At 32.4% G+C, this 144,179-nt stretch overlaps 12 protein-coding genes and 1 non-coding gene across 16 annotated transcripts; 10 read left to right on the forward strand and 3 right to left on the reverse strand.

The window, feature by feature from the left end:
* Positions 1–2,721: 2,721 nt before the first annotated feature.
* Positions 2,722–6,398, forward strand: PBF1 (N-terminal nucleophile aminohydrolases (Ntn hydrolases) superfamily protein). Its single transcript, XM_020362828.3, has 7 exons — positions 2,722–2,885; positions 2,969–3,076; positions 3,272–3,353; positions 5,474–5,603; positions 5,680–5,822; positions 5,916–6,002; positions 6,078–6,398. The coding sequence occupies exons 1-7, from the start codon at positions 2,839–2,841 to the stop codon at positions 6,150–6,152; spliced, it is 672 nt and encodes a 223-aa protein (XP_020218417.1). The 5' UTR covers positions 2,722–2,838; the 3' UTR covers positions 6,153–6,398.
* A 1,235-nt stretch (positions 6,399–7,633) lies between these two features.
* Positions 7,634–11,066, reverse strand: LOC109802468 (DUF1499 family protein). The gene is made up of 7 exons (XM_020363851.3): positions 10,813–11,066; positions 10,649–10,705; positions 10,323–10,448; positions 8,909–8,978; positions 8,506–8,598; positions 8,261–8,374; positions 7,634–7,940 (listed from the first exon to the last, which is right to left on the reverse strand). The coding sequence occupies exons 1-7, from the start codon at positions 10,953–10,955 to the stop codon at positions 7,887–7,889; spliced, it is 657 nt and encodes a 218-aa protein (XP_020219440.2). The 5' UTR covers positions 10,956–11,066; the 3' UTR covers positions 7,634–7,886.
* A 1,852-nt stretch (positions 11,067–12,918) lies between these two features.
* On the forward strand, positions 12,919–17,617 carry LOC109802388 (glutathione S-transferase zeta class). The gene is made up of 10 exons (XM_020363737.3): positions 12,919–13,075; positions 13,152–13,248; positions 13,624–13,680; positions 13,788–13,873; positions 14,007–14,078; positions 14,490–14,543; positions 14,630–14,702; positions 14,805–14,866; positions 15,307–15,366; positions 17,343–17,617. The coding sequence occupies exons 1-10, from the start codon at positions 13,058–13,060 to the stop codon at positions 17,448–17,450; spliced, it is 687 nt and encodes a 228-aa protein (XP_020219326.1). The 5' UTR covers positions 12,919–13,057; the 3' UTR covers positions 17,451–17,617.
* Positions 17,618–18,301: 684 nt separating this feature from the next.
* Positions 18,302–18,374, forward strand: TRNAK-CUU (transfer RNA lysine (anticodon CUU)). Its single transcript has one exon. It is a non-coding gene; the product is annotated as a tRNA-Lys (tRNA).
* Positions 18,375–26,874: 8,500 nt separating this feature from the next.
* On the reverse strand, positions 26,875–33,372 carry FAS4 (RNA helicase family protein). Its single transcript, XM_020363048.3, has 12 exons — positions 33,141–33,372; positions 32,962–33,034; positions 32,802–32,879; positions 32,656–32,705; positions 32,485–32,545; positions 32,047–32,400; positions 31,548–31,793; positions 31,237–31,452; positions 30,805–30,921; positions 29,470–30,687; positions 27,512–29,045; positions 26,875–27,307 (listed from the first exon to the last, which is right to left on the reverse strand). Exons 1-11 carry the CDS (start codon positions 33,188–33,190, stop codon positions 27,528–27,530), a joined length of 3,981 nt encoding a protein of 1,326 aa, XP_020218637.1. The 5' UTR covers positions 33,191–33,372; the 3' UTR covers positions 26,875–27,307; positions 27,512–27,527.
* Positions 33,373–40,512: 7,140 nt separating this feature from the next.
* LOC109801765 (protein transport Sec1a) lies at positions 40,513–56,635 on the reverse strand. 2 transcript variants are annotated; one of them, XM_020362890.3, is made up of 21 exons: positions 56,399–56,635; positions 55,586–55,641; positions 55,399–55,480; positions 54,409–54,487; positions 53,112–53,162; positions 52,873–52,951; positions 52,743–52,775; positions 52,131–52,256; positions 50,201–50,392; positions 50,041–50,124; positions 44,641–44,739; positions 44,479–44,555; positions 43,564–43,660; positions 43,233–43,358; positions 43,050–43,145; positions 42,375–42,500; positions 42,072–42,152; positions 41,609–41,820; positions 41,423–41,513; positions 41,235–41,324; positions 40,513–40,833 (listed from the first exon to the last, which is right to left on the reverse strand). In XM_020362890.3, the coding sequence occupies exons 1-21, from the start codon at positions 56,472–56,474 to the stop codon at positions 40,771–40,773; spliced, it is 2,016 nt and encodes a 671-aa protein (XP_020218479.1). In that variant the 5' UTR covers positions 56,475–56,635; the 3' UTR covers positions 40,513–40,770. The 2 variants fall into 2 exon arrangements, with proteins under 2 accessions (XP_020218479.1, XP_020218478.1); XM_020362889.3 differs by having other exon boundaries at positions 52,873–52,969; positions 56,399–56,634.
* Positions 56,636–57,656: 1,021 nt separating this feature from the next.
* Positions 57,657–61,174, forward strand: LOC109802413 (zinc finger CCCH domain-containing protein 1). 2 transcript variants are annotated; one of them, XM_083070283.1, is made up of 5 exons: positions 57,657–57,827; positions 59,222–59,281; positions 59,364–59,438; positions 59,560–60,395; positions 60,757–61,174. In XM_083070283.1, the coding sequence occupies exons 3-5, from the start codon at positions 59,384–59,386 to the stop codon at positions 60,862–60,864; spliced, it is 999 nt and encodes a 332-aa protein (XP_082926409.1). In that variant the 5' UTR covers positions 57,657–57,827; positions 59,222–59,281; positions 59,364–59,383; the 3' UTR covers positions 60,865–61,174. The 2 variants fall into 2 exon arrangements, with proteins under 2 accessions (XP_082926409.1, XP_020219369.1); XM_020363780.3 differs by lacking the exon at positions 59,222–59,281.
* A 9,285-nt stretch (positions 61,175–70,459) lies between these two features.
* LOC109802871 (DHHC-type zinc finger family protein) lies at positions 70,460–76,482 on the forward strand. Its single transcript, XM_020364279.3, has 7 exons — positions 70,460–71,017; positions 71,913–72,129; positions 72,227–72,318; positions 73,366–73,489; positions 73,564–73,649; positions 73,983–74,048; positions 76,045–76,482. Exons 1-7 carry the CDS (start codon positions 70,808–70,810, stop codon positions 76,162–76,164), a joined length of 915 nt encoding a protein of 304 aa, XP_020219868.1. The 5' UTR covers positions 70,460–70,807; the 3' UTR covers positions 76,165–76,482.
* A 2,279-nt stretch (positions 76,483–78,761) lies between these two features.
* LOC109803065 (myeloid leukemia factor) lies at positions 78,762–82,313 on the forward strand. Of its 2 annotated transcripts, none has more exons than XM_020364530.3 (7): positions 78,762–78,916; positions 79,233–79,587; positions 80,058–80,209; positions 80,558–80,638; positions 80,948–81,023; positions 81,124–81,204; positions 81,976–82,313. In XM_020364530.3, the coding sequence occupies exons 2-7, from the start codon at positions 79,242–79,244 to the stop codon at positions 82,125–82,127; spliced, it is 888 nt and encodes a 295-aa protein (XP_020220119.1). In that variant the 5' UTR covers positions 78,762–78,916; positions 79,233–79,241; the 3' UTR covers positions 82,128–82,313. The 2 variants fall into 2 exon arrangements, with proteins under 2 accessions (XP_020220119.1, XP_082926410.1); XM_083070284.1 differs by having other exon boundaries at positions 78,778–78,916; positions 79,228–79,587.
* A 6,248-nt stretch (positions 82,314–88,561) lies between these two features.
* LOC109801796 (uncharacterized) lies at positions 88,562–89,718 on the forward strand. Its single transcript, XM_020362919.3, has 2 exons — positions 88,562–88,727; positions 88,880–89,718. Exons 1-2 carry the CDS (start codon positions 88,671–88,673, stop codon positions 89,483–89,485), a joined length of 663 nt encoding a protein of 220 aa, XP_020218508.1. The 5' UTR covers positions 88,562–88,670; the 3' UTR covers positions 89,486–89,718.
* A 24,775-nt stretch (positions 89,719–114,493) lies between these two features.
* LOC109819179 (uncharacterized) lies at positions 114,494–115,752 on the forward strand. The gene is made up of 2 exons (XM_083070285.1): positions 114,494–114,731; positions 115,098–115,752. The coding sequence occupies exons 1-2, from the start codon at positions 114,648–114,650 to the stop codon at positions 115,620–115,622; spliced, it is 609 nt and encodes a 202-aa protein (XP_082926411.1). The 5' UTR covers positions 114,494–114,647; the 3' UTR covers positions 115,623–115,752.
* Positions 115,753–137,387: 21,635 nt separating this feature from the next.
* On the forward strand, positions 137,388–139,211 carry LOC109796022 (uncharacterized). The gene has a single exon (XM_020355626.2). The coding sequence runs from the start codon at positions 137,388–137,390 to the stop codon at positions 139,209–139,211; it is 1,824 nt and encodes a 607-aa protein (XP_020211215.2).
* Positions 139,212–140,255: 1,044 nt separating this feature from the next.
* Positions 140,256–142,543, forward strand: LOC145955990 (uncharacterized). Its single transcript, XM_083071545.1, has 3 exons — positions 140,256–140,504; positions 140,622–141,608; positions 141,785–142,543. Exons 1-3 carry the CDS (start codon positions 140,256–140,258, stop codon positions 142,541–142,543), a joined length of 1,995 nt encoding a protein of 664 aa, XP_082927671.1.
* Positions 142,544–144,179: the final 1,636 nt, after the last annotated feature.

A 144,179-nucleotide genomic window follows, 5' to 3' on the forward strand; every position in this document is an offset into this window, starting at 1 on the left:
AGTTTAGGGTTTATTGAGTGGCCTTCATTCCCACTTGGTGAAGTGAGCCAACCTAGAACCACCTAGACACATTTCCCTTCCACTTCCTCCTATTCGCCCACCATAAACACCTCACGCCCATCATCCTTATTTCTCCACCCTTGAAAGAACATCCACCACTGAGGTCATCACCTTCGCCTTAGCAAGGAGTCTCTCTCTCACCTTGGACCTCTTGGTCTCTCCCATGGTGGAAGGAATCCATCAGATTTGGGCGTGCACATGTTCAGCCACCCATAGCTTAAAACATGTGACACAAATTCAACTTAAATGACTTCTAAATAAAACCTAGATTTAGCACCAGTTATCTATTTTAGTATTCCTTCAAATTTCCTACTCTAAAGGCCCAAATACAATAGCCAATCAAATACAAACAATAGAAAATAATAAAAGAAGCAAAATGAGTCCAATATTAGATACCAAAATACCTAAGACCCATAAAATCCACAAAATAGGCCCATTAAGCCTATGACCCAAAACCCTAATCTAAATGGTCCAAAATATATGAAATCTATACTAATATTATATATACAAATAGAAGACAATGGAAATCTCAAGGTGTGACCCATGTGAGGAGCAACTTGAGCCCACCAAGTCCATCAGGCCTATCGGGCTCTGAACTAGTCCAAATCTTCATGTCTAGCCCATTCCTCTTTGGTCTTTTAATATGTCACATCTTGACCTTTTTGACATGATTTTATCAATATTAGTAAGATTTTATTCTATATAATGTTCAGACAATTATAAATAATTTACTTATAATGAAAATGAGTTAAATAAGTGAAACTCAAGTTTATTTTTTATTTTTTAAAACAACACAAGTTTAATCTTTTTATTAAATTTGATTAAATAAATAAGTCAAACGAATAATTAATTTTTTTTCGCAAGTCAATTACAAATTTAAAAAATTTGGCTTTAATTGATTCCTTTATAACTCTAGTTAGAGATAAAGATTATAAATAAATAAAAATGAGAATATTAATTTTATGTTAATCTATTAATGATTAATATTTTAACATATTGTCCTTTTGAATTAAGAACGAATATAAATTAGATTAGATTGAATTTGAGATATAATTTTATCTGATTTAATTAACTTTAATTTATTTGATTTTTTTTCGACTTCCGACTCAAACCAATTTAATCATATTTGATTTGATTTAGATTGAATTAGTGAATTTATTATTAAAGAATTACACTAAACCTAATAAAACATTCAGTATTACATGTCATCAAAAATTGATAGAATATTTAATGTTATAAATCTATTTGTCAATATTTAAAAGGATTGTTCTTTTATTAAATGTTCAAACTTTATGGATCACGCCAATCCTAATAAAAAAGAATAGAATATTTATTTAATTGGATGATTGATTTAGATTAGTTCTTGGAAATCAAAATGTGAAATTTGAACCAAACAAAATAGATTTAAAAGTTTCTAATCTAAACTAATCTAATAGTCCAAACTAATTCAAATTTTTTTGTTGTTGTAATTTTTGGATCATCGAAATGATTTTGATCCATGTATTTCCTGAATATATAATTTTCATATTTATTTTAATATATTTTTAAAAAATTATCAATAATTAAAAGTGATTTTGTATTAGAATACAAATTATTTATTATAAATTTAAAATATAATTTATATGTTTAAAATTATTTATTTATTTAAAATTTTAATTATAATATAATATATAATCAAAAATATTTAATTATTATAAATTTAGTTATATAAAATAAATAATCATCTTGTACAGGACTAAAATATTAGTGTGTGTCTATATGGAATTAGGGTTTATTAACACTTGATATGAAATTTGTAAAATTTCATTTTCAATAATTTTTTTATAAAATAAAAATTTAACTAATCTAAGTAATATATGTAATCTTTTTTATTAATTAGATTAAATATATTCATACAACTCCAAAGTTATTTGATAGTACACCTCACCACTTTATTTTTATATATAATGGGATATTGAAAATATATATAAATTTATATTTTACAAGAAATTATTAAAAATTGTAATTTCATTAACTTTAACACATGATATAAATAGATCATACCCATATATGTGTAAATATGTAAACATATGAATGCCACATAATGTAAAATTTACAAGTTTAAATTTTAAAAAACCAAATAATTTTGATATATTATATTATATAGAGTATTCTTTAATATTATTTTTGACACACATTATGTTTTTATTAAAATTTATAAAATTAAGAGAGATATATCAAATAAGAAATGAGACCTAAACAAATTTGTGATTTATATTAAAATTTGAATAATAATAAAAGTAAATATAAAAGAATATAATAAATAGTACCTTACTAGCATTTTTTATATCTAAAAATATCAATACAACTAATTAAAAATAAAGATAATATTAACACAACTCAAGTATAAACATGATGACATAGATTTAGTCTTCATTACGATCATTTTTGTAATCTTTCTTATCTTAAAAAAAAACTCAAGTATGAGTGCAAAATTTTTATTATTATCTTTATTTTAATGCTGTAATATTTTTTTATATTAATGTATTTCGTGTTTAGTATATACATATATGGTTGATTTTAATAATAGTATCTTTTTTTTATATATATAGTGATGTATTATACGTATGAGTACTGTAGTCCATACTCTTAAAAGAAATAAAAAGTATTTCGTGTTTCCAAAGCCAGAGATCTGAAGTGTGTTAAAAGACTAGAAAGTAGAAACCAACCCAAACCCAAAACCTTCTTCTTTTTCTTCTTCTTCTTCACGCCCTAATTCATTTCCTTCTCTCTTTCACCATGACCAAGCAACACGCCAATTGGTCTCCATACGACAACAATGGAGGGTACTCTCACTCTCTCTCTCTCTCTCTCATGGAGTATTTCAATTTTTCAATTATTTATTCATTTCTTTGTTTATTTTTCGCAGATCATGTGTTGCAATTGCCGGAGCAGATTACTGTGTTATCGCCGCCGATACCAGGATGTCCACCGGTTACAACATCCTCACTCGCGATTACTCCAAAATCTCCCAACTGTAAGCTTTTCCCCTCTAATCAACTCTCGCCCTAAAAAATCATTTTTTTTTGTTATTTTTTAAATTTTTCTGAAACTCGATTGAGGGATTTGGGAGCGGTTGATTTGATTTGCTTACTTATAGTGCTGGGCAAGGAAAATTGTGTTTTGTTTTTGTTGTTTAAGGATCTGAATTGTGGTTTTTGTTTTGCGGCAGGGCTGACAAGAGTGTGATGGCTTCTTCTGGATTTCAAGCTGATGTCAAAGCTTTGCAGAAGGTTTTGTCTGCCAGGCATTTGGTGAGTTGAAAAGTCTCAACGCTTGAAACAGCTGAATGTTGTGAAATTTTGTTGGGATGGCTTGGTTGTATGTTAGCGACTCTATTCTATTTTTAATCAATTGGTATATTTTTTTGTCTGGTGGCTTGTCTAGGTTAATGCTGGATGTTTCTGTTATGGTTAAGTTGGAAAAAGAACTTTGATCGGTTCTAATCCAATTTAATTTGTTTTTGACCTCCCTGTGGTGGAAATTAATGATGTAGAATTTAAGGCAGTAAACCCTGAGTAATATTCTAGGGCATATATTCCCCTAACTTGGGTCTGAGACGATATTTGATGAAACAAAAAACTCAATGCTATCATTTATACAAATAAGTTATCGAATGTACACTGGATTGATTTGATGATATGTATTGAGTGTTTGGTTTAGCTTATTTTGAAGACATAATGGCTTATTTTATCAGCTTTTTAAGCAAGATTTTGAAAAATGTAATTAATTCGTAAAATTTAAAGTATCCTAAACAAGCAATAATTGCATCAATCACAAAGCAGTAAGTCATAAAAATCGATAAAGCCTCTACAGAAAACCCGCCCTTAAATGCCACTCAATCTATATGACCATGTAATCTGCTATGCAATGAGTCTGTTTGTTTAAAAAAAATGAAAATTCAATGTTTTCTTATATTGCTCAATTTATTTCATTTATATGCCCATATTGACATCTTGTGCATAGCAGATTTAAATTAAGTAGCATCCTGTAAAGTGCTAAAGATTTCCAGATGAATTTGTAAGGTACTTAGCAGCGAACTGTTTGAATTTTTGGGGTCAATGGTATCATCTAATAATTTAAACTTGAGTTGCTTACGAACCATCTCGTAAGTTATCCTATGTCTTCAATTCTGTTCGGTCACTATAGTCTTTCTTGACTGACCTAGTTCTTGGTTTTATAGAAGTCTGAAACTTTGCAGATTTAGAAGTTGTTATGTTTGCTACATTATATCAAAATTTCAAGGCATCTTAGTAACATTAGACCCATCTGCAATCATGATGGAAAGAACTCTTCAAGATTTTAACCTCCAATCTATTCAATTCAATTTTACTTTATTTTTTTTAATTACAGAGTTACTGATAGAACAAAAGAGTATAAAGGAGACATTATTATTGATGAAAGAAGAGAATATGAGCCTTAGCTCTTACAAATGGAAAACCTAGAGCCAAGGCTCCTCAGAGAAATTGATTTCTCTGTCCAAAACCACCAGGAATAATGACTAGCTGTCCTCCCCTGATACTCCCCTCTCTCCTATTGTCAAACTTCCGTCTCAGCATCTATAACTAACTCTTCCCCCTGGTATACTTGTTTTTCTTGTGTGTTTATATACTATATACTTTCCACATATTGGGTTCCTATAAATAGAGCTCACCATCTGATCCATATCTTGCACATCTTCATCATTCACATTAGCTTCAATACCCGGGATCCTATCGGTTACATAACTTGTTTGCCTTGAAAATTTTCAAGCACATCTACTTGAATATTAGGCATGCCATATTAAAATTCTAATTCCAAATTCAAAGATTTTGACCCACTTTCACATTGATAATTACAATCTTTTCCAGCATACTGAATTTGATATATGAAAGAATAGAACGGAAAATGTCTTCTAAATTTGTATAAAGTGATCGGTTTGAAGTTGGATTTGTGTCCAATGAAGACAAGAATCTTCGTAGATTTGCATAAAGTAATGACAAACATAAAGCATTACAGTCAGAGGGAAAGGGGAAATTACAATGTGTATAAATGCATATGCTTGCCTGACATGATTCAGAAGGAATATATTCATTGTGAATTTCTGCCCAAGTAGTAAGGTAGATATTGATATGTATCATATATAATGGGTCTTGTCTTTGCCTATAAGTTTTCTACCTTTGTATTTTGCTCTTATATTCACCCTTTCCAGACCCCACTAGGTGGGAGCCTCAAGCTCTGGGCTACCCTTTTATGTTGTAAAACTGGGGAAACTGCCTTAATAGACTCTTAAATTGTGGTGTACCTTCAGTTTATCTTTTGTTTCAAGTTTACCGCGACAAAAATGGAATCCTTTGGTGAAACTGATATGATAATCTTCTCACTCTTAATGCAGATTTATCAGCATCAACACAACAAGCAAATGAGCTGCCCTGCGATGGCTCAGTTGCTTTCAAACACTCTTTATTACAAACGCTTCTTTCCTTATTATGCTTTCAATGTTTTAGGTGGCCTCGACAATGAAGGTGTGCTATTTTTAGCTTTTTATGCTTGTTCATGTCTAATTTTGTATTTGCTAATTGCTACATCAACCTTAAATAGGAAAGGGATGTGTCTTCACGTATGATGCTGTTGGTTCATATGAGAGGGTTGGATATAGTTCTCAGGGTTCTGGATCCACACTTATTATGCCATTTCTTGATAACCAGCTGAAGTCTCCCAGTCCACTCCTGTTACCTGCCAAGGTGAAGTTCTGAAGTTGGTGCTTTGCTTGAAATATCTAATTCTTCCAAGTTTTATTTGACTGACTCCTACATTAAAAATATGATTTCTTTCAGGATGCTGTTACTCCACTGTCTGAAACAGAAGCAGTTGATTTGGTCAAAACTGTTTTTGCATCTGCAACTGAGAGAGATATATACACCGTAAGTTTGGGTTACGTGCATAATTGCTATTTGACCGAAGGATAAACTTGTAACTTTCTGTGGGTGTTTTTTCAGGGAGATAAGCTTGAAATTGTCATCCTAAATGCCAGTGGTATCCGTCGTGAATACATGGACCTAAGGAGAGACTGATGCTCTACACAGAAATTTGTTGTTGGAGATAAACGGAGTTGGCTTGAGGATGTTTGAAATGCTTCTAAAATTTAAATGACAATGGAGGGTTTTCCCATGTGGCGAAATTGAGAATAGCATTTCCTGTGAAATTGCTTTGAACAAATATTTTAGTCTGTTCACATTATAATTAGACTGTGCTTTCACTTATATTTGCATTGGATATTTGTCCGAGTCTATTTCATAGCTTTAGCGTGCATTTTCTAACCCGTTTGACTGCTGTCTTTTGTTCATGGTGCTAAATCTGCTTGCATTTCGTGTGACAAAGAAATTTCAATTAAAACTCAATTTCGATTACATCCAAGATCTACCAAATAGTTTCTTAAAGTTAAGCTAAACCTCTATCTAGAAGTCGACAGCTATTTGTACTAAAGTTCGGACTTGAGGTGCTACTTTTGCATTATTTGCTGTTGGTGGAATTTCGCTAGTGAGGATATTGAGATTAAACAATTTCTGAACATATTAAAGTGAAATGAGAACCCGAGATACCAAAATCCATGGTTGTCATCCTAAGTTAACGTGCTGTCAAATTGTTTTCTCGATTAATTAAGGTAATCTGGTTAGTTAGTTTTTTTTTTAAAATCGCATTAACTTGAGTCAAAATAGTTAGTCAACAAGTTTGAAATCAAATATTATCTGGCCTGCATGAACTTATAGCGAAAGGATTCTATCATAGTTTAAATGATTTGAAGAAATTAACACTGGGAATATTTTCACTTTAGTAACTGATTCATGAATTTGTAAGATTTTGGTCATTTATGTAATTTTACACTTTATTATTGTGAATTTCTACTTTATTATGAGGTTAAAATATTGAACTATTTTTAAGAATATTATGTTATACATGGTTATTAATATTTATTTTAACATTCTTTTCTATCAAATCTTTTCCGAATTTGCAAGTCTAAATTACACAAGTACTAGTTTAAATTGTTTTAAATTTGGCAACATTGCCAACATCAAATTGCACCTATACTTGAGCCCTATTTGAATTTACTTTTTCACTAGTATTTATAAAGAAAATGAAAAAAAAAATTAAATTTCTCTTATAGATTAAATTAATTTATATTTTTCAACTTTTGAAGCAGTTGAAAGAGCTTTTATAAATATTGAAGTGCGTAATGAAATTTTAACTTAAAAAAGGAATTTAATTAATTTTACCTTCTTACTTTTTTCTTTCACAGCTATTAATAGAAACTTATCCAAAACCTTTGTCTCTAAAATGCACCTATAACCAGATTCCAAATGCATTATGCACCGACCTTTACTTGTTAAACCATCGAGGAAATCACAAAGCCTCCAGAAACGTGGAATAGGTACATCTTAATAAGAAAGTAACTTTTAACACTTGAAGAAACAGACAAACTCAGAACAAAGGTGAAATCTACATCAAGAATGCATTTCAAACAAAACACAAATTAAGAGTTTTGAAACAATAATGATTCATTGTATAAGTGGATCAAATTAATGAAGTTCAAGAAGATAAGGGGCAATATTTTCATTTCATTCCTTCCCCAAGAGTTTGAAGCATTGTTCTCAATGATTTCTACAATTCCATTAATCAAAGAAGTTTTCTTTCAATGATTCTGCGGGATTTGTATCTAATACAAAAATATATGAAATAATATCTGCATATAGTTGAATTCAATCGACTGTAGCTGCTTAAATTCTGATGTGATTTCTGCAAGAGTTTACTCATATCGTGTCTTGAGATGCCCATCCTTTCTTCTCCAACTCTTGTCGCAGTGCCTGCCAGCAACCAACATGTTTCCATCACATAAAAAAATTATGGAAAAGATTACATCCTATGGAGTAAACACTCTTTATTGTACAACCAGAAAATTCTCTTTATCTCTACCAATTAACAAATGTCAATTTGTTTCTGATCGAAGTACAGTTAACTAAATTTACCTTAAAATAAGTGACTAAATTGGAATATAAAAAAATCATTGAAACTCAAATTTAGTGAATCATATAAAACTTAACTATCAAGTGTTTGACATGCCTTTGAACCAATAATATTTTTTATGTAACTACAGTGAAAGCACACAGGAGTTATAAAAACGTACCTTAATTCTTTTTCTATTCACATCAAAATCAAAGTTTCCCAACCGAGATGCAGATCGATACTCCACAGTAGAACCCTTACCCGGTGGAAACCAGAACTCCACATCATCCACAAACTGTTAAGAACGTGACAGAAAAGGGAAAAAAAGGGAAGGGCGAATTAGAGATTGATCTTGATATCATCTAAAACTCTTAAAATGATTACTTTTCTTGATGATGAGTTTCATCAGATGCAAGTCACACATACCCCCAAGATTGAGCTTTGGTACTCCACACGAATATAGTCTTCTTTCCTTTCAACTATTCGTGGTGTAAATTTGTCTGGTGTTGTTGATTCTATCTGTTAAATTATACGGAACTGCTTTTAACTTTACTTCAAAGATTGAAAAAGTGCAAATAACCAGCTATTATAAAACTACAAAATTGTGTGTCTCGCTCCTTATTCAATGAAGTCCACTTGAGACTTTGTAATTTTCAATAAATTTTAATCAATGATAAAAAGTGCATTAGAGAGTATTTTATTACTAATACTCCTTTCATAAATTTTATAAATTATATAAATTATAATTGATGTTAATTGAATGAGGGAAAGAAAAGAAAATTGCAATCCAGTGATATAACTCATAATTTCAGTTCAGCTAGATAATTACCACGTCTATCAGTTCCTCCATTGCTTCCTCTTTGTTCACTGGATTTTTCCTACCTTCAGGATTATAGTTCCTGAAAAAGGATGAAAAAGTTAAAACAAAGTGACATCATGATTCATCTACGTCCAATAATAATGTTTGGATTATGGTGGGACCATACTCAAAACAAGGACCAAGCTGAAGAAAAGTTTTATGTCGAGAGAAAAAAAAAGGTAAATATTGCACAACTTTCTCCGGCCAATATTTTTGTGACCAATAGTCCAAATCTTATGTCAAGTCAACTTTGTTCAACAGTCAATAGTCCAATACCGGTTGCCCTACTTTCACGTGGTTTAAAACGTGATAAATTGTTCCAAGTGCAATATTGTATATTGCAACGTGATTCTCACAACTATGCCATACGTTCCTTTCGGACTAAACGCAAAAAATAAATAAACCCTGATTGATCATGTGCTAAATCTGGTTTACCAAACCCTCCACAAAACGCAATTTTAACACCAGGAGTTACCTAACATCATACTTTTCTTATAACACAAGTACTTGCATAAATGTTTGGAATAACTTATGAAAATAACTATAGTATATGCTTATATATGTCCATAACAGCTTCCAACCCCATATTTTCTCTTCAATTATAGAAATAACTTATATATGAATGCTTACATGATAAATACTTAGAGCATGCTTGGCTTCAAGTATAGAAGAATTTTTGAGTTATCATCTGAAAATAAGGTTTTTTTTTTTTTTTTTTTCAATAGAGAAGAATTTATAAATACTTTTAACTTGTATCTAAACAAACTTATAATGAATTAACTATTAATTAAGAAATGCTAGCAACATTCTCTAACTTTGTCTTTAGTATTAGTTAAAAAATTCATCGAAAACTACAAACTAGAGTGAAACTCATTTTAAATAAGAAGCGAAACTAATAAAATTATGCAATTGCAATAAATTTCAATCAATATTAAATACCCTCTCTGTTTCATAATAAGTATTATCCTAGATTATTTTAAAAATTAATAAATAGATAAAAGAGAATTGTAAGTTTACAAATGTAACCTTATAATTAATTTTCTTTGCTAGAAACGATGCAGCACAGCACAACTATTTCCTACATAATATCTTAGGGGTATAAATGAAAAAAGAAACAATTAATACTAATTTGAAAAGCTAACATAACACTTATTTTGGGACAAATTTCTTTTAAAACAACACTTATTAGTTATTATGGAATGGAGGGAGTATGGATTCAAAAGAATACAAGAAGATGAGTTTCTAACATTTCTCAATTAATTGTTTATTGCTAGCACTCTTAATTAGTTTGGCCAAAAACACAATTAAAAGAGTTGTAGTTAATTCATATAATCCCATGAATCCAAGGTTAAAATTAAAGTGAGGAAAAGAAGGGAAGTTTTACCATGGGGGAGCATAATGGGTGCGATCACTGACATTCTCAGAGGTTGACACGCAGTTCTTAGTCGCCGGACAAAGAGCTAACGCCGGTGGGTTTTTCTGCACTCCAAGATAATCAGGCTTCTTCCCACTGCACACCAAAAACACAAAACCCAAACCCACTTCTCTTTCTTAACCACCACCCATTTCCAACACAAAACAAAACCGAAACTAAAATCCAAAAGGGTCTCAATACTCACCAGCAAAATCAAACCTTGAATTAAAAAAATAAATAAATAAATAAAATCAAAGGCAATAACGAGAAACTGAGCAAAAACAGAGGAAGGGTACCTGAAGTTGAAGATGGCACCAATGGTGGCTATTTCGCTGCTTCTCAATATGAGTTCCCTGCAAGATATACAAAAATTGAAATGCAAAGATATTTCAGAAAACAGGCATGAACAGATACAATTCATAAATAATAATCATTGGAAAGGAGAGAGAAAGTGAAGAACCTTCGGTTGATTTGGTCGGTGAGTGTGTCATCGTGGTGGTTCAGACAAAATCGAACACGGGGAAGAGCGGTTGTAACATTGTTGGGTTTGGTGCGAAACTTGAGGTTGCAGAAGGAGCTTGAAGATGCCGCCATTGAAGCCATTGTTGGAAGAAGGTTCGAGAAAATTATGGAAGGTGTATTGTGTTGAAAGAAGATATAAGAAATGTGAGCCAAAATATAGCCAAAGAAGAAAGAAGGAATGAAATGTAAAACTGAAACATGTGATGAATAAAATAAAGTGGACGGTGGGACTCTTACTTTCCACACCATTTTTTGGATTTGGATTTCAATTATTTTAAGATAGTTGACAATTTAAGATGCTCAAAATATGCTGAAATGATTATTTGTAAGAAAAGGTTTTCGTCAAATTCTTGCAACAAACATGTATTTGGTAAAATTTTAATATATATATATATATATATATATATATATAAAATTAACTATTGTTTAAAAAATTATGTAATTCACTTATATACCTATATTACAAAAGACTTAATTATATTTTTTAATTTTAAAAATCTACTTAAATAAAAAATTAATTAATAATAGTAAATAAAAATGACAGTCCATAATTATTGAACTGAAAATCATAAAAACCTTTTAGTGTATTAATTTTTTAATTAAAAAATTAAAAAAATAAATAAATAAACACACATTTATTATATAAATCAAATGATATATATAACTAAGGATGATATCAGAGGAGATGAATACATGTTTCAGGATCTCTATTTTCATATTACATGAAATTTATGTTTTCATCTTTATTTCTATCAGGTATTAGATATATCCGTATTTGTCTCGTATTTGTTAAAAAATAATTAAATATTTTTTTAAAAAATATTAAAAATAACAATTTTAATATAAAATAATAATTACAAAATTATAATAATTAAGTTTTATTTGACATAAATTTAAATAAAGTTAAAATTACATAAATATTAAGTAATTATTTTTAAAAATAAACTATTTCTAGAAATTTAAACCAGATATAGATATAAGATAAATAAATATATATTTTTAATCTCGTATCCAATTTAATAAATAAAATATTACTCATATTCTCTATCAAAGTTAAGATATATTCAAATATTCTATCAATATAAATTTCTTTATCATTTATGTATATAACTTTTAAGTCATTTTTGAAAAGGCGAAAAAAAAAAAAGGTAGGATATGGTATCAATCAAATCATAACTATCATTAAAAAAATCAAATCACAAATATTATGTGCAGTGATGATCCATAAACCGTTTTCAAAGTGAAATAAGGAAATGGAAAGAGAAGAAATAAAAATGATATAAATAAATGAAAAATACATGTTTAATAAATTAAAAATATGTAAAATTTCTTTATGCTACTTTAGATGAATTTTGTGTGCGACTGTATTTTCTGGATATCTATATCCTAGGTTTTCTTTCTTTATTTATTATCTATAATAATATATAAAGAAAATTTATCATTTTCGTGTGCATAATTTTTAAAATATTTTTACTTTTATTTATTATGATAACGGTTAATTCTTTTATTTAAGTGAAAAATAATTTAGTAATTATATTTTATTAATTTAAATAAAAACAATTATTTTTCAAAAATAAAATGCATCATAATCACTTTCTAACTTCTATATCCATAAACATGGAGTAATTTTTTTTTTGGCTAATATAAAATAAAGATATTTACTACAAAGTCATTAGTGATTTAAGCAGATAAAAATATGTATTATTTGATGATTTCTTTTTATTATATTTATAATTTACTAGTGGGTTTAAAGACATTTTGTGTATAAAAAAAAGTTATTTATAATTTTTTTCATGGTAATTAATTAAAAGATAAAATGAGAAAACAAACTGTGTACCAAGACAAAAAAGTATTTTCTTTAATAAGTATAGCTTAACGAGATTTTTATTCATTTAATGAATTCAGTCCAAAAAAAAAAAGTTGATGAAGAAATACTTGCTTTAATTTTTTCAAGTTTTCATCCTAATTTTAACGATCAAAATTGATTTTAAGAGGCATAATTCTACATATAATATTTATTCATCGAGTGTGGCGGAGTTAAAAATAAAAAGTATAATTAAAGTAGTTTATGTGGTTGACGGGTCTTTTTACTACAAAAAATGGATAGATTTGTTGACAGTTGTTGCTGACAGACAGCGTTGACGTTGGAAAACGTTAGATAGAGTTTAGCAATTCAGACAGACATGGAGGCAGATGCGCTGGTAATCCTTCTTTACTTTGTTTCATTATTCACTCTCACTATCATGTTTTCAAATGAATTCAAGAATTGCACTGCAGAAAAGTGGTGGTGGCAGCAATGCATCCAATCCTGTTCTCTATTCTTTCAGCCAAAGCTCTTGCTCATGGCGTATCCGCTTTGCTTTATGCCTCAAAGGTTCCTTCCCCACCCCATTTTTTTTTTACTTCTTTATTTTAATTTTTGCTCCCATATTAACAATTACACACCTCACTCCACTCACTTTGTATGTCTCTTTGACTTGTTTTCAGAATGTAGCTCTCGTTGATTTGTTCTTCTTTCTATTCCCTTGTTCATTTCAATTGAAAAAAAATGAATGATCCCTCCCCCTACGCAGATGTTTTATTTTATTTTCAATTAAGAATTACTATGGCTCATATGGGTGTATGATGGGAATTCAGAAATTAGATTTGCAATTTGGATTTGGTTATAACTCCAGAAAAATGTTGAATTGGACACAATGAATTTAGGTTTCTTCATTGTCTTTGGTTTTCTTTAATCTAATATGACTAGGGATCCCATATGAGTGCAAAGAAGTGGATCTTTCAAAAGGAGAGCAGTACAGTCCAGGTGAATTCAGAACTCTTTAGTATATTTATTGCTTTAGGAGCTAAACTGAATGGTGGTTGGTAAAGTTTATTTGACTGAAAAAACATTATTTTATGATTAAATTTCAGAGTTCGAGAAATTGAACCCTCTGCACTATGTTCCAGTATTAGTTGATGATAATGTGGTGGTTTCAGACTCTTATGCAATATTTTTGGTAGGTCTAGTGCTACAAGCACTGAAAATATTGAGTTTCTTTCCAATAATTTCATGCATGTCTCCATTTTAGGTTTGGTGTTCTATTATTCAAATTGCAACTTCATATCTTTCACTTTTCCCTTTGTGGTTAGCATTTGGAGGAAAAATATGCTCAGAAGCCACTGTTGCCAGTTGATCCTCAGCTCAGAGCTCTCAATCTTCAGGTAAATTTCAAGATGATTGATTTGGATTTGCAATATGAATGTGTTGACTGTTAAGTCAAGATTGATTTTAACCGCTAATCGTACTGGTACTGTATCTTCTGGAGCAATGGAAAAAGCCAATCTGGTTGTGAATTCTTATTGTTAAAAATTATATAGATAGTTTGGAAATATCTGGTAAGTTCTGCAGGACACAAGGTTTATAAAAAGACCATGGATTATAAGAACTTGTTCACTATAAAATGATTCTCCGGTCCAATCTGTAATTTGAACATATATCCTGAAAGGAAATATTCTGACACTGATAGATTAGCAGGCTCAAATTATGTTCTAGCAGTGAGAAGGTGCTAGATCACTTGTGCCTTAAAATCTTTCTTAAGCTTGGCTACTGTCTGAAAGTATATTATTTTACAGGTAGCAAGTATTGTTCACTCTAGTATACAGCCTCTTCACATGCTTAATGTTCTGGTACATTCTTGATTCTTTTGATCTGAAATGCTTGGATTGGCTATGCTCAAATATTTTAGATTTTTGACACTTCAGATTTTTTACAGAAAGATATGGAGAAAATGTTTGGTGCGGAATCAAAACCATGGGCCCAATTTACCATTGACAAAGGTTTCTCAGGTAAGCGTATTCTTTACTATCGTTTCCTTGTCTTTTGAAATTGTTTTAATAAATATTCAGTTCTCTTACTTCCACTTTTACTTTTATTTGGATGATGTCCAGCTCTTGAAAAGTTACTGAAGGATTTTGCTGGTACATATGCCACAGGGGAACATATCTATATGGTATAATCTGGTTGCCCTAAAGCCTTCTTTATCTTTTCTATTTACTATAATGGTTTGCTTCAATATGATTGAATGTCTTATTTTGAATCTGTTCCATGTTGTTGTGGCCAATGTCAATTCCTAAAAATATTTGTTGAAGCTAAGATATTTACTGAAGGGAGAAAAGGAAAATTGTAAATGGAACTTTCTTTATCTTTTCCTCATAATCTGGCAGAAAAAAACAATACCCCCTTCCATTTTACCCTTATACTACCATGCTGAGTTTGTCCATCATAGATTTTGAAATTTCAGTGTGCTGCCAAAATGAATATCAAGTATTATCTAATTCTTTCTACTTTGGGATTCTTGCTCCTTTGGAAGTGAACTTTAATTTTTTCTGCAAAGGAATTTACTATGAACCTGGAAAGCATATCTAACAAAGAAAATGTTGTATCATGCAGGCTGATGTATTTTTGGCCCCACAGATTACACAGGCGGTTCAGAGGTTTGATATTGATATGGTATAGTTCTTATGATTTCTTGATATATTTGTTTTGTTTCTTTATACCAATATTGGTGCACATACTCGATTGGTTGGTAGTGAAGATGAAGTTCTTTTCTTATCTTGTCTTATTTTTTTATTTTATTTTTTTTGTAAATGAAAGTATAATGGTTGTGTCATTTGGTGATCTTTCTTTAAATGGAGGTTTCTAAATAAATAATCATTGGATGCCTGGATGGTCACTGGATATTAAATCAAGAGTGAAGTATCATTTTATAAAATTAAGCTTACTTATATAAGAACCTGATAATATAATTTAAGGTGTTAAAATGCCTTAATATTATAACTAATTAAACAATGGATGGTCAAAATAATTTGGCACTATTTTTTTAAAAGAGAGATTATCTTAAAACAAACCTATGGGATGATTTTTAAAATTACATGTTTGTTTCAAATGGTCAAATAATTTCATAACAGATTGGAGAATGCAATTAGCACCAGTGAAAATCTTGTTAACTTTCTCTAGAAGTAGCTTTAGCAAATTGCGTTTCCAACATTCTGTACTATGTATAATCGTTGAAGTGTTGTCTGTACTATCTTAGAAACCAAAGTGCTTTTATCCCAAGTGGGGAAATCTTGGATGCATCTCTGATCTCTATTGCGAATGAGGTGGTGGGAGACATTTGGAGAAGAAAGAAGGGTCTGGTCTTTAAGTTGGATTTTGAAAATGCATTTGATAGGGCGAATTGGGGCTTTTGGATAGGGTGTTAAGCAAAAAAGGTTTCGGATCTAGATGGATGATCTAAATTGGGGCTTTTAGTTGGAATTCAGGATATCTTTCCTCTGTTTCTTTTTCTGTTATAGTTAACAAGGAACCTAAGTCTTGGTTTTGAGGCCAAAGGCAAGGGGATCCTTTGCCCCCCTCTTTCTTCACAATACTGGTGGATGTTCTTAGCTGGCTGATTTTTAGGGCTGTTGATAGAGGTCTTTATAAAGATTAAAAGTATGCTCTCAGGAAGATCAAGTGTCTCGCTTCCAATTTGCTAAAGACATTATTTCGTTCTTGGAGCCAAAAGTGGAATTCTTTGCTTAACTATCTAGAAATTCTCAGGTTGTTTGAATCTATTTCCGGGTTAAAGGCTAATCTAAGTGTAGTTTGACATGTCTAAATGTGGATGATCAATCTTTGAATTCTTTCTCGTCCTTGGTTTGTTGTCAAATTCTTTGTTGGCCTCTTATTTATTTAAATCCTTTGGGAAGGGGCTACTTTTCAGTAAGGGGTCATATCACCCTCATTCAATCTTCCCTCTCTAGTATTCCACTGTATTATCTCTCTTTTTCACATTCCAGTGGCTGTTGCTCAACCTATAGAGAAAATTTAAAAATTACGAGGCATTTGCTTTGGTCAGGTACAAATGGGCTCTCTAAGGACCATCTTGTAAACTAGGACATTTGTTGTAGACCTAAAGAAGGAGGATTGTGTCTTGGAAATTCAGTATTCAATTTTACCTTTCTTAGAAAAATCTGAATGACAGGGAAATCTCTGAACTACAAAATTTGGTTTTATTGAACTTCGTCAATATCACTTCTAACCAAGACTGGAGGAAATTATCTCTGTGGATCCTTCCGAATCCTTTTCTTGCAAATCTTTTTTCCAATTTCTCACTTCATCCCCTAATAGAGAATCTTTTGGATAAGCCAATTTGAAAATCAGCAGTTTCCTCAAAAGTTAAAATCTTTTATTTAACTACTGTTCTTAATTGGATTAATACCAATGATGCTCTTCTCTCTCTCTTGCTTTAATTTTTAGCTGTAGAAGTTTCTTATCCTCATCCCCTTGTTCTACTCCTCTCTTTCTCAATAAAAATATTTTTTTTAAAATATAATAAATAAATAAATATATAAACAAATTAATAAAAAGCTTCTGCCTGAGAGAAGAAATTATAACCCTCTACATAATGTGAACATTTACAATTTGTTTTTGAGTTTTTGCAGTCCAAATTTCCTATCCTGAGTAGATTGTATGAAACATACAAAGCTCTGCCAGAGTTCCAAACCTCATCACCACAAAGACAACCTGCTGCCTGCATTCATAACCCCTGACTACTTGGGTATCTTCCATTTTAATTTTATTTTATTTTATTTTGGGTGTGGCGTTACCAGGCAAATTAAATGGTCCTCATAAGGCCTTGTATGCAACACTATTAATCAAGTGAGAGAAACAATAAAGCTTGTGATTGAAAAAGTAGACACTACAATGCTTTAGTTTTTGTGGTGTTGCAAAAACAAGTATCTATCTGCTTTTATGTATGCCTGCCGTATGCCAAAAAACTAATATCTTTCTTGCAACACCTTCATCGATTGAAAGTTAAAATCTGGTTTCCTTGAGCAACTGACAGTATTTGTAATTATATTCAGCATTTTCCCCCTAAAACCAGTGATTTTAAAAGTTGTCTTAGTAAATAGTTGCAATACCATGTAATAGTTTTATTAAATAATTTGGTTCTTAAAATATATTAGCACAATACTATCAATATAGTTGCTTACTTTCCTTGTTAGACTAAATATATCTGCTAACTAGCTTATCTCAATATTGAATATATATTTTGTCAAACTTTTTGTTTGTGCAGAACATATTAAAGACTAAGAAAAGCTTTGAAAAATTATATATTGCTAAAATTTTATATAGATGAGTCACGTATAATTTAGGATTTAATTATTTGTAAAAGTGAACAAACTTACAAAGTGAGGAAATAAAAGTATATTTATCATTAATTTCTAGCTAAAATTATGAAGTATTATAACTAAAGTTAACAGTAGAATGTTTTTGTTTTTTTTACTTTATTCATATATTCACTCTATACATTAATGTAGAAATAAGTGTTTAAAGTTAACTGACCAAGTCCCAAGAAATATTTTGAACAAAGTGATAGAAAATTCCAATACAAATAAAAGCCCGTCTAGCTCAGTCGGTAGAGCGCAAGGCTCTTAACCTTGTGGTCGTGGGTTCGAGCCCCACGGTGGGCGATTTTATTTTGTTTTTTTATTTATTTATTTATTTATTTTTTTTTCTTGTTCTTGTTTTTTCTCTTCTTTGTTACTCTTTCTTTTTCTTCTTAACTTCTCCTTATATTAAAATGGGAAAAGATGTTGAAATTCTTATAAGAATTAGTTGCGGTGGAGGTGTTGCCGGACAGTGGCGGAAGTATCAGATTCGCGGTGGCAGAGACGGGACAAATAATGAAAAAGTCGTGTATTTAAAAATTAATATATTTTAAGGTAGAAAATTATTTTTGACTTAAATATGATTTTAGTCCCTATATTCAAATTTTATTAAATCTGTAATTTAAAAAAATTTTATTTTAGTCTTTATATTCAAATTTTGTTAAAAAATTTATCAAATATTATTAGGTAAAATTTACTTATTGATATTTTTATTAGTGAAAATATCACATTAAATTTGATTGATATTACATAACTGTCTTAATTAATCTCTTTTAAATATGTTATTAGTGATCTAAGAAATTAAAACAAGATTTTTAAAAATTACAAAAATTAAAAATAATAATTTTAAATTTAAGAAATTAAAATTAAATTTATCTTAAATTGAGGGACTAATATTTTTTCGCATCTCACCCCTCCGTCTCCCTCGTATATAAAACTAGCGGGAGTGTCGCAATTTTTTTTTCGAATAAAACCATAAATTAGATATTATCACGTTCGTTTAAGATTATTAATTTTTTTATACTTAATATGCATTTTTATTAAATTTTAAGTAATTAAAGAATCTTTATTATTATTGTTCATTACTTTTTTCACAGATATTTATAAAAAAAAGAGTATTAAATACCAAGTAGATCCCAATAGCCACAGGTTCATAAATTAATCTTTTTTAACTAACAATAAACTAACCTACTCATAGTTTTAAAAATCAGGTCGGTCATTAAATCAATTAGGATATTAAGTTAGTGGATCAAAGGTTAAATCGATGGATCACTAATTGAATCGCATGACCTGATTTTTATTAATTTTTTAAAAAATATTCATGTTAAATATATTTTATATTAATAAATTTCAATAAATTCATATCTTATTTTAAATTTTAATTTTTACTTATTTAAAATTATCTTTATTTTTATTTTGTATAAAGAAATATAAAAAAAAGTACATGTTAAAACTGTATATTAATACAAATTAAAAATATAAATAATATGTATATATATAATATACTTGTAATTGATATCACAAAATAATATATATAATATCTACATAGATATTATATTATTAAATATATAATTTAAAATTAATAATATACTATAAAATTTATTTAAGTTGCATATATTATAAACAAAAAATATTGTGGTTGAACCGGTTCGACCCATTGGTTCACTGGTCGAATCGAAAAATTAACTGATTCACTTCAATTTTAAATGGGTCAAATGCATAATCAATCCAACTCAAGGTCTGGATCGACTAGACCACCGATTCTCGGTTCAACCAGCCGATCCAAACTGATTTTTAAAACTATGAACCTATGAACCTATGCTTTTAGTTTAAAATCTAAATTTGTTTAAGGATCTATTTGAATATACCTAAACAATTCAATAACTTACTTTGTAATTTAACTCTTAAAATTTAAACATAATAAAATTTGACAAAAATTTATTAATTCTTTAAAATATAGAAATAATAAATAATATGCTTAATTATATTATTTAAGTCTATAGAAAATAAATGTATTTCAAATTTGGTCGTGTATAGAAAAATATTATTTTAAATTAAAAATCACTATTTTTAACTCTATTATTATACAATATTCGTTAACTACTGATATGTAGAATGATAAATCAAATGACCATTTTAAACGATACTAATATCCTTAATGATATATTAATATGTAACACTTCTAAAAACAATTTAATATACTAAAATAAATGTTAATTATTTATCTAAAAATATACATTAAAACATGAGTTAGTGAATTTAAATTTTGAACAAATAAAAACATTTATAAAGTCTAAAATCAGAATTTGTTAGTTTTACAAAGATTAAAAACAATAATTTAAAATAAAGAAAAAAGGAAAAAATAAATAAAAGAATTAGAGACAAAACAAAATTCGTCATTATAATATTTTGTACTGATAAAAAATATATTATTTCTAAATATAACCAATATACATAAAAAATTTAATAAATTGTGTCCATTTTTTTTAATATATTGAAGGGAAAAAGAGAAAGGAAGGAGCTATTTGCCGAAGGTTAAATAAAAAGTGTATAGTTAAAAGGTTAATTTAGTCCAAGAAAATAAATAGACCAAAACCTCCAGTCACAAACAAGAAGCACCAATCAAATATTTCATTGTGCGGATGTTTATAACGTTTCTATGTTCTGAAACAAGCTGGAAAAATAAATTAGACAGGATATGAACTCGTGTATAAATTTTTTTTAATGGTGTAGTGTGGAAGAAAATATGTACAAATGTTTTGATGATGTCAAAGTGATTATAAAGCATTGAAGAAGAATCAAGGTTGAGTTAAAGCAAGTTGATGCAAGAACAAGATCTCAAGTGGTACATAGATAAGTCTTCTCAACTTAGCTAAGAATGTAAAAGATTTTTTTAGAAATGCAAGTATGCTTGGTCTTGAGAATAAGTTTTCAAAAATCTCAAATTATTCTCTTTAAATTTAAACAAATTTTAAATCTTTTGAAAGTAAGTAAAAATGTTTTCAAAAGACTTAACAAAAGCTTTAAAGAATAGTTCAAATCATTTCTTAAAATAGCTTTGTGAAAGAAATTATTGAGATGAAGTTTTCTACATAAAAGCTTTTGAAACAATAAAAAATATGTTCTAGTAATCCATTACCAGATCTTGTAATCCATTACCAGAACAGGAAACTTCAAAGTTCAAATTCTAAATACAAAATGTGTTCTGGTAATCGATTACAAGATCTGGTAATGGATTACCAGAAGATAAAATTTCAAATTTAAATTATACAACGTTTCAAACATTTTGAACTTGAACCGTTGTAATCGATTACCAAGTCTTGTAATCAATTACCAAAGCCTATTTTCTGAAAAATTATAGAAAATTACAACTCTTCATGAAAAGACATAACCTAAGAAATAATTGTCTATAAATATCTATAATTTTTCAAAGAAAGGTGACGAACTCTATTGTGAAAATAATCTTTACAAATCACTTGGCCAAAATCATTTGCAAAATCTCTAAAGAGTTCATCAAAGATCATGAAAGTGTAATATCCACTCTTCAAGAGAGTCATTCTGTAATACTTAATAGATCATTGGATCTGTAAAGGAGAAAGAGTTTTTCTCCTTGTTGGTGTTTGAATCTCAACACAAGGAAAGGGAGTTCCGAGGTGTTGGAGGATTCAATTCTTGTAAGGTTTACAAGAGTAGTGGGAATCTCAAGTGGGAGACTTGAGGACTGGAAGGCAGGATTGGCTGAACCAGTATAAAATCAAGTTTGCAATTCTTCTTTCCCTACACTTTTAATTTCTTGTTATTAATTATAATTGTGTAGTTTGCATCATCATTCATTCTTTACATACAAATTTGTCTAAGGAAATAAATTGATAAAGAAGTAATTGGAAAAGTTTTTTATAAGAGGAAAATTAGAAAACTTAATTCACCCCCCTCTTAAGTTAATTGAGACTAAGGGACTAACAAGTGGTATCAGAGCAGGGTTCTTGTATAAGGCTTAAAAGCTTCAAGAATTGAAATGGCCTCATCAAATTTTTTATTTCCCGAGGGAAACTCTATTTATAGACCCCCTATATTCAATGGTGAAGGTTATCATTATTGGAAATCTAGGATGCAAATTTTTATAGAAGCCATAGATTTAAACATATGGGATGCTATTGAAAATGGTCCTTTCATTCCCTCTATTGTAGTAGGCAATGAAATTAAAAATTTGCCCAAAGATCAATGGAGTGATGATGATAGAAGAAAAGTTCAATACAATTTAAAAGCCAAAAATATAATCACTTCTGCTTTAGGAATTGATGAATATTTTAGAATTTCAAATTGTAAAAATGCTAAAGAAATGTGGGATACACTTGAAGTAACACATGAAGGCACTAATGATGTGAAAAGATCTAGGATAAAAACTCTCACTCATGAATATGAATTATTTAGAATGAATCAAAATGAAAGCATACAAGACATGCAAAAGAGATTTACACATATAATTAATCATCTTGCATCTCTAGGAAAAGTGTTTCCTAACGAAGATCTTATTAACAAAGTTTTGAGATGTTTGAGTAGGGAATGACAACCGAAAGTGACTGCAATTGCTGAATCAAAAGATCTAACAACCATGTCTCTTGTATCTCTATTTGGAAAACTTCAAGAGCATGAAATGGAATTGATGAGACTAAGTCAAAATGAAAATAGTGACAAAAAGAAGAAAAGTATAGCACTTAAAGCATCTTCATCCTCTCATGAAGAAAATGAAAAAGATGACAACATTGAGGAAGATGATGATCATGACGATGAAGATTTCAATCTCTTTGTAAAAAGATTCCACAAATTCCTAAAGAATAGAGGAAATAGAAGAAAGTTCAATTTCAACATAAAGAAGAAAGGAGAATAATCTTCTTCAACCCCGAGATGCTATGAATGCAATCAACCGGGACATTTGAGATTAGAATGTCCGATCCTTAAAAGAAAAATGGAAAAATCCAACAAGAAAAGCTTCAAAGAAATGAAAGGGAAGAAAACTTATATCACTTGGGAAAAAAATGACATGGATTCTACAAGTGACTCTGAAAATGAAGTTGTGAATTTGGGACTTATGGCCAAAGATTATGAAAGCGAAGAAGAGGTAACATCTTCTAACACTGATATCTCAATTTCATTTGATGAACTACAAGATGCATTCAATGATCTACATAAGGAATCTTTAAAACTTGCAAAACTAGTATCATCCTATAAGAAAACAATTTCAAATATGGAAAAGGAAATTACTAAATTAAATGAAGAATTAGATAGTCTTAAATCAGAGGTTAAAATGCTAAATTCCAAGAATGGAAATCATTGTTCTACAAGTAACTTGGAAATTACAAACATTACACATCCATGTACATCATGTCATGAATTTAAAGAAGAAATTAACAACTTAAAGAGTACTCTTTCAAAATTTACCATTGGTAGAAATAATTTAGATATACTGTTAGGAAAACAAGATGTGGTTTTGACAAAGTAGGATTAGGATACAACCCACAAAAACAACAAAATAATTACAAGAATTTCTTTACAAGTTCTCAAGTTTCTACCTCTCCTTTTATAACATGTTTTTATTGTGGTAAGAAAGGCCATAGTATATCAACATGATATGTCAGAAAGAACATTACAATTTTAAGAATATGATTTGGATTCCAAAAGATTCTTTAGTTAAAATTAATATTAAGGACCCAAAGAAAACTTGGGTACCAAAATCAATCCATTCTTTGTCTTGAAGGATTCCAAAGACCAAACTTGGTATATTGATAGTAAATGTTCCAAGCACATGATAGGAGACGACAACAAAGAAAAAATACCTAGCATTGGAAAAATTGGTACAAATTTCTCAACCTCCATAGAAATTGTCTTACTTATGAATGGTCCTAAACATAGTTTATCAAGTGTGAGTCAATTATGTGATAAAGGTTTCTTTATATCTTTTGATTCACAAAAATGTCTTGTTGAACATAAAAATGATGAATCATGGTTATGGCATAAAAGAATTGCTCACTTAAACATGGAACACTTAAATAAATTAATCTCAAAAGATTTAGAAATAGGATTACCAAAAATTAAATTTGAGAAAAATCAACTTTGTGATGCATGACAATAGAAGAATCAATTCATGTTATATTTGATGAAACTAACCTTGTTTATCCAAGAAAAGATATTATTGATGATATTGTAGAAAAGCTTTGAAGATACTCATATTCATAAGCAAACTCAAAAGGACAAAGAAAATGAAGGAATGGAGGATTATATAATTCAAGAGAATCAAACAAACATAATTCCTCAAAGAGAGTCGAGAATCTCAAGAAATCATCCTCTTGAAAATATCATTGGAGACATATCAAAAGAGGTAAATACTAGATACTCTCTCAAAGAAGCATGCAATAATTTGGTTTTTGTTTTTAAAATAGAATTTAAAAATCATTGATGAAGCGCTAAATGATGAACATTGGATAAATGCTATGCAAGAAGAGTTAAATCAATTTGAGAGAAATCAAGTATGGAAACTAGTCCCTAGACCATATAATCATACAATTATTGGAACCAAATGAGTATTTAGAAATAAATTAAATGAACATGGTATAATTATAAGAAACAAAGCTAGACTAGTTGCTAAAGGATATAATCAAGAAGAAGACATAGATTATGAAGAAACATATGGACTTGTAGCAAGACTAGAAACCATTAAAATATTAATAGCCTATGCACCTATAATGAATTTCAAACTATATTAAATGGATGTCAAAAGTGCATTTCTAAATGATGTTATTCAAGAAGAAGTATATGTTGAACAACCTTCTAGATTTAAAAAACTCATAATTTTCAAACCATGTCTTTAAGTTGAAAAAGGTTGATACAACATTAAATTATCAAAAGAAAAATGAATGATATTCTTATAGTACAAATTTATGTTGATGATTTATTTTTAGAGCCACTAATGATCACTTGTGCAAAGAGTTTTCTAATGATATGCAAAATAAATTTGAAATGTCCATGATGGGCGAGTTAATTTTTTTCTTGGACTACAAATAAGGCAAACCAAAATTAAATTTTTTTTTTAAATCAAAAGCAAAAATACTATGAATTTACACAAAAGGTTTGGAATGGAAAATTTTTGGCTTGCTCTTTACCTTTGGATTATTTTGTTATTATATTCTTTTTGATGTTGCCAAAGGGGGAGAGAAAGGATAAGGATCACAAAAGGAAAAAGACAACATTTATCTTAATCCTCTACTTGGCTTTTTGATGTTACCAAAGGGGGAGAGATAAGACCGCAAAGGAAAAAAAATGTTTATTTTTTTCTAACATTACTTTGGGCTAAGTTTGACTAAAATATTTTTACAAAAATATTCTTGATGCTCAACTTGACACTCTACAATCTTTTTCAAAATATAAGTACAACTCCTTTTATAAAAATAAAAGTAACATCAATCAATGTTTTACTAAGGGGGAGTTTAAAGGAGAGTGATCGGAATATACTGTTTTATTTTCCTTCCCTTTACAGTAAATTGTCATCATCAAAAAGGGGGAGAATGTGGAAGAAAATATGCACAAATGTTTTGATGATGCCAAAATGATTATAAAGCATTGAAGAAGAATCAAGGTTGAGCTAAAGCAAGTTGATGCAAGAACAAGATCTCAAGTGGTACATAGATAAGTCTTCTCAACTTAGCTAAGAATGTAAAAGAATTTTTTAGAAATGCAAGTATGTTTGGCCTTGAGAATAAGTTTTCAAAAATTTCAAATTAATCTCTTTAAATTTAAACAAGTTTTAAATCTTTTGAAAGTGAGTAAAAATGTTTTCAAAAAACTTAACAAAAGCTTTAATGAATAGTTCAAATCATTTCTTAAAATAGCTTTGTTAAAGAAATTATTGAGATGAAGTTTTCTACATAAAAGCTTTTGAAACAATAAAAAAATATGTTCTGGTAATCCATTACCAGACCTTGTAATTCATTACCAGAACAGGAAACTTCAAAGTTCAAATTCTGAATACAAAATGTGTTCTGGTAATCGATTACCAGACCTTGTAATCGATTACCAGAAGATAAAATTTCAAAATTTGAATTTAAATTATACAACGTTTCAAACATTTTGAACTTGAACCGTTGTAATCGATTATCAAGTCTTGTAGCCTATTTTCTGAAAAATTATAGAAAGTTACAACTCTTCATGAAAATACATAACCTAAGAAATAATTGTCTATAAATATCCATAATTTTTCAGAGAAAGGTGACGAACTCTATTGTGAAAATAATCTTTACAAATCACTTGGCCAAAATCATTTGCAAAATCTCTAAAGAGTTCATCAAAGATCATGAAAGTGTAATATCCACTCTTCAAGAGAGTCATTCTGTAATACTTAATAGATCATTAGATCTGTAAAGGAGAAAAGGTTTTTCTCCTTGTCGGTGTTTGAATCTCAACACAAGGAAAGGAAGTTCCGAGATGTTGGAGGATTCAATTCTTGTAAGGTTTATAAGAGTAGTGGAAATTTCAAGTGGGAAACTTGAGGACTGGATGTAGGCAGGATTGGCTGAACCAGTATAAAATCAAGTTTGCAATTCTTCTTTCCCTACACTTTTAATTTCTTGTTATTAATTATAATTGTGTAGTTTACATCATCATTCATTCTTTACATACAAATTTGTCTAAGGAAATAAATTGATAAAGAAGTAATTGAAAAAAAAATTTATAAGAGAAAAATTAGAAAACTTAATTCACCCCCCCCCCCTCCCCCCTCTTAAGTTAATTGAGGCTAAGGGACTAACATGTAGAATCAAGGAATATGCTCAAGTCCTCTTCAAAAATTGCTAACACTCCTTGCTTCACCAAAGTATTCAAATTTGGCTCATTAGCAACCAAAATCAACTACCGTTTGTCTACTCACTACAAAACTTTTAGCCAATAAATTCAGCTAGATACAAGACTATAAGAAGCGCAAATTTAATTTGCATCAATTTCAACTAATCTAATTTTCTCACTATTTCCCACAAAGCTATACAGCTTCCATCAAAGCATACCAAAAAGGTGAAAGAAAAGCCGAGAATTTCTGAAACATCTCTAATGCAAATAAATTAGTTCAGCCATGTGATTGAACATGCTATGGTGATTAGCGTGCGGAGGTAGTTCAGGATGAATAGAGTGATGGAGATGCACCATTTTCTTGTCACCACTGGCTGTAGCTAAAATTGGGAAGCATTCTTTTCCTGCAGAAGGCAACATAATATATTTAAGACAAAAAAGAAATGATATGCTATATTGGAGAAGATGCAATCTAGGCATCATATCAAACTCACAACTCAACATTCACCCAACAAATTCACAACAGCCAAACATATGTAAAAGATTTGACAATTTCTGTCAATACATTAGTAACTTATATTACACAAACAACCGAAAATGTATTTTACCTTCACTGTTGAGCTATTATCGTAGTGTTTTAGATTTTCCTTTCTTCTTTTTAGAACTTTTATGCAGAGGGCGTTCTTGTGTCTCCATAAGCAGTTCATGAAGCATTTGTAACCACAAGTCTTCAAATTGTCTGTGAAAACTCTTCTGAAACCAATCCAAAATTTCTGAAAATAATTCCCTTGGATTCTCCTTCCACACCATTCTTAACATAGCAGAACTATCAATCAGCCTGCTCTTTAACTTGGCTAAAAGATTTCCCACCCTTTTTTGACCAAATGCTTCTCTCTTCATAATACTTTCAGGTGGAGCAGACATGTATTTTCGAACAGATTTTAAACAGGGACACACCTGGCCTTCAAGCAATGCATAGGCAAACACTTGCACCCGGTGTTCATCATTGCTAATGGGCAATGAATATTTTGGAAGCTCCCAACAGAAACGTCCAAAGGTTGGGATTACCCAACATTTTACTTGGTCAGTCTGAGCATCATAGTAAGGTCTAGGATCCAGAAGGGGAGGAGATAAGATGCATGAAGACCTTGCATGCTCAACGAGCCAAGCTGGCTCTACACTAGTTACTCCGTGCATATATGCTCTCTTGGCACTTGTTATCCCTTCTTTGTCTGGTCTTTTGGTCTCTAATAGTTCATTGTAAACCAAAAACTCGGGGCCTACAATGGAAACTGATGACCAACGATGAAGGAAAACACTTTCATCAACCATGCATGATTGGTACCTTAAAATGCGAGAAGTTCTCTCTCCATCAGAGGCCCTAGAAGAAGCTGTAACACGTTTAGCAACCCTATCTGCCCAGCCAGCACATATTGCTTGACAGATGAGCCTTTCCTCAACCAGAGAAAGAGGGTATTTTCCAGAAGAAACCTGCCAAGCACATTCTACATCCTCTAATGTTCCATGATTCCATGAGTACTCTTTTTCAAAACCACCTTTATCACTCTGATAAAAGACCAGTTTAAGTAGCTGTTGTCGAAGTTTGGACATTTCATCCATGGTTTTGAAATGCAATGCATTGTCATCGCAGAATTGTACTGATTTTTGTGAATGTTCAAAACACTGCAAAGCAAAAGCTATGGTTAAGGCATCACTAGTGAGAACTCGGAATTTTTCACGTGCAACTTTAGCTGTTTCTTTTAGTTTCTTTCTCTTGGATTTTTCTTTTTTAGCAGTGTCTTTCTCACTGTCTCGCATGCTAGGTTTCTCAGACATCTCTGAATCTCTGCTGCTGTCATCTTCATATTGCATTACAAAAGGATTTGACAAACTCAAAGCTGCAGCAGCTGCAACAGCATATGCCAAAAGCATATTTTGATTACATTTATGCTCATGTCTTGTATTTTTAATAAGAGTGAGGAGCATTCTAGAATGACGAGGACTCAAGGGATAATGTGCCATGGCTTTCCCCAAAAGTGTAAGTTCATCGTTGCTATCAAGTGCTTCAAGAGCTTTCAAGCAATTTTCAGCCTCAAGCAGAGAAGCAGCTTTAAGAGAAGTAGGAAATGGGAAGTTTGCAACCTGGATGAGAAGCAATAATAATGAGTATAAAAATATCTCAAACTAAAAAAAAAAGGATAGAAAAAGAGAAGAAAATCAAGTTTGACCAGGCAGGAACTGAATAAATCATATAACCATACATTTGAAAAGCTTGATAAATTTTACAAAATAAAATAAAGTTGACATGCAGGAGCAAAATTGAGATTATAATGCCTTAAAACCAAACAGCAAAATCTAAATGAATAGAATATTCTTAATGATATGTCATGGAAGACCTTTTGGCTAAGGATCCCATTCCCTCACTAAGCCCATGATAAATAGCCAAGGTATCAGAAAGCAGTACATAATGAATTACTTCCTACCCTGTCTGCTAATGATAGCACTCAACATAAAGAAGCAAATGGAACAAAAACTCAGAAAGGATAAAGTAAACACATAAGCCTACCTTTTTAATATGCATGGATTTCAAGAGAAGGACAACACCATGAACAGGTACTTTCTCAACTTCAGCAGGAGAGTGCTCAGGAAATTCATTATTAAAGGCTGCAGAAGAATAGAGACGATAGCAGTGTCCAGGTCCAGTTCTTCCAGATCTGCCTGCACGCTGTGCGGCAGATGCCTTACTTATCCATTGTACTTCATATGTCTCCATGCCATTAGAGGGGTCATAATTCTTCACCTTTTCTCTTCCGGTATCAACCACATACTTTATCCCTGGAATTGTTAAAGATGTTTCAGCAACATTTGTGGCAACAACAACAAGCCTCTCTCCCTCCTTGACTTCTTCAAACACACGAAGTTGAGCTGCTGCAGGAAGCATGGCATACAGAGGTAGAACAAAGAGTGCACCTGGAGAAAGATTACAATTTTCTCGACCTCTTTTCTCCCTGGAAACTTTTGTTTCCTCTACATTTCCTTCGATATTTGCAGAAAATGTCTGCTCTCCATTTGAGGAGCTTAATGTGGCTTGCCCAGACAATTTTTCAAAAGCAGCCTTCAGTGAAGCAAGACTTTCCACCTGTCCTAAGGCATCAACAATATTACTCTTGTTCTCCGATAGCTCAAGATCATCATCATCATCAAACTCCAGTTCACTTTCTGTTTCTGAGTCATAAGAAAAATCAGATTCATTCCAATTTACATTATCCTCATCTTCATCATAACCACTAAATCTATCAGTTTGCTGGAAGGATGAACTTCCTTGGACCATAAATGCTTCATTGATCTCATTAATATTTACTCCCTCAATAGAATTTGTTTCATGGACCACAGTGCTATCACTTTCCACAGACTCTTCAACTCTTTTCTTGATAAACTCCTTCGATGCTTTACGTAACTTCCTGCATAAGTCCTCTACTTCCCTTTGCCCAGTAACAAAGACAAGTATGCCCCCAGATGGCAACCTCTTGTGAATTGCCAAGACCTTCTTATATGCTTCTCCAATGTAATCTGTTTTCTCTGTTTTCTTTGAGAAGTATGCTGTTACTGGAAATTGCCTTGTAGGAACTTCTATAACAGGTGGAGGAGTATGGAATAACTTTCCAGAAGTGAAGTCTTGTACTCGCATGGTGGCACTCATAAGAACAAGTTTTAATGGAAAAATGATTTTTTCAGGACTTATGCTTTCTCCTGAAAGTATCAATTTTTTCTGTTCATTATAAATCTGTCATAATAACAAATAAAAAATGATCCTGGTTAGAGTGTCATAGGCACAATTGATAAATACAAAAAAAATATATTTTAAAAAATACTTCATTTAAAAAATAAAGCACTTTCATACCATTTGGCGAGTTTTAATTACACGTGAGAGCATCCCGATCAGAATGTCTGTGTTCAAGCTCCTCTCATGAGCCTCATCAAGAACTATGACAGAATAACGCCTCAACAAAATATCATTCTGCACCACGTATTCAATTAAACAACAAAATAAATGTTGACAAGTAAATGATTTGCCTTTGAATGATGAATTAAAATGTTACCGATGAATAATAAATTCAAAGATCCTATCATGTATTAACTTTTATGTAACATACAAGGATCCATGGTATAAAAAATGTTTCTAAGTTTCCATCAACATATCAGCATTTTCCCCCTCAAACTGAAAAATGTTCCTATGAATTTATCATTTCTTATCCAGCAAAAAGATTGATAGAAGGACTTCTCAAAAAAAAAAAAATGGACAAAAAAAAATAATGGGATAAAATATAATAACCTGAACTTCTCGTAGCAAAATTCCATCAGTCATAAACTTGATAGAACAACTTTCTCCAATCTTTTTGTCATATCTGACTTGAAAACCAACCTCCTTCCCTAGACGAAAACCAAGCTCATATGCCACACGCTTAGCTGTGGCAAGAACAGCCACACGGCGAGGTTGAGTAACACCAATAACACCCTTACTTGAACCATAGCCAGCTTCATAAAGAAACTGATGAATTTCAAAAAAGAAAAAGAAAATAATCAAAGGTAAGCTAATTAAAATGATAGGCACTATCATTATAATTGGGTATCAGACAAACTCACCTGAGGAACTTGAGTCGTTTTACCACACCCAGTTTCTCCACATATGATAACACTAGACCGGTCATTTATAGCTTCCATTATCTCTTGCTCCATCATGACTATAGGCAGATCCTTTCTTTTGTCTTCAACTTCTGTTGGTCTGTGCACATGCACAACAGTAGGAACATTTGGAGGCCTAGTTGAAGAATAATCCAGAAGGTTGCCGAATTCTTTGAAATTGGAATCTTGGTTATCATCTGACTTATCCTGTCCCACGTTAAAAACGTGCAAGTATATAAGAATAGTGTAGTGACTAGTGCATATACAATATCATTTCTTCCAAAATAGTAAACAAAATTTTGAAAACGTGTAATTTTTACATAAACAAAAAGAAGGTAAAGTGACGAATATGAGAACTAATTTGCAAGTGTTATAAATAAATTGTATTTTATCCAATGGTCCAAATGACACTGTTATATCTTGTGCCTTCATTAACTAGCAATCTGAGCAGCAACTATACCTTTGACTTGGTGCTTTTTATTTCATCATTAGAACAAGACATGGGAGAGCATCTGATTTCATCCAGTTGCTTAATGGAAATGTCAGCAAGAGGTTCAGAAACATATTTATAATTTTCAACATCATTGCCAGGAACTGGTTCTTGAGAGGACTCCAAAGGAACGGAAATTGTATTTAAGACTTCTTCTGATCTAATGGGTTGAATTTGAATGATGTCAATTTCTTTGACTTCATCAGCTTGGGCTAAATGAATCTCATCCGTTTCAGGTTTCTTAGACAGCCCATTATCTGGAACCTCCAATCCTTCTTTCAATAAATGCACAGCCCTTCTACGCTTCTCCTTCGCAGTTTCATCCTACAAATATATGATGGCACCAGTAAACAAACAGTCTCAACACTAATTTTTCCATAAAACTATCACTGTTTCGATGATACAAACCCGATTTATATTGCATGTTGACAGCAAAAGAGGATATGCATACTCTGGAAGTGTGTTTTCACTGAAATTAAAAAAACCAAAAATCGAACTTTGATCAACAACTTGGTGCTTTTCCCAGGAAACAGCATTCAAGCACAACAACTGTAACTGAAGAATAAGTCATTCACATACTTCAATGTCTTAATGGCTTTTTCCAGCAGAAGTTGCTTCTCCTTGTCATTCTACATAAATGAAGGGAACCAGATAAACTGAGACTGAAAAAAGAAAACAGAAGATAATTGAATGAAAAGCATTCCCTTTTCATCCACCCAACAAACCTCTAACTTCTTCTTCATCTTCCTTTTCTGAGGCTTGCTCAATTTCTGTTTCTTATTTGATTGGAGTTTTCCATGTTCCTAAGTGAACAGGACTTTGATCATACGAAGTATATAAAGATGCAAATTGAATGAACAAATAAACATGTTCAACTGTGCATACCTGTTCCTTCCCTTTCCTTTTCTTCATTCTCTTAGCAGGCAAAATTAGTGCATTACTATCACCATCTCCCAAACTAGCCAAAAACAAATGAAAGGATCATTCAGGTGATTAAAGAGGCATAAAAAAAAATGTTTTAACCCACTTTTGCAGTTTCCACAAAAGGGGATAATTTAATTTACCTTTGAGAATTGAACTCGATATTGTCTCCGAAATTTTCCAAAGTTTGCATTTTGCTATGCTCAGAAATCAGTACTCGGCAATTCCGGCCGCCTTACGCGTCGTACCACCGTACTGCAGCGGCCGTATGCAGTTATTAGGGTTCTATGCGTCAGATGTTGTGCGAGTGCCGTCGGGGTGTAGGCGCGGTGGGGAGATTAATTCCCGTTCTAAGTTTTTACTTCGAATAAAATTTTAGTTATTAGACTAATAAGTTTATGTAATATATAAATAAATATTTATAATATATATATAAATCAAAAGGCTTAAATAGTTTTTTTTTGATAAAATATTTAAGTTTTTTTTTTTCACTTTCTCAAATTTAAAATTAATTTTTTAGTTTCTAAATTTTTTTTAAAAAATTTATTTTAATCTTTGTACTCATATTTTATTAGAGAATTTGTTAAATATTAACATATAAAATTTATTTCTAATTCTTATTAATAAAAATATTATAATTGTATTGACTTTTTTATTTTTAGATATATTATTAGTAATTTAGGAAATTAAAATAAAAATTTAAAAATTAAAGATCTAAAAATATAGGTTAAATACCTCTTTTGGTCCCTTACAATAATTTTTTGTTCCAATTTAGTCCTACTTTAATTTTAGGTTACAATTTGGTCCCCAATAATTTAAATCATTGCAATTTGGGACTTCCGTCTAAATGATTTAAACGGAGTTAACTGGTGGTCACGTGAATGCCACGTAGGTGGATCCCAAAATACTTGAATACACTTGGAACCAGAACGGCCCGTTCTGGTTACACTATTGGTGTGTAAATTTTGCACCTGGAACGGGCCGTTCCAGATGCAAAATTAACACACCAACATTGTAACCAAAACGGGCCGTTCCAGATGCAAAATTAACACACCAACAGTGTAACCAAAACGGGCCGTTCTGGTTTCAGAACGGGCCGTTCTGGTCCAGAATTTCGTGCAAAAAAAACTAAAATACAAAGCATTTCAAACACTATATTTGGTAATATTGTTAATGGGGATTAATAACTTCAATTGCTAAACACTTGGGTTATACAGTATATCATTAAGGATGATGCACTGTATCACTAAGGACAATGGTAACAAGTTTTATTTTATTGTTAGTTAAACTGGAGTGAACCACTTACTACCAAATTGACACTATACAGTCAAGGATGAAACGAAACAGTGTTTTTCCTTGAAGTCATTGACGATGTACCCCAACAATAACAACATGTTCTTGAGGAGGTACAACCTGAATTTTTGTGGTTTAGAGTTTCCCTTCAAAGTTACCCAGATGATTTCCTTTCTTAATAATTTCTTTGAACTTTTTTAGTATATGTTATGTTCTGAATTTTTGTTTTCAGTTTCTGAACCATGTTTCTGTCTTTGAATTTATGATATATTATGAATTTTTATTTTCAATTTTTGAATCACATTGCGGCATTTTAGTCAAGATTTTGAACTGGATAAGTTCAAATCAAAGAAATATTTTGGAAAGTCTTATCATATTTGAATTTTTTTTAATTTTATTCATAAATGAATATTAATTTATTGTATTTTTTATTTATTATATATTTATTAATATAGATATAATAAAAAAAATACAATAAAAAGCATGGCGTTCTGGAACGGGCCGTTCTGGTTTCAGGTTTTTTCAGGAATTTTGGCATCCACGTGGCATCCAAGTAGATGCCACGTGACCAACAGTTAACTCCGTCCAAATCATTTGGACGGAAGTCCCAAATTGTACTAATTTAAGTTATTGAGGATCAAATTGAGACCTAAAATTAAAGTGGGACTAAATTGAAACAAAAAAATATTGTAAGGGACCAAAAAAAGTATTTAACCAAAAATATATTTAAATCAAATCAAAATCATACATATATATTTTTATTAATACTGAATAATAACATTTATATATTATTATTATATATATAATGCGAATAATTATCTTATGAAAGTTTGAGCTATATTTTTTACAAAAATAATTTTTTTATTTAATTCAATTTTTTATCATATTTATTCATAAATTAAATTTTAATATTTTCAAATAAATTATCAATAGTTAAAATTAATTTTATGTTGTAATATAAATTATTTATCTTAAATATAAAATATAATTTATATTTTAAAAAATTATTTATATAAATTTTAAATCTAATTTATATATTTAAATATAATATTTATTTATATAATTTATTATAAAATTTAATTAGATATGATAAATATTTATCCTATAAAATACACAAACTAAAATATTAGTTATAAAGATTCAATTATTGGTGTAAAACGTTTTACACAATGAAATAATCAAAAATTACAATTTATATGTCTTTGAATGACAAATTTAAAAAAAAAAAATCAATTACTTTTATAATGTGTTTAGATGAGAAATTTTGATGGAGTAATTTATTTTTTAAAGAATTTTAAAAGATGAAATATTTTATTTGAACAAAAAATTAACTATTATATATTATTAAACACAAATGATTATTTTGTGCCAAAACCTTTTTAAGAGCTTAGCATTTTTAAAGATTCTTTTAATTTTTTATATATTTTAATTTTTATCATATTTATTTATGAATTAAATTTTAATATTTTTAAAATATATTATCAATACTAAAATGTAATTTAATAAGAATAGCATTTCCTTTCTTCCAACAAATAAATCTCTAATATTTATTTTTTAATATTCTATCATATTTATTCAAGTATTTTTTTTTCTATTTCTCTCTATTACCTTCTGTTTTGTCTCTCTTCACATCTAATGTTATTACATTTACTATTACAAAACTTGACATTTAGTGGACTAGCACAGTAGTATATGTCCCCTACTCTTGCAGCTCATTCTTCCTTTTGGGACTATTTGGTTAGTTTGGAGAACAAGATTCATGGGTCGTGGTTGATGTTGGAAGACTTCAACAATGTTATTCTTTATAGGGAAGTTTCTGGTGGTAACTTCTATCCCTTTGGAGTTTTCATTCTAGCTAATGTTTTTAGTGAGTATGGGCTTCTTGACTTGGATATTATGGGAGGCAAGTTTACTTAGTGCAAGAATGTCCAAAATAGATGTTATGTTTGGAAGAAGTTGGATAAATGTATGGCAAACTCTTCTTGGAGACTTCTATTCCCACATGGTTTTGTTGATGTTCTCAATCCTTATGGTTCAGATCATAGTTCTCTTGTGGTCTACTATTTCAAATCTCCAACCATTATGAGTAAGTCATTCCATTTTCAAGTAGTTTGGATTCATCATCTTGATTTTAGGAATTTTGTTTCTCAAACTTAGTTGTCCACATCAAGTAATGCCATTTTAATGCTGCATGGGAGTGTGCAAAAAAGCTACTTTTTTTAATAGGAATACCTTTGGAAATATTTTCAAGTGCAAAAGAGATTTAGAAGAATCAAAGGAATTCATAGAATCCTAGATTATTCTCCCACTTCATATATGATTCATCTTGAGCAATCTCAACAAAAGCAATATAGTGAAGTTTTGGCTTATGAAGAATTGTTCTAGGTTCAAAAGTCTACAGAATAATGGATAAAATTTGGTAACAAAAATGTCAAGTTTTTTCATACTTAAACCATTATTCATAGGAGAAGAAACAATATCACTAGTTTGTTTGTGGATAGAACTTGGTGTTTTGATGTGAATATTTTGAAGGAAGAGGCTTAGGGTTTTCTCAAAGTTTTGTCCTTATCCCTCTTTTTGTTGGTTTCACCAGTCCTTATAGAAATAAAATCATTTGCTTTTAAATGATCCTTGTTTAGATGGAGTTCATAAACCTTTAGGCTCCTAGGAGTTCACTTACTATAAGAGTTTTTAAGTCATGGGATTTTGATATAGTTATGGCCTTAGGTTTCTAGATTTTTGGAAAACTATCCAAGATCTTGAAATTGTTATGAACTTTAGAGAAATCAGTTCTTAGGGATTTTAGCCCATTGATAATAGTTTGAAATCTTTCAAACATCTCATCATTGGTTTCATTCTCCTTCATAGATAACAACGATCATAATGTCTTTGAAGCTTGTTTAAGCTTAATGTCTTAGTGCCCTCATGAGTTACCTTGATGACTTTGCACGTTTCCTTGATAGTTTTGCAGTCGTAGAACTTGTTGTATTTCGTTCTTGATAGAGAGCAAGCCAAGATGTATCTTACTTTGGTGTTGAGTTACATGGTGTTGTAGTCATCCTGTGTGTATTCACTTTCTACCTTTTTACTACAACATCACCTCTCGTGATGATCTTCTAGAGATGATATTGGATGGACTTGATATACATCTCTATTCTGTATTTTCAATATAGGTAGTCTTCTCTATTAAAGGTTGGTGACCTTGTAAAAGAAGTTCCTTCAAGCAGGTACTGACCTTTATTATTTCTCATCTTAGGATCTTTTCTTTTAACATGGTTAGATGATCAACCTCATCAAAGATCGAGTTTTGATTCCAAACTATAGAGAAAAGAAAGACACTAAAAAGAGGGAGTTGAATAGTGTCAATCAAAAAACTCAATACTTTTTTCTAAAACAGTGAAGTAGTTATAAAGCCTTACGAGTGCAAACAAAGAATTAAAAGAAAAGAAAACACAATGTTTTTTTATATTGGTTTATCTCAATTATCTACACCTAGTTCTTGATCAACTCGATCAAATTCCATTATCTTTTATAAAGGTACAAGTATTCTTTCACAAGCTACTTCTAGCTTAACCTAAGTGTTCTTTGACTTGTCTTTTTAAGCAACTACTTAAGTATGTTTTGAACACAAAGCTTCTCTAAGCTTCAATCACCGAGTATTCTTTTATTCAAGCCTCTTCGGGCTCCAATAATCAAATATTCTTTTATAGTCAAGTCTTTTCAAGCTCTCACAATCAAATATTCTTTTATAGTAAAGTCTATTCAAACTCAAAGCAACAATACAAAGTTAAAGTTAGGAAAACTCTTTGTTGTTTTGTCTTACTATAAGTACAAAGCTTTTTATATAAATAATGTATACAAATTTTTACAATTGTTGTTCTCTCTATATGTGTGTTCTATTCTCACTAAATCTTCAAGCTTTTTATATAGGTGTTTCGTAAAAATGATCGTTGCAAATCCTTGAGTGTTTCTTATAGGTTTGTTTCGTCTATCTTCATCTTTGTTCCTTATGGAGGAAAATGTTTGTTGATGTATTAAATGTGAGCAATAAATGTATTTCACCAAATTGTCATTTCTTATCTGATTAAAGAAATTACTTATCACTTTTTTGATACAAAAAGAAAAGAATTGTTACATGTATCAGTCAGAAGTAACTTTTTCTAAGACTTCACGTGCTTCGAGAAATTTGCTAGTCCTTTCTCTAATACAAAACATGTTCAAGTATCAAAGAAGTTTTTTATTTCTTTCAATTTATTAAAAAATAACATAGACAAAGATAATTTGATTATCAAATATTTTAAATAATATATATTAAATATTTTTATCTTACAAACGAATAATTCATGTGAGAAACTTAATATTTAAATAACCAATCATTTATCACTATTCATCTTATAGATGGTATGGAAAAAATTTCTCTTAAGAAGTATCTAAATTTATTATTATTAAAACTTACATTTTCAGAGATCTAAAGTCGTTTTTTTACCTAACAGTCTTATTTATAACGGCTTGCTGGATAATATGGAAGGCACAAAATGCATATATCTTTAATGATAATACATGGAGCTTATGGCGGGCTGTTAACCAAATTCAAAATCCTCATTTGGATATCATGGCAACCTGGGATCAGACACATCTGCATCAAAATATTCGTTTAATTAGTTGGAAGCCTCCAGCTATTAAATTGAACATTGATGGCAGCTTCTTTAGGAACCTGGAAAGCGTTGTTTTTGGCAACATTTTTCGAAACCATCTAGGACAATGGTTCTCAAGATTTTCAGGGCATTGTGGAATTTCCTCTAGTCTCAAGGCCGAGCTATTAGCTATATTTCATAGTTTGCAAAAGGCGTGGAATGGTTGTCATAGAATTTGTCTGTGAAATTGATTCGAAGATGGCTTTGGAGTTGATCAATACCAACTTGAAAGGTTGTCACCCATATCTTCCTCTTGTTAGAAAGATTCAGGACCTTCTAATGTTTGGACTGGAACATTAGTTTGCAGCATGTTTTAATAGAGGTAGACTTTTGTGCTGATTTGCTAAATATGGGCCAATTCGGGTGATAGTTTTACTCCTTATATTTGCTGATATAATGGGTTTTCATGTTAGGAACTGTGTCTCTGCTTTTTTATATTCTGATGTATCAAAAAAGACTACCTAAGTCCAAATTAATACTGTCGTATAATAATTTGGTTTTGGAGCATGCTGATCTAGCATTTAGCTAAGCTTAAAAGTGAATTTTAAAATCAATAAAATATAAGATAATTAGTAAATAACTTTATTTCTTAATTATGTGAGGAAAGATTTAATTATTGGTCTTTATTTAAAAAATATTTCTAAAAATAATACTTTGATTTATAAAAAAAGTGAATTTTAAAGTTAAATATTTCTAAAATAATAAAAATATTTTATTAAAACTATTAGAATAGTGAATTTAAATATAACTCAAATCTACAAAATCGGCTTGTAAGGTAAAATTTATTCTCTACTTATATATTCTTTAATTGTCTTATCTCTAATCGACGTGAAACTTGGATTTTTTTCAATAACTATTATGATTGTACTTAAAAGTATTTTTTTTTTTTTAACTTTTTGAGATATAGATTTACTTATTAAATTATCAAAACCAATGTCATTCAATATATTTTTTTTTGGATCTTAAATAATAAGGCGCAATGTTTTTATTCCGTAAAAGAAAAAGAAAAAGAAAAAAGAAAATGCGTGAAGACGAGATAATATAGATGAATTAATGAAAAAAAAAATGACATTATTCAGCGAAGATAATGGATTTGTTATTTGTAAGACTTTCTTTTTTACGGAAAGCAAAACTCATTATAATAATATAATAGAGTTTTTTTTCAGCATTAAAGAGTTATTTTTAAGAAAATTATTCTTAATTACTCTTAATATATTAATATTATTATAAATATATTAGATATCCACTAATTATTTGTTTTTCAGAAAAAAATTGTAAATAAAATATCATTTAGGAAACTTCAAGTGAAGGCTAGTTTTGCAAAGCAAATGTAAAAAAAAATAATATTTTTACCTGTAAACTATGAAATTCAACTATAAAATTAAACTTCGCATAAAAAGAAACAAACAAATTAAATTTTATCTTCCGTTGATGTATATTTTACAAAATATTCTTAATCTTAAAGAGAGAGAATATGAATGAGGCAAATATAATTATATACTTTATCAACGTATCCTTTCACTTGAAATCGACAAAAAAAAAATGTACCTTTTTTTTTATTGACAACAATAAAGGTTATAAATGTCCATATTGTATAAGTCATACGAGAGTATGGTGTGATGTTTTAACAAAATGTGTATCAAACAAAAATTGAAATCCATCCCTTGTCAAGAGGGTATAAACTTTCTAATGTCTAAACAATCAGGAATAATTATAATTATAATTATAATTGATACAAAGTGGATATTGCCGACCTGCTGGTAATTATCGGTCTTTAGAAACGAAGTCATATCCCAAGGCCGAGGCTATCCAGCTGTGCAACATTATTGTCGCACAATAGCTTTAATTTCTGTACATTCACCACATCAGGAAAATGAAAATTAACCAATAACATTATAATATAAACAAATAAATATCATGTAACTGCATAATCACTATAACAGTTTAAATAGTCACTTAAGCATGTTAGTGGGACCAGAAAATTTTCTTGCAACATAAACTGGAATCATTTGAGCTGGATTTAATTCATAAAAGAAACCTTCAACATCATTAAGTACCTAAATGATGATCTACAAATATTTTTGATGCTTCAGAAATGAAGACAAAACAAAAAAGCTACACTCTAATATAAACTATCTAAACGATGATCTAAAAATATAATAATCAAGATAGTTGCTTAAATAAAAATCTGCATGATGAGAGCCCTCACAGTGAGAAAAGGTGCAAAAATGGATAACAAGGACTTATTACCGTAAGATATTGTGGAGGATCATCCATGGAAGTGGTACCTAGGATTACTTCCCTTTTTAATTTTGTTGTCAACTTGTGACAAACTCGCAGCTGAAAATAATAAAATAGTAGTACAAGTTAAGATTACATGCAATTGCAACATCCAAGATACAGTTACCGTAGTTTGTTATTATGTTATAACACTGTACCTCAGATCGAGTAGCCCCACCAATAATAAACACAAAGATTCGCTTTCCCATCCTTTTGAAATCAGAATTCAGGTTCTTCAACGTGGAGTCACTGTTGAAGGTGGGAAAAATTATAATAAATTCAGGGTTGAAAGTTAGTCCATTTTAAACCACTACTTGTTTCATTGAGGTAATAGTTTATGTCACCTTGAGTATCCATCATCTGAAGCGCGAGCTCGTCCCCAGTTTGCTGTCCTTCTAGATCTCATTGAATGAGGAGCAGTAGTTGGAGCTGTTTGGGTCGGTTGGCTGTTTTTTCTAGCAGAACCTTGGGTATTACTGGGACTTGGACTCGGCTCACTTTTACACGAATATTCCTTCTTTGACAATTCACCCTTACTAAGATTTTTAATCAACTCCTAATAAACATAATTCCATCTATAATTTACATTTGATCTATACAGTAAAGCAGATAATACTTGAAACTAGTCGTGCTATGTTTAAGCAAACAAAAAAAAAAAGATTTCGAACCACTAAAATTGTTTTAGCAGTGAGAGTGGAGAAGTGTCCATAAAGCTAAAGTTTTAAATTCAAACTTTTCTGTGATTAATATAATCTTTAGTACGCAAAAAAATTGGGGAAGCAAGGATTGCATGAACTTTAGTCATACCTCTATCATGGGATAAAATCGAAATAATTGCCATGTTTCTTCTTCCTCTTCAGTACGATCTTTGCGTGCTGCTTGCTTTGTCTATACAAGAAAAAAAAAAACCCTTTTACAGATAATTTGGTGTGTAACAGAAGTGACCAACAAGATCATGCAAGAAAAATATCACCCTCAGCCTAAAAAAAATAAAATCCATAACGAAAAGGAGTCCACAATTGAAATATTTTACTTATAAATTATAATTGATAATTTGATATATAAAGGAGTAGGTACTACTATAAGTTTGAAATGAATACATATGTTTACCTTCTGGTTACTGAATTTGAGTGAGAAACCACCATCGGTTGATGATTTCTTATTGTTTGATGTTGTTCCCGCCAGCAGTTGCATATTATTTATAACTTTCATGTCATCAGGTGATAGTTTTGCCAACTGATTAGATAAGCAAAACCATGAATAAAATCACTTTCCTTGGGCACAACTTACACACGCGTCTCTAGTACATAATTTTATAATGTTTGCTTATGGTAAATTCTTTTCTCCCGAATTATAAATTAATATTTCAGTGCAATAGAAAATAGATGCTGAATTTCTGAAAACAGATTGGACCTGAGAAATCAAACGCACTAAGTAATAAGACATGCAGCCTATTTTGTCCTCTGACTTAGACACCTCATCCAGGTTTATATAGGAGCAAGTTATAAATAAAGCGAGAGAAAGTCATATGCACAATGATCATTTACTACAAAAAAATGAGACATGAGCATAAAGCAAGTGAGAGTTAGGCACAGTCACCCAAGTTCAAATTAGTCAAATTTACCCCAACCCTCTGAAGAAAAAGAATCTGATGAGAATATTGAGCATCTTGTATTACAGATTTTGAAGTTAAGAATAGTAGGAATACCAGGCATATTTGCAACTTATATTCATGTTCAATAAAAAAATATATATTTTGGAGTATAATGAAACGTTGGAAATGACCTGCATTAGCTTTGAAGCTTTATCACCCTCAAACTTTTCAGGATAGACATATGCATAAATCATCAACAAACGCAACTTATATTCAGGAGTTGTATTCTGCATGGGAACAAAATTTTATAAAGTGTTCATTCTATGTCGAGAAGAAAAAAATAATGACTATTCAGATATTTCTTCAGATTAGACCTGATTTGTTCTTAAAAAATTAATGACTTCCTTGGCTCCAGCATCCCCAAAAACAAGATCTTGTTCCAACTGTCCCAGATCTCGAAGTCCTGTTTCTCTGATAATTTTGTTGATCTTTCCAGCTATCTGTTTTGAATTCATCAAGCAGAATGGTCAGCATAGAAATATATATTTCTCTTGTTGTGACAATGTGACCCTTACCAAGTTGAAAGTGTTGTATGTCATGTGTCTAAAGCCACCATGAGTTCTCATTTCTCGAAAAGTATGTCATTTAATTGTGTTCTCTTACATTCCAAATAGAAGACAATGAAAGTTAGATTGAATAAATCACCTCTACATGGAGTGAAATCTTTTCCACTTGCTCAGTGTATTGGGGCAAAGCTTGAACCATTTTTTGCAAATCTCGTGTAGATAATTCATTACCATCTCTGCAAAGAACAAATTTATAGGTTAAAAATACGTGGTACTAGAAGTCTAGAACCACGTTCAACTGGGTATAGTCAAAATAAGTGCAAATGGTAGGAGGAACAACGTAACCTGTTAGGAAGGCTTGGGAGTTGGGAGTCTATGTAAATCTTCTTGATATGTAATTAATCTTAGTTTAGAACAAGTTCATTGTACATCAATTAGTTAGGATCAATATTCTCTCGTATACAGCATCCATTTATTATGGAAAAATTGTTTTCTCTCCTAAATAAATCTCATGAACTTTTACCAGTAATTCTTAAAAATTAAATCAATGTAGTCTATGGTTAATATATTTTACTAAGAACTAATTTAAAGAAATTTCAAATTTTGAGTTACTATATAGCATGATTTTTAATATTTTAAAAATTAATTATATAATTTCAATAGTTGAAGGAGGATCATGATTAAATTGATGTCTCTATCTAAGAAAGGGTATAATAGTATAATATTCATATTTTCCCTCTCCTTCCAAAGCAGATAGGGAGATCTTCCCTTTCATGTTAAAATTCTTTCTTTCTCGACCCTTCTTTGAATCAAACGCACTACGTGTTTGGATTAGCTTAAGCAAAACATTTTTTTTTAAAGAAAAACTTTATAAGAGAACTTACATAATAGAAAGTAATCATTTCTCAGAAAAAGAAAATAAACCTTGCTGAACATGTTATATGTGAGAAATGAATAATGACTATATAGCGAAAGCTAGGACCTTAATTTCGAGGCATTTCACTGAAATGGCTATTATTTATCATAAAGGAAGAAGAAAGGTGCCAATGCGAACCTTCCTCTTTGTTGAAGTTGTGCTGCTTTGTTCTTTGATACAAAATTGGTGAACTTATCATGCAGTCTTTCACTAGCCTGGTATTTAGGTCAGTAAAATAACATTTAGATTTCATTTTAAATATATGAATTTTGAGTTGATAATAGAGTGAATGAGATGTACATCTGCTATATGCGTGTGGCGAAGTTCAAGCCAGACAGAGTCATGGTCTTCTAGAATGACCTCCTTCATCTCAGGTTCTCCCCCGGTTTTGCTGGGAACCTAAAATGATTGCTATGTCAAAGTAAGAAGCAGCAAAATACAAAAAATTGCATATATCATGACGAGAAAAATGGTATATCTACTAATGTTTTGTTCTTAAGCAGATAAAATAAAAACTACTCCTACAGTAAAACTCAATGTTTGTACCTATAGTGGTTTCTAATTGAAAAAAAAAATGTTGCTATACAATATACATAATGAATAGATAAATTGTCATAGACATTTATTGATAAATTAACTTTTAATGATAGTCATTATTTATTACTATAAATTAATTTTCTTATATTGTATGATAGATATTTACCGATAAGTTTTAAATTTTTAATGACAACTATTTGTTGGGAAGAAACTTTAAAGGCTAGAAGGAAGTGTTTAAGATTGGGAGAGGTTGGAAGATTTTGAGAAAAAGAAAGGCTTGTTGTATTGAATGCTTCTAAACTTTTTGGCTTACTTCCAAATGATACAACCATCCCCTATTTATACTAGTGGCACCTCCTTAACCAATGGTTAGGATCTTGCCACCACAACATTCATCTAAGGGCTATAATTCATTCTCTAGAACTTTCTAAAACATTCCTACAATTCTAAACTTTTCTAAACTTATCTAGAAACATCTTATGGATAAACATCTATAGATATTTTGTACATCATTCTAGAATCTTTTAGATAGGATTTTCTAGAATTCTATTTGGGTCTTTGCTAATATTGGGCTTTTATCTTTTAAGCCCAACATACAAAATCAATTTATATTCCAACACCCCCTCTTAAACTTGATTTTGTACTCCAAGCAAACTTCTCAACTTCATAAAGACTTCTTTCTTCAGCGGTTTGGTGAATATATCTGCTACCTGATCATGCGTCTTCACATATTCCATTTGCACATCCTTGTTGCTGATGCATTCTCTAATGTAATGGTAACGGGTGTGGATGTGCTTATTTCGATCATGGAAGACTGGGTTTTTTGCTAATGCTATTGCCGACTTGTTGTCCACGTAAATCTTTGTTGGCTCCACTTGTGGCAAGCTTAACTCCTTCAATAGGTTGCGTAGCCAAATAGCATGGCAAACGCAGGAAGTTGTAGCTACATACTCTGCTTCACATGTAGACAAAGTGACAATAGGCTGCTTCTTGGACATCCAAGTAAAGGCTATGTCTCCCATGTAGAACACAAATCCACTTGTGCTCTTTCGGTCATCCATATCTCCACTCCAATCGCTATCACTATATCCAACAAGCTTGTAATCGTTAGAATTTGAGTAGTATAGGCCAAAGCTCGTCGTACCTTTGATATATCGAAGAATCCTCTTCGCAGTCTTGAGGTGAGTAGTTGTTGGAGCTTCCATGTACCGACTCACGACTCCAACAGCATAGAGAATGTCTGGTCTTGTACAAGTTAAATAGCGCAAACTTCCAACAAGACTTTTATAGAGGGTTGGATCCACCTTTTCTCTCTCTTCATCCTTACTCAACTTGATGCCGCATTCCATAGGAGTGCCAACTGGATTAGCATCATCCAACTTGAACTTCTTGAGGAGGTCTTTAGCATAGCTTTCTTGAGTAATAAAAATTCCTTCGTTTCCTTGCTTTACTTCAATTCCGAGATAATATGCCATAAGCCCCATGTCGGTCATTTCAAACTCCTTGGTCATATGCTTCTTGAATTCCTCAAACATGCTTGGATTGTTCCCTGTAAAGATCAAGTCATCGACATACAAGCATACAATCAAAATATCTTTACCTTGAGCTTTGATATAGAGTGCACGCTCATATGGACACTTGATGAAATTCGCTTCTTTGAAGTACTTGTCAATCCGAACATTCCAAGCTCTCGGAGCTTGTTTCAATCCATAAAGAGCTTTCTTTAATCTCAAGACTTTATCTTCTTCTCCTTTAACTTCATATCCTTGTGGTTGCTCAATATAGACTTCTTCTTCAAGAACTTCATTTAAGAAGGCAGATTTGACATCCATTTGATGTATCTTCCAATTATTCTGAGCTGCTAATGATATAATAAGTCTAACAGTTTCTAGTCGAGCAACAGGAGCAAATACCTCGTCATAGTCGATGCCAGCCCTTTGACTGTAGCCATTTGCTACTAATCTTGCTTTGTATCTCTGAACTTCTCCTTTGGAGTCCTTCTTTGCTTTGTAGACCCACTTGACACCAATTGCTGTGTGTTCTTTTGGAAGCGAGACTAGCTCCCAAGTATCATTCTTCATTATTGCCTCGATCTCTTCATCCATTGCATTTCTCCAACTCTTCTTTCCAATTGCTTCTTGGAAGTTCATGGGCTCACAGTCTGCAAATAGACAGAATAAGGTAACATTGTCTAGATTTTCGGTTGCCTCATATATTTCTTGGAGACTTCGAAAACGTGGCATTCTTTCGCTTGAGCTTTCATAATCTTGAAGGGTTGTATTTGGTGAAGTGGGTGGAGTAGTAGGTGTCTCTTGCGGTTGTTGTTGTTGTTCCACATCATCTTCTTCAACGCACGGGAAGAAGGTATGATCCTCACAATTTGTCGACCAATCCCATTCTCCTTCTTCATCAAACACTACATTCCGACTGATGATTGTTTTCCTTGAATCAGGATTGTAGAGTTTGTACCCTTTAGAGTTGGCGTCGTAACCAATGAAGATGTATTTTTCACTTTTGTCATCAAGTTTACTTCGTTTCTCATCTGGCACATGCACATGAGCTATGCTTCCAAAGACTCTAAGATGAGAAATACCTGGTTTTCTACCGCTCCATGCTTCTTGTGGTGTTTTTCCACTAACGCTTCATGTTGGAGAGCGGTTGGTTAGATAGACTGCACATGCAACAGCTTCAGCCCAAAACTCCTTTGGAAGTTTTTTACTTTTAAGCATGCTTCTTGCCATCTCCAAGATTGTTCTATTCTTCCTTTCAGCCACTCCGTTTTGTTGAGGCGATCTTGGCACTGTCAATTGTCGTCTAATTCCATTGTCTTCACAATACTTCTGAAACTCTTTTGATGTGAACTCTCCTCCACGATCGGATCTCAAAGCTTTGATCAGAAGGCCACTTTCCTTCTCAACATGGGCTTTAAGCTTCTTGAAGTTCTCGAATACTTCTGATTTTTCTTTTAAGAAATATACCCATGTTTTTCTTGAAAAATCATCAATGAAGAGAAGGAAATAATTACTCTTACCAAGTGATCTTGGCTTGATTGGTCCGCACACATCTGTGTGTATGAGTTCTAATGGCTTTTGAGCTCTTGAGTCTGACTCCTTTGGAAAACTCAATCGAAATTGTTTTCCAAGTAGACATCCTTCACAGACTTGGTTGGTGTGAGTAATACAAGGCAGCCCTCTCACCATTGCCTTCTTGGAGAGCAACTCTAATCCTTTAAAATTAAGATGGCCAAATCGAAGATGCCAAAGCCACGATTGGTCTTTGTAGCACATCTTGAGACATTGTGGGCCATCACTTTGAATGTTGAGCACGAACATTCTATTTCTCTTCATTGGCACCTTTGTAATGAATCTACTTGTGTTATCTCTTATAGAAAGGTTATTATTCTTAAGTTGAATATCATAACCTTTCTCTAAGAGTTGTCCTAAGCTCACGATGTTGCTCTTCATGCTTGGCACATAATATACGTTGGAAATAAATTGATGTTCTCCATTCTTTAGTCGGATGAGGACATTACCTTTTCCTTCCACCGCCACCTTTGATTCATCTCCAAAAGCCATGTTTCCCTTTACTGATTCGTCAAGCTCTACGAACATGCTTCTTTTCCCACACATATGGTTACTTGCTCCACTGTCAAGGTACCACTGATTATCCTCGCCTTTATCTTGGCCCTTGTAAGCCAATAGCAAGGTACCATCTTCTTGACAACTTTCTTCAGCATAATTGGCTTTCTCTTCGACTTTATTTTTGTTAGGGGCTTTACATTCAGAAGCATAATGTCCAAACTTATTACAATTGTAACACTTGATTCGTGACTTGTCATACCTTGAATTCGGATTTCCTCTCCCACGACCTCTGTTAGAGCTTTCTCCTCTCTGGTTATTATTGTTAGGCCTTCGTCCTTGTCCATGTCGATATGCACGCCCTCGTCCTTGTTCTTGACTATAACTTCGCCTTGATTGGTTGTGTGCATTTTCTTCTTTTCTTGAATCAACATGTGCCTTGAAGACTTGCTCCACGATCTCTTCCTTCTTCTTTTTCTTTTCTTCATAAGCTTGCAACGAACCAAGAAGTTGCTCTATTGACATGGCCTCCAAGTCTTTTGTTTCTTCGGTAATGGTGACAATATGTTCGAACTTTGGATCCAATGATCTAAGAATTTTCTCCATAATTCTTACATCATCTAACTTCTCACCATTTCTTTTTAGGTTATTAGTAACTGTTAAAACTTTCGAAAAGTAATCGGAGACTAGTTCACCTTCCTTCATATGTAAAACTTCAAACTCTCCTCTCAAAGTTTGAAGACGTACCTTTTTTACTTGATCTGCTCCCATGCTTACTTGGCTGTCTTGACTCCGGAAATCTTCTCAAAAGTATCTTCATCTAATCCTTGATAGATTAGACAGAGAGCTTTCTTGTCTCTCTTCCTTGAGTCTCTCAAGCTATCCTTTTGAGCTTGAGAAAGACTCTCTACATTCTCTGGTTCGGTGTGGCCCTTCTCGACCACCTCCCAGACATCATGTGCACCAAGGAGAGCTACCATCCTTAAGCTCCAATTGTCATAGTTGCTCTTGGTGAGCATCGGGACTTGAAAAGGAACTCCAGTATTTGCCATTTCTCTGAAGATCTTATGGCTCTTGATACCACTTTGTTGGGAAGAAACTTTAAAGGCTAGAAGGAAGTGTTTAAGATTGGGAGAGGTTGGAAGATTTTGAGAAAAAGAAAGGCTTGTTGTATTGAATGCTTCTAAACTTTTTGGCTTACTTCCAAATGATACAACCATCTCCTATTTATACTAGTGGCACCTCCTTAACCAATGGTTAGGATCTTGCCACCACAACATTCATCTAAGGACTATAATTCATTCTCTAGAACTTTCTAAAACATTCCTACAATTCTAAACTTTTCTAAACTTATCTAGAAACATCTTATAGATAAACATCTATAGATATTTTGTACATCATTCTAGAATCTTTTAGATAGGATTTTCTAGAATTCTATTTGGGCCTTTGCTAATATTGGGCTTTTATCTTTTAAGCCCAACATACAAAATCAATTTATATTCCAACACTATTATCTATCATTATAAGTGAATTTTCTTATAGCTAGTGTATAATGAGCAGGAGGGCAAACGAACAAAAATCATACCTCATGCATATATTTGTTTCCTTCCATATCCAACAAATCATGGCACATAGCATCATAGGTCCATTCATGAATGACAGGTGCAATCTGCGATGCATATTCAACACAGTTACCAAAAGGTGAGATATAGCAGTAGACATTCATAGTGAAGAAACATTTTAACCTGATCTACGGATCTGTCAACAATGAGCATGTCACAAGTTTCAGTTTGTGGAAAACTAGGGATGGTAGATTTATATTTAGAAACCATGTCCCAAACAGCATCAGCAAGCTTGGTAGGAACTGATTCACGAATTGCTGTTGCTGTAGATTCGTCACTTTCCTTTGCAGCACGATACCACACACATGGTAACTCCTAATAAGATAGAAACATTTGGAGACATTCTTTTAGAAGTTATAGCATATAATAAATCCGTATTTTATGAGCTATGCTAAACTGTCGACTTATTCCTTTATAAAATGAAAAGAAAATTATATGACTACAACAAGATTTTTCACAATAATAATTCATCGATAAAAAATAAAGCTAATGAGACAAGAATTATCTAACAATTTTCGAAAACACCAATTCGTAGTATGAGATATGAAGGTAGCATTTGGTACATGTAACACGTTTTTGAATGGTATGCAACAAAATATGAGTTCTATTTTATGTTTGGTTCATCTTAAAGAAAGGAACACGAGCAATAAAGGTGGACATGGATCACGTTGGGACGACTTTAGAGATATTTAGATTCAAACCAATCGTTCACAGAATTGAGTTGGTTTAGGTTTTCCATTATTTTACTATCCAAACTGAACCATTCCAAATGAAATCATTTTGGTGAGGTTGAGTTAATTAATCATTGATCGAAATTATTTATATGTATATATGAGTATTTTAACTGTTGCATTTTACAGACTAATTTTTTTTATAGACTAAGAGCAATTCTAATGGGAGTTGCTTGTCCTATGAAGCAACTCAAGTTCTGGTTTCTTGCCATTGGAAGACTCTGACGTGGCAACATGAGTTGCTTGAAGAAGAGAGAAAGTTGCTTCCTCAAACAACCGTTCCTTACCAGATTTTGAGCAGATCTTATTGAACATATTTGGAAACGTTTTGAAAATAATAATGATGAAAATTAATTTTGTATAATATTTATGTATTTATTATTGCTTTATTTTATTTTTAATATCTACTTATTATATATTTTTTCTCGTAATTTATTTTCTTTCATTGTAGTGCAATTATCCTTTTTAATAAAAATTTAAATTTGGTTCATAAATGATTAGAAAAAAAAATTCTAAAAGTTGAATTTCTTAAAGTTTCTTACCATTGAAGTAAATTTGTGTTTGAGTTGCTTAATGCTGATATGGCACACTAGGAACCACTTTTTTCATTTTTCAATGCATGAATGAGTTGTTTCCATTGGAGATGCCCTAACTGTTTATTATATATAAATAATATTTATAATTATATATAAAAATAAATACTATATGTTTTAATATATAAATTATATTTTGTATTTTTGAAAAATACTTTATATTGTGATGATATAAGGTTATTTATAATTATTGACAGTTTATTTTAAAATTATATATATATATATATATTAAAATAAATAAGAAGTTAAAAATCTGTAAGATATAAATAAAGAGGAATACCAAGTGGTCATAATTCTACTCAATTACTATATGACATATATTTAAATTAAAAGTTTAATAATACTTGATTACAAGTTACATAAAAAATAGTTGGGATGATTGGACCACCTAATAATTTTTTTCTAAAATCCCTCTCTTCAAAGAAAAATGTCTAAAAATATCTTTTAAAAACATTTTTGTACAAGTTAATTATATGAATTTAATATATATATGAATGAATTTTTTTTTTAATAAACAAAATAGAATTAACAAGAATACAAAAAGTACTCTAACCTATATATGAATGAATATATAAACATGAATAATAAAAAATATGAAAAATAGCAAATCATAACAAAATGAAAGAACACTTATGAATACTATCAACAGTCAGAATTATATAATAATAAAATTACACAATATAAAAAATTATAATTACAGATATAGAGTATGAGGTGCGAAGGTAACACCTTTAATGAAGCAAAAACTGTAGCTATTCGAATGGCCATATTATTCAAGCAGGTGTTAAATCTGCGAGTATTCTCAACATTGCCATAAAGTTCTTCCATTGCTGTTTCTTGATCAGTGATAAATCCCTGCATCATATAAATCTCAATAGAAAAATCCATTTCCCCCGTCATTTAGAACATTATGTAAAAAGGTAGTTGATTTTTCTCTTGAAAATAATACTATAACATATTAGTTTTGGTTACATGAAGAGCAGAAATAATATATACCGGTACTAAGTTGGCCAAATTACCGTGGATTTGTATTTCTCGTGCAGGAAATTTATATATTGCGCATGATATCATAACTTTGATCGCATCGCAATACCAAATTCAATGACAACACCGATAATTTAGACTTCGCAAGTTTTTTTTTTAAAAAAAAAACTTGGGATTATATGACAAAATCATCCAGGCAGTTAATTCTTACACCTAAGAGAGTACCATGAACAATTACATAAGAAGAATTGATGATATACCAAGATTGTGAGTAGGTAGGTCAATGGACTAAACAATATTATTCCAGGTATGCACGAAAGTAAATATTCCAAATAAATTGCCAAGTTCAATAACTACCTGGCTATCTACTGGAAAATATTCCAAATTCATCTGCAAAATATAACCAAAAGTAATCTCAACAAAAAACAATTTGATACTGACAACTTGCTGATAACAACTAGATAGAAAGGTACAACAAAATCTTGACCTCTCTCAATGCACCTATGCGTGGTAAGACACTTGTGTCACTCTTGATGTGGTTTACAAGTTCCTTTGGGATCGGCGAACTGAAAAATACATAGGCTCTGAAACATTCATAGGAAGAAGGGAAACATACCCCCCGCCCCATATAAAAAAAATAAATAAATAAAAGGGAAAAAGAAACGGTGTTAAGTTTTGTCCTGAGAGTTAAGGTTAAAAAAGTTGAAACAATATTAAATTTCATACTTCTTGTAGAGGGGCTCCCTTCCAGACATATCAGACAGGAACATGACCACACTGCATGCTAGCAAAAGTTATGTTTAATATGGATAAACTATGCTAGTGATAACAAAAGGAACAACAGAGAAAAGAAGACAGTTGATCGGGTTAAAACGGGAATAAATTATAAATAAAAAGGATTAGAGAAATAATTTAACCCTAACTTAGAATTGAAGACAAATAAAATACAAATCCTTTTAGTCTTATACTGCCGATAGATTTAAAATGGGAAAGGGATATGGATGAATGATATAGATAACAAAATATGTATTTTTCTTAATTTAAAGTGTAACATTTGTTTATTTATTTTGGACACATAAGAAAAGTTTGGATAAAAATCCTTGCAATCTGAGAATCCTTCTGTGACGACGGTTCGCAAAACTTTGTTAAGGCTCCTACAAGCTAAGAGGAATCAACTATTAGTTAGGTCTCTTAGTTATTTCTTTTAAATTTTCTTTAACATACTCTCTTTCTCTCTTTCCCCACCCATTATTACACAGACCTCTCTCTGCCATTGAATTAAAGGAAAACCTATCAACTACCCTCAATTGATAATATCACGTTGGTTCCCAACATAATTCTTACAAAACAATTTCCCAGTAGCAAATAATTTAAAATAAACAATTTTCTTTTGATCCAGATTGAAGCCTGTTCTTCTGTGACAAAATAACATGTTATATCAAATAGTTAATCTATGTGACCATATATCTGATATATTGAAATTGAAATTGAAATTGTCAACGAGAAATAAGTAAACAAGCAGGGTAACTTTACACATTTGCAAGCGTGGGAGTTGCAAAGTGAATGCTAGCAAAATGTTTGTCCTCTCTGTTTTAAGAAAAATACACTATTTATTGTTGATCAAAATTTATTGAAAATATATTATTCTATAGGTCTCATCTCATATTTTCATATTGAATGAGCGTTATTCAATATGTATAATTTTATAATTTCTAATATATTTTAACCAATAATAAAGAATGTGTTAGGGAGTATGTTATTGTCAATCTTCATTATTTAAATAATAATAAGAAAGAAGTTAAAAAAAATGTTATAATTTATGAAAATCCAATCAATATTGTGTTATAAAAATGGAAAATTTTAATTATATATGTTGCTGACATAAAAATGGAAAATTTTAATTAAGAAAAAATTATTTAATTATTTAATTTTTACATAAAACAATTATTTAATTTTTACATGATTTTTTTTATATATGTTGCTGACATAAAAATGGAAAATTTTAATTAAGAAACGAAGTTACTTCTCTTTAGAAGGCTGGATGAAATAAACAGCATCCAATGATGGTAATGGTTGCCTTCTCCGGAATAGGTCTTCCACCACTGCAATGAGATGTTAACAAATTATACTATATCAATATTTTAACACAGCAATAGATCTAGAACAGATGTTGTGGTAAAGGTGGTTCAGTAATTAAATATAACGGAAAAACTCAAGATGCAATGAACAAAGAAAGCATCTAATTTAAGGTACAACATTCAGATTGAAACGAACTTGACAATGTACATTGACAATATGGCTTAATGAAAGAGAAAAATTGTGGCAAATGATTGTGTTTTGGACAAATTCCTTATATTAAATAACCTCTATTAAATATGAAATGCAAAATTAAAAAAAAAAAATTGTTATAACTAATTTAGAGAAGTCGATAGCAAGGATATAAAAAACTTGATGTATGTTTTGTTCTCAAGTCCTCCTAACTTTTCTCCAGTTACTCAAAATACTTCACATGCTAAGAAGTACTCCTAGTCTTATTGTCTGATTTTTTAAAGAAAAAAAAAAATTTGAAAGAAAGGAGAGGCATTTGACACAATTGGAGTATATCTTTACTTTGATCAATCTATATCTTTATCTTATATATAAGCAATAGTATAGGATTTTTTTTTAACTCTTATAACTGACACCTGTCAGTTTAAGTTAGTTAATCAATTTTATCTTCAAATTTATATAAAAATGATTATAATGGAATTGAGTAGTAGGTTATCAATATATTTCTCATTCTTTAATAATATCTTATTCTAAGAAACCCTAATAGGCACCAAGAATCACTTCTCAAGTGTTAGACCATTATATGATAAGTGCTTTTAACGAAGTCAGTTGCGTCCACCAACATCATTCACTCCTTTACGTTTTATGCCCTCACCCTCAGTCATAGTAACAGTTATTGAAGAAGAAATGCAGAAAAGGAGAAAACTTGAAAAAGACCATATCCTTGATTATGTAGAGTTCTCACATGAAACTTCTTGGTCTGTAATGTCTGCCATTTTACAAGAATGTGACATAACTTTCACTGTGACTTTATCCATTATAAGCACCTGTGAGAGCAAGGAAAAACTTTGCCAACATCAATCAACTAAGGTGAGATGCGAAGATATAAAACTCGTACAAGTGTTTATAGATATTAAAGTATGAAGACACACCTTCCATGCTTTCGAATCGGGTGACCTTGCCGATCGAAGCATTTCATATAGCAACCCTATTAGGCACCCAACCACGAAAATGATTACCAAACAAATAATGAAAATGAAACCAATTCATTTTCATTTAGTTTCAATTCAAATGACATTCATTTAGTTTCAATTCAAATGATCGGCTCAGAAATTTAATTTCCAAAACAAATGAAATGCAGATGGAGAACTACGGAAATTTCAGCAAGGATGCTTAGATGCTGCGCTCTGTTCGACAGAGAGAAATTGAAACTTCAAAGCCGAACCTACATTTCTCGAGAAACAAACTGAAAACGAAGATAAAAAAATGTGGAGCTGAAAAAAACTAGTCATGAAAATGAAGCCAATACATGCACAATACTTAATTAATTTTTCGACTTCTATTTGATTCAAGTATTAAAAAAACTGAAAAAAATCACAGTTATGAAATTCATATTTCTTTCCACACAAATTTCTACGGATTCATTTTTCTAGATGATTGGACTCATCAAATTTAAGGAGAAAAATAAAACTAAAAAACTAACAAAAAGAAATACGAACATGACCGTTTAGTTTCAAATGACAACTCTGAAATTTAATTTCCAAATCCAAACCAAATGAAATGCAGATGCAGATGAAGAACTACGTAATTTTTTTTTTCAGCGAGGATTTTTTTGATGCTGAGCTCTGTTCGATAGAGAGCAATTGAAGCTTCAACGGCAAGCTTCTAATTCTAAACCAAACGGAAAACGAAAGAGAAAGCAAAAAGGAACAGAGAAATGCGAAGCTGAACGAGTAAGGTCTCACGATCGCGGCTAATTTGGCGGAAAGGCTTGTACTCCGATGCATTGCCAGAGGACGTTTCGGAATCGGAAAACGACATCGTTGCTCGCAGCAAGTGCTCGTGACCGGAGTTCTGAACAGGATTTGAGAATCGAGAACGTTAGAGAGAGAGGGATAGTGTGTGTGAGAGAGAGAAAGCCGTTGGAACCGTTGAATGAGCCTGGGAAAGTAGGACGTGTGACTTGGAACTTGAGTTTCGGTTACGGTTTGCGCTCTGATGTCAAACCACTCAAACCCAACTAGTTTGGGACTTGGGACTCAAAATTTTATTATTTTTAGTATCATAATTTAATTGTAAAATTAATGAATATTGAAAAAAATAAATTTTAAAATCAATACGTATAAATATAATATGTAAATTAAATATAAGTAGAAAAACAAAAATAACTTATAAGATCACTTAACTGTAAAAAATTATGAAATTATTTCAATGAATTACATAAAAATAAAACACACAACAATGATTAAAATGAATAAATAAAAAAAGTAAAGGGAAATTTTTTTAACTCAACACCAGCAAAGCATTTATCAAATGAAAAGAGAAAATAAAAAAAATAAAGATGAATGAAATAAAAACATTATACATACACCAACAGATTAAGGAAATTAAATTTAAGTCATTTGAAAAAACATAAACTTTTTGATAATATTTCCATATTATATAGTAATACTATGAAAAAGATATTTTGTGTCTATTGAAAAAATAAAATAAATTAATATTTTGAAAAAGGGTAATTATAATTTTTTAAGAGGATAATTTATTATATTTTTTTTCTTATTTTATTTTTAAATATAAATTAGTAGAAAAAAATCAACATAGTAATATAATTGTCTTTAAAAAAATGGATATCAAAAGAGAGTATTTTTTTTAGATATTGTTGTAAATATATGAAATAATTATAAATAATTTTATGTGATAATTTTTTTATTATTATAAATTCAAAATATAATTTTATTTAATAAAATTTAATTATATCATTAAATAATTATATTATCATGCCGAGCACATGTATATTAGTATAAAATATAAAAATAAAAAATCATTTTCTCTTCTCACATTCGGTAACGGCAACTTAATTCAGTTGGGTGCGTTGTCAATTGGTCGGTTTTCAGGTTTTTGTGACCTGGCCGGTTCATGTATTTTTATTTTATTTTTTAAAAACTGAAAACGACGTCGTTTCAAAAAAAATTGAACTCATAACAAAGTAGCACAAGTGAGGAGACTCATCTTAAATTCTTAATCACGCACTGTGCCTTTCGCGAGTGGTGAACCTAATCCGCCGCAGTTTGCGCGCGCCACCGCAGGGCCTCCGCACTCCGCCGCCGCTCGCACAACCGCAAGTCCTTCGCTCCGCACTTCGTTCGTCCACTCCGCTGTTCTAACTCTTTGCAGGTTAGTGATTTATTGTCACATTATTTGCGATGGCTTCACTTTTGTTCCTTCTGCCCTTGAAATTTGTTGTTATTGGATCCTGTGTTTTGGTTAGGGATATGGCTTTTGATTATTAATTGTTATTATTATGTCTTCATTTTTTTAATATGTATGTGTGATATTGATTATTTAACATTATGATGTATCTATAATCATTAGTATTGTAGTTTGTAGTCATCCTGAGTGCTGTATGGTACCACACTATAGCAGTTTTGTGGTTTCCGGTTTCTCGCATTGCAGCACAATTTGGAATTGATAACTTATAGTCCGTTTGGATAAAGTTAGAAGCCCTCTTCACAACCGAAAGCAAATAGCTTTAGCTTTTTCCTTGTAGAGGAACTTTTAAAAGCGCTTCTAAATTTGTATCCAAATAGATGTTTCTTCTAAACCTATTAAAATCATCAAAAAGAGAAGTGTTTGGCTTTAACCCATTGATCCTGTTGGCTGTTGGCGCAATGAGATTTTTCCTTTTGGCTTTAAGAATTTTTTTTGTCACATGCGCCTTTGGTCCTGCCCAGCATGGGCTATGGCTGAGTATTTAGTCGTTTTTTCTGTTCAACTGTTTTTAAAGTTTACAGATTTCTCTCATAAAAAGGATGTTAGAACTTAGAAGTCTGAAAGATATTAATGAAAAATCATGAAGCATGCAGATTTAGATTTTCAAAGCCCTATCCCAATGCGTCTTTTAGGTTTTATTAATTATTATGGATTGAATTCTTAGATAAGCCCAGCAACATGTTTCAGCTTTCCGCACCATCACCTGCCTTTTTAATCTTATCAGGATCCTAAAGTGAGTGGAAACAAAGTAAATAGTCTCAATCATTGATAAGAAAATCAGCCGTTGATATTTCAACTCATCCATGATTTGTTATGCTTGTGCATATAATAATAATAATATCAATTGATTTTCTCATCAATTGTTGGAATTATTTAATTTCTAAAGTGAGTTGCTCACTTTAGAGTAGTCAGATCCTTTAGTTTAACTAGTAAAAGGGGAAAAATGGCTGGGTTGGTGTGGTCAGGTTGCCTTTTGTTGAGTAAATTCTATTCTATCTAAATGAAAATACTTTAAATTACTGTTTTAAATGACTTAGAATGTCATTGGTTTATATATCAGCATCAAATGATTTGTGATACATTTTGATTTGAGCAGCTGGTGATACTAATTGGTGAGCAAATCATATTTGGTGTTTGAATTGCACCCTTAATTGAACCTAAATAGCAGGAATCGCGACCTGAAGAAGAATTACAGGATTTTTTATAGAACTCATGCATCTCATGCTCCTAGAGTTATGTTTTTAGTTATTGATCATGAATATGTGTTTTAATATGTCTTTGTTAATTGCACATGCCAGGTTTTATTATTGATCTTGAATCTTACAAATCACAATTTGATTCCCAATTCCACTACTGTGGTATATACAATTTGTTATAATAATTTTTCAAAAATGATATAGTCCAATTCCTTAATTTGATTTTATTATTTATCTGTGGCAGCTGTATAAATCATTCTAGTTATGGAAGATTCTAATCAGCCGGCCGAGTCTGCTGAAAACCAGCAAACTGAACAAGGTATGTCCGCTTATTTTATCTATAACTTGTTAATTTCTGCCTTTGCATTGTACTCAAATGTACAATCTTGTTTGCTTTTGTTCTCTGCATTAATTCTTGTTACTATGTTTTTTATTTTCAGTGTGTAGTTTCTTCAGAAAACCTGTTAATAGAAAGAATATAAGGAAGCGGACTATTGAGAATGAAGATAATGAGGAGGAGGACTCAAACAAAGAAACTTCTCTATTGCATATTCAGAAAAAGACTTTAAAGCCTGACAATAAATTGTACTTTTCCACTGGCTCTTCAAAAGCCTCTGCATCTGTTGTACCAAGTGAAGAATCTGGAAAACCAGTCTTTCAGTTCGAGTCTTCAAAAAATATTCAAGTTCAACATGATAATAAAGCAACAGCAACTCTAGAGACCGAGACTGAGTTTTCAAAAGATGCTCGTGCCATCCGTGAAAGAGCACTTAAGCAAGCAGCAGAGAGTCTTAAAGGGACAAGCACAAGTTCTAAGGATGAAAAATTATATAAGGGAATTAACAATTACAATGACTACAAGGCTGGGTTTCGTAGGGAGCAAACAATTGCTAGTGAAAAAGCTGGTGGATCTCATGGTCCTCTTAGGGCTTCAGCTCATATAAGAGTTTCAGCAAGGTTTGATTATCAACCTGACATATGTAAGGATTATAAGGAAACGGGATACTGTGGATATGGTGATTCATGTAAGTTTATGCATGATCGAGGGGATTACAAGTCAGGGTGGCAGTTGGACAAGGAATGGGAAGAAGCTGAGAAAGCAAGGAAGATGAGATTGGCTGCAGGTGATGATGCAGATGAGGAGGGGGGCGCTAATTTGACTGATGAAGATGATGAAGATTCGTTACCCTTTGCATGTTTCATTTGTAGAAACCCTTTTGTGGATCCTGTTGTAACCAAGTGCAAGCACTACTTCTGCGAGCATTGTGCATTGAAGGTATAGACTTACAGTTGTTGCTTATAAGTTTTAATTAGTAATAGTTTGGAGTTATTTAGTGTTGAGCATATGGTTCAATATTTATAATTAAGATTTTATTTTACACATTTTGGATTGATTATATTAGGTTGCAGTTGTTATATTACGGATTAGTCGCTCTGGTTTGTTAAATGATTCAGCTCTGAAAGAATTGATAGATTTAGCATTCCTGTTATTTATGTATACTATGGGATACACTTTTGATCTTTTGTTCTGGGAATAGGCTGAGGATGTGTTCCTTTAGCTTGTGACATTGTTACTGTAGCAACATTAATTTCTTTCTATTTATTTATTTCTAATTTTCTGTTTGTTTTATTTGCAGCATCATGCAAAGAATAAGAAGTGTTTTGTCTGCAACCAGCCAACACTTGGCATTTTTAATGTTGCTCATGAGATACGCAGGAAGATGGCTGAGGATAAAATTAAATGATTTTTGTGGATCCACCATGGTTCTCTTTGCTTTGAGGAAGTTATCCTTTCACCCATTTTAACTGTGTTAAAGATTGATGCTATATGATGAGTTGAAACAGAGGTTTACACAGTGGAACTAGGTGTCATTCATTTTGTTGTATTTCTTTGGCATGTAGATCCCAGAATATCTGTTGGTGAGGGACATTCACCCATTTGTATATAGCACCCCAGTTGTGCAATCTGTGGAACTTTTTTTTTTTTTTTTGCAGTAATTTGTATTAACTTTAAATAGAGCGACATTTATTTTCAAAATTCTTGTTTTTGAACTATATTGTCTTCATTGTTGTCAAATATTATATGTGATCCTGTTAGCTAATATGTTGCATCACCTGGTGGAGAGGTTAAATGCAAGACTTGTTTCTCAATCGGAGGAACAAGAAAGGCACTAGATTGCTTCGTGGAATTTAAATTACATAGATTCATTCTCATTTGAGTCACACTTGATTTGTTTAACGGCCTTTGGTTTGGATATTTGCTATACTATTTTTCAATTCAGGAGGATTTTGTTTCAAGGTTTCATAATGCATTTTTTGGAATCACATTTTCATAAATATTTAATCTGAAATGTTATTTATAAACATACTTAAAAAATATGTTTGGTTATACTTTAATATTCTTAGAAATGATTTTTAAAATTTAAAATAATTTTAAAAAAATATAATAAAAAAAAGAAAGTTAAACCTTTCTTATGAGAATATCACCTTAAAATGAGTATTAAACTTCAATGGAGCATGGCGATATCATTGTGAAGATAAGATACAGAATGGTTCCCACTTGAGGCAATTGGCCATGCAGAGATAGTGCCATTATGGCACGCAAGAAGTGATAAATATGTTACTTGGCTTTCATTTTTATTAAGGCTTGTTGGTCTTTCTTTGTCATTACTCTTTTATGAAGGCTTCTTGTTCTTTCTTTGTCTTGAGCAATGACTATGACTCGGTGGGATCTGCATATAATGTGTAATGAATTTCCCCCATCATTCTAGATGGATATTTATATTCCTCTGTACGATGAAAACTGTGTAAAGGGTATTACTTTAATGCCTTTGTTTAATTTTAAAACCAGCTTTTTAATCATTTTTGGGGTTCATAATCGATTTTAAAATCGGGTTAGCTTCAAAGCTGATTTCAGAAACGATTTTATAAGTTGTTCATATTCAATATTAACTAGTATTTTAACATATTTATTATATATAACTAAAATTTATAATAAATTATATATATATATATATATATTTAAATACTATATTTAAATATATAAATTATATTTTAAATTTATGATAAATGATTTATATTATAACATAATATTATTTTTTTATTTTAAAATATTAAAATTTAATCTATATATAATTTTAATAAATAAAAATAAAATTAGATAAAAAGTTAAAAAAGATTTAAAAATTCCATAATCAAATAAAAAAATCTTAAAAACACTGATAAAGTTACGTTTAATATATAAGATTTTGATATCGAATTGTCTTTTAAAACTAGTTTTGAATCCAACGGTTCACATAAACTCCAAACTAATTTTATAGAAAAATGTACTTTAATTTTAAAAAATATAACCATTTTAATGGTATGATTTAATTTTCCAAAAATTTAAACCATGTTCGTACCAAATTATTAGTGAGATTTTACATTTTTTTTTTATGATAGTGAGATTTTACATTGCTAATTTGCTATAACGGGCTGAAATTCCAAAAGGTAGATTGGATGATTTTCTTTTTATATACTTATTAGCATATTTGGCGTGGGGGATATACGGGATTTGAAAAAGATTTTAGGGGTTACATATATTTTTACTTCCTTAAATTTGAAATATATATATATATATATATATATATATATATATATGAGTGTATATGTTTAAAATTTGTATTTTTAATCTTTAAAATATTAAAAAATATTATTTTAGTCTTTTTGTTAAAATTCCTTTAATAATTCTGTAAAAAAAACACCTATTAATAAATTTCATATAGTATCATTAAAATATCACATTAAATAATATGGTACTATATAATTGTCTTAATATATTACTATTAGTTATATTATTAGTGTTTTGAAATACTAAAACAATTTTTTTTAAAATTATAAGAATTATAAAGATAAATTTTAAAATTTGAGATGTCAAACTAATAATTTTTTATGTGTTTTAAATTTAATATATATATATATATATATATATATATATCAAATTTAAAGGATTAAAATTATAATTAAGTGAAGATTTTATTAAATCATCACAACCTTTGACCACTAGGGTTAGCCTAATGGTTGGATGGGGAAGGATTTGAGTAATTAGAAGCATGAGGACCTAGGTTCAATTTTTATTGTGACTATCTTTGTAATCTTTCCTATCTTTAAAAAAAAAAAAAAAAACCATCACAACCTTTGACTCCTATCTTTAATTTTTTTTTTTTTTTGGATTCATGATGTAATCGAAAGTTTTGACTTTTGTTATAAGCCCTTTCATGCCCCTTTTTGTTATATTCGTTTGCATTTTCCTCCCATAGGTTGGATCAAAGTCAATAGGGATGAAACTTCCAAGGAAAGCACATGCAACGCTAGATGCAGTGATCTTGTTAGAAGTGTACATGGTAGAGAGATAAACAAGTTTGTTTGTCATATACGATATTGCTTAGCTTTCATACAAGGTTTGGGGGAATTTTGATGGGTTTGCAAATTTGGAATCAATGCTTAGAAAGGGCCAATTTTAAATATGATTCTTTAAATTTATATTGTTACCATCTAATTGTGTTTAAGATGATAAGTGACCCAAATCGATGCACAAATATTTCAAGACTAATCTAATTATTTATTTAAGAAGAAATATCTCCTTAAAAAATTAAAATACTCTACTTATAACATCATGTGTCTCGTAACATAAGTTAGCTTGATCAATCCTATTACCGATTAGTAAATAATAGTTACTCTCTTCTGTCTTTATTATATGCTCTTTTTAAATTGGTTTGATACTTTTTTAGAAGATTCAATTTATTATGTCTTAATCAATGATTTTTTACTTTACAAAATTATTTATATTAAATATATTTTCTGTTTTTGTTATTTGAAATGCAAGAATTTTAAAATATATATTAAGAGAGTGTATTAGATTGAAATTTCATATAATTTTTTAATATAAAAACATCTTGTGCATTTTAAAAGACTTCATAGGAATTTAATGACTTTTAAAAAAAAATTAAAAGGCTTTTTCAATTAGGATTTTGTATTATGAACATTAATAAATATGTGTACTTAACACTCTAAATTTTTTTAATTAATATAATTGTTTATTTAGTATTTATTTTTAAAATTATTTGGGTTAGTATTAATAATTGTTTTAACCATTATATATATGTGTGTATTATGTAGTTTTATAATTGAATATTTATTTTATTATTTGATGGAAAGGTTTTGTAACTAGAGTTGGTTGTTTTAATTATTGGGTTAGTGAGGAGTTAAGCTTTAAAAGAGGAGTTGTATCAGTTTTCCCTTTTACCCTCGTTACTTTTCTTTTCTCGTAATCTTGCACTTTGGAGATTTGGAAGAACTAGAACTTGTGGAAGATCACTTTGAAGATCCACGTCCTTCTTCTAGTGTCTATTGAGTAATGAGGGAGTGACTAGTCTCGCTCTAGACGTGGGACATATTTTGGGTAGTGAGATTAGTCTCAATCTCCTTTTTTGTTGTATGCATTGTTTGAGGGGGAAATCTCAAATTTTATTTGATCTTGTGTTTTTGACTTCCATATAATTCTTCAATGTTCTAATTGATATATTTGATATATATATGTATGTTTAATTTCGTATATTGAACTGATTTTGTGAATCTTGGATTGCTCGTGGGTTCCTATGAAAATCCTAAGGGAATACATTAGTAAATGTATAAGGAGATTAGATGAGTATGTAATTGGTATGTATAATTTGTGCCTTTTAGAAGTATAACATGTTTCTCAAAACATTTCTACTAATTGAATCATGAATTGGATGATTGTTATATGTGGTTGATAATTAGCAATTATGTAGAAGGTATGTGTTCTGATATGACATCAGGTGCCACCTTTGGCTCGTCAGGTGTCATCGAGGTTGAGGTTAAGGATAGCTCTTGAGGTCATTCACGTCGGGCGTGAGACGACCCTTGTTGAGGACTAAAACTCCAGGGGCTTCCCTATATATTGCATTCTGAAATGATTTGAATTTCATGCAGGTTTAAGCCAAATGAAAACTTTGACAAGTGTGAAATTCTTCATGGCACTGAGTGTGGATCAAGTTAGGGACTCTTTGTCATGACCTCACTAGGCACAAGATTGGTAGCGCCAAGTGTGGATTGGTGGGGAGTTCTCTAACTTGGTCACATGTGGTAATGAGAGGTGTCGAGCATGAGTGCTCTGAAAGCTCTCTGACTTGGTGACACCAAACGTAGGTTGAGAGGCACCAGACATGACCAAAATAGTGGCTCTTTGTCTGGACAACGCCAAGTGCAAGTGTAGTGGCACCAAGCATGAGTTAGGCAGAGATTTTCTACCTGAAATGGGTTTGAATGTGGATTTTTCTATGTCAGGTGTGATTGACACAAAGACTCTCTATCTTATCCACGTCAATTGCATGTGGTTTAGCGTCAGGTGTGGGAAGACTCAAGGTTCTCTACCTCAATAGCATCAGATGTGAAGACAATGGCGATGGGCATGGTTTATTTGCTAAAACTTGGTGGAATTTGACCAAGTCTTGAAAATCATATGAAGAGTAATGCTTTATTAATTGCCATAGAATGTTATATAATTATGTTTCATTATGCATTAGTCTAGAATGATATGTAGTAATGTTTTAAGTTGATAATTGATTAGAGTTGAGTAAGTTGATTAAGTGGTAAAGTTGTACGTGTATAAAGTTGATAAATGTTTGGAGTTGTTAACTTGTTAAACATGTGGTTATGTCATACATGTCTCAATTAAGATACATGAAAGTTAGAGGAGAGAAAAGTTATTTTTGAAATTTTTCGTATCTCATTGTACGAATATCGATTATGCTACTCAGAAAGGCTAAAGTTGAAAACCTTCAATGAGTATTTGGCTCTTGAATAGATAGATGTTTTAAGTTGTCCCCTCTATGTTTTCAGAATTTTTGCACAAAATTTAGCTTTCTGGAAAGATAAATATGTTGGATTTAATATGTAAAAAATCTCATGCAAATTAAGTTTGGAATAAGGGAGAAACTTGTAAAGGTTTGAACTATGTCAAATTTGGATTTAGTTTTTATCATATTGACTTCTAAAGTTTCTATGAAACTTTATAGATTTTTGTTTAATTGACGGGATACTATTCTAGAAAGCTAGTTTAATCAACCTTATCTCTATGTAAAAAGTTTTAGTATTAAAAATGTTACTATGTTTCTTGGAAGCATGTTTTTTTCCTATTAACTAGTAGAATGAATGTGGTGTTTTATGCATTGTAATTGTGTTTAATTAATGAATAAATATTATGATGGCTAAATGTATGACTTGTTGACATTGTTAACATGAATTTATAGTGATTTTTTGTTTATTACATTTAATTATTTTTAGTAATTTATGAATAACTGTTTTAGCCTGCTCTTTTAAATTAATTAAAAGACTTGAAAAGTGTGAATTCTAAGCAATTGTTAACTGTTGTGTACAATGCATTTATTTTGAAGTGAAACTGTATTGGAGAAAAGGAGGAGTGTGAACCTTGGGCACTAAAAATGTATAAGCATGTAATTGTTTGTGTGATACTTGGAATGACTAGAACCTTGTTATAGTAATAGTAATAGGATTTAGCTAGAAATACGTGTATTGGAAATGTGAGTGCATAACAAGATGTTACAAGTATAAAAAAAAAGAGTTAGTGGGGCATTTCATCCAAGAAATGTTACAGCTCGTGTTAGTTTGATGTCATCCGATATCGAGTAATTGAACCCATAGTGACAAGAAAAGAGTAAAGAATACAAAGTCATGTAAGGTATATGGTTGGAGGAAAATTATGATGGAGGTAGAATGAAGTATGCACCAAGTGAAGTGCGGAAGATGAGGCCTTCAAAAATATTATAACTGATGAGCTTGAGATGGGGTCTCAATGCTTGTATGCTAGTTCGTTGTTGTCAGGTACCTTATTACACAAAACCCTACAATGAAAAAAATGTAAACAATGAGTGAGGAGTGTGTTGAGGAGTTAGTCCCTCAGAGTGTGGATGACCATAATTGGTATTTGGAGAGATTATTACGTGCAATGTGATCATCATTGGGGCATAGGTGTTGGGTTTTGACAACAATATTCACATAGTTGACTTGGCAACATTGATTGTGCGAACAATCATCAATTGGTGAGAGCCTCACATTATACCATGCTGAAGGGTGTACTCTAAACAATTCTCCAAACTAAATTATGTAAGATTAACAAGTTCTTGGAGTTCGAGTGGCAGTTGACCAATAGAAAAGAAGTAAGAGATTTTGTAATGAAAACGAGTGATAATTAAGAGTGAATTCATTATATTGCTAGCTTGTGTGAGAGACTTTGATTAAAGTCGTTGTTTGTTTGACAAAGCATGGTGACTCACCTTTATATTTTATTTTTAGGACCAAATGACAATACCGATAGACATCATAGAGATATTTCTTCTTTACCTTTGTTATCCTTGTATTTGTTTCTTTTTTTTAGAGGTTTAGTTTGACATGCATGATTTGGTTTAGCAATGATTGCTCTTAATCTAGGACCTTTTTCTTCTATGTATTTGATTTGGGTAGACCTAGGCTTCAAAACTTTTGGGATATGTATATGCAACTATTTGTCTTTTTACTATATTTTTTTTGTTATACTTAGGGATTGTATATATTGTAAGATAATTATGTTTCATATGAAAAATATGATTTGTAAAGAGACTAATAAATAATTAGTTACATAATTAACGACTAAATTATAAATAGACTTAATGGAATAGATTTTGAGAATAATTTTTATTTGATGGGAATAATACTTTTAAGGGATTATAAATATTTACTAACATGAAACAAGATTTCTTCCCTAATAAAAAAGTAATCTCCCAAATCTTATAGATAGAGAGAGTAAAAAGAAGAGTCGAAGGGAGTGAAAATTTTGGTTTCTCTCTTCTCTCAAAAAGATCAAGATGCTCTATGGTTCAAGAAAATTTTCATTATTAAAAAAAGTTACGTACTATCATTTATTATATAAGAATCATGAATTTTAAATATCCCTTTAGTTCTTTGTAATTGTTAGTATTATAAAACTAGAACTTAAAGATATCACTCAACTCGAGAAAAATAATTATATTATGACACTCCTTATTTATAAATATGTATAAGTGCTATAATAAAAATATGCCATTATACTTTCCTTTTTGAAAATCTAAAATGAAACGTTTCATTTACTACCTGCTGTTAACATTAAAACTAACACTAATATTCATCTTTTAAAATCCATTTAAATTCAAGTTCACGTTGCATATTCATTAAAGAAAATGAAATAGTCACAATTTAAAAAAATAACTAGGTTTAAATATGTTTTTAGCCCCTCAAATTTATGGTAAATCTATTTTTGGTCCCTTAAATTTAAAATTGTTATTTTTAGTCCTGTAATTTCAAAAAATCTTATTTTAATTCTTATATTCAAATTTTGTTAAGAAATTTATCAAACATTATTGTATAAAATTTACCTATTGGTGTCCCTATTAGGAAAAATATCACATCAAATTCAATTAATATTACATAACTGTCGTAATTAGTCATTTTCAAATATGTTATTAGTGACTTAAGAGACTAAAACAAGATTTTTGAAAATTACAAAGACTAAAAATAACAGTTTTAAATTTGAGGAACCAAAAATAAATTTATCTTAAATTTTAAGGACTAAAAATATATTTAAGCCAAACAACTATTAATACTAATTACATGTAAGTACAGATTTAAGATGTCATGACGTATTTAAAAAATAACTTGTCATTTTTAAAAAAAAAATTTAGTATTTAAAGTAATTTATGTTTTGACTTAAGTGTATGATTTTACTATTACATTTAATTTTATTTCACTAAGCTACATATATTCGATTTATAATTTTTAAAATTAGTTAAAATATTTTTATATTCTTCATAATTTTACTTACTTTTTTTTAGTATTTATAATTTAAAATAAATATTTTTTAATTTTTATGTTTATCTTTATTAATCATTTTTAAGTATGTTTAAGATATATAATTTTTAGTTTATATACTTATTTTTTTATTTTATTTTTATTTTTTTTAGTTTATAATGTTAATTTTTCTTTTATAACATCATTTCTTTTATTAATGTGATAAATGTCTTTAGTTTTGTGTGAGTGACAAAATGATGATTTTAACAATGAATGTCATGATTAAAAAAAAAACTCAAAATATAATAAGATCTAATTTAAGATAAAATAGATTGAACATCAGAAATATAAATTTTAATACTTTTATCATGTCAACACAAAAATATAACATTACAAAAAAATTAATAGTAGAGACTAAATTAATTAAAAGATTGCAAATATATAAAAATTAAAAGAATCTATCTTAAATTATATATACTAAAAAAGTTAAAAAATATATAAAAACTAAAAATGTCATATAGAGAGAGAAAAGTAAAGTAACTGAATATATAAAAATTGAAGAAATATTTTAACCTTTAAAATTTAATATATAAAAAACTTATTAATTATGAAAATGACATTCATACAGAAATTATACACCCATCAGGCAGTATCCATCCTTTTCCATTCTAATTCGAAGGGTTCACTCTGATAAATTGAACCTGTCAAATCCTATGTCTCTCACCTTCTAGATATTTGACCAAAATAACACAGCTGTTGGATATTCCATCCCCATTTATTATTAATTACTAATAATAGTATTAATCAACAACTAACTCTGATTAAAAAAAAAGCCACCAACTAATTAACAGATAAAAACTTGATCAACAAGAAAAAAAAAAATCACTTATACACTATTAGTGTAAATTTCTTTTACACTAATAATCAATTATATTCTTTAATTATGTCATGTCACTAGTAAAAATAAATATATTTATAGTAACATGACACAATTAAAGAATATAATTAATTGTCAGTGTAAAAAAAATTGACAGTGTATAAATGATTAACTCAAATGTAACCAAGGAGTATTAAGTATTAACTTAATTGCACCTTAGCACATGTCAGAACCTTCTCCCAATTCTTGTAGAATACTTAAAAAAAAAGAATTTAGAAGAAAAATAATAAAAGTAAACATAAAACAAAAATATTAATTAACTTTGTCAATTAAAGTAATCCTACTAATTCAACAGAGTTGTTCCTATAATTCTTATAATTTTTTTTATCAAAATAATATAACAAATTAATTAAAGAGATTGAATTTACCTAATTTAATTAATGAATTTAATGAATGATGTTAAATTTAAAATCATGATATTTATTTGTATTAAATATATTTTTTTTTAAAAAGAGCTTTAAACTTAAATGTTTTACATGCGTGGAACAAGTTTGTCTTTCTTTAGTGCAAAAATACCTGTTGTCTAATTTAAAAAAAGAAAAAAAAACAAATCCAGCATTTTCATAGTTTCATCCCTCTCGGTGCTGTGTTCACTTTCTTCTTCTTCACCACCCAAAAATCAAATTCCCTCTTTTCGAACCCAATTTTCTCCATAAACCCTAGATTCACCGAACCCACTGACCCAACAAGAAACCCACGACTTGAGCAACAGCTTTTAGGCTCCGAGGTTGTTGCGTCGGAGCATCGTCATGTGTTCCTCTCGACGAAATTGACAATTTTTCATAACATCTGGTCGTGTTTCGTTTGTGGGGTCACCGTGACGAAGGAAAAGTAACGAGCTTTGTGGTTGAATCTTGGTGGGTCTCTCGAGTATGCATAGATCTGGAGCTACGATGGCTTGGAACGTGTTCAAGTTCTGCACTGCTCTGCGAGGACTGGGCTCGATCATGATTCTGTTGGTTCTTGGGGTCATTGGTGTCACTTACTATGCTGTTGTTTTGACCAGCTATGTCCCTGCTTTGTATGCTGGAGGACTTGATTCTCTTGTTGCCTTGGTAGTGTTGATCTTGTTTCACAGCTTGGTAAGCTTCTAGAGCTGTTTTCTTATTTTGAATTTTGTGATTATTTAGATTCTTCGAATGTTTTGATTTATTTCATAGGAAATTGAGGGGAAGAATGTGGGATGTTTGTCAGTGTTTGACTGTGTTTGACTTTAGATTGTTATAAGTAGCTGCAAATAATTTTTAGTTAGGGATCATGATCCTTTATTTGGTTTTTAGAGGTGTTTGTTTCGGCATCAGATGCTCACTGATGTGTTTCAACAGGAAAGTTATATTATTGCTTCTGTGATGAGCTAGAGTGTGTTGTTTTAATTCATGATACTTATATGTATGGTATATTTTCTTTTATTAATCTTGTACATTCCAGTAACTTAGCTTTAGTTGTTAGTGTTAGTGACTCTACAAAGTGTGGCGACTATGGCGGGTCATTACACTTTTACCGAAGAGTGAGTTTTATGGAAGGCAGTTGAGCATGATGTTTGGAATGTGGGAATTAATTTTGACTTCGGTGTTTTGTCGGATACTGGAATGCGGTGTAGATATTTCAGCTTCTGTTAAAGTTATATAGTTAAAGCTTTTTTGGTAAACTTCTCCAAAAGTACTCATAGGAGAGAAAAATATGAAGTTAAAATGAAATAAGCTTCTCTACAAGCTAAATTAGATCACACATAAGCTAATTTGTAGACGCTATCTCCTATTAGCTTCTTCAAAATCATAGTTTTAACTTATGCATAAGTTAGTTTTAGTTTTTGAAGAAGCTTATTTCAATTTTTCTTTTTATTTTTTTCTCCTAGAAGTGATTTTGGAAAAGTTTATCTAAATAGATCCTTAGTTTGATGGATTAAGGAGGTGTGGTTGTTTGGTGTGTGAATGGAGTGATATTGTAATTTGGATTTCTTTTCTCTCAATTATGCAGTTGGTTATGCTGTTGTGGAGTTACTTCTCTGTTGTTTTTACCGATCCGGGGAGTGTCCCACCAAACTGGAGACCTACAATTGATGAGGAAAGAGGAGAGGCTGATCCGTTAGTTGGGACAGAGTTTAGTAATGTGCAGTCTGATCCCAGTCAACGGATTCGGTACTGTCGGAAGTGCAACCAGCTAAAGCCACCTCGATGCCATCATTGTTCAGTTTGTGAGTTTTGTTGTGTACAAAGGCTTCCATTTTTGAATTGCCACGTTTAAGATCAAGTCAGCATAAATTTGATTTTTTATTTTTGGCTTTATATCAGGTGGACGTTGTGTTTTGAAGATGGACCACCATTGTGTGTGGGTAGTCAACTGTGTTGGGGCTCTAAATTACAAGTATTTCCTTCTATTCTTGGTATGGACGCCTTAGCTGGAGTATTGTTTTTTTCTTCTAATTATTACTCATGTGAAGTGTATTATTTCAAACTTGTAATGGTTCTATTTGATGTGACCAACTCTTAGAGCTGTGCTTATAATCCTGTGATTTACACTGTTTTATATTACTTGCTGGGTTCAATTATTTTGAAGTTAGAGACAGAGATATACTGTATTATGTCTAGTGTGGTTTAAAATGTCCTTTTCTGTTACGTGCTTGAATAATTAATATTGCCAATTATCCATGCTACTGACTTTGAAATGCAGATCAAACTTCTTTTCTTGATATGGATGAGTGCTCTTATTCTGGACTATCCAAGTGCTATTCATGTGCTATGGTGTTATACTAATTGTGTTGAATTGAAACTTGAAAGTGGAACTTATTTATGACAATGCAGGGTGCGCAACCTTAAAAAGAGACTTTTTGCCAATTGTCATGTTCCATGGCTTAGGCTAAGCTGTGCTGTTAGAATAACTGAGCCACCAGCAGTTGCAGTTTTTGATCTCCCTGTTATAGTCTATACGGCCAGTCAGAAACTTTCTTTGAGGACCTAATGTAGTCCTAATTTTGATATTTATTTTGTTGCTTTTGATTTGTCACCTTTGGTGCCATAGTGGATGATGTTACTTTTTATAAGTTTATGGAGGTGTAGGAAAAATGGCTTCTTCTGTCTAAAGTGGCAAAGAACAGAGACTTTTTTCTTTTAATTCTAATCCCAGTGAGCAGATTAAATATGAATTTCATGCTTGGACCTAGCGTTATGTGCTTGGTGTTTTACAAGTGACCATGTTAAGGCTAACTAATTAGTAATTTTTTTTCTAGTATTTATACTTTTAAAAGACTGATTGTTTTATATTATAACAAATGTCATTAGTATCACTATTAAGTATATGATTTGAAATATAGTATGTTTCATATTTTTCCTGTTATGATAACATTGATAATTGTAAATTTATTCATTTTATTTTTTGCTATTTATACAAATACTTACCTTTGTTAATGTGATTTGATTAAATCTTAGTGCAGTTCTACACGTTTCTTGAGACAACTCTAGTGACTGCATCCCTGCTGCCACATTTCATATCATTCTTTAGTGATGGAGAAATCCCTGGAACCCCTGGCTCCCTTGCTACAACTTTTCTTGCTTTTGGTAGGGTCTCAGAACATGGTTCTAGCTGTTGGTTCCATCTGTGAATTTCTATAACAGTGTTGGATTACCTGCAGTTTTAAACCTGGCCTTTGCACTGAGCGTCTTGGGATTTCTCATTATGCACATATCTTTGGTGTCAGCTAATACAACCACTATTGAGGTAAACTTCTCAATAAAAATAAGTTAGAGATAATTTTGTTACTTTTTTTGCTTCTTTGACTTGAGAAAGTAGATCCTTGGGAAAGTATATCCTGAATACTTTTTCTGACTTTCACCTGAAGAAACTGTTCTACTCCTTGTTGAATGACAGTGTTTTGTTGCATTTTAATAGATGAATATTTAATGATACGTAAACTGTACCCTCTGGTGCAGAGGTAAATGTTATGTGTGTCATAAAAATGTTATAGTATATATTTTCATGTGCTTTTCTTTGTTGTGTTGGAAATGGCTTATGTTAAGTGAGTACTGATCAAATTTTGTTTCATGTTGACAGGCATATGAGAAGAAAACTACTCCAAAATGGCGTTATGACCTTGGTCGTCGGAAAAATTTTGAGCAGGTCAGTGTGTGGCTATGTACTCACTGAATCACATTGTTTTACATTACTTTTGTTACATGTTCTTTTTGTAGTTGATTTTCATGCTGACTGTTTAAAAATTCTTTGATAAACAGTGTTAACATCACTTGAATAAAATCCATATATTAACAGTCTGTCTATGCGCTAACAAATAAGGGGTAAAGGGGACATGATCATTTATTAAGAGTTATGAGAAATGGCTAAGCGTGCATCATTGGAAAATAAAACTGACACACACTGGTCTGTGTACGCTCAATTGCTGTTCAAAATGTCAGTTTGCAGATTATCTATCCTATATAATTCAAGCTAAAATTACTTGCTTTCATGTTGCACAAGGTAATGTATCAATATATAGAGAGACAGAACATGGATAAGGAAAGATTCAATTTAAATCTTAAGAGAAAGTAAACAAATAGTAAAGAGGAAAAAAGGACCATTCATAACAATGGAATACAATAAAACCAACTTTACATTGTTTTTCTTTGAACTAAATTTAGCTTGAAAATGTATCGGATAAGAACTAGTATTTAAGGCTTACCAACAGGCCAACACTTAAATTTAACAACCAGGCCCATTGTTCCTAATTTTCTAATTTTTTGAATTTGGCCAACACAACATTAGTATCTGTTTTGAATGCTGATGCTTGTGTAGGAATTGTGTTTATATATATATATATATATATATGTTCTCACCTGAGGACCGAGGTCGGCCTGAGGGGCGATCACTCTGATGAGATTGATGAGCCTTTCCTCTTAGGTATGTCGGTCGTCCCGAGATGGGGGTGGTACTTGCAAAAGAGACTCTGATGTCAAAATTAGTTCTTGATAATGTAGATTTCTCGTATTTATAGCAGACATACCTTGGTGAATTTAGGGTTTTCTCTCTTTGGGCGAGAGTAGGTTCGAAGTCGGCCCAACATTGGTCGCAGGCCTTGTTGACTATGGGCCCGCGTACGTGGTAGCGCAATTAAGGCCGGCGTGGAACTCGGTATTTGGTACGGGCAGTACAATATATATATATATATATATATATATATATATATATATATATATGAGGAAGGATTTATTTACTTTAATAAGTAAGTTTCGAACTTACTCCAAGAATAAGTTTTGATAAAATTATTTTACTCACTAACTCGTGTTCTACATCAAACATGAGTGATCTAACCGTTAAATTAAAAGTTCTTAATGAATACATCAACTTTTCAAATTTTTTAAAATTTTGAAACTATTTAATACTTTGTTTCATTAATTTAAATTGACAGATAATCATAAAAATATTTTATACGTTGATTTGAATCTTTATAATGAAATATCATATAATTTTCAATTTTTTTTTTTAAATTTGTAGACTTGATCTTTATATTAATAAATTTTAATTTAACGATTGAGTTTTTGAAATTTGATATAGAAAATGAGTTATTGAGTGGAATAAATTTACCATGACTTACTCTTGGAGTAAGCGGATCTCTTTCTCTCACTATATATATATATATATATATATATATATATATATATATATATATATATATATATATATATATATATATATGCCTTGGGTTTTTATTTGTCCTTGTATTATCTTATATGTTATATCCTAATTAAGTTGTATTCTTGTATCCTATTCCTATATGTAAATAATGTTAGAGACATATAAGTATAAAATCATTAAATTTGTCTTGTCTCTTCACCTAATGAATTAAGCTTTTGGAATAGTTGGTTAATGGCATGAAATGTTCTAGAGCTTGATCCTCACTGCCTCCATGTCTCTAAATAAAATTTAAATTTTAGCAGAGGTAAGACATTGTCTACACTTCAATCCAAATAGGCTCTTTTTGAGGGGCATGTTAGTGGTATTAAAGTATAAAATCATTCATGTTGGATGCACTTCAGTCCTTGCATGACTGGGGTGGGGTACTCTTATTCTGTGTATGAGGACCTTGTGGTTACATTATGATTGATGTTTGCTTTGATATCAGGTTTTTGGGATGGACAAAAAATACTGGTTCATTCCTGCTTATTCAGATGAAGATATACGAAAGATGCCAGCTCTACAAGGTCTTGAGTATCCATCAAAACCTGACTTTGATTCCCAATAATTCTAAATGCTAATATATATCCACATCATGTAACAAAAGATATGGAGATTCCACAACCCTCTACTTTCACTCTCTAACAGAATCTAGCGTGTAAGTAAATGTGGGCCCCATTCAATTCGTCTGCACAGACACCTAGTATGTTGTTTTGTCTATTTTTTAAAAAATGTTTTTTAAAGGTGCTTGTGTCATGCTCAAATGAAGGTAGCAATGGGGGGCAGGGCGGTGTGATGATGCTTTGAGGGGCTAATGTGTTTATGTTCCCATAGTTGTTAGGAACTGTTTGTCAAGCAATGCAATATTCTTAACTTTTTTATTCAATTTTTGAGTGAAATTGCATTTTTTTAGAGCTGGAATTTATTCTCTAGTTGCATTAGTCTCCGAATTTTATCAAGTTGAATGAGTTTTTTACTAAAGTTATGAAATTCAATTAACTTAGTCTTTTTTTATTGTCTATCCTATTTTCTGAAAAGAACTACTGGGGAGGGGTTTCTTAAATAAATTCCAGGATTAATGCTTATTCATTTTTTCACTTTCAACAAGCCACTAGAATTGAGTTATGTATATTTGAATTAACTATCAATTCTACCAAAATTAATTACAAAAATCACGTTGACACAAATAATCTGTTCAATTTTTTTACCATGATTTTCATTTTTTAGGGTGAAAACTGATTTTAGGAGGTATTTAAACACACTACCTAGTTAGGAATTTGGGTAGTTTGGAGTAAGGGTAACAAATGAATCAATCAGATAATTTTTTAAACAAATCATAATGTATCAAATGAAAATAATTTATCAAATGATTTAGATTCATTAAAATTTTACATACAAATTTAATTCATCTAATTCATTTAAAATAAAAGTTCATCTAATTCATCTATTAACAATTTTTTACGTGGGGATATCTAATCCATTTAAAAATTAAATATTTTTATTTTTAAAATACTTTATTTTTGTGTTTTCTTTATAAGGATTACATTTTTATATAGTCTTTTAACATTTATAAAACTATTTTTTATGTCAAAATAATTGTTTAAAATTTCAATCCAATAAATATCTTATATTGTAAATTAATGAATTTTGAAAAAATTGTGAATGGATTATTAATTATTTATAAAATTACATGAATAAATTAAATTTGATTTATTATTTATTTTTATTGTAATAGATGGATTGAATGAATTTATTTGTGGATAAATCATATAGAAGATAAATAAATGGATTCATTTATATGTAGCAAAAAAGTTTTCACCTTCATCATGGTCTATATATATATATATATATATATATATATATGATATTTAAATTTAAGAACTTAATAATTTCTAAATAAAGTGAGCTGTCAAGCACTGATATTATGGATGAAATTCGATTGAAGATTTAAAACCAATCGTCTTCTATCAATTTGTAACATTCAATAGCAAAATGCTTTAATATTTGTTTCATTACTACAAACTACTACTGAGTGTTAACAGGCCCAGATCAGAGGCACAGGGGTTAACCGTTTATATATATATATATATAACACAATCTTGATTTTAGAAGAATGTTTAATTCTCCTAAACTTAGCTTATCGAGTAATAAATGCTTCATCCGATACACATTCTTGGCAGTAAAATGCTCCATTTACCTTTTTATGAGGCCCAGGTTGAAGTAGTGAAGGAGTAAAGAACAAGTACTGTAAATTAGGGCCTTGGTGGTTTATGATTTCTGGCCTTTTTCATCCCAATGCCTACTTCACAAATGATAAAATGGGACAAAACATTGGATTCTTTTCTTTCAACTTAGGCTACCTCCGAGTGTAACAAGTTCAGTTTTTTTTTTAAATAAATTTTGACTTAAATATGTTTTAAGTCTATATAAATATGATTCTGATTTATTTTGGTCTTTTATGACATTATTATTTGTCAATTTTAAAATAAAATAACGTTTATTTTTTTTTATCACTGCCTTAACTCGTCCAAACTACGCAAGGTGTTTCAAAAATATTAGTTTATTTTGATTTTAGTTTAGCCTTTTCTAATAAATATTTTATTTAACTTGCTGCGTGCTGCCACTTAGCCGCTGAAAATAAAAACAAAATTTAATATAATAATAATAATTATAAGTTGTATTTTCAAATGGTTATTTCCCTAACTTCTAATAAATATGTCAGTAAAAAGTACTCTAAACACGACTTAGGTTATGAAAAAAATAAGTAATTAATATTAAAAGATGACAAAAAAAAAAAAAGAGTTGGTCTGATAGTGAAATTGAAATAATAAGTATAAAACTCTCAGTTTAATCATAAAAAAAAATCAGTTTAAATTTTGTTGTCTACATTATAATTTTGACCGATAAAAAAAAATTAACAAAATCATAAACAGTATATACATACGAGTAGGACTATTTATAAGTTTATACATTTTATATGCATTTAAATATTCAGTTGACACATGGGAATTTCCCTAATGTAACTTATGACCATACATATACTTCTTTTTCTGTGTTATCCCACTTTAGTAAATGTGATAATCTAAAAAACTGGAAATCATAATAAAGGTATTAAAAATTGTACCCATGAAGAGAAAGAGAGAGAGAGCCCGAATGTTCTAGTTTACGTAAAATAAACGACACAAAATCCACGTGTCCTTCCCTCCGTGTCGTGTCTCTACCATATAAATTGTTCCCTTTATTTTTACAAACAACAAATGACATAGGATCTTGTTCTGCCTCCTTCTCTCCCTCAATCCAATTCTCATCCTATTCGTAAGGTAACCTCATCTTGTAATAATTATCCCTTTGTTCATTCAAATCAATTGCATTTCTAATTCTTCTACTTTTCCCTAGAACATTAATTTTTTATGTCCCTTTTGTTATCCCTTATTAAGCCCCATTTGTCTGATCTCACGTGTAAAAAGGATATCTTGGTTGTGATCGTTCTTCTGAATTCATGTTTTTCCAAACTTGTTACGAGCTATATCTATATGACTATGTTCAATGTTATATATTCTCAATTATTCAACTTTTTGATTGCACGTTTATGTGAATTTTTTTTTTTTTTTTGGATTTTTCTTGTGTTAAGATCAGATAAAGAAGATGCAGAGGGGTAGAGGAGTTGAAGATAACATTTTTGAACCAAGAGGGTTTGGAGATTTTGGTGGCTTTGGATTTCCTAACAGTATGATGCGAAGTCTTTTTGGAGGCAGGGATCCATTTGATGATCCCTTTTTCACTGACCCATTTGGTAGCTTGCTCGGTCCAAGTTCTGCATCGAGAGCTATGCAGAGGACAAACAAAGAAAAAGGAATAGTTATAGAAGAATTAGACTCTGATGATGAGGGGGCTCGTAATTGCCCTGAAACCGGCGACAAGGATTTTGATCAGAAAAAATCTAATTCGACCATGGAACCATCGGTTGAACATCCAGATGATGATGAGGATGGTAATATTCTCATTCTGTTCTTGCTTTATTTTCTTTTTATTATTATTATTATTGTTGTTGTTGTTGTTAAAGGAGGAGGGTTGCGTTCGATTCTTAGGGCATGTTTAGGTAGCCTTTTCTAAAGCACTTTTAAGAGAGAAAAAAATAAAGAAAAAAGTGGAATGAGTTTCTCGGTTAATAAACTAATTCGTAAAAGTTTTCTGGAAAAAAATTTATTTTTAACTTATAAACTAGTTTTATAAAATATTTAACCTATTTTTTTTTTCTTTTAAAGATATTAAAGAAGTTTATTCAAACAGGTTAGACAACAATTTGCTATACTAAACATAGAGTAGATTACTCACGATAGAATTTTCTGAAACTTTAGTCCTTAACATAGTGTGTAAATCATGTAGAGATCTTATTAAGTTGTGTCAAAAGGCTTTTGTTGCTTTACTGATATTTGTACTGCTTTCTGTGATGGCTAGCAGAGAACAGTGATGCAACTTACAAGGATGACCATCACACGACCAAACCCTCGAAGACGCGGAAGATTTCTTTTCAGACGAGCAGAGTAACCTATGGCGGTATAGATGGTGCATATTACACTTCTACCAGAACCAGAAGGATGGGTGGTGATGGGGTATGGTGCTACTACTTCCTCTTACTGTCAGTTGTGAGAATTAAAGGGTTTGTTTGGGAAAACTTTTCCAAGAACATTTCTAAAAAAGAAAAATATGAAAGAAAAATGAAATAAGTTTATTCAAAATCTTATGCATAAATTAATTTGTAGAAATTCTCTCAAAATCTTATTTTTAATTCAAGAATAAGTTAGTTATAGTTTTTGGGGATGCTTATTTCAATTTTCCTTTCTTATTTTTCTCTCCTATAAGGACTTCCAGAGAAGTTTATTCAAACAGGTCCAAAGTTATTCTTCTTCTTGTTAGTTAGTAGCAATAGTATTTGCTCTAATGCTATCTTTGTGAATCAGGTGGTAATGGAGGAAAAGAAAGAAGCTGACACAACAACAGGCCAGGCAACACATAGGATCACCAGAGGAATCCATGACAAGGTGTGTATATCTGATTAATGCACCTCTATTGTAAATTGTAACTAATGACGCTGTTAATTAAGGCAGATAAAAGAGAGTCGTTAAACATATTATGCGTGTATTAAATTTTATGGAGACTCATAATTGTTATGATACTGCCTTTTTCTTCAATCAAGAATAAAACAAAACCTCCTATCAGAAAAGAGAATGTTATTATGGTCAGGGTTTTGTCCTGTTGTTTGACTTCTATGTTAATTTGAAAGGAGAAGTATAATTTATTTTAACATAGAAATTAAGCCTTTTTTATTTTATTTTTTATCATGCATGTAGGGTCATTCAGTTTTGAGGAAGCTTGACTCAGATGGTCAGGTTGATACCAAGCAGACACTGTACAATCTTAATGAAGGTTTGTTTATACTTATTTGATTATTAGTTTGTCAATATCAAGAGAGGTAGTTTTTATTGTCCTTTAAATATTGGTGTATTTTTTTTAATATATATTTCAGATGAGCTTGCTGGATTTGAAGCAGCATGGAAAGGAAATAATATGGCACAATTGCCCGGATTTGATGTGCATAGGAACGGGGGTAAGCTTTCATTTTCCTCTTTAAGCCAATAAGTTTCCTGCTTGTTCAAAATAGTTCAACTTCACAAACTTTCTGACAAATAGCTTGTTTGCCAACATGAGAAAATCACGTGTTTTGCACTGGTAATTGCTTAAATGTGGTTATCATTGATACAATCTGTGGCTGAAATCATGATTCAAAATCATCTGAACAATTGAACCTAATTTACATTGCAATTTGTCATTGTCATTCAATTTAGAGGGGTATTTGAGCTTGTACTACTATATAGATGCTACAGTATGCTTTTCTGTACAAGGGAAATTAGTATAAGTCATTATAAATTGAGTGAATTTTTATTGCCATATTCCTATTCACATATGATGTTCAATATCAATTTCCAAAACTCAATAGTTGTGTTTATGCTACGGTTGCCCTCATGACAAATTTGTAAAGCTTGCACAAGGACTATGAATATGGTTTGATCAATTACATGGCTTCACATCCCTCCTCATTACAAGTTCCATGTTTTATGTTTTCATCTAATTTTAATTTTTCCGCCACATTTGATTATGCTACAAAACTTGCATGACTAAACATATGGTCTATAAATGGGGCATGCTTCTATGAGTTGTCTACTAATTGATTACACATAACACCTGTCCGTTTCTATGGTAGTTTAATTTGTATGTCAATGTTCCAACACATGTAAAATCCTAATTTCATCACAGCTGATTGCTAACATGAATTGTTTAATTAAATTTGGTCTGAATTTAGAGCATGACAATGTTGTAGGTTCTAGCGGTGGCAAGCAGAACAGAAACCAGGTTTGGTCACTTCCATATTTGGAGCCAGCTGGAAGGGCGAGAGGATTTCCATCAAATTATGAGGCAGGAACCGCTTCTGGGGGGAGAACAAAGAAGGTTGTTAGAGTCAATATTGATTGAACATTAGGATTTGGTAGTTGATTGCTTCCCATTCTTCTGTAATTGCAGATTGAGGTGTGCTTTTGTGTCTTGGTTAGGTTCATGCTGCACTTATTAAGAACATTTTGATTTGTTTGGTGATAAAATTGTCATGAACAATAATGATTGTAAATATTTTAAATCTTGAGAATACATGTCGTTGTCGCACATACTTCATACAGTATTAGTTAGCAGCTTTTTTTTTTTGTGTCACCCTATAAAGTTTGCTATGTAAAATGTGTCAATACCATCATGTGTAAACATGAAAGTTGTCGTTTCGAAAATTTAAGGCATCAAGAATGTTGTGACATTTAACATGCTTAATTAACCGGACCTTGCAGCTTCCGGAATCTGTTTTTGGGCAATGTAACAATGATGGATCTTGATCATAGTTTTAAAAATCGGACCGTTCGTCAAACCGGTTAAGGTATTGGGTCAGTGGGTCAAAGGTTGAATCGGTGGTTCAACTTCACTAGTTGAACTGCATAACTCGGTTTTTATTTATTTTTATTAAAAAAATATTCATATTAAATATATTTTATACTTATAAATTTTAATAAATTTATATCTTATTTTAAATTTTAATTTTTCTATCTTATTTAAAATTATTTTTATTTTTATTTTATAAAAAATATATAAAAAAATTACATGTTAAACTGTATATTAATACAAATTAAAAATATAAATAATATATATATATAATATGTTTGCAATTGATATCACAAAATAATATATGTAATATCTACATATATATTATATTATTAAATATATAATAAAATTAATAATATATTATAAAAATATTTAAGTTGTATATTATATAAACAAATATATTAAAACAAGTAGTCATTGTTATATTTAATAAGAATCTTTGTTCTTTCATTAAAAGATTTAATTTCATTATTATTTTTGTGGTTTATGGTCCCTTAAAAAAATTTAAAAAAAAAAAGTGGTTGAACTGGTTTGACCCACTGGTTCACCGGTTAAATCAGAAAATTGACTAGTTCAATCCGGTTTGAAACGGGTCGACTGCATAACTGATCCAACTTAAGGTTCGGACTGACCGGGAACCGGTGGTCCGGTTTTTTAAACACTGCTTGATGAATCCGGATTTGGTAATAAATTATGTTGAAATGAAAATATTTATTTTTTGTGTTTATGATTTTTTATGGAGATTAGTCATTTTTTATAAGAATTTTGCGTGTTTACTATTATTGTTTTTTTTGTGATAAGTAATAATGTATACACAGTTAATGTTGTGTTTTTACTATTATTGTTTTTTTTGTGATAAGTAATAATGTATACACAGTTAATGTTGTGTTTTTATGATTTTTAATAGAGATTAGTTATTGATTTTTTTTTTTTTTTTGAAGAATTTTTTATGTTTAGTATTATTGTTTTTTTTTTCTCTTTGTGATAAGTAATGTATATAGGCTTGACACAGTTAATGTTGGTTGACTATATTTATTGGATGTTCTTGACGAGTTAGACTAGTTGGCAGGAACGATTGCTTTGGAAGTTAGGATAAAAACTACTACTTCAGCACGAGATGGTATTGTAGTGGTTTTTTTATTTTGTGTTTATTCTAGTGAATGAACTGAAGATGGTGTTGTAGTGGTCAAACAATCTAATTGATCTGATGAAATATAATTGGATGTTGGGTTGGATTAGATTAGGTTGAATCAGTGGTATTTTCCTACTCTAATTAGAATTATAAATTAATAAATAATGTATAAATTATAAATCTTAAAATTAAAATGTATAATTAGTTGGTCATAATACGTTTTCAAACAACACTAACAACTACAAATCATGAAAAATTATTAGTATTTTACTAACTAAATTAATTTTAGGTCAGGTTAAATTAAGTGGAAAAATTAATGTGTTATCTAATTCAATTATTATTGGATCAACTAGAATATATCTAATTTATGTTAATAATTTACTAAACTCACTTAAGTTGGGTCGTGTTTTATTTGTTATTAATTTACTAAACTCACTTGAGTGATTATTATGTTTATATTACATTCATGTAATATATGCATATTCAACACGCAAACTTTATTAACTTGACATGAAAATTTCTTGTTTATAGATCTTTTATATATAAAGTGAAAAAATTCTCTAATTAACCTCATTTTTTCTCCTCAATTATAATATATTCTCCTTTCAACTTGTGAAAGTTATTAATTATTTTGTATCTGACCACAATTATAGAGAAATGCAAGCCTATTTGTTGCAAAATTTAATCGTTAGGTCATCACTATCAAATATATTTAAAACGGGAAAAGAAATAATATCTCACATATGTGCCTCAATATTATAATTAGTAGTATAATATGCATGCAAATAGTATCTCACATATGTGCCTCCATCCATTCTCCGTGTCCTTTGAACTTGTTTGTTTCATTATGATTTTGTTACTTTTGTATGCATATTTGTTCAATAGTAGTATAATTAGTCATACTTCAACAATAAAATAATGTTCCTGATCTTACTATAATAATATTATCAAATGCAATATTATCACAAGTATGGTATTCAATGGAAAGTAATGGTTAGTGCTTAGTGCTCAACTATAATGCAATAGTATTGTCTTCTACTCTCATTTTTAATTTTGTTTTATTCAAAAATATATTTATACCATTAAATAAATTCGCATGGGTAACTCAAGTACTAAGACAAAAGGATGCAATGTCCGTGCCATACTGAAAATTAAAAGCATCACCAAAGCATGTGTGATATATGCACCTCAAAGTCAAACAACTAATGACAGGGAATGGAATGATTCTTTTTCTATCTAACGATTAAGTACATTGTCTTCTATTAAAAAAAAAAAAAAAAAAGAAATATCTTGAATGTGTGAGCACTTGGATAAGTAGCATGCTAGATCCAATCTTGGATTTTATCATGACACCTAAATCTAACAAATGGTTTTAATGTTTTTATTAAATTAAAAATACATGGGTAGCTAGTACGTGATGTGATGTGAAGACAATGAAGCATGAACAACGCTAATAAAAGACAAATTGAATCATGTTACCAATATCCATGTTACCAATAAAACTCCAAAAGAAATGTTAAATTGATTCGTTCTTTAATTAATTTCATACGAATAGGCTGCAAGAATTAATCAAGTAACGCATGTCGGCAGACAAAGTAGTATTCCTTGCATTTATACGTGATCAGGTTCAAATTAAGAAGACATGAACACAAGCATTTTAGGTTGATAAACTTTGTTAAATTTATTTTTTTTCCTTTAATAAAGATGTATAATTTCTTCTCACTAAATCCGACTTTATAAATATAATACTTAAATTAGGAATTCAACTATAATTGTTTGTTAATTTATTTGTCCTATATTATTGATCATTTTGGTTATTTTATTTTTTTAAATTTAATACACATACACAATAATACTATTCATTTGCTAGCAATGAAGATTCGTTTCCTTCATTTTCTATCTTATTTGTTCTCTTTTTATTTTCTTTCTTTGAGATATATTTGGCTAAACTTTTGCATAAGTATTTTTTAGGAGAAAAAATAAAAATAAAAACAAAAAATTAATTTATACGTAAGTTAACTTGTAAATTTTTGTTTCATATAGTTAATTTTTTCAAAAGAAATTTGTTAATTTTTACTTATAAAATAATTTTTTTAATCTTTTCTTCTAAAAGTATATTTAGGTTTTTTATTGGATTTTCAGAGAAGTTTATCTTAAAAAAAAACCTATATTAATTACTTTTTCTTTCTACCTTATTATTATTATTATTATTTATGTCACATATGTCATTTTCATTTCTACCTAAAAAGGGGAAACGTTTATCTTTTAACAAGGCAAAATAAAGTCTTCATGCTACGTAAGGGTATTAGAGATAGTCAATAGAGGCACCGCACAATTAATACATTGATTAGAAATTTAAATGCGACAAATTTTTATTATTTTTTTTATCGGTAATAGTAACTACGATGACAGCAAAATTTGAATATAGATCGATATCAGTGTAAATATAAAACCAAAACCTTTATCAATGAAAATAAAAAGGTTAAGATACCATTTTATTTTCTATAATTTTATTTTTTAATCTTTATAATTTAAAATACTTTTTAGTCTTTTGTTTTTATCTTTTAAAACTTTCTTTATAATTTAGGATAAATCTTTTCGATTTCTATACATGTAATTTTTTTTTATTTTTTTAATTGTTTATCGTCAGTTTTTTTCTCATGTTATTGTCTTTTTTGTTAATGTTACAAAAAAGATAAGTATATGAATTAAAAAATCTATTTTAAATTATAAAAATTAAAAAATAATTTTAAACTATTGAGATTGAAGGAGAAAATAAGTGACTTAAAAGTATAAAGATTAAAAGTTTATTTTAAATAATAAAATATAAAAGATAAAATAAGAAAACTTTAAGAAAAGAAAATATTTTATTCATTAAAATAAGTAGACAAGATGCATGTGTTTTACTTCCACTTTTCAGCATTGAAGATGTCCAGGTGTTTTATATGTTCAAATAAAATAATATTCTTAGATTCGAGGACAGAATTTGAGAATATATAGTTTAAGTTATACATACATTTGCAGCTCTTGGACGGTGATAAAATATAATCCTTTTCTAAATTCTTGAGTTTCTGGGGACACAAATTCCCTGACATAGGAGACTGCATCACCATTGCAAGTATAATTGAGATTTCCAGGTAATTTTAATACTTAATACATATGCTACCTACTAATGTCAGTGGTCATGCTCGAATTTGTTGGGAGATTTATATATATCATTAAGCTCAATTCTAAAAATCCAATTTCAAATTGTTGATGACAAAAAAAAAAAAAAATTGCTCAACGGATAACCTTTGATTTATATATTATAAAAAAATGGGGTTTAGTCCCTCACTTTCATTCCCAGAATAGACATATTAATAATTCTTGAATAAACTTTTTTCATTAATGTAAATACTCATGTTAATCGCACTAAATTCAAGAAGCTTTGTGAGTGACTCACCAAAGGAAGTTAGGATAACATATAAATTCTGCTACAATCATATATTTGTAAAAAATCTATAAAGGAACCGAAGTTAGTATTAATTATTCGAACTAATAATTTATTGTTGTCTTTAATTTAATTTAATTAAACCATAAGAAAATGATAAATTATTTGAATAGCAGATAGATTAGATTGTACACTAGAAAAATATACCATTTAATAACTCTTTAGTATTGAATTATCCTTCATTAGTATACACATAGTTCTTTTGTATAACAAAAAATAAATTATTAATATATAGATATTGTGATTTATACGATCAATATTTTATACTCACAGGTAACAAAAAAGAAGTAATTATACTATTTTTTTAATATACAATATTATTATACATATTATTTTTAGGTGAACCTAGCAGGTAGAGATTAAAAATTAAAATTAATTTGGATTGAACTGATGTAAATATTGTTTTGACCGATTTTACTAATTTTCTAGTGATTCATTACAAAACAATTTTTTAAACTAATTAAACTAGTTAAAGGCTAGTTTCCGATGTAACCGGATGATCGCTCAATTCAATTTTAGTAACCATGATAGAAATTAATCTATTGATATCAGTGGAGTTGAGTTACTTTATATTTTTATATTTTACTTAATATAATTATTTAAAATTATCAATATTTAGTAGATTAATTAATATTGTATTTAATGTTTAAATATAAATTTTTTGAATTTGAGTCTTATCTTTGTAAGAATTATTAATTTTTAATATTTAAAAATTTAAAAATAAGATGTTCTAAAAACTCTGACATCTCCTAACATATTACATCATCTTACCACGTGGTGATCATGGTTTCTGCAACAGACCCTTTTGAAATATATAGCTAGCTAGTTTGGATCACTCAATTGATTCAATGCATCGTTGCAAATCTAAAGGAAAAAGTTAAAATAAGATCTCCAATACCACACCTTCATCCATACACGGTGGTTATCATAGGCCAAAAATCCCTCCCATAAAGCCAAATTGTATATTGTATAATATTAGAGAAGATATAAAATTTGGGTAGAACTCATTAAATGAAAAAAGACACGTGTCATTTTACGAAGACTATGTGAACGTTACCCAATGATAAATGTATATAGAAAAGGATGTGTCATATGATGCCTTGATACCATTCCTCTCCTTGAAATGAGAACCTAAATGTGCCAAATTTAAGTTTATTTATTTTCTAACGAGACTTTGAACACAAATGGTGCCTGTTTGGACGGCAGAATTCTGAGAATCTACTAAAACAGCCTCCCTCAGTTGCTTTCAAACTCAAAAAGTCTAAAATATTTAATGGCAAGGACAGAGATAACCTATGGTTTTCTCACCACATTTATTATATATATATATATATATATATATATATATATATAGCGTTGGTAGCTCCTCAACAGCAACGTGCAACAACGTTTTTCACATATATATCAAAGATAGCTTAAAATTACACCCAAAGAAATCGGAAACTTGAGAGAAACAACCACATCATCAGCTAGCATGTCTAATTGGTCTGCTGAAAATGCCAAGAGAGCTTATCTCCAATCACTCAAAATGGTAAGCAACAAATCCCATATTTGCAAATTCCACCATCCAATTAAGACGAGTTAGTCTTATGTTACTCATCATTCGTTTGTTTCTTTTTTTCCATAATAAGATAAGTTTCATACTTGATATTGATATCATGTTTGTTTTGTTTCATTTTGCAGGCCAAAAGAGGTAAAGAACCTGATGTAGCTGAGTTCATATCTGCTCTAGCAGCTGGCAATAATGCACAACTCATGGTGGTGGCCGGAGCCAGCATGGCCGGCTCAGATGAGCCGGTCACACTTGCTCTGGCCGCAGCCGCTCACCAAACCGGTGGCCGTGTGGTGTGCATTTCTTGTGGCCAAGTTGAGTCACATGCATCAAGAAAATCCCTAGGACTTTATGGAGATTGTGTGGAGTTTGTTGTGGGAGATGTGAAAAGCCTTCTGCAAGGAGATTACAAAGGAGCTGATTTTGTGCTTGTGGATTGTGACATCACTAATACAAGGGATGTTTTTCAAGCTGCATTTAAAGGGGCCAACAAAGATGGGGCACTTGTGGTTGGATATAATGTCAAGCATAGGGCATCAAGGTGGAGACAACTAAGAGCATCGTTTTTACCTATTGGAGAAGGGTTGTTGGTGGCCAAAATAGATCCCAATGTGAAGGGTGATGATAGGGTTGTCAAAAGGAAGAGTCGTTGGATTGTTCAAGTAGATAATTGCACCGGAGAGGAACATATTTTTAGGGTCACCACTCCTCATAGGAAAGTGCAAATCGAAGTTTAAGGCTATAAGTTGATGGGTTTGTTTCGACTTTTAAATAATGAGATGATTCAAGTACACATAGGTTTTCATATGGTCTGAAGGATACTTCTAAGGAATGTAAAATAAAACAGGTGCTATTTTCTGTTAATTGTCTTTCTGTTTGTTTCGGTGTATATTTGTATAAAACATTTGCCTGTTAATTTTTATCACAGGCAAACTTGAATGTAAAATTGGAAAACAAAAATTTGGTTTAACATTGTCTTCAGTTATCAATTGTTGTGATTATCTTTCATGAGCATGGAAATTAGTCCTACACAACACAATCAAAGATTTTTAACTTGTTTCCATTTATTCATTTGTCATGAAACTTTGGTGTACAAGATTAAATTTTAAGAGACTTAGTTTTATACTGCTATATATATTATCCAAAGTTTCCTCAGAATCTGCTTATAATTTTATTTGTGTTCTTTCTAGCTATTATTATGTGCTTAGTATTTTCAATGTTGTGTCTCCAAATAAAAAACGCTAATTAATTAGATATGTATGTTCTGATTACAGAACAAAAGTTGCAATTAAGTGCCAAAAGCCGATGGTAAATCCCGAAAGTCCACACACACACACTAGTACAAAAGAGGTGTACTACGTCTGGTATTTTGAGTTTTTTACGTTAGAAAACATACCGACGTGAAAGCGGGAGACGTAAATTTTACATCAGACCTGCAAAACCGACGTAAATTTACGTCAGACATTATGAAATCCGACGTAAAAAATAGTAAAAAAAAACAAAAAAAAACAAAAGAATGCAAGCAGAACGGTCCGTTCTGATTGCAGAAACAAGCCATTCTGCTTGCAGAACTATCCAAAAGAAAACGTCCACTACCTATACAAATAAAACAACCAAAAAATCAAATAAAACAGATAGCCAGAGTAGAAATGCGAAATAGAAAAGTGCTAACGAAACCTTGATTCATACCTGAGGAGCAGCAATAATGTGAGAATGAGTAACAAAAAGTTCATCCCTCTGCAAAAGTCAAAAAAACGATTCAGTAACGAAGGAGAGGGAGAGAATTTACAGAGAAAAAAATGAAAAGTGATGATTTGACAGAGGGATGAACTGGCAGGGTCCGACGTAAAATGTCAAATCTACGTCGGACACAACGTACCTCCGACGTAGATTTGACTTTTTACGTCAGACCCTACCAGGTCCGACGTAAAAAAGTTCGTAAAAATTACAAAAATGCCACCGCATTTTTTTACGTCAGATTTTCGTATTTCCGACGTAAAAGGGGTGACGTAATATGTTGATTTTTCACTAGTGACACCAAAAAAAAAAACAGCATGTCCACACTTTTGGTTGCCGCTAGCCAGTACTAGTGCCGATTATATTTGAAGCAAACATTTAAAAAAAATGGTGGACGTTTTCTGTAATGTACACTAATGTTGTTGATCCATCAGCAGCAACACATCACCTTTCTCAGTCAGAAGAACTGCAGAACTCTCGCGTTGGTGATGCGGCCTATTAGATCTACGCGGTTCTTGTGCTATTTGAATTGGTGTTTGACTAACAACACCTTGTGATGCTGGCTCATATATATTCCATTATAGGTGGATCAACACTTTGTACCACTTGAACTTCATCGAGTTCTACATTACTCCTATCAACTGTTCTAGAGATGTGTTTCATCTCAAGGAACACTCGTCTTAGTGACACACTTTGTCATTAGAGGTGTTATTGAAGTAGTATCATTTAATTGTTTCAGGGCACCTCACAAAGGTGCACTTATGCAACTTTAATCCCAATTTATTAAAAATCATATGTTTCACAAAAAATAAGATATTCTCAAATTCTTAGAAAGTCATACATACTAGACGTACACTCGGTCTATATCTTATATGAAGTATTTTTAACCTATTTGGATGGAACACGAAGAATAAGATCAATTATTGCAATCAAAATCATGACTAGACAAATTTTTTTTTTGAAATAAAGTGAAGTTGTCACCGATATTTATTTTTAGAGAAATATTAGAAGAAAAAAAGTTCTTGAAAGAAAAGAAGGTCTTTAAAACCAAATTTTGAGTTTGGGAGTCATTTACTTATAGAGAATGTATAGCTTCCTACAATACCTTTTAAAAATAGTTACCTTTTATTTAAATGTACAAAATATTACTTTAAAAATATTTGTTTTATCCTTTTAGAAAACAAAATTATTTAGCTTGTATTTGTATATATTATTTCATCCTTAAATTTTACATTTAACAAATGTTATTATTTTTGGAAGAAAGAAGAATTTTTTTTTTTATCTTTTGAGTCAACAAGAATGTGATTTTAGACCTACGTATCTTCAAGTGCAATGAGGAAAACAAATTTACGTAGTTTATAGGATAGAAGAAAAATACTCGTGAGTTGATATTTTTAATTTTATTTGTTTTATCTTTTAAAAAGTTATTTCAATAACCAAATAAAAGGAAGATTTAAAATGATTTTCATTTTCATCGACCTTAAGTTGTCGCAATAATCAAATAGGAAAGAGCTTCAAAATGATTGTCATTCTCACTTTTATTAATTAGAAGATTATTTAATATTTAATAAGTTTTTGTAATAATCAAATAAGAAATAAATTTAAAATGATTATCACTATATTTTATTATTTTCACAATAATAAAATAGAAATAAGATCCAAAATGATTATCACTATATTTTTTTATTAATACTTATTTAGAGACAATTTAATATTTTTAGAAAAATCAATCACTATAATCAAATAGGAAGGAGATTCAAAATGACTCTTTTCCTTAGAAGAGGGGAGGAGAGATAACTCTTTTCTTGTTTGGTTCATAAAAAGAAGTAGAGGATTTTAAAAATTAATTTACTTTTGTTCCTTTATAATTTTTAATTTAAAATATAAGAAAAGATATTTTTGGATATTAGGATATTATACCAAATTTTTTTTAAAATTAGAGGAAGATGGATTTCGTTTCCCTCTATTCTCCTCCCCTCCTAAAATTTTAATCAAATAAGAAAAAATTATAAATATCTCTCCCTGATAAAAAGTAATAACAAGATATGAAGTTTACTAATTACAGACCTTCATATTCTTATAATATGGAAATTACATTATATTGATAATTAACAAGAAATTAAAGTTAAGAATGAAGATTACACAAAGCTTATATATAGGATATATTTTTTCCAAAATATGATAAAAATATGAGGTTTGGAATCTCTCAATTTCTTGTGGGTCTCATTCTTCTTCCAATGTCCTTCAAACTTTCTATTAATCTTGGTTGAAAGACTCTGATAATCAAGTTAGTTTTTCATCCAATGTCCCTAAATTTATATGTGCCTGACTTTCTCTATCTCAAAATTTATATGTGTCTAACTTTCTCTATCTCAAGAATAACTATCGAGGTAGTTCATAAATTGCTTTCTTAACCAAATGAATTGTCTTGGGTAGTTGAAATTAGTATAACCGATGAGGTTAAATTATCAAACTTATATCAAGTTGGTTAATACATAAGCCCTATGAGATTAGAATAGCCCTATGAGATTAGAATCTTGATGAGATGAGTGAGTTGATGAGTCTTTTGTATGTAATAAGATTTATTACAATGTACCGTTATTTATTTGGTTAGTGTAGCAATAGGGGTTTTACGAATTCCAAGGGATCTAACAATTAAAGGGGGGCTTTTTTAATCCTACCCTTTGTTTCATTTGGTGGTATGCTTCTCTAACCATTGGATTATGGGATATGTCTTTTCAACTTCACTAAGTCAATTGAGGATGTAACCCTTCATTAATAGGGTGTTTTGATTAGGGATTTAAGACTAACTCTATAAGTATTGAAAAGTCTATTTCTCTCCTCCATTCACTATTTATCTATGTATTTCATATTCCTTTGTTCCTTCACTTTCCTTGTCATGGTGTTTAAAGAATGGAGATCTTATTCCCTTCGTCCTTAATTGGTGCCTTTTCCATTTCTAGGTAAAAAGATTACTCTTACCCTTGTACTTGGTGTTGTGAGTTTAGTTTTTGTTTGGAATTGATAATATGTCTACTGGTTCTAGGTTTAAGTCTTGTATATTCCCGTTACTGAAGTGGTAGAATCAGAGAAGAAAAAAGACATATTGTATTCTTATTCTTAAATTCACTTTATCCCTACTAAAATACTTGTCTCTATTTTTGATAAAATTCTGGCTTAACAAGTTGTTGAATGTTTAAAAAGAGAAAAATTAAATTTAAGAAGGGAAAAAATGTGAGTACTAAGAAAATAGATGACAATGATAATGAAAGTAAAAAATGAAATAGAGGAAGAAACAATAAAAGAATACTCTCATTCGTTAATTACTGTGCTTGGGTATGAGTGGGTAAGAAGAGATGTTGGCAAAGTATAAGAATATATTTAAAACTTCTTTCGATATTGCGTTACATCAGAAAAAGGTGACAATTTGTTCCTCATCATTGTTAAATCAAATTGTCATTGAACCTGTTTGTCCAATTAATGAGTGTGTTTTAATTCCTTGCTAGTCTTTCTTCTCAATCTTGTTATACTTATGTATATTGTTGTCTTTTCAAAGATCTTGTGGTTTTTATTCCCTTTCTATTTTTGAATGTGAATTCTTGAACAAAATTAATGTAACTCTTACTCAGTCACACCTTAATAGTTGGGATTTCTTATGTGTTTTTCAAATAGTGTTTTGTTTTAAAGGTTGAACTTACCTTGCCCAAATTCATGCATTTTTATCTGTTGAAACTCGGTAAACCTCCCTTTAGTTGTGTGTCATTGAACTATACTCATTCCAATGGGCTTTTTCAAATATTTTCTCAGTCATATAACTTTTTTAAAGAGGAGTTCTTTAAAATTTGACATGTTTGTAGTGACTCCAAGTCAAACACTATGATTCATGAAAATGGAAAACCTAAGCGTCTATTTTATTGGAAATCTCAAATTGTTAAATTTATTGGGATAGAAGATATTTCTTTAACTTCATCTAAAGAGTAAGATATTGTTAGATTGTAGTTATTACCTTGTGTCTTAGAGAGTAAAACAATTTTGTCACTTCCTTATTCAAATGACCTTTTTGGTGATTTGGAAAGTAAGTATTTACAATAATAAAAAAATGATTCCTACTAACACTATTGTATTGTTTTCTTTACATATTGTTTAATCATTCTCTTCTTATACAGGCACAAATCTATGTGGAGGAAGGTGGGGCACTTGCCCCCACTACCATTTTACACATATTTTTTTTATCTAAAAAATAATATTTTTAAAAATGAAAGTTATATATATTCTAATAAAATAAACATATATTTAAATTATCATATGTATAAAATATAAATTTAAAAGAGTTGTTCATTTATTTGATATTTATCAAACTTTTGAAGGAGATTAGTTCTCATATGTGATAAGGAATACTCCTTAATAACGAACTAATTTTTTTAAAAAATTTAATTTTTGATAAAATAAAATTTACGGTATGTATGTTTAACTTTTGTGCTTTTTATTTTTGTATACATTGATTAAAAAATTAAAATAGTAAAGATTGCAAGATTGTATACGTCGATTAAAAAAATTAAAATAGGAAAGATTGAAAAATTTATGTTCTATTTAGAATTTTTATTATAAAATATGTTTTGAAATAAATTATCATCTAAAATATTATATTAGATATTAAAAACATGTTCATATCATAAATAAATTAAACTTGATTATTATACAATTTAAATATTTATTTATATATATTTATTAGTATTAAATTATTATAAAGTATATTTTTAGGATTGTAGTTCTAACCAAATATTTAAAAATATCTATGATAGATAAATAAGTCATATTTAGGACATGTATTTTTTTAAAAAAAAAGTTAGGTTCAAATCTACTAAACTATAATATAACATAGTCTAACCTAATTTATTTTTATCTTTAATCGTAATCGTATGTGTACTTACACGAATCAGGTCGGATTCCTAACTCAGATAAGTCATCTTCCTTGTTCTGGTTTACCCAAGATTATATGAGGTCATTTGTAGAGACGAGTTTCTCCTCTCTGGTCTTCTTGCTCGAGCGTCTCGGATGTACCTGCAAAAAGGACTCCGACGATCAAGTTAGTTGTGTATCCCATATCGTGTAATGCTTATATCATATTACCTATCGTGGTTTTCCAAGTAACTGTGTAACTGCTGTATGGTTATCTTCTGAGGGGTGTCCTCGGTTGAGTCATGTTCGATGTTATTAATATGTCGAGATGTGTAACCGATTTCCCTTATTCGATGTCACACCTCGGCGTTGGATATATTTACTTTAGTTTGACTAGACTAAGTAGTCAGCTCGGTCGAGATTGTTTAATGAACTCGGTTGAGATCGGCTTTGAGCCAGGTTGGTACATAAGCCCCCCAAGCTCTGAATGATGGAAGAATGAGAGAGCTGAGATAAAGAGGCATGGGTTTAAGAGGTGAAGAGTTACACGTGTAGTGAATGGGGAAGTGTAACGTTAGAAGGCCAACGACTGTAGCCTAGGGAAACGTGAACGGGTACGACGCGTAATCATGAGTGTTAAGTTTGATGAGACAGGGCATTGAAGGCGTGGGATTTAGATCCACGAGAAACGCGTTACGGAAGATTCGCGGCTCTCCATGAGATAATGAAAAGGTGTGATAGTATATATATATATATATATATATATATATATATATATATATATATATATATGCAAGTGAACCTTATAAAACTTTTTACTGTTACTGTGCGTAAACGAAAGCATTAGAAAGGAATTGCCAAAATCGTAGCAGCTAAGATTAAAAGTTTACCAGACGAGAGTGCCTTGCAACATCCGCCATAGTCAGAGGGGGCAAGTGCAGGCGGGAAGAAGAGGGGATTGAGGGGAACATACAATTGCCAGGTATCAAGCGTTATTTCTTTACTCTGTGTTATGTGTGGGGTTGGAATGGGTAAAGCAAAAGAGAAAATCGTTGGGAGTAAAGGTAAAGAGGCAAGCGTGCAAAAGAGAGGTGGAAACAACAGAAAAGACTCCCACCCGAAAATCCTTGCCACTGGGTACGAATGGGTGAGGGGGGATGTGGGGAAATATGAAAGTAGGATTAGGAGTGAAATGGAGGCGAGTGTATTATAGCATAATTTGAAATTTTGTCTTCCTCCATACCTAGAACGACTTTCTATTGAACCCTGTTCGTCGAAGGAACGAGTGTTTTTGAAAGTGGTTATGACTCCTCCATGCATATACATGTACCAATGTCTGTGTAGGGATTTAGGTGTGATGATTCCGTTCACCCCATTCGAGTGTGAGTTGTTGAAAAAGATAAACGTGGCTCCTAGTCAATTACATCCTAATAGTTGGGGATTCGTACGGGCATTCCAAATTTTATGTGCAGTAATGGGGATAGAACCGAGCATAAGAATTTTTATGCATTTTTATCAAATAAAATTGGGGGAACCACCATTTGGGTGGGTGTCTTTGAGTGGAAGTTCGCATGGGGGTTTATTTCAAATTTTGGCACAATCATACAAGAACTTTAAAGAGGAGTTTTTCAAAGTACAATCGGCTCATGAAAATCCGAGTTCGGATCCGATTTTCCATTTGAATGGCGAGCCAAAATTTCCTCTATGTTGGCAATCACAACCTGTGAGGTTCTCGGGATCGGAGGGGTTGGTATTATCACCCAGGGAGAAAGAAGATATAAAAACATTGGAAAAGCTAGCTCGTCCATTAGAGAGCAAGGCTATTTTATTTCTTGCAAGATCCCAAAATCCACAAGATGACTTAGAGAGTAAGTAATAGTAATAGCTATATGTAATTAAAATCGTGTAATTGAATATGTTATTGATTACTGTGATGTGCAGGGATCATGGGAAGGAGCAAATGGCGCGAGCTAAAGGGGAAATTTAACATAGAAGAGATCCCGAATGCAGTTGTTCCTAAGCAAAGAGTGAAGAAGCAAAAGATAGAAGGTGAAAATCTTCACACGAAAGAACACAAGATTGCCGACCATGCTGGTAATCCGAGTAAGCCGAGGAAAGAAGTTGTGAAAGGAACTACCAATTCGAAGAGTGTGATTGATCTGGAAAAAGAGGATACCATTCAGAAGCAGGTTGAGAAAAACCCTATTAGTGATGTGGACAAAGAAAAGGTATATTTCTTATCATTAGTGAACAATGTTATGTAAGTATATTGATTGTTCTGATTTCGAATTTATCTTTTGAAGTTGGTGAATACACATGTTCCTGAGTCTTCGGAACATTGGAGTCGAATTTGGAGGCGTCGATTGCTCAACTCGGCTTTAACTCGCCGACTTCACAAGGGAAGCCGTCGCAATCCGGATCAAGCAGCCGTCCGAGATCATTGCATCAGAGATACGATACGGAGCATCCTTTGGCTAGATTGGATCATGTAAGTATGTCACCCGATGTGATTTCCTTCTGGAATGCTGAGTTGACTGTAGAGACATTTTATAAGGAAGACCCAGCCTATATCGCCGATAAAGCTTTAATTGAAAAGGTTAGACCTGTGCAAGGTTTAGATTCTGTGCAAGTGTTTCTTCAAAGATCTATCGCTGTGGTAGATCATTGGAAGAAAAAATGGGATAAAAATGCAAGTCTGATGTCCAAATTGAGGACTGAGAATGCCCAGATTGGGTCGTTAAATACTGAGGTTGGTAATTTAAAGAAGAAATTGGAAGAAAACTCAAAGGCATTTGAGATTTCTGTGAGATCGAATAAAACGTATATAGCTAAGGTGGCTGGAGGACCTTTTGAAGAAGGTGAGCTTGTTAGAAAAAGAAAAAGAAGTCCAAGCAGAGATGGTGAAGACGTTGGAAAAGAAAGCAAAGGACCATGAAGGGAACATGCAGAGCCTGAAAGGCGAGATGGTGGAGCTGTATAAGAAGAATAAAGCCTGTCAAGAAGTTATCGCTGTGAATGTAAGGAAGATCCAAGAAATAGAGAATGAGAACAAGAGGTTGAAGAAAGAGATGGAGGCTACCGTGTATGAAGTAGTTGCAGAACACAAGAAGGGGTTTTCCAAAGCCTTGTGACAAGTGAAGTGCATTGTCCCAAACATTGACTTGTCAGAAATTCACATCAGCAAGGATGTCTTTGAAGGGAAATTGGTGAATGAAGATGACATCCCGGACTCGGATGATATAAATAGTGAAGGAAACAATGAATAACTATATTTGTTTACCGCATAGAGTGTGATCTGCACTTAGGATTCTGAGTTACTGTAGCCGTCATAGGCTAAGTTTTTGATAATTTTTATAATGTGTTTTGGATATTGTCCTGAAGGTTTTAATTAATTATGGCGTTATGTTTGAAACTAGCGCATAGACATGTGAATGAAACTATTGCTTATTTTGATAGGATGAAATCGGCGCTTACTTGACTGTGTGGCGCCGCGAATGTAATTGACTCAAAATTAGTAGTAGACTCAAACTTAATAGTAGTATTACTATGAGTGAAGAATAAATTTTGTTCAAATTGGGTCAAACTATAGCTCAAACTTGGCTAGATTATTGCTCAAACTTGGTTAGATTATTGCTCAAACTTGGCTAAATTATTGCTCAAACTTGGCTAAATTATTGCTCAAACTTGGCTATATTATTGCTCAAACTTGGCTAAATTATGTTAATGTTCAGGTGTTTTGCAAATAAAAAATGGGTTGAGCTGAACAATATTCGAGCTTTGCTAAGCTTTAGATCAGAATTAACATCGACTCAGATTTGGACGATATTATTAAAACTGGTGTGAGTTTGAATGACGATACGAGCTCGTACTTGGCCGAGTAGCGTATGTGAGTGACGATGTTGGCTCAAACTTGGCTGGCTCAGATTTGGCCACTGAAAGATAATATTGGCTCAAACTTGGCCAATTTCGCCATATGGAAACTGGTTAAAATTGATTAGAATAACAAAATAGAACCAAATGGAAGAGTAAAAACAAAATTGCAATGAAGAGAGAGTCTATTAGGTCGAATTGTACATCAATTACATCTCTCTTGTTTACACCAGGTATGCCTCATTAAAACCTCTTCAGCCAAAATCCTTCTTTTTTCTTGGGAAAAAAGACTGAAGTAGGAAAAAGAGTACATTACTTGGGTTTACATAATTCAACTATAGTAAAATTTCATATGAGTGGCGTTCCAAGTCCTTGGGATAACTTTACCACTCAATTCCACAAGTCTGTATGCACCATTTTGCAGACACTCTAAAATGTGGAAGGGGCTTCCCAATTAGCTGCAAATTTCCCTGCTGATATATCCTTCCTAGCTTCTCCGACAGCTCTCCAAACGAGGTCCCCTTCTCTAAAAGATCTCGGCTTAAGTTTGGAATTGTATCTCCGAGATGCTTTGAGCTTGCATGCCTCTTCTTGAACTCGGGCGCACTCTTTGGTTTCGTCTATAAGGTCGAGATCAGTTCTCAGTACTTCTGCATTCTGAGTTGCATCAAAAGTCAATCTTCGGTGACTCAGTTCCCTAACTTCCACTGGTATCATGGCATCAGCTCCATAAGTTAACTTGTACGGGGTTTCTTGAGTGGTGGTCTGTGGTGTGCAATGTGTTGAGATTTCCGTTGAAGTACTTTTTATTATAATTATAGATTAGGTTACTTCCCTCAACGGACTCAAACACGGCAAGTGTACCGGCCGTACAAGTAGTAAAAATATCGTATCCACCGGGATTAGAAGGTAAACTAAGCATTCATTGGCTACTTGTGACTTGAGAACAATCCCAATAAATATGAATATGAATTTAAGAACAAAACTACTGGAATTGTTAAAACACAAATAAATGAATTAGAAATGAAATGGGGTGAGAAATGGTAAAATGGACACTTGAAGTTGTGGGGGTTTGATTTCACCAAACAAACACTAGTGAATCCTATGTCTCTTGTTACATTCATTGTTCAGTCAACCATAAATTTACTCAGACCTAACTCCTTAGAGAAAGAGCCTAGGTGCAAAATATTGAATATCAATCCCTTGAGTACTCAATACCTCCACCCGCATTACCGGTTAGGGTTTTAAGACTACTAATGGGTCAAGCCCTATCCCTAGGTACAATTCCCACTAGGCATATGTTCAGAACTAGTTTCAAGGATATTTCTCAATACTCAATGAAGCCTTAAATCATGCAAAGGGTGATCAAGCCAAAGCAAGCATTAAGCATGGAATCATACACAACAAAGAATGAAACAAAACATATATATATCATTAACACAAAAGGATTACAATAAAGTTTGTTGGTTACATCAAAACCCCAATACAAAGGATAGAACCTCTCAAAACAAAGAGGGGAAAAATAAAATAGAGATGGAAGAGGAAAGGAAGAACCGAAGGAATGATCCACCATGGCCGTTCCCAAGCTCTGGGAATCCCTTCCACAGCTCCTGGAGGCGCCCCTGAGTGAATGAGGGAGAAAACCCTCAAAATTTGCCTTTTATACGCATTTGGGGAGACAGATTAGGTTTTACGCGCTCAGCGCGTTAAGCTGCGCGCTCAACGCGGGTGCTTTCCCTGATGCTCCAATTGCTCTCGGCCTCGAGCGCGCTCAGCGCGTTTTACTTGCGCGCTCAGCGTGAAGCTCCAAAGGCTGAGAGTTCTCTCTGTTTTGTGCCCGCTCGGCGCGTGTTCTGGCGCGCTCAGCGCGGTAGCCTTCTCTGCTCCTTAATTCTTTGAGTTTCCACTCCAATGGCCTTTTTATCCTCAATTCTCTACTTGAATACCTGCATATACAAAAGAAACCAAAATGAGAACAATTAAAATGCAATGATACAAAGAATGGAAGAATTTGATCATTAAATCTTGTATAAAAACAAGTATAATTTAGGCTCATCACAATGATAGGCCCATAAAATACCAGGGAGCTCGTCCACCCATTCTCCTTTTGCCGAGCCAAGCCTTTTCCTGAGTTCTCTAAGGATAACCTTGTTGGCAGCTTCAACTTGTCCATTTGTTTGTGGATGTTCAATCGATGTAACTTTGTGGTTGATTCCGAGTTGCTCCAAAAATTGCTCAAAATTTTTATCAACAAACTGCTTGCCATTATCAGTGGTTATAGCATGAGGTAAGCCATACCGACAGATAATTTTCTTCCACGTAAATCTTTGGACATTGGCCGCAGTAATCTTGGCTAAGGCTTCAGCCTCAATCCATTTTGTGAAGTAATCAATGCCAACTAATAGGAACTTTAGCTGACCTTTGGCTACTGGAAAAGGACCAAGGATATCCATTCCCCACCAAGCAAAGGGCCATGCTGACTGCATCGAATGTAGAGTTGTTGGAGGTAACTGGTGTAGATTGTCGAACTCTTGGCAGGCTTTGCATTTCTGCACATATAACTTGCAGTCTGATCTCATAGTTGGCCAGTAGTATCCAGCTCGGATAACTCTGGCAGCCATGGACCGAGCTCTGGAATGCATACCACAGATTCTGCGGTGGATCTCATCCATTACATAGTGGGCTTGATTTGTGTCTAAGCATTTGAGGAGAGGCATGGAGAAGCCTCGTTTGAACAATTCATCCGCTTCAATTATAAAGTGGCATGACTTGTTTTTAATTTTGGAAGCTTCTTCCTTGCTATCTGGTAAAATCCCATCTTTAAGATATTTCCAAATATCGGCCATCCAACCTTGCTGATATGAGTTGCTGGCAAAAATTGTCGTTACTTGGCAACTAGGGGCAGTTATTGTTTCTTAAATGATGGTCTTATGTTGGCCAGGGCGCTTAGTGCTAGCAAGCTTGGATAATAAGTCGGCCCTTTCATTCTTAGCTCTTGGGATGTGCTCAATCTGGAAATTATCAAAAAAAAGATGTTAGTTGAGATACCATAAGATTGTACCGTTGAAGTTGGGGTTCTTTAGTCTGATATCCTCCTCATACATGTTCGGTGATCAGCTTGGAATCACTGCAACATTTTAATCTCTTTACACCAACGTCTTTGGCCAATGTTAAACCTACTAACAGAGCCTCATATTCAGCTTGATTATTGGTAGCTTTGAAATCAGATTTTATAGCAAGTTCAAGCATCATGTCGTTTGGCCCTTCAAGAATAATGCCAGCACCACTGCCTTTCACATTAGAAGATTCATCCACATGCAACGTCCAGATTTGTTCATCCATAGGTGGAACAGGGCTGAGCTCAGCAACAAAGTCAGCCAGACATTGGGCTTTTAGTGGTCCTCGGCTTTCGTATTTTATGCCATACTCGGAGAGTTCGACTGACCAAGCTATCATCCGCCCGACAAGGTCAGGTTTTCTGAGTATCTGCTTGATAGGGTAATTCGACTTCACAATAATTTGATGGCTTTGGAAATAAGGACGAAGTCGGTGAGATGAAACTACCAATGCCAAGACTAACTTCTCTATGGTTTGATATCTCCTCTCGGTATCCTGTAATACTCGGCTGATGAAGTATAAGGGAGTTTATTTTTTGTCATTCTCCTGTACCAGTGCTGAGCTAATAGCGTTGTCGGCCACTACAAGGTATAAGAGGAGATCGGCTTGGTAGGTTAGTTTGGATAAGATTGGGGGAGCTGACAAGAATTGCTTGAAAGTTGGTGAAAGCTTGTTCACATTGGTCACTCCAGCAGAATTCTTTGGGCTTTTTAAGTAAATGGAAGATAGGCTTGGCCTTTTCTGCCAGCTTCGGAATAAACCGAGATAGTGATGCAAGTCTTCCTGCCAACCTCTGCACCTCTTTGTGATTTTTGGGACTTCTCATATTGATCAACGCCTGACATTTATCGGGATTTTCTTCAATTCCTCTACAAGTGATCATAAATCCCAAGAATTTGCCTCCATGAACCCCGAAAACACATTTCTCCGGGTTTAATCTCATGTTGTGCTTGCGAATTTGCTTGAAAATCTCCTTCAGATCTCGGACATGATTGTCAGGGGATTTTGTCTTGATGACCATGTCCTCAACATACACCTCGAGGTTACATCCGATCTGATTGGCGAAGACCTTATCCATGAGTCTTTGGTAGGTGGCTCCTACATTCTTGAGTCCAAAGGGCATGACATGGTAGCAATAATTGGCTTGTTCCGTGATAAAGGCAGTGTGCTACTCATTCGGGGGGTACATCAAAATTTGGCTATACCCTGAATAGGCATCTAGAAAACTGAGCATGGCATACCCTGAAGCTCCGTCAACCAATCTGTCAATATTGGGAAGTGGATAAGCGTCTTTTGGACAGACTTTATTCAAATCAATGTAATCAACGCACATACGCCATTTGCCATTGGATTTTTTAACCATTACCACATTGGCTAACCAGGTGGTGTATTTGATTTCTCTGATGAACCTGGCATTCAAAAGCGTTTGCGTTTCGGCCTTGACAGCTTCTCTTCTTTCGCCACCAATCTTTCTCTGCTTCTGAGATATAGGTCGTGCTGCTCTGTGGATAGCTAGCCTATGACAAATGAAATTGGGATCTATCCCAGGCATATCTACACTACTCCATGCAAAAAGATCAGCATTTTCAGTAAGAATTGACATGATTTTACCTTGGACATCAGGTTCAATATGCTTGCCAATCTTGGTGCATTGGTTTGGCTTCTTGCCAATCTGAAACTCAATCAACTCGTCAATGGGATCAGGTCGGTGATCATGCATATCAATTTGAGGATCTAAGTCGGCCATTTCCCTTATATCGATGTGAGCAATGATAGAAGAAGTTGACACTTCAGGTTGACAATTTGGAGGTGCAATCTTCAAACTTTCAGCATAGCATTTCCTTGCAATTTGTTGATTAGCCTTTACAACTATTATGTGTCCGTCCGTGCCTGGAAACTTCATAGTTAGATGAGGTGTTGACACGACTGCTCCTAATTGATTCAACGTTGGTCTCCCGATAAGGATGTTATAAGAGGTGGAAGCATCAACCAACAAATATTTCACCAGGATTCTCCTTGAGTTTTGAGCTGTGCCAAAAGAAGTTAGTAATTCAATGAAATCACGAGTATGAACTCGCTCACCTGCGAACCCGACGAGAGACTCGGAGTATGGTTGAATCATTCTATGAGGAATGTCAAGCTTCAAGAAAGTGGGCCAATACAGCACATCAATAGAGCTACCTTGGTCAATAAATGTTTTCTGAACCTCCCAGTTAGCCACCTCAACCGAGATGACTATTGGATCATCTTGGTTTAAGGTGATGCCTTCATAATCATCATCGGTGAAAACGATGGGAGGAGTTGATGGATTCGGTTTGGAGTCCTTGTTATGGTGATCATTGATGTTGTGGACGTTGCGTAGATGTCTCTTTCTGGCCGAGTTGGAGCTTCCTCCTCCAGCGAAGCCTCCCGCAATGGTGTTGATGACCCCACACAAGTTATTCTCGGCAGAGGGTTTGTCTCCATGTTGTGGATCGGTACTGTTTGCGCTGGGTTTATTTTCCTCACGCATGGGTGTGTGTTGATAGTTACCCTGCTCGGATCGGCCTTGGTAACCTTGGTATCGTATATCGGTTTGAATATCGGCCTCGTCCTCTGCCGCGTCCTCGGAAACCTCCGCGAGAAGCTTGACCACGTTGGACATATTGTCCCAGGTGACCTGCCTGAATCAATTCCTCAATCTTGTCTTTGAGGCTCCAGCATTCCTCTGTTGTGTGTCCATGATTTCTGTGATATAGACAATGCTTGCTCTTGTCAGCATTGGTCGAGTTGTATGCCGGGGGAGGTAAGGAAATCAGATCTGCATGGTTAGCTTTGTTGAGCTTTGGAAAAGCTTAAAGAGTTTTGATGATCAAAACATGAGAACAACAACTTGGAGCACAAAAACAAAGTCAAAGAAGAATCAAGAAAATGCTATGAGATGGAGCTATGTAATAGAACTTAGGATATAGATTGTTTTGAATGAGTTTCTATATTTTATGTGCTTAGTATGCTTTGTGCATGAGCAAATCTTATCTAAACTAAGTAGAGAGTATATGATGATGAGTTAAAAACATTGAAAAGTTATTTTGAGTCTTAAAATGAAGTTTTAAGAACTAACTCAAAATAATCGATTACTGTTAAATATAATCGATTATTTCAGCTAATAGGCTAAGTGGAATGCCTTGCTGTAATAATCGATTATTTGCCAAAATAATCGATTATCCCAGGAACAACTCTCTGGAATAATCGATTATCCAGCTAAATAATCGATTATATTGTTCTTGGTTGATTTCCAGAAAATCTGAAGAACAAAATAATCGATTATTCCTTAAAATAATCGATTCTGTGTCTGGAACTTTTATAAATAGTTTGAACCTTGAGAAACTTCATACATGAGTTAGAACTGATAATCAATTTGTGAAAAACATTTTTGTGAGTCTTTGTGACATCTTGGAGAGTTTTCTTTGTGAAATCCAAGAGTAAAAACGTTTGTGAAAAGCTTTGGTAGAAGATCATCATCATCATATTCTTGAAAGGGGAAGATAAAGATTTGTTCAAGAATTCAGGTGAATTCGTTCCTTTTATTCTTTGTGAATCTTTGTGGAAAATCTTGAGAAGGGTTTCTCAAGTGGTAAGGTTTCTTGTAGTGGGTTCTACAAGGGGTGCTTTCTTGGGGTCAAGAAAGTGGTTATCTTTTAGTGTTGAAGTATATGCATGTGTGCTTGTAAACCTTCTTGCTTAAAGATAGTGGAGCAAATCTTAATCAGGTGTTGATTAAGGACTAGATGTAGGTCACATGTGGAGTGGCTGAACCAGTATAAAAGACTTGTGCAATCTTCTTCTACCTTATCTTTTACTTTGAGTAATTGCTTGATTGAACATTAAAGAAGATAATTCTTGATTAACATGTGTATGTGAAAATTGTTGGTTTAAATCTGAATTAGAACATTATATTTGAACCTCACAATTTTGTAATCAAGAAAGCATATTACATTCATACGTTCATAACAAGTCTTTAAGAGAGCTTCATTTGAAAAATTCAGTCTTAGAAAAGTTTAAGTGAAATAAAGATCCTAAATACTCTGATAATTTTTAAAAGGGTCATAGAATCCAATTCACCCCCCCTCTTGGATTGTGCCATTCTTTTCTAACAAGCTTCCTCTAAAATGTTAACTCGAGGAGCATTGAGAGGTGTGTAAAAATCATACCTGGGACCTCGTGCTTGACGAGGTCTCTTAGCTCTTTGATCGAAGTTGTTCTTTGGCTTCTCCTTACTACTGGACTCTCCCTTGGCAGTGAGGTCATCTCGGATATTGTTACGAAACTCAGCATGCTCCTCCATTTGGATGTATCTGGCAGCACGTGCTCTCAGTTCGTCCATGCTGACTGGCTGGTGTCGACAAAGGCTGTCAATAAAAGGTCTAGGTTTGAGTGCCATCAGCATGGAATGGAGGGCGACTTCAGGATTGAGATTTCGAATTTTAATGGAGACGTTGGCAAAGCGTTCCATGAAATGTCTGAGCGATTCGTCATCCTGTTGCCGCAAGTTAGATAACGTTGCTGAGGTGATATGATGGGGTCTGCTGGTGGCATATTGGGCGAAAAAGAGGCGAACCAAAGTATCAAAGTTATCTACAGATCTGGGTGGTAGTTGTGTGTACCAACTAAGGGCAGCCCCTTTCAGTGAAGTTGGGAATACTCGGCACATGATGGCATCATCGTTTGTATAGAGGTTGATTTGGGTAACATAGGCATCAATGTGCTCATCAGGATCAGTAGTTCCGTCATATCGGTCAATGTTTAAAGGCTTCCACGTAGGTGGGAGGGGGACTTCCATGATTCCATGAACGAAAGGGTGTCGTCGAGTGGAATGTAGATCATACTCAGGACGGCTGATGTGAGTATGCGCAAATCGGTGAGTTCGAGTGGGTTGTGATGGGTATGTGGGATCAGGAGAAGACTGATGTTCTTCTGCCGTAGATGGAGCATGGCTAGTGTGATGAGTATGTGGCAGTGGTTGATGCTGCCATTGTGCTCGAAACGCAGCCTGCTCGGCACGTAACTGTTGTAAATCGGCTTCGTGCTGTTTACGCAGGTTTTCCATGGCGGCGGCATGTTGTCGTTGCATAAGTTCTATCTGTTCAAGTAACCGTCGTAGGGCCGGATTATCTTCCATGTTCGGTATGCTTGAACGTGGTGGACTCGATGCTCTATTGGTCAAACTTCGGGTTGAAACCATAAGGATGAAGGAGGAGAAAAGTTTTACCAAGCCCTCCTTCTAGCGCCAAATGTACTTACACGAATCAGGTCGGATTCCTAACTCAGATAAGTCATCTTCCTTGTTCTGGTTTACCCAAGATTATATGAGGTCATTTGTAGAGACGAGTTTCTCCTCTCTGGTCTTCTTGCTCGAGCGTCTCGGATGTACCTGCAAAAAGGACTCCGACGATCAAGTTAGTTGCGTATCCCATATCGTGTAATGCTTATATCATATTACCTATCGTGGTTTTCCAAGTAACTGTGTAACTGCTGTATGGTTATCTTCTGAGGGGTGTCCTCGGTTGAGTCATGTTCGATGTTGTTAATATGTCAAGATGTGTAACCGATTTCCCTTATCCGATGTCACACCTCGGCGTTGGATATATTTACTTTAGTTTGACTAGACTAAGTAGTCAGCTCGGTCGAGATTGTTTAATGAACTGAGCCAGCAGGTTGGTACAGTATGTATAAAAATTTGTAAAAAAAAATAATTATGATATATATTTATACTTTTAAAAATGATATATAAAATTTTTAATACTATAAATATATAAATAAATATTACTCCACTATCTAAAATTTTTGAATATGTCACTGTTCTTATAGATATCATAAGCCAAAATAAATGCATGACTTGAAGTCCAAGTTTAACTTGGGAGAAGATGATTTTGGTATTCAAGGAAACCAAGATAATCATAGTGGAACTCATACTTGTAAAAAAATGAAGAGAATGGCTTATGATAATACTTAAGAATCACCAAAAGGAAATACAATACAAGTTGGAGGACAAGCTAGGAAAGAGAATGATTTTTATGCTTAAGAAAAGTTGGAAAGTTCTGTTAAAGTCATTGTAGCATCAAAACAACTAAAGTTGCATAACTTGATTATTAAAAAATAGTCAATAATTTTGAGTTAAGAATTGATGGTGGATTACCTCAGAAATCTTGAAATTGATAATGTTATGGGAATTTCTACTTTAACATCATTACATACATTCATGCGATCAGAATGTTTAACCATCTAGATTTAACATCAAATCTATTGATAGGTCTGAAAGATTCATTGATCAAAGATATGATACAAGTCACCCTTTGAAGAGATTAGATCATATAAGTATGTCTTTAGATGTGACATCATTATGAAATCCCCACCTTATTATAGAAAGTTCTTACAAGGAAGACCTAATCTTCACTAGTACAAAAGTGGTCTTTTACATCGGCTATTTTAAGGCTTTTACGTCGGAAAAGGCTCCGACATTAATACGGGAGACGTAAATTTATGTCGCCTCTGAGAGACGACGTAAATTTACGTCGGATATGCCTATGCCCGACGTAAAAAAGGGCCTGAGATTTTACGTCGGACCACACCATGTCCGACGTAAAATCTGGCATTTTTAAAAAAAAATTTATATATACCCAATATAAAACCTGCATATATAAATCAGGCAGTCCAGAATACAAATTCAAATTATATTTCAAAATATTTCAAAATTGAATGACAAAAAGAAAATAATATATAAATCTTAAAAAACATAAATTATGACAATGTAAATTCTATTATCCTAAAAAAGCTATAAAACATATGTTTGTCAATCCTATTAAAATAGAAACATAATATCTAACTAACTAAACTTAGAAATCTAACTATTGTATACTTTGAAGAAAAAAAGTTGTCCATTGTTCTCTTATCTTGATGATCTCATCTTCGGGCAATGGAGATGGATCTTGAAAGACTTGAAACATTAATTTAAGTGTCATTAATATGCAATGTTAATTATCGTAAAGGTAAATATACTTAAATAAATTTTGATATGAATTACCTGCACCCAAGAATCAGTAATACCCGCAGAAACTATGGCTCTCATCCAATACATAATGTAATAGCCACATTCAAACGAGTCTTGTTGCTTATTACACTAAAATGAGAAACAAATAACTATTATTTCCAAAGTTAATAAATTTAAATATTATTGTCTGTATTAATTAATTTGCTAACCTTAGGGTATATGAAGTGCAATGTCTTTGATGATCTGCTTCTTTCACTTAAAATATTAGTTCCAGACATGATTCTAATTAATTGAAATAAAAACAGATGTTAGCGAATATATATAATTACAGTTTTGAAACATAATAAAAAATTTTAGTTATCCTTGTAATTGACATTTAATTTCGTGGCTTTTGGTTTTCGATGTAGTGAACAAAATCACACCACGGTGTATTCCTTAGGAATGATTACCATTAACTGTCAATGGGACCTACATTGTATGCCAAACAAATTAGTTATAAAATTACCATGATTAAAAAACCAATTAAAAAACTAACCCGTCAATGTATGGATCCATGTATATATCTCTTCCTGATTCACTCATCCATGTTTGCATATATTGTTCGATGTGGACCTAAGTGTTTCCTGATTTTTGGATGGATTGAGGCTCAATAAATCCATATACTTGTGCTTGTGCTTGCTCCACACTCAATTTGTCCATGTACCTAACACAAATAATTATTAAAAGTTAAATGTAATTATTGTAAATTTAGACTCATAAAAGAAAATATGACTTACATGGCCCACAGCTGTATGATAGATATATTTAACATGGAGTTTCCCCTAACAATCTCTAATGTATCAGGCAGGGATATGTATAGTGGAACATCAGAGCTATCAACTCTAAAAACTCTAATGTCCCACTGCAATTGAATTGGATTCTTCTTTAATCGTGGTAATATGGTTAGAAGCCTAGATATGGGATCATCCTCAGCTTCTGCGATATTAGCATGATGAACATGAGGTTCTCTCATGACCTCCTTACCGCGATTGATAAAATCATAAAGAAATAATGAAAATTAGTTAAACAATAATAGAATTATAAGAATATAAAAGAGCAATAATAGAATTACCTTTGCCCGTGCTGAAAGCGGCATCACCAAACATTTTGGCCAAGCTAAGAATGTGTCGGTTGCCTGCCCCACTAGTTGAACCTCTGTATTGGGCAAAGGCACTAGAGCAGTAGCATCTTGAACTTGGTCAACCACAACCCGTGTCCAGTCTGGCTGTAGAGGGACACCATGGATGGTTGAGCCACCCTCAAATACTCGGCCAATTAGCCACTAAGCGTGGGGGGTCATCCTCAACATATAACTCACACTGGTTTGGTACATCAGTGTGAGTCTGTTCCGCTGAGGGATCTGCAGCAGCACAACTCCTTTTAATGCTGACTCGAACACCATCATGACCAACTACAGTCTGTTGCTGAGAACGAGTCAAAAGTTCAAACTTCTATTCAAACTCTTTTCGAATGTTCTTCAATTTCTCTTCAAATTGCATCTTCATTCTCTGCATAGCCTCGTGACTGCAAGAGTCAACAGTGCTCCTCGATGATCGTGCACCAAAGAAATCTCGGTGGCTCCAAGAACCACCAACACCACACACACGGCCTGCGTGCTCTGGCCTTCCTATGGCCGTTGTGAGGGTATCATCCCGACCATGGGAAATAAATGACCCCTGGGTGGTCTACTCAACTAAACCCTCCTGCAACATATTAATAATAAGTATACCCTAAACTACACTTATGAATTAAATGAGTTGAGTCTTAGTTTGTATATTTTTACTTACTATTTTATCAGCAACGACCCTTGCAGACTCAGAAGTCATTTTCCCGTCTAATTTTGTCCGGGCTGCTATCAACATCTCATGGCGGGAGGGGACTCCACACGATCAGTAGAATCAACCTCTGCTGCCTCTGCCCTAGCCTTCATCATTTTTTTTTTTTTAATTCATATCCCCCTCTTGACAATAGATGGGGTGCATCATTCTTGCTCTGTCGTTCTTGGGCAACTATTCGTTTGGCCTGCAATAATACAAAAAAGAAAATGAGATTAATTAAAATAATGATTAAGTATTTGTGTCAATATAAGAGTTATCAATAACTAACCTACTAAGAAGGGTCCAATCGAGTGACACATTATAATGCCTAACTCAACTAAGTTGAGTTGGTATTCTCTTGCTCACCCACTCTAGGCCTCCAACCCATCATCATAAAGTGAAATACTAGGTGATTAACTCATAATGACTAGGAAGATATCTTGGTATGAATATCTTCAAAAATATCGTAATCAAGCACATTATATTCACCTAACAAAATATTTTTACTTATAGGAATATTAATTAGACAAGCAAAAGAAAAACATTTTCATTTTCAAAATGTGTTTCTATCCCAATAATTTCCTCTGATTCATTTTATTCAACTGATAACAAGATTGGGTATTCACCTTGGTATCAGGGATGAATTTATTAACACGAGTGGGGCAACTTGCCCCACAATTGTTTTTTTTTAATCATTTTAAAAATATAATATATTTATAATTATAACTTATTTTTATAATTAAAAATATGGTAAAATAGTTATAAAATAAATAATTTATTTAAGTTTGATTATTTTTAATTTTTCAATTAGACATTTTTAATACTATTTTTCTCTTTTTTAATATGAATTTTACACATTGTTTGTGCAATTAACTAAAAATATTCTCTCCCAATTTTATCAAATTATATTCCTTTTGTCTTTATGTGTATAAATAAATTTTGTAATCGCTTGATCTTTCGTGCTATTATATTTTATCTCTATTCTTTAATTGAATTTTAATAGTTTTTTTTTAAATATCAAATAAATTCTTTTTATTAAAACTTAAAATATTCATTGTAAATTCAAAATTTTAAATTATATATTTAAATATATTTTTTCATTAAGAATTTTATCATAATATAATTTAAATATTAAAAGTATTTTTAAATTTTATTTATATAAAAAAATAAATTATCATCTATATACTACTACATTTTAATTCTTTAGCATCATTATCTTTCTTACATTTGTTAAAATGTTACTATATATTGAATAAATAGGTTATTTTGCAATATTTTTTTTGAAAAATGTTATTATAGATAGAGTAATATTTTTTGTTTCAATATTATTCTTTTTAATTTATTTTCAAAATCAAAGTCTCATATCAACTTATCAAGTAAATAAATGTCACATAGGTTATTTTGCAATATTTTTTTTGAAAATTGTTACTACAATAAGTAACATTTTTTTTTATCTCAACATTATTCTTTCTAATTATTTCTAAAATCAAAGTAGTAAAAAAAAAATATTTCTCTCATCTTTAATTGTTACCGATAACTAAAGTCTCACATCGAATAAATAAATGATTCATAACGAGTATATATAATCATATAGTTATATTTAAGATAAATGAACTTTGATATTTGACATATAATTAATAGTGAATAATTAAGAACTTTTTTTTACCTTTTCTTAAAGAACTCTTAGGAGTTTAAGAGACATAAAGATATAATAATTGATAACAATATCTAAATTAAAAATAAATATTATTTATAAAATTAACAAAAACTTAGAAACATTATTAAAATATCATTTTGATAATATTTAAAAAATATTGCCTAATTATGTAAAAATATTATTAAAATTTTTAGTAACATGAACTATATACAACATTTGATAATATGTTGTAAAAGTAAATTAACAACATTTATATACAATTAGGTTCAAATGTTATTAAAATTTCTTTATGTTGTAGTAATAATGTATAACTAAAATACTAATTTATATATTTTTTTTCAACAACCTAAAATTTTTGGATTATTCACTGCTTGGTATACATGCATATTTTACATACCAAGGCATTTTCAAAACTTAATATGGGGGACGAACTTAATAAAGACTTCCGGAGTACCTCTGTTGCCTTCATTTTCCACTAGGGATGTTGAAGAGGTCGCCAAAACGCCCGAAGTCTCCTGGAGTTTCTAATTTTATTTTATTTCCTATTTTAATGCTCAGAATTATTTAGATATATAACGTTTTATGTAATAAATGATAATATAGAAATATAATTATTATTTTTTAGATAAATTAACTCTTATATATTAAATACAAATTGTTATCTTGCATAAGAATATTTTTAAAAAAATTTCTTCGACAGAAAAAGTTTGTAATATTTTTTTAACTTCTTGATTTTTATTTATTATAATTATTAATAAATTAAATTTTAATAGTTTAAAATAAATTATTAATAAATAGTAAGATAATAATAAGATAACACTTATTTTGAACCAATAAAGAATTTCTTAATTATTTCCTATTTGACAAAATTTATCGGGAGAGAAGAATTACTCCAAATGTCAACAATTTTATATAATAAGATAACCTTTATTTTTAGTCTTATTTCTTATTTGGCAAAATTTTCTAGGGGATATTATTTTAAATATTAGCAGCTTTATATAATAAGATCCTAGTTAGGACTTGTTGACAGTGACCGGGTATAAGTCTAAAAATTCACACCAAATCTTATATATTTAATAAATATGTATATAATGTAAATTTAACCAATTCAATAATTAAATAGTACAATATTATACTTAAGTATATTAAATTTCAGATAATTTAAACTTTTCAAAATATATGATCCAACAATAGATATTTGCATATATTTTAAATATTATATTATATATTAAAATTAAGTAACGTGATGAATAATTAAATAATTTTAAAATTATATAAAATTTGATACATATAATATTAAATATAATATTTTATAGTTTAATAATTGAATAAAATTTATATCATATAAAAATTTATTAGATAAAATTAAGATTTTATGTAAACTTGTGCCTGCTATCATCGAATCCTAATATATATGACTTCTTTATGGTTTGGTCTATGGCGTCCAAGATGTGAAGACCGACTCCAAGTATAAGACATGTGTGAAATAAGCATCAGTTAATTATTAGTGAATTTTTTTTATATAAAAATAGATAAAAAAAAATTACTGTGGGCCATTGGACACGTGGCAGACCCAGATGGGGTAAGAATAGCTGCCCCGAAAATTAATTTGTGAAACTCGTGTGTATATATACGTAGCAACAGCATTACACTGGACTCAATCACCGTGACACAGATAGAGAAAGTGAAGAACTGAAGATAAAGAAGACGCAGCTAGGTAGCACGAAGAGAGAAAGATGTCACATCCCAGTCCACCACCAATGAGGCTCCTTTGGTCTCCACAAGTCGCCAACAGTGCTTACTGGGAGACAGTTACATCGGTAACAAAAACCCTTTAACTTAATTTAAAGCTTATAATATATATTTTCTTTTCTTTTCTTGTTTCCTTGCGACTTTCTTTTTCCTCTTGATCGTTGATTCAGTACTTTCTTGAGAATGAACTGAATGATTATGCAAGAAAATAATGAATAAATTGATAGAAAAAGATTTACATATACTTAGCCATGCAAATAATGGATTTAGTTTCAGTCTGCATGCATTCCTTTCTTTTCTTTTTCTTTAGCTGCATGCATTCTTTTCTTTTCTTTTCTTCTTGATTGTTGATTCTACGTAATTGGGTACGAATTGATAGAAAAAGATTTAAATATACGTAACAATGCAAATAATGGATCTAATTGGTTTTGCAGTGTAAGTTGAAGGACACAGGGTTACCCGAGTTTCTATCATCGACGGCCGCAGGATGGAACGCGAGGTTCATAGTGGAAACATGGTTCTACGGTGAGCCCATAGAGGTGAGTGTAGGCCTAGCGATTGCAGCACGCCACACGGGTGGAAGACACGTGTGCATTGTCCCTGATGAACGCTCCAAGGTGGAGTACTTATACGCAATGGCCCAGATGGGGGTGCTACCGGGGCCGGAGGTGGTGGTCGGAGAGGCGGCAACGGCGGTGGCGCAGCTTGCGGGGTTGGAGTTTCTGTTGGTGGATAGTAGGCAGAGGGAGTTCGCTAGGGTTCTCACAGTGGCTAGGGTTAGTCCAAGAGGTGCTGTTTTGGTTTGCAAAAATGCACATGAGAGAAACTTTTCTGGCGTTTTCAGATGGAACTTGGTGCTTCGCCAGGATGTGCCCTTTGAAAGGTCCGTCTTCTTGCCGTTTGGGAATGGTGTGGATATTGCCTACATAGCTGCACCACCAATTCCTTCAAACTTATAAGCCACCTTCCCAGTTTGTAATGCATTCATCACTATAATAATTGCATGTGGGTGTGCCCATGCACTTTTCACTTTTCATTTGCTTGGATGAAGATACTCATGTCAACATATTCTTCAAATTTGATTTCGTATTATGATCTTAATTTGCATATAATTTCATAACTACTGATCATTTGTGAGCTATTAACTATATATCAACAATAATAAAAACTACGCATGCTTCAAAAAAAAAAAATCAATTTACATGATTTTATAAAAAACACCCATCGTATGTATGTATGACTCTTTCGGTTTTCATTAATTAGCCATCGAATACAATGTATAAGCTGATGTTGTCACATACACAAATATTCAACTCGACTAATTCTAACTTCTTCTACAATTTAGCAATTTCTTATTATGGTCACTAATATTACTATTATGGGTCACTAGAAAAAGAAGTGGGATAGTCATATATCACTCAAATGGATAAGTTGAAATTAGAAAATGATGAATTCAAGACCTTGGCTACTAGGTTGAATGAAACTCGTGAAAAGTTGGCAAAAACAACAGTCATTCAACTTGTCAGTTAAAGTCAATCAAACTTATTCTACAAAAGTTGGAGAGTTATTGGAAAAATTGAATATAATATAATGATTTGTGAAGAACAAGTTAAATACTAGAGTATGGTTTCATATTGAAACCATAGGTAACCGAAGGAAATATGCTAAGAATCCAAGGTCTAGAATCTTCCAATTTATGTGACTTACTTTCTATATCTCAAGGGTAAGAGGTAGTTCAAAAACTACTGTCTTAACCAAATGAACCATCTTATTTAATTGAAATTAGTATGACCAATGAGATAGATATTATCAAGATTATATAACTTAGTTAATTGAACATCAAACTATAATAATAAAATCCTAACTAATTGTTATCTATGTATGATAAAAATACGAACTAAATTATATATGTTCTGCTTTTATATATATATACACATATATATTATTAATACATAAGTAAATATTTGTGTATGTGACAACATCAGCTTATACATTGTATTCGATGGCTAATTAATGAAAACCGAAAGAGCCATACATACATACGATGGGTGTTTTTATAAAATCATGTAAACCGAAAGAGCCATATATATTGTACATACTACAATAATTGCATGGGCACACCCAGATGCAATTATTGTAGTGATGAATGCATTACAAACTGGGAAGGTGGCTTATAAGTTTGAAGCAATTGGTGGTGCAGCTATGTAGGCAATATCCACACCATTCCCAAACGACAAGAACACGGACCTTTCAAAGGGCACATCCTGGCGAAGCACCAAGTTCCATCTGAAAACGCCAGAAAAGTTTCTCTCATATGCATTTTTGCATACCAAAACATCACCTCTTGAACTAATTAACCCTAGCCACTGTCAGAACCCTAGCGAACTCCCTCGGCCTACTATCCACCAACAGAAACTCCAACCCCGCAAGCTGCGCCACCGCCGTCACCGCCTCTCCGACCACCACCTCCGGCCCCGGTAACACCCCCATCTGGGCCATGGCGTATAAGTACTCCACCTTGGAGCGTTCATCAGGGACAATGCACACGTGTCTTCCACCCGTGTGGCGTGCTGCAATTGCTAGGCCTACACTCGCCTCCATGGGCTCACCGTAGAACCATGTTTCCACTATGAACCTCGCGTTCCATCCTGCGGCCGTCGATGATAGAAACTCGGGTAACCCTAACTTGCACTGCAAAACCAATTAGATCCATTATTTGCATTGCTAGTATATTTAAATCTTTTTCTATCAATTCATTGTTAAAATTATAGTTATCATCAGACAATGAATAACGTAAGATACAATATTATAGTATGTACGAGTAGGATTTAGAAAGAATTGCATACCCGGAATCACGAGGGATCTATTCTTATCAATTTTGAACAACGTGAGAGAAAACTGCTCTCTTCCTGACACGAGGTGGAAAAAATAGAAGACAAAAATGTTTTTCTTCTTATGAACTGACTAATGGGACAGTTCTTTATCCTTACCAGTAGAGACCAGGGACCTCTTAACGGGTTACTGAATAGTCTAACCCATCACAGACTATTTATCAAAAGCCCAATAAGCATTATCCATTAAATTGACAATAGTATGCAATATAATTGATATTAATATAAATATAATTTATTAATTAATGTTAATCCATAATAATAATAATAAAAATAGAGAATAATTATATAAATAAATATAACATTCTCCCACTTGGATAACATTAATCAATAAATTAAATATACCAATTACTACACAAGCACATATATCAATTAACAATATAAGAAATATAAACATGAATCACAAAGGTAGTTTCCGATAGGGATACATACCTTATGCTTATATTTCATAAATAATGAATAATAAAAAACATAATAAATACGTGATCCCAAAAAAATGGTCCAAGCAATTTTATATGCCAAAAGAGATGTATTGAAAATGATATCATTGATAAATTTTCATCTCATGAAAAACATAATAATAAAAGTATAAATTTCAGACTCCCACTAATCCAATACATCAAAAAAACTTAACCACACCCATATGAGTTACATGATTTTGAAAAATTCCAATAGCTAAGCCTTTAGTCATTGGATCTGCTAACATATTTTCTGTAGCAATATGCTCAATTCGAGTCTGAGAATCCAAAACTTTCTCTCTAACAAATAGAAATTTTATATCAAAATGCTTTGAGCGAGTAGAACTTCTATTGTTTTGAGAGAAATGCACAGCAACAGTATTGTCGCAATATATCACAAGTGGCCTAGAAATACTTTCAACAATATGAAAGCCAGAAATCAAATTTTTAAGCCACACAGCTTGACAAGTAGCCTCATAACAAGCGACATACTCTGCTTTCATGGTAGAAGTAGCTGTAAGAGTCTGTTTAACACTCTTCCAAGAAATAGCTCCTCCTGCCATCATAAAAACAAAGCCAGAAGTAGATTTTCGATCGTCAGGGCAACCAGCAAAATCAGAATCAAAATAACTAATGACCTGAAGTTGATCAGACTTCTTATAGGTCAACATATGATCCTTAGATCCCTGCAAATATCGAAAGACCTTTTTAACGGCTTTCCAATGACCCAAACCCGGGTCACTCAAGTATCTCCCTAAAGCATTAACAGCAAAAGCAATATCGGGACGAGTACAAACTTGAGCATACATCAAACTACCAACAGCGGAAGCATATGGGACCTTTTCCATTTCAACTCTATCATTATCATTTTGAGGACATTGAGATTTAGAGAGTTTGTCACCTTTTTGAACAGGTGCAGCACATGGGGAGCAAGAATGCATGTTGAACCGTTTGAGGATTTTATCAATATACCCTCTTTGAGACAACCCAAGCATGCCACGTGACCTATCACGGAAAATTTGAATGCCTATAACAACAGAGGCATCACCAAGGTCCTTCATATCAAAGTGGCTATTTAACATAAATTTTGTCTCTGTCAAAAGTTCAACACTACTACTAGCAAGAAGAATATCATCAACATATAAGACAAGAATGATGAAATGGCTCCCACTAGTCTTCAAGTAAATGCACTGATCTGCGGCATTTTCCTTGAAGCCAAAAAAAGTGACCACCTGATCAAATTTCAAATACCACTGTCTAGAAGCTTGTCTCAGTCCATAAATAGACTTCTTCAACCTACAAACCAAATGCTCCTTGCCTTTTTCAACAAAGCCATCAGGTTGAATCATATAAACTTCCTCAAATAAATCTTCATTCAGAAAAGCCGTTTTGACATCCATCTGGTGAAGCTCCAAATCAAAATGAGCTACTAAAGCCATAACAACACGAAAAGCATCCTTAGTAGAGACCGGTGAGAAAGTCTCCTTATAATCAATACCTTCTCTCTGACTATAGCCTTTTGCTACAAGTCTGGCTTTATACCTCTCAACTTTACCATCTGGACTACGCTTAGTTTTGAAGACCCATTTGCACCCAACTGGCTTACAACCAACTGGTAAATCCACAAGATCCCAAACATCATTATGGGCCATAGAAGCTAACTCATCATGCATAACATTTAACCAATCAGAAGCAAAAGAACTAGAGATAGCCTCTATAAAAGTGGTAGGATCATCAACATTACTAAGATCAAATTCATGCTCTTGAAGATAAACTAAATAATCATCAGGTATAGAAGACCTACGTACTCTTTGAGATCTCCTCAAAGGGATCTCTTCAATAACATCATCATGTACTTGTTCATCTACTACAGGTATTGTGACATCAACATTATTTGGAACAACTTCATTGCCATCATGAACAACAGGAATCACATTATCTATAGGAAATGAAATAGGAGGTACAGGAACCAAAACGCGATCTTCTCTGAGAGTGACCGGTCGTGGTGTAATGCTCCCATTGTCCAAATCATCCTCAAAGAATATCGCACGATCAGATTCAATAACTCGCATAGAGTGACAATAAAATCTACTACCACGAGAACCCACACAATAACCAATAAAAAAACCGCTGATAGTCTTAGGATCCAGCTTTTTAATTTGAGGATTATAAGGTCTCACCTCTGCCTTACAACCCCACACATGAAAATGTCTCAAACTTGGCTTCTTCCCAGATATAAGCTCATAGGGAGTTTTTGGAACAGATTTACTAGGTACTTGATTAAGAATGTACACAGCAGTCCTTAAGGCATCTCCCCAAAGGAAATCTGGTAAAGAGGAATGGCTCAACATACATCTCACCATTTCTAAAAGCGTGCGATTCCTTCTTTCTGCAACTCCATTCTGTTGTGGAGTACCGGACATAGTATACTGAGCTTCAATCCCACATTCATCAAGAAATCTAGCAAAAGGTCCAGGATTTCTACCAGTCTCATCATACCTCCCATAGTACTCTCCTCCTCTATCAGACCTCACACACTTGATCTTCTTTCCTGTTTTCAACTCGATAGCAACTTTGAAAGACTTAAAGGCATCCAAAGAACTTGACTTTTCTTGAAGAAGATCTATCCATCCAAATCTAGAATAATCATCTATGAAAGTGATAAAATACCTATATCCACCCATGGCAATGGGTGTAATAGGTCCACACATATCAGTATGGATAAGCTGCAACACATCATCACACCTATTTGCACCTTTATTTCTGACTTTTGCAGTAAGCTTGCCCTTAATGCAATCAACACAAGTGCCAAATCAGAAAAATATAGATTATGAAGAATACCCTCTTTAATCAACCTCTCAATCCGAGGTCTAGAAATATGCCCCAAACGTCTATGCCACAACATAGAGGAATTTTCATCAACTCTACTACGCTTATGCCCAACAACAGAATTAACAGACATTTCATTCAGATTCAACATGTAAAGCCCATCACATAAAACTCCTGAACCAACAGTAATGGAATTGAAACAAACAGCAAGTTTACCATTACCAAATTCAAAAGTGTAGCCACATTTGTCTAAAGCTGAAACTGAAATCAAATTCCTTCTCATGGAAGGTACATAAACAACATCTTTTAATAACAAAACATGTCCAGAATGTAAACATAAAGACACTACTCCTATATCTTCAACAGATGCTCTAGCTCCATCTCCCATGATAACTTTGGACTCAACATCACTTGGTTTTCTCAGACTTGTGAACCCCTGTAAAGAATTCACAACATGAATAGTGACACCCGAGTCTAACCACCAAGAATTTGGAGGAACATCAACCACATTAGATTCAAAACAAGCTAGAGCAAATAGGAGTATACCTTCTTTATTAGTATTCTTCTTCTTAAGAAGATAATAGTCATCTATCTTGTGCCCAAATTTCCTGCAATAGGCACAATTCCCCTTGAAACGCCTCTTCTTAGGCTCCAAATACATTGGTGCTTTCCCTGTGTTCGCCTTTTCAAAATGAGACTTTCCTTTGAAACCCTTCTTCATATGTTTAGTGCCAGAAGTAGAAGCGATAAATTGCACACTATGAGACTTGGTCTTTTTAATTGATGCTTCCTCTTGGGAAACAATGGCAATCATCTCATCAATTGTCCACTCCTCTTTTTGAGTGTTGTAAGAAGTCTTTAACACATCAAACTAAGAAGGAAGAGATTCTAAAACCTGCCAAATCAAATAACTCTCACCAAGCTCCACCTTTAGAGACCTGAGCTTGTTATAGTAGTGTACAAGCTTCATCATATGCTCACGAACACCACTGACACCATCATATTTGCTCTTCTCAAGAAGAGACAGATACTGACCCTTTTGAGCTTTGTCAAAAGTCTTAAATTTCTCACCAACTGACCTTAGAAAATCCTTAGCCGTATCATTTTCTGGAATGCTTTGTCGAATAGACTTCTCCATAGTGTATTTCATCACCATCAGACACACTCTATTTGAGTGTTCCAATTTCTCACGAGAAGCCTTCTCAGCAATAGTGGACTCAGGAGTAAGAGCTGGAGGCTCTTCCTCTCTCAAAGAAAAGTCCATATTAGTAATTGTCAAATATAAATCCAGAGATTCTTTCCAGTCCTCAAAATTTGTCCCATTCAAAGTTTTGACCGAAGTCAATTGCATAGGCAAAGAAGCAGGTATCAAAACAACAAAGAAACATTTAATATGCACAATCATTATGCAATAAAAAAAATTAAATGTTTCTGAATACACAGCCAAACCTGCCTATAATATAAAATTTCTCATTCATTATGATCCCGCCTAAGGGTCTCGAACCATAACAAATAAGAAATACAAAATACAACGCATAAATAAAAAATCTAATACCGATAGGGTATTTGACAAATAATTCACATAATAAAAAAAATTAAAAAATGCATTGTATCATAACACCAAAATACATTAACAACAAAATACCGATGGGGCATAATTATCATTAATGTAATATAAAATTAATTAGAGAAATAATTAAATTATTTCATTCACCCAAATTTTATATAACTATACCCACGATAAGTGAGTTCACAATCATATAAAATTATATTACTCAAACTTAAAAAATATAATAAAATTATATTATGCATGAACACATATGAAATAAGTACAAAATAAATAATTATTAATACAAGTAAGGGTAAAAAAAATTAATTAGAGTATAAACATGCTGTCAAACAGAGTACAATATACTAGCATGTCATCTAAAGTTTCATACCCAAATTCTAAAAGTATAATTATATAAACAAGTCCCATCTCGTCAATACTCGTGACCGAGTCTGCAGCCATGGCCCCTGAGCCCAGTAAACTGCGTAGGCCCACTCACAATGCCTCATAATCCACAATCATTTTTCTTAAAATAATTACAATTACAATAAATAATTTAATCCCACGAATAATAATAAATAATCATTCCAGCCAAGCAGTACCCGAAGAACAAATATGCGAAACAGCATAATGGCATATTGATAATATAGTACGGCTGCATAATGAATTGAATATGACGCTCATCATGGAAAAATTAATTCAATTGTTATGATGCGCAAACGACCGAGTCATAAACAATATATTTATAAAAATTTATTGTGTATTTAATATTAATCAAATTACTGATACAATAGTTCAAAAAAATAAATAAATAAATAAATAAAACCTGATTAGGAGTTGAAAGGGCAAAGAGAAAAACGAGAACAGAAGCACACTCCAATTATCAATAAGATATACCTAATAAACTTGTTGCATAATATCATGACAAAGACATCGAATAAAATTAAATAAATAAGTAAATAAAATACTCTGAAACGATGTCATTGAAATCTGTTATGGAGAATGACGAATATTCTACAATGAAAATCCCTAAAAAAAATTTTATTTTTAATTTTATGCACAATCAGTAAATAATTTTATCAATAATATTATAGGATTTATTGGATACAAATTCTATAACCAAAAACAACCATAATCTGTATCTTTCTAGCTCTGATACCAATTGTTAAAATTATAGTTATCATCAGACAATGAATAACGTAAGATACAATATTATAGTATCTACGAGTAGGATTTAGAAAGAATTGCGTACCCGGAATCAACGAGGGATCCATTCTTATCGATTTTGAAGAACGTGAGAGAAAATTGCTCTCTTCCTGGTAGGAGGTGAAAAAAATAGAAGACAAAAATGTTTTTCTTCTTATGAACTGACTAATGGGATATCAGTTCTTTATCCTTACCAGTAGAGACCAGGGACCTCTCAACGGGCTACTGAATAGTCCAACCCATCACAGACTATTATCAAAAGCCCAATAAGCATTATCCATTAAATTGACAATAGTATGCAATATAATTGATATTAATATAAATATAATTTATTAATTAATGTTAATCCATAATAATAATAATAAAAATAGAGAATAATTATATAAATAAATATAACATTCATACCCTAGAAGTATGTAGAATCAACAATCAAGAAGAAAAGAAAAGAAAAGAATGCATGCAGCTAAAGAAAAAGAAAAGAAAGGAATGCATGCAGGTTGCAGCTAAATCCATTATTTGCTTGGTTAAGTATATTTAAATCTTTTTCTATCAATTTATTCATTATTTTCTTGCATAACTATTTCAGTTCATACTCAAGAAAGTACTAGAATCAACGATCAAGAGGAAACAAGAAAAGAAAAAGAAAATATATATTTAAATCTTTTTCTATCAATTCGTACCCTAGAAGTACGTAGAATCAACAATCAAGAAGAAAAGAAACGAAAAGAATGCATGCAGCAAAAGAAAAAGAAAAGAAAGGAATGCATGCAGGCTGTAGCTAAATCCATTGTTTGCTTGGCTAAGTATATTTGAATCTTTTTCTATCAATTTATTCATTATTTTCTTGCATAACCATTGAGTTCATACTCAAGAAAGTACTAGAATCAACGATCAAGAGGAAAAGAAAGTCGCAAGGAAACAAGAAAAGAAAAGAAAATATATATTTAAATCTTTTTCTATCAATTCGTACCCTAGAAGTACGTAGAATCAACAATCAAGAAGAAAAGAAACGAAAAGAATGTATGCAGCAAAAGAAAAGAAAGGAATGCTTGCAGCAGGCTGCAACTAAATCCATTATTTGCTTGGCTAAGTATAATTGAATCTTTTTCTATCAATTTATTCATTATTTTCTTGCATAACCATTCAATTCATACTCAAAAAAGTACTAGAATCAACGATCAAGAGGAAAAGAAAGTCGCAAGGAAACAAGAAAAGAAAAGAAAATATATATTTAAATCTTTTTCTATCAATTCGTACCTTAAAAGTACGTAGAATCAACAATCAAGAAGAAAAGAAACGAAAAGAATGCATGCAGCAAAAGAAAAAGAAAAGAAAGGAATGCATGCAGGTTGCAGCTAAATCCATTATTTGCTTGACTAAGTATATTTGAATCTTTTTCTATCAATTTATTCATTATTTTCTTGCATAATCATTCAGTTCATACTCAAGAAAGTACTAGAATCAACGATCAAGTGGAAAAGAAAGTCGCAAGGAAACAAGAAAAGAAAAAAATATATATATTTAAATCTTTTTCTATCAATTTGTACCCTAGAAATACGTAGAATAAACAATCAAGAAGAAAAGAAACGAAAAGAATGCATGCAGCAAAAGAAAAAGAAAAGAAAGGAATGCATGCAGGCTGCAGCTAAATCCATTATTTGCTTAACTAAGTATATTTGAATCTTTTTCTATCAATTTATTCATTATTTTCTTGCATAATCATTTAGTTCATACTCAAGAAAGTACTAGAATCAACGATCAAAAAGAAAAGAAAGTCGCAGGAAAACAAGAAAAGAAAAGAAAATATATATTATAAGCTTTAAATTAAGTTAAAGGGTTTTTGTTACCGATGTAACTGTCTCCCAGTAAGCACTGTTGGCGACTTGTGGAGACCAAAGGAGCCTCATTGGTGGTGGACTGGGATGTGACATCTTTCTCTCTTCGTGCTACCTAGCTGCGTCTTCTTTATCTTCAGTTCTTCACTTTCTCTATCTGTGTCACGGTGATTGAGTCCAGTGTAATGCTGTTGCTACGTATATATACACACGAGTTTCACAAATTAATTTTCGGGGCAGCTATTCTTACCCCATCTGGGTCTGCCACGTGTCCAATGGCCCACAGTAATTTTTTTTTATCTATTTTTATATAAAAAAAATTCACTAATAATTAACTGATGCTTATTTCACACATGTCTTATACTTGGAGTCGGTCTTCACATCTTGGACGCCATAGACCAAACCATAAAGAAGTCATATATATTAGGATTCGATGATAGCAGGCACAAGTTTACATAAAATCTTAATTTTATCTAATAAATTTTTATATGATATAAATTTTATTCAATTATTAAACTATAAAATATTATATTTAATATTATATGTATCAAATTTTATATAATTTTAAAATTATTTAATTATTCATCACGTTACTTAATTTTAATATATAATATAATATTTAAAATTATATAAAACTTGATATATATAATGTTAAATATAATATTATATAATGATCAACTATTAAATTGGTTAAATTTGCATTATATAATTTTATTAAAAATATAAAATTTAGTATAATTTTTTAGATTTACACTAAATCAGTTTCAATAATGGATCTTAACATATAAAGTTGTTAATATTTAAAATAATATTCTCCCAAAAAAATTTGCTGAATAGGAAATAAGACTTAACATTTGGAGTAATTTTTCTCTTCCGAAAAATTGTAAAATAGGAAATAATTAAGAAATTTTTTGTTGGTTCAAAATAAGTGTTATCTTATTATTATCTTATTTTATTTATTGATAACTTTTTTTAAGTTATTAAAAATAAATTTTTAAATAATTATAATAAATAAAAATCAATAAAAAGTTAAAAGATTACTTACAATCTTTTTTGTCAGAGAAAATTTTTTAAAAACACTATTGCACAAGATAAAAAATTGTATTTAATATATAAGAGTTAATTTATCAAAAAATTAATTATATTTATTTATTTAACTTATTTCTATATTACTGTTCTTTACATAAAACGTAATATATCTAAATAATTTTGAGCATCAAAATAGAAAGAAAAAAAAACAAAATAAAATTAGGAACTCCAAGAGATTTCGGGCGTTTTGGCGACCTCTTCAACATCCCTAGTGGAAAATGAAGGCACCAGAGGTATTCCAGAAGTCTTTATTCAGTTCGTCCCCCAAATTAAGTTTTGAAAATGCCTTGGTATATAACATATGCATTTATACCAAGCACTGACTAATCCAAAAATTTTAAGTTGTAGAAAAAAAATATAAATTAGTATTTTAGTTATACATTATAGATTATAATTTCTTTTTTTATATAATTAAAATTTAAAAATATTTTTAATATTTAAATTATATTACAAAAAAATTCTTAATAAAAATATATTTAAATATATAATTTAAAATTTTGAATTTATAATGAATAATTAAATTTTTAATAAAAAAGTATTTGATATTTTTTAAAAAAACTTAAAATTCAATTAAAGAATAGAGATAAAATATAATACTATGAAATATTAGACCATTACAAAATTTATTTATACACATAAAATTGGTAAGCTTGAAAGTTGAATCCAAAATATGCTTTGATTTTTTTTCCAACTCTCGACACCAAGTAGTGCCTTTATGGCTCAGATGTTAAAGTTGTTGAGTTGCAAGTCTAGTTTTAAAGTTTAGATTCGAAGTATATTATAAGTGACATGAACTACAAGAACAACACCATTATCCTCTTGAGTATCAACGATAATTTTTCAAGGAAATAGCTTAACAAATGACCAAACAAGACTCATGTGTTCAGGGAAAATGTTGGCTTGTATAATCAGATGTTTTTCTTGCAATCAAGTTGCCTAGTAGATCACACAAGTGTGATATCCCTGAAAGGAGTTGTATTTGTAGGTCACAATTGAGAATGATGCATTGTTGCAAGAGCGTGACAAGTTTGTTGATGATGTGGGTAACCTATCCTTTTAACGGGTTTTACTCCTTACATAAAGGAGGACTACCAAGTAATTTTGGTGGCATTGGAGACATTATTGGTGTTCGAGGAGCATGTAAATGGTTTTAGAGGGTCTCTCAACATGGCATTTTTATCTCCAAACTTTCCTTATAGGAAGTTAAATGTTGATTTTGACATTATTGAGGGGAAGCTAGTGAATGAGACTGACTTCCCTGATGAGGACGATACGGAGGATACATCTGATATGTGGGAGGATTTGTTCATGGCTATAGGGAAGGCTGAAGTCATGGAGAGGTTAGTTGATCTGTCTTATGAGTAGGCAACAAGTCATGGTGGCACTGTCGCTAAAGGCACCAAGGGCATAGGAGTAGATAGTCTACAAGCTCCTTGTCATTTTGTACTATTTTGGATATTGATGCTGCCAAGATGATCATTCAAAAAAAGAGCTTTGGAGAGAAGAAGGATTTGCACAAGAATCTTTTAGTGATAAAGGAGATTGTTTGTGAGGAGTACATAAAAGGTTTTTCAAAATTTATATGCCAAGTGGCATTTTCGTGCCATATTTTCCTTGTGGTTAGTTGAATGTTAACTTAGATATTTTTATTGTGAATGAGACTGACATCCCTAATGAGAAGTAGGGTGAGGAGACAAATACCACTCTTAAAGGGTCGGTAGTGGTTGAGGCTGAGGTGGCCAAGATGGTTGTTGAATTGAATAAAGAAACTTCTGCCTAAGGTGAGTATCTATGTTGTTGCAATATGGGATCGAATTCGTTGTGATTTAATTGTTTTCCAAGGTGGTGTTTTCTAGCTTGTTGTCAAGCAAATTGTGGTTAAAGTCTCTATTTTGATGGAGTTTCGATAGTCAAAGTCTTGGTCGATCCAACACTGAGTGAGGAAGTAGTCAATTCCAAAACCACTACAAAGAACTTGGGTGATCAAATAGTTGATGGTTTTCTTGCATGACGTGTTATGTATAAATTACTCTTTGTTTTGTGTGATCTTTGGTGTCGTGTGTTATTAATTAGTGTGTTTAAATTAGCTATGAAACCATATTGCCTATGTTTGCATATATTGTTTTATAGATTTTGTGATGTAGTTGTGGTGCTTGGAAACTTATAATTGTGAGGGGTTGTCACCTAGTGTTATTCAAATATTTGTAGTTGTGATCTTGTGTGATAGCTTGGAAGTTCATGATCGTGAAGGCACAAGAGCTATAAAGCTTAGAATCGCACACAAACTTGATAGTTTATGATTGTGAGGGCACGAGAGCTTGGACACTTAGTATTGCGCAAGAACTAAAAAATTTGTGAACATGAAGGAATAAGAACTTGAAAGCTCAACATCACACACGAACTCGAAATTTTATGAATGTGAGGGCGTGAGAACTCGAATGCTTATAATTGTGCAAGAACTCGAAAGTTCGTGGCTGTTGAGGCGAGAAAGCTTGGAAGCTTAAGATCGCATATGAAGTTGAAAGTTCATGATTATTGAGACACGAGAGCTCAAAAGCTCATAATCACGCACGAATCTGGAAATTCATGAAAGTTGAGGTGTGAGAGCTCGAAAGCTCAAGATCGCAGGTGAACTTGATATTTCGTGATTGTTGAGATGTGAGAGCCTGGAAGCTTAGGATCACGCACGAACTTGAAAGTTCGTGATGTTTGAGATGTAAGAGCTCTGAAGCTCAAAATCATGTAAAACCTCAAAAGTTCATGATTGTTGAGGCACAAGAGCTTTGAAGCTCAAAATTGCACATGAACTTGAAAGTTCATGATTCTGCTTATGAGTGAAATGAGGGAGTCATATGATAGTTACTGCAACTTTGAGGAAAGGAATAGAAGAGTTTCATTTATGATTTATTCAGAAGTTTTTTTTATGACTATGAGTGTTATGCTTATCAATCTTTAAGATTTTTGAGATGTTATATAATTGGTAGCAATAGGGAGTGGACGATATAGTAAATAGGAGGAAGCATAAGGACAACATGAAAAGTGTGTCTTTTTTATTTGTGTAATGATTCAATCTCATAAACTCCATCATCACATACATACACACTTACACAACCTCTTTTTGTTATGGCAGGACAAAAAAACCACTCTTAATTAAGGAAGGAACATAGCTAGCATATTTGAAATCAAATTGTTGAGAAAACAATTACGTCAAGAAAGTGCAACATCAACATTCAAGATCTGACTAGGCACCCTCCATGCCTTGTGGGAAGTTTCATCTCAGCCTCAAAGAGAGGATTAAAAGATAATTTTGATGGTAAAATAATAAATAGCTTCCTTGCTTTCGCCATATTTTTATCAAAATGATATTGAATATGATAATTCAAATATTAGTAAAGTGTACCTATTGCACGTATGTATGTATGTAGCTAGCAATGATGTCATATCATTGAATAATGAAGTGTATTTCATGCATCTATGTAGCTAGCAGTGATATTAGTGTCATATCATGGAGTATTATAATAATACCCATTATGCAATGAAATATGATAACTTCTAAATTTAGCATTCCATTGTAAAATTATAGATTGAACCTATTTTGGTATATGTTTGTTGGTAGACAGATCATGTTCATTTCGGCTTGCCTTGTGGTGCTTATTTTGAAGACATTGTATGTTGAGTTCGACATGGTGATATCATTGGTGAATGGATGATTGCAACGTTCATCGACAAGTTGCCCTAGGGAAACTCAAGGAGGTGAATGATTCTTCCAACTAGGCTAGGAGTTATGCACGGAGCAAGTGTCTCGAGTTGATCTGGAGGTAGTGTAATTTTCCATTGCTGGAACGTTGTTTCTTAAGTGAATGTCATTGCTCTCTTGGTGTAGAGCCTAAAATTCTTGTTTGTAACATACATGATTGGCTTCATGTTGTTGACGAAGGAATACTGAGGCTTCTTCATTCCATATTTGCAAGGCTTCCATGCACTATAATAATTGAACATTGGATGGTGATAGGTGGGCTCGTGGTGGTAGTAGTTGTCATAAGTTCTGTACTGGCCTAGCCGAGTTGTGAACTCGTCCCTTACCAAGTTGCCAAACTCGGTCAAAGGCTTACCAACTTGACCAAGCTGTGAACTCATTATTGCCGAGCTACTGAGCTCGGCCATGAAACATAGACATCGGAACATTACATCAACCCAAAGAGGTCACTTCATCAGAAAGATAAAAATACAATCTCGTCGCCGCGCCGTAATCACAAGGTAAAACCCTAAAATTGCCAATGTGTCGATAGACAGTAAAAACCCTAAAATTGTCAAGGTACGTTTGCTATATATACGAGACATCTATACTATCAAGTACTAAACTTAAGCATCAGTCTCTTTTGCAGGTACCACCCCCATCTTAGAGTGGAGAACCTGCGAACTAGTGGAGGCTCACCAATCTCATTAGAGAGATTGTCACCGGTCCAATCTCAGGTGAGAACAAGTTCCATAATGGAGTTGCATCGGTGAAAAATAGAGGCAATGCCTTGGGATTGAGCCAAGGTTGTCGATTATTCTAGAGGTTCCTATTATGTTGTTAGTGGTTTTAGGTGAAAACCACGTGTGCTCAGAGAATATATTTTCACTTCAACCCCACAGTGAATGTTAAATGTTCTTACCAAAATCTATAAGTGTTCCAACGATGGGAATGGCATTCCAATTGCTCCAAGATCCACAACAGTGGGAGGCACTTGCAAAGACACTCCAATGATCAAGTTAGAATATAGAGTCACAACTAAGAATGAGATTAAGGTATAATAATACCTGGTGCCTCATATATAGGTGACTGATCTTATCTTTAAATTTAAAAATAATGTTATATGATATCTTGGAAATATATTTCGATGCTTGCATCAAGATATTATTATAAGTAGAGATATTGTTCTTGATAAATGAATATATTATATAAATATAATATATTTGATTATGATATTCTAAAACATATTCATGTCAAGATATTTCACTAACCGTTAGGAGTTAACTATCTAAGATTTCACTTTATAATAATGGACTAGAGACCTAATGTAGATGAGCAAGGAAAAGCTAGTTCAACTTGATCGAACTAAGTGGTACACTCATATATATATATATATATATAGGAGGGTTCAAACGACACCGGTGTAACTTTAACTAAGTGCTACACTGCTCAATAACTTTATATGTCAAATTTTGTTAAAATTGAACAAAAACTTGAAGGTAATCAAAGTGTTCATATTTTAGTATATTTTGAAATGTATATATTACGTCAATTTTGTTTTATGAGAATGAAGTATCAAATCATCTTATATTAATATAAAATTTGATATATATGATCTAAGAGATATGAATTTTCAATCTAACGGTTGGATTTTCAAAATTCACATTTAATATAAAGTTATTGAGCGGTGTAACACTTAGTAAAAGTTACACCGGTGTCGTTTGAACTCTCCTCATATATATATATATATATAATTAAAATTATTTTATTTCATGAAAATTTTAATAATGTAAAATGTTTCGAAATAAGTTCTTAGAGAAGTCCAATCTTGGGGCATGACTCCCCAAAATGTGCATTTCGTGTCCCATACGGTGAGTGATCGACTTGACACTACTTAGATTTATATGACCGACATGCATACCACCATCACAATAAGAGGAATAATTTCAGTAAAGAAAAGGAAGAATTGAAATTAGATCCTTTCCAACTAAATATATATCTCTCTATAGTCGCAATTTTGCATAATCTAAACCCTTCTTGATCGATAATTGCAACAAATATAAATGAGAGAGAGAGAGATAGTAATCGGTTGACATTATTTTCGTTGAAGCGAAAACATTGATAGACAGGTTTGGCTGAAGAATAACTAATTTTGTCATGACAGGTACTTAAAAATGTTAAGTAAAGGATGAATTATGTCCCCCAAAATACGTTTAAACACGAGTAATCAAAATTCATAGTTTTTTAATAACAAGTGTTCATACAATACAATTAAAAAAGATATACACGTGTCCAATTGTATTAGGCGTCTCATTAAGATTTGCGAAATATGTTTAATAAATACATATTCTATAAGCCATAATAATTACTCGTTGTTGAAATACATAAATAAAAAAATGGTTAAAACACTAATTTGGTCCCTTATATTAATTGTTTGTTTCAATTTAGTCCCATTTTAATTTTTTGGTTTCAATTTGGTCCCAAACTAATTAATTGGTTTCAATTTAGTCCCAAATTAATTAATTGGTTTCAATGTGGGACTTCCGTCTAAATTATTTAAACGGAGTTAACTTTTAGCCACGTGGATGCCACGTAGATGCATACGTGGATGCCACATGGATGCCAATTTTTTTAAAAAACCTGGACCCAGAACGTCCCGTTCTGAAACCGGAACGGGCCGTTTTGGTTGCACTTTTGGTGTTTTAGTTTTGCATCTGGAACGGCCCGTTCCAGATGCAAAATTAACACACCAAAAGTGCATCAGAACTGGCCGTTCTAAAATCAGAACGGCCGTTCTGGTTACAGAACGGCCGTTCTGGTTTCAGAACGGCCGTTCTGGTTTCAGAACGGCCGTTCTGGTTTCAGAACGGCCGTTCTGGTTTCAGAACGACCGTTCTGGTTTCAGAACGTTTCAGAACGGCCCGTTCTGGATTCAGAACAAGCCGTTCCAAAACTGAGAATAATGCCTTCATTGTATTTTTGATAATTACGCAATTTTGATCCCTAAGGTTTTAATTGAGTAATTTCAGTCTTTAAAAGATTATAGTTGTGTAATTTTAATCTCACCATTTTTAATTGAATAATTTTAATCTCTCAAATATCATGATTGTGCAATTTTAGTCTTTCTTATTAAAAATATAATAATTTTAAAATTTTAATATATATATATATATAATGTTTTAAAATTATATAATTGTTTGCTTATTTAAATTAACATATATTATAATTTTTTGTAATGTATCAAATGATATATATTTATTATTACTAAATAAATAAAATTTATATATTATTAATATTTTAATATTATTAATAAATTAATATCAATAATATTTTTCCTATATTTATAAATAAACTAATAATTTGATAAATATATATTAATATATATTAATATATTTTTACAAAAATATAAATATATAAGATCGGATATATATTTCTAATTAATATACTTATATTTTTGTAAAAGTATATTAGTTTATCTATAAATATATTAATAATATTATTGATATAATATCAAAAATTATAACATATGTTAATTTGAATAGATAAATAATTGTTTAATTTTAAAATATTATATATATATGTTGGATATCAGCACATATCAATCAGAATCTGTTGGAAATCAGCATATATCAATCAGAATATTCAATTTTGATTTGTAAAGATTTAATGTTAATAAGATCAATTTTATTTCCCCTCCTTTAATTATTTAGATACAGCATTTATAGGGAGAATTATTTCCCAGATTTTTAGGGATAGATTAGTGTGCAGATTTATTCCCTTGTATTCTATTTATACCACTTTTGTATTTTTCCCAAATCAGAGAAATATACATTATATTTTTCTGCAATATATATATATATATATATATATATATATATATATTAAAATTATTAATTTTTAATCGGAGAAACTAAAATCGTATTGTTATGATATTCTTTATTAATTTTATTAAAAAATATAATAATTTTGAAAAATATTTTTTTATGGTAAAAATTTTAAAATTACTTATTTTTATTAAAATATTTATTTTATTATATATAACAACATAATTAAAATATAATTAATATTGTAAAATTATTAATATTTTATATTTAAAAAAAAAGTTAAAATCGGAACGCTCCGTTCTGAAATCGGAACGGGACGTTCTGGTTTCACTTTTTGTGTGTTAATTTTGCATTTGGAACGGGCCGTTCTGAATGCAAAATTAATACACCAAAAAGGAAACCAGAACGGCTCGTTCCGGTTTCGGAACGGGACGTTCTGGGTCCAGGTATTTTAAAAAAAATTGTCATTCACGTGGCATTCACATGGCATCCACGTGGTATCCACGTATGCATCTACGTGGCATCCACGTGTGCAAAAGTTAACTCCGTTTAAATAATTTGAACGGAAGTCCCAAATTGAAACCAATTAATTTTTAAGGGACCAAATTGAAACCAATTAATTAGTTTGGGACCAAATTGAAACCAAAAATAAAAGTGGGACTAAATTGAAACAAACAATTATTATAAGGGACCAAATTAGTGTTTTAGCCTAAAAAAAAAATAGATAGATAAGTAATATATTTTATCATAATAAAAGTGACTAGTATGATAAAACTATTTAATGCTCTAACAACCACTTATCTCAAATGAAAAGGGCAAAGGAAACATGTGCAAAATGATCTGAAGCTCCAAACGATTATTTTTCTCGATGCATTGCCTGTAAATACCTAGAGTCAAGTGCAAGAAAAGGATGATAAAATAAAGAAGTTTATGAACTATGTTCGAAAGCACTAAGTTTTTATAACATGTTTGAAAGCAGGAAGTTTTTAAAACATATCCTACCTTTTTAACATACTAAGTGTTTAAATTATATATTCATCTTTATAATATATATATATATATAGAGAGAGAGAGAGGGAGGGAGGAGGAGAGGAGAGGAGAGGAGAGGAGGGTTCAAACGATACGGTATAACTTTTACTAAGTGTTACACCGTTCAATAACTTTATATTAAATATAAATTTTGTAAATCCAACCGTTAAATTAAAATTTCATATCTCTTAGATCATATATATAAAATTTTATATTAATCCAAGATGATTTGATACTTCATTCTTATAAAAAAAATTATGTAATATATTCATTTCAAAATATACTAAAATATAAACATTTTGATCACCTTCAAGTTGTTAAAATATGATTTCAAGTTGTTGTTTAAACAAAATTTGATATACACATATAAAGTGATATGAACTTTCAATCTAATGATTGGATTTACAAAATTCACAATTAATATAAAGTTATTGAGCGATATAACACTTAGTAAAAAATACATCGGTATCGTTTGAACTCTTCTTTTATATATATATATATAATAGATAGCCAATGAGTTTTACCCTTTTAAACAATTTTTCTTTAGTGAAATCTATGTGACTATAAGAGGTTATTTTGTCTCAAATAATATTTAGATTTGAAGTAAAAAAAAAAACTTTTTATCAAACAATACATGCGTTAAGTTGTTTGAACAAACAATTCAAAGACTACTTATTTTATGTCACGAGTGATTTGTATAAAACATACTGATATTGTGTGGCAAATGTTAGTAAAACTTGGTAGTTTTGCCAAAAAAATTTACATAGTCTAAGTAATAGAAATGATTAAGTATAAATTATTGTGTTCGCTTTCTTTTACTAACTTCGTACTTATGCATTAGTTTATTTTATATATAAAAAGAAGTCTTCTAAAACAAGTTTTATTTACATTTTCTTTTATACACACTTTTTTATTTCCTTTACCATTTCGATTGTTCTATATTAAGACAAAAGTCGATTTTCAATAGTTTACAAAAAAATTATTTGAATTATAATTTAGTCTTCTTATGTATTCTATGATCCAAAAATGCCTTTAATTGATATTAGATACATTATTAAATTTTACTTCTTTAATTAGCAACATTTGCATACTTACATTTATTAAAATATATTATCTTATTATATAAAAATATTATTAATTAAAAATCTTTAACAACATAAATAATATAATAAAACATTTGATAATAGATGTAACGGTATTACGTAATTATATAAAAGAAGTTTTAATATACTTATTTTATTTAATAAACATGTTTAAATTAAATTTTAATAATTTAATAATTAATTTAATTTTTTTTCTAAATTATGAGTTATTAAGTCGAGTAAATTTTTTAAAATTTACTTGTAAAATAAGTAAATTATTTTTCATTAATTAATATTAAAATATATCATTTTCTAAAACCCTTTTAGCTACCCGTAGAATAAATTGAAAAGATGAAGAGAAGTAGAAAAATCCTTGGATGAACTGAGACACTGACGGTGGCAAAAGTGCCTTGTACCATTTAACTTCCGCATGATTAATCTTGACTTACATAAAGTCTCAATTACTTATTGTACCGTCTCGGTCATAGACCGATACATATTCTCGGCCTAGGTCCGATGCCGTTAAGATGAACACTCGGTTTAGCCTTCACGCCTCACAGGCTCAAGGTTGGAAGGCAAGTGTACCGTCTCGGTCGTGGGCCGATCTGATCTCTTTAACGGTGATAGGACGTCAACAGCCCTATACTCGGAAATTACCCGACTTGGCAACCAGGCCCTAAAACCTCTCGCCTTATGGGCACTCGGAAATAAGGTGACCATCTCCTACTCGGTATTAACCCGATTTAGGGTTCAGTAAAAGCCTATTCGGTCATAGCCCGACTAGGCTTAGCGAGCTCGATTCCTCTTGCCTACCAGGGAACCACTCGGCACTTATCTCGTCGGATTTTCGGTATAGACCCTGTCGGTCGGACCCCGACTGAACTCGTTCCCGTTGATCTCGCATCATCGTGATAAGAACGGTTAGGGAAATCCCGTGATCCTCGGGGTCTAAGAGGCCCACGAACAACGCACCATAAAGCCTGAAACCCTAGAGTTGAGATGGCAGAACACACTTTTGAATGCTCTCGCTTTGAGGCACGACCTAGGAAAAAACCCTAGTCCACCCCCTGGCCGGAACATTTTGGCGCCCACCGTGGGGCTACGGTGAAACTCTTCCTACTCCCCAAGTCATACAGAAAGACCTACACTTTACCATGGCGAGAGGCGGCAACAACAACAACTCGCAACCCCCTACCATGGAGGAGATGATGGCCATGATCAATGGTTTAAGGGAGGACAATGCACGATCCAGGGAGAGAGAGGAGGCCATTCAACGCGAAAATGAGGAGATAAGGAGAAGAGCTGACGAGCTGCAGGCCAGAGTAGCGGCCAGTACTAGGACCGTTGAGGAGGACGTCATGTTGGAGGTCCCTAGGGACTTTCGACCATTTTCGGAGGCCATAGAGGCCGAGGTGATCCTTAGGGATCATCGGATACCGCAGATCGAGCCTTTCGATGGAACGCAAGATCCCAGTCAGCACTTGACAGACTTCCGGGCTCAAATGTTAATCTGTGGAGGGAGCATGGAAGTCCGTTGCAAGTTGTTCATGGGCACTCTCAAGAAGGCGGTGCTCGACTGGTTTAGCGGTCTCCCGGATAGGGCGATCACCGATTTTGATGTTTTCAGCCGGCTCTTCATGGCGCAATTCGCTGCTAACAAAAAGAAGCCGCCGATCACATCGGATTTGTTCGACCTCAAACAGCAACGCGAGGAATCTCTGAAAGATTTCCTGCAAAGATTTAATGAGGTCGCTTTGAGGATAACATCATTGGACGAGAAGATGGCGGTTATCGCATTCCAGAAAGGTCTGAGGTCTGGGGCTTTCGACATTGCACTCGAAAGAGCGAACTGTCAAACGATGTCGGAGGTAAGGGCTTTTGCTTTGAGCCACATCAAGACGGAGGAAAACCAGATTGTTAAAAGGGCGGCTGAGAACCGAGAAGCAGGAGGCAGCAATAAAGAGGGAAACAAACATCTCCGACCTCGGTCAGACTGGAATAAGCGGGGCGGCCGGTACAGTGCGAAGGAGGGCAATTACCGACAGGCCGATCATGGAGGTCGGTCAAGAGGCGAGTGGATGCGGGGCGATGAAGAAGAGAAGTTCACTCCACTCACTGTTCCCAGGAGACAGATACTCCACAATGTTAATAGTGCCTCGTTGTTTGAGTTCCCAGCGGTGACGGAGCGTCAGTTGGGCCCTTTCAAAACCGCGTGGTGTGAGTTTCACAGGACTCACGGGCACACAACTGAAAATTGTTTCGTCCTGGGAAGGCAGATAGAACGGTTGATCAAGGAGGGACGACTGAAGGAGTTCGTAGCGAAAAAGCAGGAGGGAAGCTCGTCGGATAGGCGACCCAGGCGTACGCAAGACGACGCCAGGAGGGATAGGCGTAAAGAGAGAACTCCTCCCGGAGGCGTGCCAGCAAAACCGTCGGAAGCCCATCAGCAACCAATCCATGGGGATTTCAACACCGTAGCGGGGGGCTTCGCGGGCGGGGGAATTACCTCTTCTGCACGAAAAAGGTACACTCGGTCAGTGCTCACCTTATCGGAGTTCCGGCGACCTACTCAGCCAGTGATTTCGTTCTCGGTCTCAGATTATGAGGGAGTGGCCCCTCATGAGGACGACCCCGTCGTCGTATCGGCAATTGTCATGGGGTACAACGTGAAGCGTGTATTGATTGACCAGGGAAGCTCCGCTGACATTTTATTTTGGGAAACTTTCGAGGGGATGAAGATACCTAACGAACGACTAATCCCTTATGCAGGAACTTTAGTGGGTTTTGTAGGAGACCAGGTCATTGCAAGGGGATATGCCGACCTGGAAACAACCTTTGGCCAGGGCGCTCAGATGAAGACGGTGGTTGTTCAGTATCTGGTGGTCAACGCGCAGTCATCCTATAGTATATTGATCGGCAGGCCGACCCTGAACAAGCTAGGAGCGGTGGTGTCTACTTCCCACCTGAAGGTGAAGTATCCGTTGCCGAATGGTACTATGGGCACTCTCCGAGTGGACTAGGAGGTGGCTCGGAAATGCTATGGCGACAGTTTGAAAGCATGAAGACGACTGTATACGGCACAGGTGGAGCAGGAGGTCCACTCCATCGACCTAGACCCCAGAGTGAGCCATTTTGATCGCCGACCAGCCCCTGCGGAAGACATCAAGGAGGTGACGTTGATGGAGGGAAAGAAGGTGAAGGTTGGTACATCCCTCAGTCAGGAGGATGCCGAGAAATTGGTTGAAGTGTTAAGGGCGAACGTGTCAGCATTCGCGTGGCACGTCAGAGATATGCCAGGAGTGGACCCCGATTTCATGTGCCACAAGCTAGCCATCGATCCACGCGCAAAACCCGTCATCCAAAAGAGGAGGAAGTTTGGTGAGGACAAGCGCAAAGCCATTGCTGAAGAAACCGACAAGTTGCTAACAGCAGGATTCGTCCGAGAAATACAATACCCGACTTGGCTTGCAAATGTGGTGATGGTACGAAAAAGCAGCGGAAAATGGAGAATGTGCACAGATTTCACCGATCTAAACAAGGCGTGCCCGAAGGATTCATACCCCCTACCGAATATAGACTGCCTTGTCGATGGTGCGTCGGGATACAAGTTGCTAAGTTTTATGGATGCGTATTCTGGTTACAATCAGATCCAAATGCACACAGCCGACGAGGATAAAACTGCGTTCATTGCTGACCAGGCCAACTATTGCTATAAGGTAATGCCTTTTGGATTGAAAAATGCAGGGGCAACGTATCAACGTCTGATGGACAAAGTGCTGGTGGATCAGTTGGGTAAGAACGTGGAGGCCTACGTGGACGACATGGTGGTAAAGTCAATGAGTTTGGACCGGCATATAGACGACCTGAGGGAATTGTTCGATACCATAGGAAAATACCAGCTTAAGTTGAACCCCGAGAAATGTTCCTTCGGAGTCCAAGCGGGAAAATTCCTGGGTTTTTTGCTAACTCATCGCGGCATCGAGGCAAATCCTGACAAATGCTCGGCGATCATTAACATGAGGAGTCCTTCCACGATAAAGGAGGTGCAGCAGCTCACGTGAAGGATGGCTTCCTTATCACGTTTCCTTTCCAAGTCAGCCGATAAGGCGTTGCCGCTTTTCCAATGCTTAAAGAAGAACGACCGATTTGTCTGGGCAAACGAATGTGAGGAAGCCTTCTTAGAACTCAAAAGGTCGCTAGCATCGCCGCCGATACTGACGAAGCCGAAACTGAATCTTCCCTTGTTGGTTTACATATCGGCATCCGACCGAGCAGTCAGTGCAGTGTTGGTCCAAGAGCAGGAAGGCACCCAGGTACCGGTATACTTCGTGATTTGAGTCCTACAAGGAGCAGAAACGAGGTACCAAAAGATTGAGAAATTGGCACTTGCGATATTGGTGACTGCGCGGAAGTTAAGGCACTACTTCCAGAGCTATGAAGTGATTGTGCGTACGGACCATCCGATTAGACAAGTGCTACAGAAGCCAGACCTAGCGGGAAGAATGATGAAGTGGTCTATAGAACTATCGGAGCATTCAATTAAGTATGAGCCGAGAGGAGCAATCAAAGCTCAAGCGCTAGCCGATTTTGTGATGGAGCTGACCGCGCCCGCCGATGAGGGAGAGGTCGGAGAAATGCAGTGGATCTTGTCAGTAGATGGGGCATCAAATCTCGGGGGAAGTGGAGCAGGAATCATCTTGGAAGGACCGGGAGGAATTTTGTTGGAGCAGTCGCTGCGTTTTGAATTCCGAGCAAGTAACAATCAGGCCGAGTATGAGGCATTGTTGGCTGGTATGGCATTGGCAAAGGAAATGGGGGCGACAATTTTGTCAGCACGAAGCGACTCTCAATTGATCACGGGGCAAGTAGCAGGCACTTTCCAAGCGAAGGACCCTCAACTGGCTAAGTACCTGGAAAAAGTTAAGTTTCTATCGGAGAATTTCCGAGAGTTCACGCTTAACCACGTTCCCCGAGAGCAGAACTCGAGAGCCGATCTCCTTTCCAAGCTGGCTAGCACGAAGAAGCCGGGAGCCACTCGATCGGTCATCCAGGAAACCTTAGCACAACCCAGTATTAATGAGCCTCAGGGGAGTGTTCTTTTCATCCAAGAAGAGCTCGATTCGTGGATGGGACCGTACATTGCATACCTAACTCGGGGAGAATTGCCAGAGGACAAGAAAGAGGCTTCGCTGATACAGAGGGAGTCGGCCAGGTTCGTGGTCATTAACGAAAGACTGTACCGAAGAGGATTCAGCTCTCCCCTGTTAAAGTGTTTGACTATGTCGCAAGCACAACGGGTGATGGACGAGATACATGGTGGAATATGTGGGAGTCACATTGGAGGACGAGCATTGGTGTACAAAGTGGCGAGGGCAGGCTACTTCTGGCCGAGTTTGAGAAATGACTGTGTCAACTGGGTTCAGAAATGTGATGGATGTCAAAGGCACGCAACCTTGCATCACTCCCCGGCTGAACGACTTCACTCAATTCTGTCTCCCTGGCCATTCAACAATTGGGGCATCGACATCCTCGGTCCGTTCCCGATAGCCGTGAGACAGTTAAAATTCTTGATAGTGGCCATGGACTATTTCAGCAAGTGGATCGAAGCGGAGCCGGGGTAGCGACCATTTCAGCAGAGAAGGTAAAGACGTTCTTGTGGAAAAATGTTGTATGCAGATACGGTGTTCCTCAGGTGCTGGTATCGGATAACGGAACGCAATTTGCAAGTTCGAAAGTCCGCGAGTTCTGCCGGGGGATTGGAATCCGAATGACGTTCACCTCTGTTGAGCATCCCCAATCTAATGGTCAGGCGGAGTCGGCTAACAAGATAATTCTAGCAGGGCTAAAAAAGCGTGTCCAAGACTCAGGCGCTTCTTGGGCGGACGAGCTTCCCCGGGTACTATGGTCGTACCACACAACAGTGCATTCCTCGACCCAGGATACCCCTTTCAACTTAGTGTACGGGACGGACGCCATGATACCGATCGAAGTTGCGGAACCTTCGATACGTACTACGGCCTTTTCGGAAGAAGAATCCGACCAGGGAAGGCGAGTTGATTTGGACCTGATTGCTGAGACAAGAGAAAAAGCAAGGATAAATCAAGTGGCAGCCCATAGAAGAGCAGCTTTCAAGTACAACACGAAGGTTGTTCCGAGAGAATTTGTGGTGGGAGATCTCGTTTTGAAGCGCGCTCAGGCGGCGCAAATGAGGAACAAGCTGTCAGCTAAGTGGGTCGGTCCTTACAAAGTTGATGATGTTGTCGGCAAAGGAGCGTACCGACTGAGGACCTTGGACGGAGAAATAATACCGAGGACGTGGAACGCGGCGAATTTACGTTTTTATTATAGCTGATCTCTTTGTATTGGGTGCACTCTTTTCCTAACTCAGTATTTTGTCCCCGTAAAAATGTGAGGGGTTTTTGCTGAGAAGGTTTTTAACGAGGCACCACATCTCAATCCTTAATAAATATGTCTTCTCACTCATCATTTTCATGACTTTTAACATTTGCTATTTTGAAGATAAAACTCGTGATTGTCGGCAAAAGTCCGGCTGGGCGAGTATAAATAACTCGAAGAAACTCGTGATTGTCGGCGAAAGTCCGGCTGGGCGAGTATAAACAACTCTTAAAACTCGTGATTGTCGGCGAAAGTCCGGCTGGGCGAGTATAAACAACTCTTAAAACTCGTGATTGTCGGCGAAAGTCCGGCTGGGCGAGTATAAACAACTCTTAAAACTCGTGATTGTCGGCGGAAGTCCGGCTGGGCGAGTATAAACAACTCTTAAAACTTGTGATTGTCGGCGAAAGTCCGGCTGGGCGAGTATAAATAACTCGAAGAAACTCGTGATTGTCGGCGGAAGTCCGGCTGGGCGAGTATAAACAACTCTTAAAACTCGTGATTGTCGGCGGAGGTCCGGCTGGGCGAGTATAAACAACTCTTAAAACTCGTGATTGTCGGCGAAAGTCCGGCTGGGCGAGTATAAACAACTCTTAAAACTCGTGATTGTCGGCGAAAGTCCGGCTGGGCGAGTATAAATAACTCGAAGAAACTCGTGATTGTCGGCGGAAGTCCGACTGGGCGAGTATAAACAACTCTTAAAACTCGTGATTGTCGGCGGAAGTCCGGCTGGGCGAGTATAAACAACTCTTAAAACTAGTGATTGTCGGCGAAAGTCCGGCTGGGCGAGTATAAACAACTCTTAAAACTCGTGATTGTCGGCGAAAGTCCAGCTGGGCGAGTATAAACAACTCGAAGACCAAACAAAGTGATGTTCTTAACAAGTCAGAAAATGAACGATTCCCATATTAAACGACGACTCTAACAAGGTGATGTTCTCAACAAGTTGGAATTTGACCGACTGACTCCACGAGGTTTCATTTACATGGAACAATTGCATTACTTATTGTAGTCGGGAATTTACCGACTGGATCCACGAGGCTTCATTATTAACTTAGAAATTTTTTCTAATAGTTGCTTGAGTCGGAATTTAACCGATTTGTACTCATAAAGTCTCATGTTTAACTTAGAAATTTTTCTAAGCGTTATGTGGGTCGGAATTTAAACGACTCAAAACTTCGTTATTAACTTAGAAATTTTTTCTAAGTGTTGCTAGAGTCGGAGTTTAAACCGACTGTACTAGGTGTTGCTTAAGTGGGTATTTGGCCGACCATTTTGTTAAGATTCATTTTAACTTGGACAAGTTTTTCAATTATTATGAATCGGCCCACGACTGACTCCACGAGATTTCATTTTTAACTTAGAAAAATTGCCTTACTTATAGACATCGGGAATTGACCGACTTACTCCTCGAGGTTTCATTTACATGGAACAATTGCATTACTTATTGTAGTCGGGAATTTACCGACTAGATCCACGAGGCTTCATTATTAACTTAGAAATTTTTTCTAATAGTTGCTTGAGTCGGAATTTAACCGATTTGTACTCATAAAGTCTCATGTTTAACTTAGAAATTTTTCTAAGCGTTATGT

The sequence above is a fragment of the Cajanus cajan genome, chromosome 3 (assembly GCF_000230855.2).
Source record: "Cajanus cajan strain Asha chromosome 3, NIPB_CcT2T_4, whole genome shotgun sequence".
NCBI classification, from domain to species: domain Eukaryota; kingdom Viridiplantae; phylum Streptophyta; class Magnoliopsida; order Fabales; family Fabaceae; genus Cajanus; species Cajanus cajan.

Coding starts and splice junctions, on each gene's coding strand:
- LOC109796022 (XM_020355626.2), top strand. CDS start 137,388: ATGGAGGAGATGATGGCCATGATCAATGGTTTAAGGGAGGACAATGCA.
- LOC109801796 (XM_020362919.3), top strand. CDS start 88,671: ATGTCTAATTGGTCTGCTGAAAATGCCAAGAGAGCTTATCTCCAATCA. Junction 88,728..88,879: donor ATCTCCAATCACTCAAAATG/GTAAGCAACAAA, acceptor TTCATTTTGCAG/GCCAAAAGAGGTAAAGAACC.
- PBF1 (XM_020362828.3), top strand. CDS start 2,839: ATGACCAAGCAACACGCCAATTGGTCTCCATACGACAACAATGGAGG. Junction 3,354..5,473: donor TTTTGTCTGCCAGGCATTTG/GTGAGTTGAAAA, acceptor CTCTTAATGCAG/ATTTATCAGCATCAACACAA. Junction 5,823..5,915: donor CACTCCTGTTACCTGCCAAG/GTGAAGTTCTGA, acceptor GATTTCTTTCAG/GATGCTGTTACTCCACTGTC.
- LOC109803065 (XM_020364530.3), top strand. CDS start 79,242: ATGCAGAGGGGTAGAGGAGTTGAAGATAACATTTTTGAACCAAGAGGG. Junction 79,588..80,057: donor TCCAGATGATGATGAGGATG/GTAATATTCTCA, acceptor GATGGCTAGCAG/AGAACAGTGATGCAACTTAC. Junction 80,210..80,557: donor GAAGGATGGGTGGTGATGGG/GTATGGTGCTAC, acceptor TTTGTGAATCAG/GTGGTAATGGAGGAAAAGAA.
- LOC109802413 (XM_083070283.1), top strand. CDS start 59,384: ATGGAAGATTCTAATCAGCCGGCCGAGTCTGCTGAAAACCAGCAAACT. Junction 59,439..59,559: donor AAACCAGCAAACTGAACAAG/GTATGTCCGCTT, acceptor TTTTATTTTCAG/TGTGTAGTTTCTTCAGAAAA. Junction 60,396..60,756: donor GCGAGCATTGTGCATTGAAG/GTATAGACTTAC, acceptor TTTTATTTGCAG/CATCATGCAAAGAATAAGAA.
- LOC109801765 (XM_020362889.3), bottom strand. CDS start 56,474: ATGTCGTTTTCCGATTCCGAAACGTCCTCTGGCAATGCATCGGAGTAC. Junction 52,257..52,742: donor ATTTTCCAGTAGATAGCCAG/GTAGTTATTGAA, acceptor TATATGATGCAG/GGATTTATCACTGATCAAGA. Junction 50,393..52,130: donor CAGTTTTTGCTTCATTAAAG/GTGTTACCTTCG, acceptor CTATCTTATTAG/GAGTTACCATGTGTGTGGTA.
- LOC109802871 (XM_020364279.3), top strand. CDS start 70,808: ATGCATAGATCTGGAGCTACGATGGCTTGGAACGTGTTCAAGTTCTGC. Junction 73,650..73,982: donor CTAATACAACCACTATTGAG/GTAAACTTCTCA, acceptor TCATGTTGACAG/GCATATGAGAAGAAAACTAC. Junction 74,049..76,044: donor GTCGGAAAAATTTTGAGCAG/GTCAGTGTGTGG, acceptor CTTTGATATCAG/GTTTTTGGGATGGACAAAAA.
- LOC145955990 (XM_083071545.1), top strand. CDS start 140,256: ATGGCTTCCTTATCACGTTTCCTTTCCAAGTCAGCCGATAAGGCGTTG. Junction 140,505..140,621: donor AAGAGCAGGAAGGCACCCAG/GTACCGGTATAC, acceptor CACTACTTCCAG/AGCTATGAAGTGATTGTGCG. Junction 141,609..141,784: donor GAAATGACTGTGTCAACTGG/GTTCAGAAATGT, acceptor GGACTATTTCAG/CAAGTGGATCGAAGCGGAGC.
- FAS4 (XM_020363048.3), bottom strand. CDS start 33,190: ATGCAAACTTTGGAAAATTTCGGAGACAATATCGAGTTCAATTCTCAA. Junction 30,922..31,236: donor TTTTGCTACGAGAAGTTCAG/GTTATTATATTT, acceptor TACGTGGTGCAG/AATGATATTTTGTTGAGGCG. Junction 29,046..29,469: donor AATCCATGCATATTAAAAAG/GTAGGCTTATGT, acceptor CTTCTCATCCAG/GTTGCAAACTTCCCATTTCC.
- LOC109802388 (XM_020363737.3), top strand. Junction 13,874..14,006: donor ACTCTTATGCAATATTTTTG/GTAGGTCTAGTG, acceptor CTTTGTGGTTAG/CATTTGGAGGAAAAATATGC. Junction 14,703..14,804: donor CATTGACAAAGGTTTCTCAG/GTAAGCGTATTC, acceptor GATGATGTCCAG/CTCTTGAAAAGTTACTGAAG.
- LOC109819179 (XM_083070285.1), top strand. CDS start 114,648: ATGTCACATCCCAGTCCACCACCAATGAGGCTCCTTTGGTCTCCACAA. Junction 114,732..115,097: donor ACTGGGAGACAGTTACATCG/GTAACAAAAACC, acceptor TTGGTTTTGCAG/TGTAAGTTGAAGGACACAGG.
- LOC109802468 (XM_020363851.3), bottom strand. CDS start 10,955: ATGGCTTCAATGGCGGCATCTTCAAGCTCCTTCTGCAACCTCAAGTTT. Junction 10,706..10,812: donor ACCGACCAAATCAACCGAAG/GTTCTTCACTTT, acceptor TATATCTTGCAG/GGAACTCATATTGAGAAGCA. Junction 7,941..8,260: donor TGAATAGAAAAAGAATTAAG/GTACGTTTTTAT, acceptor GGTTGCTGGCAG/GCACTGCGACAAGAGTTGGA.